Genomic DNA, 144,179 nt, shown 5'->3' with positions numbered 1-144,179 from the left:
AATAAGAGCCAAAGAGAGATTATTGGGTAGAGACCTACTAATCTAAGAGGCTTAGATAGTTAGATGGAGATCTATGTTAGGATCTCTTTATTTTTTGAGTTTTTAAATAATATTTTATTGAGTTTGTTTAGTTCAGTAGAGTCAGATAGGGGTTTATTTAATATTTATATATTATAAAGAGTCCAAGTCCTGGTGGACTATGGGTAGAACTTTATAAATAGGGATATAACTATTTTTTTTCAGTAAGGAATAAAATATTATTCAGTCTTTTGACAAACCCTAGGAGGTTGATCGCCTCGAAGTGATCAAGAAGGTCGATCCTCTCTAAGTGATCATCCCTTTTTTTCTTATTTTTTATGATAAAACCCTAGTACTCTTATCATTTGGTATTAGAGCAGTGATCCTCGACATTCTTGTTGTAATTTCTCACTAACACTTTATCATAGTTATCATTATCTCAAAAAAAAAAAAAGTGAGAGAAGAGAGAAAGGGCCACCATAGCCACATTCTTCTTGAGCAAGGCTTCACCCCTGCTTCCCTACTTCCAGCCAGCGACCACTATTACTACTACTCTCCGGCCATCAACCATCGCACTATTGCTTCCCAGCTAGCACCCCCCTCATTGCATCGTAGCCACCCTCTAGCCATGCACCCTATCCCACTCAAGCGAGAAAGGGCTGCCGTCGCTATTCCCGGCCAGCATACCACCCCCTCCTCGTAGTGCCTAGCCTCGATGACCCTTTGCTGCTCCTCGCCCTCAATGACACTACTCTGAGCCACATTGCCACTACTACCTCTCAACCCCGACAACAACCTTCACTTCTCGTAACGGCAAAAACAAAGCAATGTTCCCAACCATGCCACCACCGCTTCCCCTTCTTCTGGCTAGCGACCACCATTGCCGCTACTCTCCTACCAGCACCTCCCGCTTCTCCCCCGGCATCCACAATAGCCGTTAGTTACCACCACAGTAGGAAAGGAAGAAAAGAGGTGAAGTAGGACAACTACAGCCATTGTAGTCACTGTAACCATTGGTCCTTCTACTGTCGTAGCCACCGGTTGCCACCGTTGCTACCGTTGCTTCCCAACTAGTGATCATCGCCACTTGCCTCCTAGCCGTGACCCTTGCTGCCTTCCCTTAGGTCACAACTGCAGCCACTAGAACCATCATCCTTTGCATCTTTTGTTGCTTGACCATCCCCCCTCGTTCCACTACAGCCACCCTCCAACCACAACCGTCGTAGCCACCACAGCCACCACAGTCACCTAGCTCTCAAAAGCCACACGCAGCATCCCAACCCTTATCAGCGTGCCTCCCAACTGAGAGCAGCATGAGGGTAGCCCCACCCCATCCTACTCGAGCAAGAAAGGGCCACCGCCGCTATTCTCGGCAAAAGGACCACTCCCCATCTGATGCCACCTCCTTGTAGTGATCGTAATGCTCTCACCCCAATGTTGCCCTAAGCCAAACTTTATAGTAGCAGCACTGGATAGTGCAGTACTAATGCCCTTAACTCGATGCCAAAAATAAGAATTGGAGATGATAGATCTGCAATCTTATGCAATGACTATCGATAACTCAGTGAAAGCCCAATTAGAAGCCTTAGAAACCAGAATTGAGAATTGGCTATAAGAAACCCTTAATGATTTTAAAAAGAGTCTATTGGAGAGCTTCAGCAGGTTTCAACAAGATGAAAGTTCAAGTCTTATATTGAACCGATTTGGAGACACAAGAAAAAGAAACTAAGAACAGGACACAAGCTACCCACGCATGAGATGGGAAGATGGAGATCCGACCAGTTAGATCTCTAGGGCAGAAACTTTTTTCCATTTTCACATAACTCCAAAAGAATCTAAGGTGGAAATAGCTTCAATCCAATTAGATTGAGATGTAATCTAATGGTATGATTGGTATAAAACCTATCATGGGATTTCCTTATGGGAGCAATTCAAGATAGGACTTCTTATTCGCTTTGGACCTTCTAAATATGAATGTTGATGAGCAGCTCATCAAAATTCGTTAGACTTCTATAGTGTTAGAATATTAAAGTAGATTTGAATGATTCTTAAATCAAGACAGAGATTGGTCCGAATAATAACTGGTGAGTACATTTATCGAAGGACTTAATCCATAGATCTAGTGTGAAGTCAAAGCTTGCCAACCCTGCACTATGATAGCCATAATATCATTTGCATGTTTATATGAGGAAAAAATCAATAGGAAAAATTATCGAAACAAAAGTGATAATAAATAGATAGTAGAGGAGGCTGTTAGGGGAGTAGTTATTGGTCAACTCTGATGAGTTGTTGGCTGCTCGCCTGGTAGTTGAGGAGGCAAAAAAGGCTTGGGAGGAGGAGAAGAACCATGCCTCCGAGCGGTAGAGGAGGGTTGTGGCCTCCTACAAGGAATCTGAAGGGTTCTAATGTGGCCTCAAATGCTCTAACCCGACTGCATACGAGTTCAGGTACCAAGTTACCATTGGTCGCTTCAAGTTGAGGACCTATACGCTAAGCTTCCCTCGGACACTAAAGTGCTTGCCCCAATGGAGGTTCCCTTCAACGATTGCCTAGTGTCCCCTCTGGCTCTACCTCCTCCAGCCTAATGCAGCTAGAAATTGGTGACCCTTCTTTTTGTTTTTATTAGCTCCCTTTTGCGACCTCCCCTTTCGGATGGCATCTACTTTTGTCACTCGTTTGGTTTAATTGAATAAAAAATGTTTTGGGAATGTGTTACTTGCCTTTTGCATTATTCTTGAGTGAAAAATATTCGAAGTATTTTCATCTTGCTATTTTGCAAGACAGGAGCCCCTAAGTCTCAGTTGTCGTCGGAGCATCCCTTGGGGAGTCGTCACGGGTTTGGCTTTGACTCTCTCACATGCGAGGGGGGCTATGTGCTAGCCTAAAGGGGTTAGGGGGCAATGTTGCCAAGGGTAGATAGCCACAAATGCTTGGCCCCCTAGCATCGAAGCTTAAGGGATGCTTTTGATGAGGTAAGCATAGGGCTCACCTCTGCCCCTTGGGAAAGGGAGGAGGGGCCCTCCTTGTCTTAAATGTTCACTAGGAAGATGGCAAAAAGGTGTGCCTACGACGTTCAGCCCTCCTTCTAGTGTCAAAATGATGCTGTCATGAGTACCATCAACTGATGAGTTAGCCCAATTGGCCCACTATCGAAGGTGTAAGCTCATCTAAGTGCCTTTTTTAGCTAACGTGGGAGACTTTGTGAGGTGAGACAATATAGGTTGGCTGGTCAAAAGCCATTATGTTAGTGAAGACTCGGTTCAAGATGGTCGGGTAGGCAAACTGGGATCTTCTTAGTTGTAAGATTCCTCACTAGGGGCTAGGTTATTTGGGTGTCTTTAGGCAACCGATGATCCTACATGAGAAGCTGATGCTGGGGGTTGCCCGGCATAGCCACTCCGATACTTAAGTTAGCGAAGGGAAAAAGACAGCAATGTAAGATATATAACTGAGTTAGTGTATAGAGAGCCCCCCCTCAACGTGAGTTGATGGGTTTCTTTTTATACCTGATTCCTAAGTCTTTTTATTAGTTAGCTTAGGATAAGATCAAGTTATCTGCCTGATCATTCTAGTCTCTAATCTTGATAAGGTATGTGATGAGGATATAAAGAGGAATAACCTTTGTATATGAACAAATACTAGAAGACCATAATACGCAGCGGAATAAAATGGAAACACAAACAAACAGAATACCAAGATATACGTGGAAAACCCCTTCAATGTGAAGGGTAAAAATCACGGGGGAAACTAGAGATAATCCACTATGAGAATAATGAATATACAAATCTCAATCTCTTGCCCAAAACCCTAGCAATAACCACAAGAGAATAACTGGGATACAAGGATCACGTCACTGCCCACAATATCTAAAACCTCCCCAAGTAATCACAGTAAGAGTCTACTGTAGATTTGATCTAACCTAAGATGAGAACACTGCTAGATGATTGAGAACAGTATCTCTGCATTGTCCTTGTCTTCTTCCCTTTCTTTCTCTTGTTTTTCTGTCTTGTTCTTCTCTCTTTGTTGCTACGAGGATGTCAACGTTGCTGCCCATGTTGCTGCCTTTTTCTGCCTCTTTTCTGCGTCTAAAACGCAGCCCCCACACCCCCCTTATATTGATCTAGGGTTAGGTCAAAGGGGTGTGGGTTGTGGGCTGATAAAGCCCACCATGGGCTGAACCCACTTTGGGCTGCCATCCCAACAACCTCCCCCTTTAACCCATAAGGGAGGCTGTCCCATGACTCCTCAATGTGAAACCATGCCGACCAACTGTCGGCATATCTCCTATCTTTCTTTTGGTAAGGTCTTCGTCAACATGTTTGCTCCGTTGTCATCTGTATGAATTTTCTGAAGCTGCAACTGCTTCTCTTCAAATACATTTCGAATCCAGTGGTATCTGACATCTATATGCTTTGACTTGGAATGAAACATTGGGTTCTTACACAAATGGATGGCACTCTGGCTATCACAATGCACCACATAATTTTCCTGTTTCAGCCCCAATTCTTGTAAGAATTCTTTCATCCATAACATTTCTTTGCATACCTCTGTAGCAGCAATATATTCTGCTTCTGTGGTGGAGAGAGCAATACACCTTTGTAACCTGGATTTCCATGACACAGCTCCCCCTACAAAAGTAAGTACATAACCTGAAGTGGACTTCCTCATATCTAAATCTCTTGCCATATTTGCATCTGTGTAATCTGTCAACATAGGTGGTCCACCTCCAAAGCTTAAACAAACCTTAGAGCTCCCTCTGAGATATCTAAAAATCCACTTCACTGCTGCCCAGTGCTCTTTGCCTGGATTTGCAAGAAATCTACTAGTAACACCCACTGCATATGTGATGTCTGGCCTCGTACATACCATTGCATACATTTAACTTCCAACTATTGAAGCATAAGGAACCTTTTGCATTTTCTCCTCCTCATCACTTGACGGACTCTGTTCTGAGCACAACTTGAAGTGACCTGCAAGAGGAGAACCAACTCGTTTTGCATTGCTCAAACTGAATCTTTCCAATACCTTCTCGATGTATTTCTTCTGTGACAACCAAATCTTCTTGTTTTTCCTGTCACGAGAAATCTACATGCCTAGTATTTGCTTTGCTAGCTCCATGTCCTTCATTGCAAAAGACTCACTCAGTTCCTTCTTCAACCTGTCAATTTTAGACATATCTTTCCCAAGAATAAGCATGTCATCAACATAAAGTAAGAGAATAATAAAATCCTCACCAAACCATTTGATGTACACACAATGATCTGAAGCCGTTCTTTTGTATCCATTTTCTGTCATAAATGAATCAAACTTTCTGGTTACTCCATATAAATTTCCTCCTCCAAATCACCATAAACGAAAGCTGTCTTCACATCTAACTACTCAACCTCCAAGTCCTGGCTAGCAGCAATACTAAGAGCAACACGAATAGAAGACATTTTAACAATAGGAGAAAATATCTCTTCGAAGTCAATACCTTTCTTTTGACCAAAGCCTTTCACAATCAATCTAGCTTTGTACTTTGGTTGAGAACAATATTCTTGAGTCTTCAACCTAAAAACCCACTTGTTCTTCAAGGCCTTCATTCCATTTGGTAGCAACACCAAATCATAAGTGTGGTTCTTCTGAAGAGCATCCATCTCTTCCTGCATAGCAACTAACCACTTCTCTTTCTACTCACTCTCAACTGCTTCCTGGTAACACTCTGGTTCACCTGCATCAGTAAGCATCACATACTCATCTGTAGAGTATCTTCTGGAAGGTTGACGTTGTCTAGAAGATCTTCTCAACTGAGGTTCTACGGGAACTTGCTCTCCTACTTCTTCTTGCTCAACATGTCCTATAGGTAAATCAACATCAGGCTCTACACTATTTTCCTGCACATCTCCCCCATCACCTTGATATACTGGAGGAATAACTGGGTCACAATCTGCTAATCCTTCTGTAGAAGTCTTGGCTGGTGCCTTCTTCTTCAAATCCTTAAAGGTTTGATCCTCAAAGAAGACCACATCTCTGCTCCTGAACACCTTCTGCTTTTCTGGATCCCAAAGCCTGTAACCAAACTGATCATGTGAGTAACTAAGAAAAATACATTCTTTAGACTTACCATCCAGCTTGGACCTCTCATTATTTGGAACATGTGCAAATGCACGACAACCAAACACTCTCAAATGCCTGTAGGAAACATCTTTCCCTGACCATACATGCTCTGCAACATCACCATCTAGGGCTGTACATGGTGATAAGTTGATCACATCAACTGCAGTCCTCAAAGCCTCATCCCAAAACATTTTGGGTAGCTTGGCCTGTGAAAGCATACATCTGATTTTTTTCATGATGGTGCGGTTCATCCTCTCTGCAATTGCATTATGCTGAGGTGTACCAGGAACTGTCATCTCATGTTGGATCCCATGTGACCTGCAATAGTCATTAAACAATCCCGTATATTCACCACCATTATCTGATCTTATGCATTTCAATTTCCTTTCTCTCTCCGTTTCAACCCTAGCATGAAACTCTTTGAAGACATTAATAACCTGATCTTTGGTCTTCAAAGCATAAGCCCAAACTTTCCTGGAAAAATCGTCTATAAAAGTGATAAAATAAAGTGCACCACTTATACCAAGAACATCAACAAATCCACCAGGAGTTTTTGTCCTCAAAGGACCACATACATCTGTATAAACACGGTCTAAGGCATACATTTTTCTAGATAAAACAGCACTAGCAAATGAAACTCTATGTTGTTTACCAGCTAAACAATCAATACAAGGGTTCAGATGTATACCTTTGAGATCTGGTAATACCTCTCACTTGGAAAGAGCATGCAGCCCCTTCTCGCTCATGTGTCTCAATCGCTTATGCCACAACTCCATACTGAAGTCTTTCTCTGTAGCATTTAACTGCTCACCATAAGCTTTAGCCTGCAACCTGTATAAAGTATGACATTTCTTTCCACTAGCTATAACAAGAGAACCCTTACTGAGCTTCCATTGCCCTCTGTGAAATCTGCTTTCATATTCTTCATCATCTAGTCTTCCAACTGAAATTAAATTCAGCCTCAAGTCAACCACAAGCCTCACATCCTTAAGTACCAACTTGCAGCCAAGGTTGGTCTTTAAATGGATATCACCCATGCCAATGATGTCTGCTGTGCCATAGTTGCCCATCTTGATAATACCAAAGTTTCCAGACCTGTATGTAGCAAAAAACTCTCTCCGAGGTGTAGCATGATAAGAAGCACCTGTGTCAATCACCCACTCAAGATCCTGACACACACAAGAAAAAATATCATCAGAATGAGACAAAATCAAATAATCACCACCCTGCACTGTAATTGTAGTATTATCCTTTGAATCTGTAGACTCTACTTCTTTTCCCTTTTTCTTGTTCTTCTTAGGTTGCTTACATTGGTTCTTGTAATGTCCTTTCTCACCACAGTTATAGCAAACAATATCTTTTCTTGATCTTGACTTGCTCCTACCCATACGTGAACTGCTTCTAGACTTTGACCTTCCTCTGTTCTCTGAGATAAGTGCCTGTGAATCATTCTGAGATGTTGCCGAACTCTTTCTTCTCAACTCCTCATTCAACAAACTGTTTGTTACTTGACTCATAGTGACAATACCATCTGGCGCAGAATTACTAAGGGAAACCACTAGTGTCTCCCAACTTTCTAGTAATGAACTGAGAAGTAACAATGCCTGCAACTCATCATCAAGAGACATTTTCATAGAGGATAACTGGTTAGTAATACTCTGCATTTCATTCAAATGCTCAGCAATAGAAGCACCCTCTCTATATTTTAGGTTCACAAGTTTTCTGATCAAAAAAGCTTTATTGCCAGCTGTTTTTCTTTCATAGAGACTTTCCATTTTTTTCCAAAGAGAATATGCAGAAATTTCAGTAGAAACATGGTGAAAGACACTATCATCAAGCCATTGTCTAATAAACCCAATTGTTTTTCGATCTAACCTCTTCCACTCATCATCTGTCATAGTTGTAGGTTTTGCACTATCCCCTTGCAAAGGTCCATACAAATCTTTGCAACACAAGAGATCTTCCATTCTTCGTTTCCATATCATCCAATTATTTCCATTCAAACTAATCATGCGAGAAATATTAATGGCCTCCATGTTCAAATACAAAAATTAAATCACCAAAATCCCGCTCTGATACAAGTTGATGGGGATATAAAGAGGAATAACCTTTGTATATGAACAAATACTAGAAGACCATAATACGGAGCGGAATAAAATGGAAACACAAACAAACAGAACACCAAGAGATACGTGGAAAACCCCTTCAATGTGAAGGGTAAAAACCACGAGGCAAACTAGAGATAATCCACTATGAGAATAATGAATATACAAATCTCAATCTCTTGCCCAAAACCCTAGCAATAACCACAAGAGAATAACTGGGATACAAGGATCACGTCACTGCCCACAATATCTAAAACCTCCCCAAGTAATCACAGCAAGAGTCTACTATAGATTTGATCTAACCTGAGATGAGAACAATGCTAGATGATTGAGAACAGTATCTCTGCGTTATCCTTGTCTTCTTCTCTTTCTTTCTCTTATTTTTCTGCCTTGTTCTTCTCTCTTTGTTGCTACGAGGATGTCAACATTGCTGCCCACGTTGCTACCTTTTTCTGCCTCTTTTCTGCGTCTAAAATGCAGCCCCCACACCCCCCTTATATTGATCTAGGGTTAGGTCAAAGGGGTGTGGGTTGTGGGCTGATAAAGCCCACCATGGGCTGAACCTACTTTGGGCTGCCAGCCCAACAGTATGATGGTTATTATCAGTCATTGATGTAGGCATATCGGGACACACTATGGTACCATTTTGGGGCTAGTGACTTGGAGCCTACTTAGATGTCAACCTTTATAATAGATAAACTGACATGGGACAAAATCGTTCCTATCACCAAGCATAATATTCTTTGACACAAGGTGTTGTAATAATGAAAAATGGCTCATTGAAATTTTACCTTGGAGACCCAGAAAAAAGGAAAAAAACCTATGTATCCAACTTGGTCATGAAAAAATCTCTTAATTCTCCTATTTTTTATTTTCTCATCTAACCTTATATTAGGTCGGGGTTAACTGATGGGCGACACCATCTAGTAGTTATTTCTTACATAAAACGTTTAATCATGTAGTGACTTAGATCCTTATAAGTGATTTTATTTTTCACTACTTACTTTTGTCTCAAATTCTATTAAATGAATCATGAATCTATGCTTGCTTGGTAGATGGTGATTCATCCAACCACATGAATCTTCATATTATTTGGTTGTGATCAAACTCATGAGACAATGGCAAGAATTTGAGTTTGTTGAAACTAGAAAATGAGGCTACAAGTGAAGGAACAGAGGATCTTACAGTCAGACACTTCATGTAACAAAGAGCTTGAAGATGTAGATCCATCGGTGCCTGATTCACAGACCAATGAGCTGTTGGGCTAGCAGCCCACGAATTCAGCCCATAGTGGGCTTGGGCAGCCCATAGCTCACCCCCTCTTAGCCTAACCCTAATTAACATCATGGGGGTGTTGTGGCTGCGTTTTGAAGGCAAAAAAAGGCATAAATAGGGCAGCAACGTGGGAAAAAAAAAATAGCCATGAGATTCCAAAGAAAAGGAGGAAAACAAGGCAGAAAAGGAAGAGAAAGAAAGGGAAGAAGACAAGGACAACGCAGAGAGACTATTCTCAATCATCTAGCAATGTTCTATCTTAGGTTAGATCAAATATATAGTAAACTCTTGCTGTGATTACTTGGGGAGGTTTTAGATATTATGGGCAGTGATGTGATCCTTGTATCCCAGTTGTTCTCTTGTGATTGTTGCTAGGGTTTAGGACAAGAGATTGAGATTTGTATATTCATTATTCTCATAGTGGATTATCTCTAGTTTGCCCCGTGGTTTTTACCCTTCACATTGAAGGGGTTTTCCACGTATATCTTGGTGTTCTATTTGATTGTGGTTCCATTTAATTCCGCTGCGTATTATGGTCTTCTAGTATTTGTTCATATACAAAGGTTATTCCTATTTATATCCCCATCAACTGGTATCAGAGCGGGGTTTTGGTGATTTAATTTTTGTATTTGAACATGGAGGCCAGTAATGTTTCTCGCATAATTAGTTTGAATGGAAACAATTGGATGATATGGAAACCAAGAATAGAAGATCTCTTGTATTGCAAAGATTTGTATGGACCTTTGCAGGCGGATAGTGCAAAACCCACAACTATGACAGATGATGAGTGGAAGAGGTTAGATCGAAAAACAATTGGATTTATTCGATAGTGGCTTGATGATAGTGCCTTTCACCATGTTTCTACTGAAATTTCTATATATTCTCTTTGGAAAAAGTTGGAAAGTCTCTATTAAAGAAAAATAGTTAGCAACAAAGCTTTTTTTATCAGAAAACTTGTGAACCTAAAATATAGAGAGGGTACTTCTATTGCTGAACATTTGAATGAAATGTAAAGTATTACTAACCAGTTATCCTCTATGAAAATGTCTCTTGATGATGAGTTGCAGGCATTGTTACTTCTCAATTCATTACTAGAAAGTTGGGAGACACTGGTGGTTTCCCTTAGTAATTCTGCGCCAAATTGTGTTGTCACTATGAGTCAAGTAACAAGCAGTTTGTTGAATGAGAAGTTGAGAAGAAAGAGTTCGGCAACATCTCAGAATGATTCACAGGCACTTATCTCAGAGAACAGAGGAAGGTCAAAGTCTAGAAGCAGTTCACGCATAGGTAGAAGCAAGTCAAGATCAAGAAAAGATATTGTTTGCTATAATTGTGAGGAGAAAGGACATTACAAGAACCAATGCAAGTAACCTAAGAAGAGCAAGAAAAAGGAAAAATAAGTGGAGTCTATACAGTCAAAAGATAATATCACAGCTACAATGCAGGGTGGTGATTATTTGATTTTATCTCCTTCTTATGATATTTTTTCTTGTGTGTGTCAGGATCTTGAGTGGGTGATTGACACAGGTGCTTCTTATCATGCTACTCCACGGAGGGAGTTTTTTGCTACATATAGGTCTGGAAATTTTGGTGTTGCCAAGATGGGCAACTATGGCACAACAGACATCATAGGCATGGGTGATATCCATTTAAATACCAACCTTGGCTACAAGTTAGTGCTTAAGGATGCGAGGCATGTGATTAACTTGAGGCTGAATTTAATTTCAGTTGGAAGGCTAGATGATGAAGACTATGATAGCAGATTTCACAAAGGGCAATGGAAGCTCAGTAAGGGTTCTCTTGTTATAGTTAATGGAAAGAAATGTCATACTTTGTACAGGTTATAGGCTAAAGCTTATGGTGAGCAGTTAAATGCTACAGAAAAAGACTTCAGTATGGAGTTGTGGCATAGGCGATTGGGACACATGAGCGAGAATGGGCTGCAAGCTCTTTCTAAGAGAGAGGTATTACCAAACCTCATAGGTATACATCTGAACCCTTGTATTGATTGTTTGACAGGTAAACAACATAGAGTTTCATTTGCTAGTCCTGCTTTGCCAAGAAAAATGTATACCTTAGACCGTGTTTATACATATGTATGTGGTCCTTTGAGGACAAAAACTCCTGGTGAATCTGTTGATGTTCTTGGTATAAGTGGTGCACTTTATTTTGTCACTTTTATAGATGATTTTTCTAGGAAAGTTTGGGCCTATGCTTTGAAGACTAAAGATCAGGTAATTAATGTCTTCAAAGAGTTTCATGCCAGGGTTGAAAGGGAGACAGAAAGGAAATTGAAATGCATAAGATCAGATAATGGTGGTGAGTATACAGGATTGTTTAATAACTATCGCAGGTCACATGGGATCCAACATGAGATGATAGTTCCTAGTACACCTCAGCATAATGCAATTACAGAGAGGATGAACCGCACCATCCGCACCATCATAGAAAAGATCAAATGTATGCTTTCACAGGCCAAGCTACCCAAAAGGTTTTGAGATGAGGCTTTGAGGACTGCAGTTGATGTGATCAACTTATCATCATGTACAACCCTAGATGGTGATGTTGCAGAGCATGTATGGTCAGGGAAAGATGTTTCCTACAAGCATTTGAGAGTGTTTGGTTGTCGTGCATTTGCACATGTTCCAGATAATGAGAGGTCCAAGTTGGATGGTAAGTCTAAAGAATATATTTTTCTTGGTTACTCACATGATCATTTTGGTTACAGGATTTGGGATCCAGAAAAGCAGAAGGTGTTCAGAAGCAAAGATGTAGTCTTCTTTGAGGATCAAACCTTTGAAGATTTGAAGAATAAGGCACCAGCCAATACTTCTGTAGAAGGATTAGCATATTATGACCCAATTACTCCTCCAGTGTATCAGGGTGATGGGGGAGATGTGCAGGAAGATAGTGTAGAGCCTGATGTTGATCTACTTGCAGAACATGTTGAGCAAAAAGAAGTAGGAGAGCAAGTTCCAACAGAACCTCAGTTGAGAAGATCTTCTAGACAACGTCAACCTTCCAGAAGATACTCTACAGATGAGTATGTGATGCTTACTGATACAGGTGAACCAGAGAGTTACCAGGAAGAAGTTGAAAGTGAGCAGAAAGAGAAGTGGTTACTTGCTATGCAGGAAGAGATGAATGCTCTTCAGAAGAACCACACTTATGATTTTATGCTACTACCAAATGGAATGAAGGCCTTGAAGAACAAGTGGGTTTTCAGGTTGAAGACTCAAGAATATTATTCTCAACAAAAGTACAAAGCTAGATTGGTTGTTAAAGACTTTGGTCAAAAGAAAGGTATTGACTTTGAAGAGATTTTTTCTCTTGTTGTTAAAATGTCTTCTATTCATATTGCTCTTGGTATTGCTGCTAGCCAGGACTTGGAGGTTGAGTAGTTAAATGTGAAAACAGCTTTCCTTCATGGGGATTTGGAGGAGGAAATTTATATGGAGCAACCAGAAGGCTTCAAAGTCAAAGGTAAAGATAATTTTGTCTGCAAATTGAAGAAGAGCTTGTATGGGCTAAAGCAAGCTCCAAGACAGTGGTACAAAAAGTTTGATTCATTTACGATAGAAAATGGATACAAAAGAACGACTTCAGATCATTGTGTATACATCAAATTGTTTGGTGAGGATTTTATTATTCTCTTACTTTATGTTGATGACATGCTTATTCTCGGGAAAGTAAAGCAAATGAAGGACATGGGGCCAGCAAAGCAAATACTAAGTATGCAAATTTCCTGTGATAGGAAAAATAAGAAGATTTAGTTGTCACAGGAGAAATACATCGAGAAGATATTAGAAAGATTCAGTATGAGCAATGCAAAACCAGTTGTTTCTCCTCTTGCAGGTCACTTCAAGTTGTGCTAAAAAAAGAGTCCGTCAAGTGATGAGGAGAAGGAGAAAATGTAAAAAGTTCATTATTCTTCAATAGTTGGAAATTTAATATATGCAATGGTATATACGAGGCCAGACATCGCATATACAGTTGGTGTTACTAGCAGATTTCTTGCAAATCCAGGCAAAGAGCACTAGGCAGTAGTGAAGTGGATTTTTAGATATCTCAGAGGGAGCTCTAAAGTTTGTTTAAGCTTTGGAGGTGGACCACATGTGTTGACAGATTACATAGATGCAAATATGGCAAGAGATATAGATACGAGAAAGTCTACTTCAGGTTATGTACTTACTTTTGTAGGGGGAACTGTGTCATGGCAATCCAGGTTGCAAAGGTGTATTGCTCTCTCCACCACAGAAGCAGAATATATTGCTGCTACAAAGGTATGCAAAGAAATGTTATGGATAAAAAAATTCTTACAAGAATTGGGGCTGAAACAGAAAAATTATGTGGTACATTGTGACAGCCAGAGTGCCATCCATTTGTGTAAGAACCCAATGTTTCATTCCAAGTCAAAGCATATATATGTCAGATACCACTGGATTTGAAATATATTTGAAGAGAAGCAGTTACAGCTTCAGAAAATTCATACAGATGACAACGGAGTAGACATGTTGACGAAGACCTTACCAAAACAAAGACAAGAGATATGCCGACAGTTGGTCGGCATGACTTCACATTGAGGAGTCATGGGACAGCCTCCCTTATGGGCTGAAGGGGGAGGTTGTTGGGCTGGCAGCCCACAAATTCAGCCCATAATGGGCTTGGGCAGCCCATAGCTCACCCCCTCTTAACCTAACCCTAATTAACATTAGGGGGGTGTGGTGGTTGCGTTTTAAAGGCATAAAAAGGCATAAATAGGGCAGTAACGTGGGAACAAAAAAATAGCCACGGGATTCTAAAGAAAAGGAGGAAAACAAGGCAGAAAAGGAAGAGAAAGAAAGGGAAGAAGATAAGGACAACGCAGAGAGGCTGTTCTCAATCATCTAGCAGTGTTCTATCTTAGGTTAGATCAAATCTACAGTAAACTCTTGTTGTGAATACTTGGGGAGGTTTTAGATATTGTGGGCAGTGACGTGATCCTTGTATCCCAGTTGTTCTCTTGTGATTGTTGCTAGGGTTTAGGGTAAGAGATTGAGATTTGTATATTCATTATTCTCATAGTGGATTATCTCTAGTTTGCCCCATGATTTTTACCCTTCACATTGAAGGGTTTTTCCACGTATATCTTAGTGTTCTATTTGATTGTGGTTCCATTAATTCCGCTGCGTATTATGGTCTTCTAGTATTTGTTCATATACAAAGGTTATTCCTGTTTATATCCCCATCATGAGCTTCCATTAATAGTAATCAGTTTGAATCTGAATGTGCAAATGCTCTGCTTGATAATCTGCCAGATAATATTGGAAATTTTGAAGAAGAAGAAGATACTGCACTGATGATCTAAGAATGGCAGACAGCAATCCACCTTTTATACAAGATTTGGAGTTTAATTCAGCTTTTGATATTGATATGATTGTTGAGGACCAAAACTGTTGGTATGGATTCAATTCAGCTTTATCTGAAGCTAGAGGACAACCACACACTGGCGACCAGACTAAAAGTGATAACTTTATCCCAGAAATAAGTCCTTTAGTGTTGATTTCTCTGGAAGAATCTGAGAGAGATCACTGTCATGTGGATCCATCTAGTTTCGACTCCAGCAGAGATCATAGACAACGTATCGAACAAGAACAAAAGGAGAAGCTAGTCAATCTACATAGTTGGTTATTGTTTTTTTATCTTAAATAGAAGTATATGGCTCTCACCAATATGGAGATGGTCAATGCACACACCATTATTTGAAGAAATAAAATGATTGTTTGTTAGAACTCCCGTCGATTCTAAGCTTGGGGTTAATCTCTCTAGGGGATCGTCCTCCTTAGAACCCTATAGAGGTTCCTTCCTCCAAGTTGTTGCTCAAAAGCTGTTAAAAAGATTCATCTATTGCTTGTCAAAAGAGGATGAATACAAGACTATTTATAGGGCTTCTAAACCTTAACTCCTAATATGACTCCTACTCAAGACTTCTACTTCTAACCAACTCCTAATAAAATTCCTACTCTAAGAAGCAGCCTCCCAACTAACCCTAACTCTAGCCGGCCTCTCCATCTCTTTAATAGGGGTCGGTTATGTAGGATTATATGAATGCTCCTTTCAATAAAATTAAATTAGGACTCTCCTAGCTAGAGTCCTAATAGACCTACCCTCTTCAAATCAGTCTTTTCCTCGAGGCTGACGATCCATAAATTCTGAAAATTTGATCTTCAAGTTGTCATAGTTCTCCCAAGTGGCATCTTCTGCTGGTAGGTTCGCCCACTGTATTAGCACTTCAGTAGTGGGACGTCCTCATCGAGTCACGTGTTAGGACTCTAGCTTGGAGAGTCCTAATTGAGAGGGACATTCATGTAAAACCGTTAGGACTCTAGCTAGGAGAGTCCTAATTGAGAGGGGCATTCATGTATGAGGTGTTTTCTTAGAGAAGAATTAGGAGTTGTAAGGGAATAGGAGTCTTGACTAGGAGTCCTACTAGGAGTTGGTTAGAAGTAAGAGTCTTAAGTAGGAGTCCTATTAGGAGTTAGGGTTTAGAAGCCCTATAAATAGCCATGTATTCCTTCACTTTTCATAAGCAATAGATGATTTTTTTCTGCAGCCTTTGAGCAGCAACTTGGAGGGAGGAACCCCTATAGAGTTCCAAGGAGGACGATCCCCTAAAGATATCAACCCCAAGTTTAGAATCTGCAAGGGTTCTAACACCTGGTATCAGAGCAGTGTTCTTGGCATCTCGCTGCCCTTCCATTGCCATCCATCAGCCCTCCACAACCTCCCAAAGCAATTCCCACAATTTCTTAAAAGATCGTCGCCGAATTCCGCCATCATCTCCACCACCGTGGATCATCCTTTGATCTCGCCGTGAATTGCAACAGGTTCTGGTTTCTTACCTTACTACTGCTGCAATTTAGTTATCCTTATTCGAAAATCCAAAAAAAAAAATTGTTCCTATATTGCTGCATAAACCTTTCGTCATAAAGTTTTCATCTCTACGACGAAAGATACATTGCAGAATTCCAACCGTATAGCACCATCTGTTTGATCTTGCTCCTGTGCTTTTTCTATCCAAATTTCTATGAATTTTTTATGACATCTTTGACACTTCCTAACAGCATATTTCCCTTTGGTTTTTTTAAAAAATTCTCAATATAAACCATTGATCTTTTACGTCTAATCTGCTATACTTGAAAATCTGCACTGTAAAATTTCAGCCGCATAGCACTGTTTGTTTGATCTTGATACTATATTGTTTCTATCCAAATCTCTATGAAATTTTTATGATAGCTTTGACACTTCCTAACAGTAGATTTCCCTTTGGTTTCATCAAAAAATTCTCAATATAAACCACTGATCTTTTACGTCCAATCTGCTATACTTAAAAATCCATGCTGTAGAAAATTTCAGCGGCATATTGTTGCCTTAACCTATCTATTTACAATCTTTTTTGAATAAAATTTCTTATACACTTCATAGATCATCTTGGCTTCCATCTAAGATTGATATATTAAGGAATTCATCTCTAAAAATAATTTTGTGTTGCTGCAAATTTTCATCGTAACCCGCTGAAATTTTTCAACGACAATTCTGCAATCGTAACTTGCACTAATTTCCTTGCTGTTATACTACCAAAATTTTCTTGATTAAATTAGATATCCTTGCTGTCATATAAACTGTGATTTTTTTATCAATTCCCTCCTCAATTCTCTCAAGTTTTTGGTGGAAATTACGTCGAGAAACCATTGTTTCTTCGACGACAATTCTACTCTTACAAGACAGCACATACTTGCTATAACTTCCACTTATTTCTATCAAACCTTTGCTACCATCTATCACAGATCCAAAACTATCATCTACAGCCCTAAAACTCCACCAAACCACACCCTCAAACTGCACCCAAAACTGCCACAAAACAAGCCTAAATCGTAGCCTACATCCACCGATCCACCAACCCTTTCGACCATCACTTCTCTCAACCTAAACATGCCTTTAACCTAACAACAAAATAGAGATCTTAACATCATAGATTTGGAGGCATATCCTATGGCATCTAAGGAGGCAATCAATGCTAAATTTGAAGCCTTGGAGGCACGAATGGAGGATAAGATTTGGACGCTCTTTACCGAACTCAGATTGGGCCGACCACTAAGCCCGAAGAAATCATATCAAGGAGAGAGCTTTACCCAATCACACCAAGCCCAAAGATATGACTTCTAAGAGATGGGAAGCTATATGACCAACCCCAACTATCCATGCATGAGAGTGGACTTCCCTAGATGGGATGAAGGAGACCCAATTGGTTGGATCTCGCACGCGGAGCGATATTTTCGGTACCATAAAATCGTGGATGCATCTATGGTGAAAATTGCAGCTATATATCTTGAAGGGAATGCTATACAGTGGTTTGACTAGTTTGAACATACTTATGGAGTCCTTTCATGGCGACAATTCAAAAAAGGACTGCTGATCCGCTTCAGACCAACCGATTACGAGAATATTGACGGACAACTAGCAAAGATCCGACAAACCTCTACCATTCAGGAGTACCAAACCAGGTTTGAAAGGTTATCTAATCAAACTTATGATTGGTCTCAAAAACAGCTATTGAGACCCTTCATTGAGGGCTTGAAGCCGGATATCCGAGGAGAAGTTAAAGTGCGACAACCGTATACGCTTATGGTAGCCATCTCTTTCGCACGACATCAAGAGGAGCAATTGAACCATGAAGCTCGGAGAACTAGGGTCGCTCCTCAACCAGTAATATTGAAGCCCTTAGCCCCCCCTACTGTCGACCAAGTCCCTACACCAAAGAGGTTAACAAGAGAAGAGCTTCGGGAGCGATATGCGAAGGGGTTATGTTGGCATTGTGATGAGCCGTGGAGCCGTGAGCATCGCTGTAGTAAAGGGGGACTTCTTATGATTGAACCGATAGAAGAAGAGGTCATTGAACATCCAAAAAAGAGCCTTGAACATGAAGAAGAAGATGCAGAAGAAGAGCCACAACGGACCAAAGTTACGGTACATACACTAGTTGGCTACTCAATCCCACAAACGATGAAAGTTGGAGGCCTTCTCAAACAACAACCGATCACTGTTCTCATCGACACGGGCAGCACTAATAAATTCCTAAATAGTAAGGTTGCTGTCTATATGAACTTACCTATTGAGAATTGCAGCAGGTTTGTCGTTAAGGTCGCCAACGGACGGATTTTGAAGTGTGATCATAGGTGCCCGCAAGTGAAACTGTTGTTGCAAGACCAAGAGATAATTGCAATTTCTTCCTCCTCCCTCTTGATGATCATGAGGCCATACTCAGAATTAAATGGTTGATGACATTAGGTGATATTTCTTGGAATTTTATGCAACTAATTATAAAATTTTACAGTAAGGAGAAACAGGTGATACTGCACGAGAAACGTAAGGGCGACGTAACGACGATTTGCACACAACAAATGGAGAAGGTTTTGCATAAAGCATGCATCAGCTTTTTGGTACAACTTGAGCAACAAATTAAGGGAGAGCCAACAAAATTTGAAGATCCAAATCTACTTCCTTTGCTTGCTGAATTTTCAGATATATTTGACGAACCGCGTAACCTACCTCTTACCCGTCAGCATGATCATTGTATAATGATTCTTCCAGGCAAATCTCCAGCAAATGCTCAGCCATATCAATATCCACATCTCCAGAAGGATGAAATAGAAAGGATTATAAAAGAGATGCTCAAAACAGGAGTTATTCGACCATGTTACAACCCCTACTCTTCACCGGTGCTCCTCATACGAAAGAAGGATGGAATATGGTGATTATGTATTGATTACCGAGCTCTCAATGGCATAAACATCAAGGATAAATACCCTATTCCAGTAGTAGATGAGTTGCTAAGGGAGCACAAATCTTCACAAAGCTTGACCTTCGATCCGGGTATCATCAAATACGAGTATACGAAGAAGACATACCGAAAACCACCTTTTGAATACACAACAACCACTATAAATTTTTGCTTTCTTCATAAGAAAGTGGAATATCTTGGGCATATCATATCAGAGGAAGGTGTGGCAGTAGACCCCTTCAAAATTGGAGCAATGCAAAACTAGCTGACCCCGAGGAACATAAAATTGCTACATGGCTTTCTGGGTTTAATAGGCTACTACTGCAAGTTCGTGAAAAACTATGGAGAGATCAATGCACCACTTACTTCCTTACTGAAAAAAGATATCTTCCAATGGTCGAACAGAGCTTCTGCTGCCTTCGACAAACTTAAGGCAGTCATGACGACGACGCCGGTGCTAACACTACCAGATTTCAACCGACCCTTCATTATTGAGGCCGACGCATCTAGAGTCGGAATTGGAGCCATTCTCATGCAAGATGGTCAACCACTCATATACACTAGCAATGCATTATCTCCCTCCCATCAAAATAAGTCAACATATGATAAGGAGATGCTCGCCATTGTGCGCGCAGCAACGAGGTGGAGACCTTACTTGATTGGCCGACGATTTCAAATTAAAACCGACCATAAAAGCCTCAAGTACTTTTTGGAGCGAAAAATATCATCCCCTGAGCAGCAAAAAAGGGTAATAAAACTTCTTGGATTTGATTATGAAATAACTTACAAAAAGGGGAAAGAGAATGTTCTTGCAAATGCGCTTTCATAACTACCCGAGCAAGTTGAAGTTTCGACCGTTTCACTTCCGACCAGCGACTTTCTTAAGGATATTAAGATGAAATGACAGGAAGATTCAGAGACTAGTAAGATTATAAAAAAATTGGAGGAAGCACCAAGCCCCATGACTCATTACAATTGAGACTCAAAAGAATTACACTATAAGGGATGCATTGTGCTTACGATAAATTCTGCTTGCATATTCACGAGTAGATTTTGGACAAAGTTATTCCATATACAGGGTACTAAATTGAAAAGGAGTATGGCATATCACCCACAAACCGACGGCCAGACGAAAGTTTTAAATATGTGCTTGGAGACAGCCCAAAGCCACCCACCAAATATGACTACCCAAAGAGAACTCTAGACCCAGCCAAGTGCCATTATTGATCGACGGATCGTGACTCGACAACGATGACCCACTAATGAAATGTTAATACAGTGGGCGAACCTACCAATAGAAGATACCACTTGGGAGAACTATAACGACTTGAAGATCAAATTCCCAGAATTCACGAATCATCAGCCTCGAGGACAAGGCTGATTTGAAGAGGACGGGTCTGTTAGGACTCTAGCTTGGAGAGTCCTAATTGAGAGGGACATTCATGTAAAACTGTTAGGACTCTAGCTAGGAGAGTCCTAATTGATAGGGACATTCTATTAGGACTCTAGCTAGGAGAGTCCTAATTGAGAGGGGCATTCATGTAGGAGGTGTTTTCTTAGAGAAGAATTAGGAGTTGTAAGGGAATAGGAGTCTTGACTAGGAGTCCTACTAGGAGTTGGTTAGAAGTAAGAGTCTTAAGTAGGAGTCCTATTAGGAGTTAGGGTTTAGAAGCCCTATAAATAGCCATATATTCCTTCTCTTTTCATAAGCAATAGATGAATCTTTTCTGCAGCCTTTGAGTAGCAACTTGGAGGGAGGAACCCCTATAGAGTTCCAAGGAGGCCGATCCCCTAAAGAGATCAACCCCAAGTTTAGAATCTCCAAGGGTTCTAACATCACGATCCATCGATCAATAATAGTACTCGGCTAGGTCTGGAGTTCTCCTTGAGTAGTCATATTTGGTAGATGGCTTTGGGCTATCTCGTTTTATCCTAGCTTGAACTTTAAACACGACACATGGAAGATTGGATAGATTTGAGAGCTGGCAAGTAAGTCCAATCTGTATGCTATCGCTCCAATGCGTTCCAAAATTTGGTATGGTCCATAGAATTATGGTGAAAGATTCATAGATGCTCTGGTCTAGTATTGCTTGTATGGCTGGAGCTATAGGAAGACCCAATCTCCTACTGAAAATTCTCTTTCGCCTTTGTGTTGATCATATTATTGTTTCATTCTTGCTTGAGCTTTTCTTTGTGATGAGGGAAACCCTTCGATGAAGACCATTGATATATCAGTCCATATTAAGTCCGGGACGAGTAAGGGTTGTAGCTTTCCGGGACTTGCTACTATCTCGCCTTTATGTCGTTGACATATATCACATTGTACCATAAATTTAGCAATAATATTTTTCATCCCTACCAAATAAAAATTTTGCTTAAATCTCTTATAAGTTCTAAGGAACCCGGAGTGCTTGGTCGCAGGTGTGGAATGTATCTCTTGAAGGATGGTCTTTATGCAAATAGAATTTGGCACAAGCACAATGCGTCCCTTATAGCGTAATTCTTTTGAGTCCCATCTGTAATGAGCCACGGAGCTTAGTGCTTCCTCCAATTTTTTTATAATCTTACTGGTCTCCAGATCTTCCTGTCATTCTCTCTTAATATCCTTAAGGAAGTCACTGGTTGGAAGTGAAACGGTCGAAAATTCATCTTGCTCGAGTAGCCGTAAAAGCACATCTACAACAACATTCTCTTTCCCCTTTTTATAAGTTATTTCATAATCATATCCAAGAAGCTTTGTTACCCATTTTTGCTACTCGAGGGAAGATATCTTCTGCTCAAAGAAATATTTTAGGCTTTTATGGTCGGTCTTGATTTGAAAGTGTCGCCCGATCAAGTACAGTCTCTATTTGGCCACCGCATGCACAATCGCGAGCATCTCCTTGTCGTAAATAGTCATCTTGATATGAGAATGAGATAACACCTTACTAGTATAAGTGAGGGGGTGGCTATCTTGTATTAGTACAGTACCAATTTCGACTCAGGAGGTATCGACTTCAATAACAAAAGTCTTGCCGAAATCGGGTAGCGGTAGTACGGGTGTTGTCATCGTTGCGGCTTTAAGTTCGTCGAAGGCGGTGGTGGCTTTGTCCGACTATTGGAAAGCATCTTTCTTCAGCAAGAAAGTAAGGGGTGCACTGATCTTTTCATAGTTTTTCATGAACTTACGGTAGTTGCCTATTAAATCGAGAAAGCTGCATAGCGATTTTATATTCCTCGGGATCGACTAGTTCTGCATTGCTTCAATTTTGGAGGGGTCCACTACCACACCTTCCTTTGATATGATATGCCTAAGATATTTCACTTTCTATTAAAGAAAGTTATACTTTGATTTTTTGACAAAAAGAACATGTTCTCGCAAAATCGTCAAAACAAGTTGTAAGTGCTAAAAATGACTTTCAAGAGAATGGCTATAAATAAGGATATCGTCGAAGAAAACCAGCACAAACTTATGAAGATAATTCAAGAAAATATCATTCAGAATGCTCTAGAAGGTGGAGGGAGCATTGGTGAGACCAAAGCGCATTACCAAAAATTCGTAGTGGCCGTTGTGTGTTCGAAAGGAGATTTTCGGTATTTCCTCTTCGCACACTCGTATTTGATGATACTCGGATTGAAGGTCCAGCTTTGTGAAGACTCATGCTTCCTTTAATTTATCAAGTAATTCATCTACTACTAGAATAGGGTATTTGTCTTTGACGGTTATGCCATTGAGAGCTCGGTATTCAATGCACATTCGCTGTGTTCTGTCCTTCTTTTGTAGGAGGAGCACGAGTGAAGAGTAGGGGCTAAAACTTGGCTGAATAACTCTTATTTTGAGCATCTTTTTTACAATCTTTTTCTATTTTATCCTTCTAGAGATGTGGATACCGATATGGCTGAGTATTTACTGGAAGTTTGCCCAGAAGAATCGGTATACAATGATCATGTCGATGGGTAGGAGGTAGGTTGCACGGTTCATCATATATATATAAAAATTCAACAAGCAAAGAAAGTAGATTTGGATCTTCAAATTCTATTGGCTCTTCCTTAGTTTGTTGCTCAAGTTATACCAAAAAGCTGCTGCATACTTTGTACAAAACCTTCTCCATTCATTGTGTGGAAATTGTCGTTACGTCGCCCCCACGTTTCCCGTGCAGATAACCTGTTTCACCTTACTGTAAAATTTCATAATTAGTTTTATAAAATTTCAAGAAACATAACTTAATGTCGTTAGTCATTCGATACCAAGCATGGCCTCATAGTAATCAAGAGGGAGGAGGAAGAAATATGCAATTATCCCTTGATCCTGCAACAACAGTTTCACCCGCGGGCACCTATGATCACACTTCAAAATTCGTCCATCGGCGACCTTAACGTCAAACCTGCTGTAGTTCTCGATAGGTAAAGCCATCTGGACAGCAACCTTGCTGTTCATAAAATTATTAGTGCTCCCGGTGTCAATAAGAACGTTGATAGGTTGTTGCTTCAGAAGTCCTCCCACTTTCATCGTTTGTGGATTCACGTACCCGGCAATGGCATGCATCATAATATCGACCGGCTGCTGTTCTTTATCCGTGACCTCTTCCTCATGCTCCTAGACCTCCTCCTCCAAGTCTTCAAGAGGTTCAATCAGTAGGAGGTGGCTCCTTTTGCAGCGATGATCATAGTTACATGGCTCGTCATAACGCTAACAAAGACCCTTTGCTGATCGACCACGTAGTTTTTCTCTTATCAATTTTTTTGGCAGCAAAGGATGGTTGGGAGTAGAAGGAGGTTTATATGCCACAGGCCTAGGAGAGGTTTTCATCCTCCGAGCATCTTGGTTGAGCTATTCTTCTTGTATTCAGGTGAAAGAAATCGTAACTATCACGGTACAGGGCTACCGCACCTTAACCTCCCCTTTTATCTCTGGCTTTAGTCCTTTGATGAATATTCCTAACAATTGATGGTCAGTCCAATCACAAGCAAGGTAGGATAGCTTCTCAAACCTAGTTTGGTACTCTTGAATCGTAGAGATTTGTCGAATCTTTGCGAGTTGACCATTGATATTTTCATACTTTGTAGGTCCGAAATAATTCAGCAATGCGTTCTTAAATTGATTCCACGTCAGAGCCCCATGATTGTATTTCAGCCAATTGTACCATTGAATAGCATCTCTTTCATGGTGGATGATAGCAATTTCCACCATTACATCATCCGACGTTCGATAGTAACGAAAGTAACGTTCGGTGCACGAAATCCACCCTGCTAGGTCTCCTTCTTCCCATCGCGGGAAGTCCACCCTCATGCGTGGCTAAAGCATATTTGAGGGTTGTCCCTCCTTCTCTGGAGGCCTCTCTGAACTCTCTCCTTACTAAAATTTGGTTGGACCCAACAATTGTCCAATTCTAAATTCTACAAACAAAGCGCGTAATTTGTCCTCTAAGCGCGATTCAATCCGAGATTCCCATGTTTCAAATTTAGCATTAATTAGATCTTGAGAAGCCATAGTATATGCCTGTAGATCAGAGATGTCCGTATCTTTTTTTTGTTGATGGGTTAATGACATGAGGTGGTGGAAGGTTCGGTAAAATTGAGGATCACGGAAAGGTACTGCACTAGATTTTTAAGTCTAAAGTGTAGCAGTTTAGACGTAAAAGGTTAGTGGTTTATATTAAGAATTTTTTTATGAAACTAAAGGAAAATATGTTGTTAGGAAGTGTTAAAGTTGTCATAAAAATTTTGTAGAGATTTGTATAAAAAAAATGCAGTAGCAAGATCAAACAAACTATGTTATGCGGTTGAAATTCTGCAATACATCTAGCAGATTTGATGTAAAAGATCAGTAGTTTATATTAGGAATTTTTTGACAAAACCAAAGGGAAATCAGCTGTTAGGAAGTGTCAAAACTATTATAAAAATTTTGTAGAGATTTGGACAAAAAAAATACAGTAGCAAGATCAAACAAGCTGTGCTATGCGGTTAGAATTATACAGTGCATCTAGCAATTTGGATGTAAAAGATCAGTAGTTTATATTGGGAATTTTTTGACAAAACCAAAGAGAAATCTGCTGTTAGAAAGTGTCAAACATATTATAAAAATTTCATAGAGATTTAGATAGAAAGAATATAGTAGCAAGATCAAACAAACTGTGCTATGCGGTTGGAATTATGTAATGCATCTTTCGTCATATAAATAAAAACTTTACGATGAAAAGTTTATGCAGGAATGATTTTTTTTAGATTTTTTAATAAGGATAACTAAATTACAGCAACAATAAGGTAGAAAACCAAAACTTGTTATAATTTATGGGGAGATCAAAGGATAATCTGGGGTGGTGGAGATAACGACGAAATTCAACGATGAACTTTTAAGCAATTGTGGGAATTGCTTTGGATGGATGTGGAGGGCTGATGGATGGCTATGGAAGAGTAACGAGATGCCAAGAACATTGCTCTGATACTAAGTGTTAGAACCCTAATGGATTCTAAGCTTGGGGTTGATCTTTTTAGGGGATCGGCCTCCTTAGAACTCTATAGGAGTTCTTTCCTCCAAGTTGCTGCTCAAAGGCTGCTAAAAAGATTTATCTATTACTTGTCAAAAGAGAATGAATATATGATTATTTATAGGGCTTCTAAACCCTAACTTCTAATATGACTCTTATTCAAGACTCATACTTCTAACCAACTCCTAATAAGACTCCTACTCTAAGAAGCAACCTCCCAACTAACCCTAACTCTAGCCAGCCTCTTCACCTCTTTAATAGGTATTGACTAGACAGATTTTACATGAATACCCCTTTCAATAAAATTCAATTATGACTCTTCTAATTAGAGTCCTAACATTATTTCTATGGCATGAACCATTGACGTCCTGACCTTAGAGAAGAAGCATAAACTTCTCTTAAAAATCAAAGGAAAACCTATCAACACTGTGATTTATCAATTTTTGCTCTAAATTGAGTTTAATTTACATGTGATGTGTAAAACTTTATAACTATCAGTTCTTCATCATTTCTAAGATGGTTTATGAGAAATTTATTAAAAGAAATCTCTTGTAATGAGCTTTTATACCCTCATATTTAATTTTATCAAGAGTGCTCCTTTTATTTAAAATTATGATAATGCCACACCTCGATCAAAATTAGTTTGATTCAGATCGGATCCTTTCAAATCTAGTCAAGTTGGATCCCTTCCACCAACTCATAAACCATCTTCGCTTCCTCCTCCACTATCTCCTTCTCTCTCGGTTTCCTTCTCCTCTCCCTCTCACTCCTCCGTCACCTTCTCCCCCTTCCCACCCTCCCCATTGGTTTCTTCCTCCTTACTCTTACCCTTAGCTTCCTCCTTCCCACTCTGTCTCCTCCCACTATTATTCCCCCTCTCTTCTCTTTTTCTTTTGCCTTCTGTTCCTCGACTGTTCCTCCCTCCCTCTCTTCTCCTCCTCCTATTGCATTCGATTTATACTCGGTTACAATTGAGTTACACTTATTCACATAGCCTATTAAAAATATATTATTTTTTATATAAATTTATTTTAAACAATTTTAAAAAAATAAAAACTAATATAATTTTTATTAGAATCATATTCTAATAAAATTAAAAAAAATATATGATAATTAATTATCTAAAAATAAAAACTATTAATTTTAAAATAGGTTAGACAATCAAGTTTATCTTAGTTTCATTTCCAATCAAGTGTAACTAAGTTAACATGAAAATATATATATATATATATATATATATATATATATATATATATATATATATATAGGATCCTATAATTATTTTTATATAAATTTTAGATAATTTTATATAAAAATTAATATATTTTTTAACGTGTTTTGTGAATGAGTGTAGCTCGAGTGCAATAACTTTTGTGAATAATTTATAATTATTTTATATATAAATTAATATTTTTTTAGAATAACTTAAGTTTTTATAGTTTTATGATGAATTTTATATAAAAATTAATATATTTTAAATATATTGTATGAATAAGTGTAACTCAAAGTAACAATTTTTCTGAGTAATTTAAGATAATAAAATATCAAATTAATATATTTTTTAGGATAATTGGTTAGCTCTTCCAATTAGGTTTGATAACCTCTCTTGTTAATGGAAATTTTGGTTCGTTCTCAAGCAAATGTGGCAGTTTGTAACTCTGTGATTGCAATATAATTTTTCATCGTTTCTTGGTAAAAAAAAAAGAAGAAGTTTGATAGTATTACCTATGGTGCTAATTCCTTAGTCTTGTAAGTGTCAAAGTGTTTCTTGATTTCAAAGTAGTGAACTAAGAAATTTTTGCAAAATATATTTGGCTAAACTTACCTGCATCATAGTGAAACGTGTTAAGGACATCCCAATTAATGCAGTAGATTTTGCAGTTTGGACTAGATTTCAGCAATTTAGTTGACACAAAAATTATCTCTAGGTTTGTTTCTTGGGCATTGTAAAACTTGTTTGGAGATATTTGATATATATTAAATTGTTTTATTCTTTTTTTATTTCTCGTGTATACAGAGAAGAAAATAAGTTTGTTGATTGGTTAGCCAATCATGTTAGGATAATCAAGATTTTATCTTTTTGGAGACGGGAGTTGATAATTTTTTTATGCTTTGACCTATAGAGTTTTTTTTATACTCGGCATGTTTATTTAATATATTTTATTTTTAAAAAAGAAAGGGTAAAAGCAGAAAAAAGTCATTTTTAAAAGAAAGGACAAAAGCAAGAAAGCCACCGGTGTTGGAGGATAGTTCCAATTTACTGTAAATTCTGGAAGATATTTGTCAACCTATTTCTTCAAGTTTGTTTCCTATACCCCAATGTCAAAGTCCATTGTTTTTTCAATGTCCAATCCACTTTTGTTCCCTATACCTCAAGATGTTCAGTTAATATATTTTATTTTTAAAAAATTGGCAAAAGCAAGAAAGCCACCGGTGTTGGAGGATAGTTCCAATTTACTACAAATTCTGAAAGATATTTGTCAGCCTGTTTCTTCATGTTTGTTCCTTATACCTCAATGTCAAATCCATGTTTGTTTTCTCCCCTTTCTCTCCCGCTTGTGTAATCAGTGTCAAACGGCTGTGACACTGATTAATTTGATGAGTTCGATGTAAGAAGAGATGTAGTTAACTTATTTGTTCTTAACAATAATAATACCATATTCTTTCTGATAAAGTAAATCTGTGTCTCTTTCACATATGTATATTTGAACCCATTGCGAGAGTTGCATATACATCATTTATGACAGATGTTAGATGTAGGTCCGATTTACCTATGGATGATGGTGCCAAGAACCATACAACTTGGTAGACTGATATGATGCTGAAGAATCTCACATCTGCACCATCAATATACCCACCCACTCATCCTCTCCTGTCTACCCAATCTAGCATCGCTCCTCCTCTTTACATCATAGATAAATCACTTAGTCTCCTTGGGATGAAATATCCAAATCCAATCATCATCCAATCACATATGCCATCTCCATCATTTCAATAGCCAACAGCAGTCCTCCTAAATCATATCACTCATTCGTGATCTAACAATTTGATTGAGTGTGTTATATGAAATATTTGTTCACCACTAGTTAGCACCAGAGTCCCTCACCTCAACTCCTAATCACTAATAAACTATTTATTATAAATAAAAATTCATAATTTTCGTATATAAAAGTGAAAATCTAAACCTTTCATTTTCCTCCACAAATATCTCGTATTTCTTAAGGGAAAATAAAGCAGGTAACAGAAAGCCGTGGTTATCAACGAAAAGCACCGACAAGGACATCCACTAAATATCAACAACGCGAGGAGAGAAGAAATATATATGTGCATTAAGATAAGGGGTAGGAAACGTGATTACGTTGATGAAGCGGGGTTACGGGAGATAGAAGGTGGGATCCGCGCCCCCCCAGTGGCTCTGATTCCAGTACGCTGCAGGATCGACGGCGCTGACGAGATCGAGAAGCGTCGGGTCCACCGAGCCGGACCAGTTCAGCGCGGCGAGACCTCCACCGGTCCCGCCCGGCATCGGATCCACGCGGACCGTCTGATCTTCGAACCCCGGCCTGATCCCCTCCGAGGGCTTCTCTTGGGTCGGCGACGGATCCGAGAAGCAAAACACTTGCATCGACCCCGGCACCGCCATGAGGGTCTCGGCCACCGGATCCAGATAGATATCCGGTGCCGGGCGCAGAGGAGGATCGACTGGTAGCGGCGTTTCGAACGGAGGGTTGGGATTGGAGATGGAGATCTGGGAGTTGAGGAGGGTCGGATCGGGGTATGGGGCGGAGGAGCTGGCGGTGCCGTTGAGGCTGGAGCTGTCACTACTGCATCGGGATGTGGAGGAGCGGAGGCTGCGGCTTTGGTGGTCCTTATCGGCCGTGGCGGGGGATGGCTTAAAGTAGGGTTTGGAGGAGGAGGAAGAGGAAGGGCGCTTGGACTTGCGGCAGCCACCACCGACGGGAACGTTTCGGAGGATGCCGCCCTTGGTCCAGTAGCGGCGGCAGGACTTGCAGAAGTGGCGGGGCTGGGAGAGATTGTAGTTGTTGTAGTAGCAGAACTTAGTGTTGGTGGAGTCGCAGCGGGGGCACTTCACCGGCTGCTGCTTCTGCACTGATGCCACCGCCGCCGTGTAGCCGACGAGGCGGCTGAACTCGGCCCGCGCCCCTCCGCCACCACCAAAGACGCGGCCGTGTAAAGGCGGGAAATCCTGCATCTCGCCAGAGGGCGGCCCCGTCTTCTAGAAGAATCTCGAAGCTTCTGTTGTGGTTCGAGGGGCAGGCGGAGGTGTTCCACGACGTTAATCGCCGCCGAAGATACGAGAGAGAGAGTGTGTTTCTGCTAAGGTTCTCATGGCTCAAAAATATTATATGAGCATGAGGAGGGGGAGGTATACTTATTGCGTGGCCAACATCAGCCAATGGGCAAATATCTTATGCTTTTACATTATTTAAATTTACTATTCTATCCCCCGAAGAACTCGTTATTACTGCCACTCAATGCGGCCTTCCAGCCACAATAAACGAACTTTTTTAGTGTAAACAAGTCTTTTCCGTTTTTGGCAAATTACCTTCAACTTTGAGTAAATTATAATTGGGTTCATACCCTTAATTTACTAAAGTTTATGTCATTTATTGAGATTCGTGCTCTGGCGCTTGATCACCCGTGAGGAGCTCCCCGTAGAAAAGGAAGCGTAGCACAGTGAATAAGTGCTAGTAAGTCCGTCACATCGCAATGTCTGCTAATTATTCTTCGTTCTGTTCACGGGTACGACTTCTGCTGCTACAAGACGACGTCGGTAAGAAGCGCCGTGCAGGGTGGTGTCGTCGTCGTCCCCACGGGCAGCTCACGGTCTCCTCGGTCATGTCTGCTCTTCCCCTCCGTTTCCCCTCTCTCCCACCTAGTCCTTCTCTTGTCGTCGCCCTCTTCGAACCCACGCGGCGCGCTCTCTCTAGTATGCGCATCCTCTCCCGCGCGGAGGGCGGGCCCGCAAAGCCTGCTGGCATTGGTCTTAGTACAACACCAACAAAAGGCCCACTTGGTGGCGGAAGACATCGCCTGGTACAGAACTACTTTTTGGTGCCCCATGTAATTCTTTTGTACTTGCCACACCCAAGTAAACGTAGTGGTAGATAGATGATTATAGGGTTCTGCAGAACAAGCGGTGTCTGTTCATGTCATGTACACTTGCAGACCGACTAGAATAACTCTTTATTTTTCCGCAGGTTTGTATACAGTTAAGATCTACGACAGAAGCTGAAAAGTGTGCCACCGTGAAGAGTTGAGATCTGCCCCAGTGGATGACTGCCCTCTTCCCCGGGCGAAGGTTGATACACAGATCCTTCAGAAAGGCGTTTCCCATGTGCTTAAACCTCATTAATGTCATTAGTTGGATAGCATCCCTGCATCTCAAGTGCTTCAGAATAGTTTATCATGGCTCCTAGTTCTCGGGATAAAGTATTCTGTAAGGCACCTTTGCGGTTTTCAGAAGCAAGCTATCATCTATCATCGAGAGTGATAGCTAGCCGTGCGAGAATCCCATGAGCTACTAAATTATTGGATGCAGAAACCCTAAGTTTGAAGGCAGGTTTTGCGACCTCGAGTTCAATGGGCATCAACACTTGGATGCGAGATAGGTAGTTGTGTATTCCTTTTTTCCATGAAGGAGATCAGCTGGTTTCAATATCTTGCACTTATATCAGTTGCACTGCTTCCAATATATACGAGTTATTAGAATCTTCAGTAACTTGTGTAAATATAGGTTAAAGTTACTGAGTTTTTGTTGTGAAATCCAATAGTCTCACGATGGAACTGTGCCATTGTCGATCGCGGTATCAGATCAAGTACATATCAGGACAAATGCTTGCACTGTTCGAAAGGAATGGGGAGTTGTCTTGCCGCATGGAGCAGCACATGGGACGGTGAAGAGGTTGGTGGGGTAGAGATGTAAGGCTGTGAAGAGATCCTTAAAAAGGGCAGTGGTGAAGTGTGCATCGGCAATGTGTGGTGGGAGTTGGAATCTGATGTCATCCAAATCCTGTCTCTCATCCTTGTTCCTTCTGCATGTCCATTTCATAGAGGCCCTCCATTCACAGCAGTCCCTGTCATGGAGATCACAGAAAAGATCATGCCATTACGCCTCCCCACGAAAGCGTCCTCTCCTCTGTCCTGCCTCCACTTCTAGCTGAGCTGCAACTGTTGGTGGACGTCCATTTCGTCCTTCCCCGTCACCATGCATTCACCTTTCCCACTCAGTGTTTCTTGCATTATAGGAAGGAATAAATGCACGGAACCAACACACCTAAGTGTTGTTCTCGAGTCTGAGAACTCACAAGAAACCATCAAGGGAAACTTAGCTTCTCAAGCATGTGTTCAAACACCATATTTGCTCATATAAATGTCAATAAGGATCATGTGGTGTTCACTCTTTAAGGGAATGATGTGGAACACTTAACAGGTCATGATTCTACAGCAAGAGTGAGAGCTAAAATCTACGAAAGTTGGAAGTAGCTCTTGTGAAACACATTAAATGCAAGAAACTTGGATGATCCCACCGACAGAATTACAATAAATGCCTGATGCATGAGCCATCTACTTAGGTTTAGTAACAGTGATGCCAAAGAAACTTAGAATCATATGTTTACAATGCAAGAAAATTCATTGCTTAGTAGGAAAACAGGTCTCAGAAAAATAAAATAAGGACGCTTTAAAGGATTGATAAAATAGAATGGGTATGATGGTATCCTATATCTACAGCAATTTGGACTGCTGAAGTAGGATCTCCAGTTGACCACAAGGACCAGTTCAGCTTATGACTGAACAAACAAGATAAAGATTTTTAGGATTTCATTAGTTCAAGCTCTTTGTCTAAATGGCTAAGATTCTGATCTAGTAAGGGAATATAGTAGACCAACTTCCTTGAGATAAATGGACATATCCCTAATTGGATCAAGCAAATCTATACTTGTAATATTCCTACAGCCATAGAGGAGGAAGCTGTGGATACACATCGATTTACCATATGGCTAGCATCTAGAAATCCATAGGGCGCTCATTCCTAGGTCTCCTTGCATGATGCCAAAGGCCTCCACCCTTTCGAAGTTCTACGCTCTCATAGATACCCTTCATTTTGTGGCTCTCCCATGTCATTATGCAAACCATTGCACTTCAAATTTTGTGTGCAGCGGCACTCGAGTTATTTCCTCCATTGTAACTTCTCCACAGTTCATAGCAAGCAAGGCTTGTGAATCATATACTACCAAGCCAGTTAATTCTCATGAAAGCGACAAAGAAAGTGACAACAATCAAATTGTCTTCTACAGACGGGACACATGTACAGATACTGCCCACTGCATCTACATATCACACCCAATGCGTTCATTCCAGGTACACTGTGAGATTGCACGAACCATTAGAATGGCAGACAAAGTACCAGGCATAATCCAAAACAACGTTGGCACACGATTACTACTTACATAAATTAACCTGCTACGTACCATGGGGTTACCGACTTTGTGTGTTTTCCTGACAGTCCGTAGATCATGACAACAGTGAGTTATCCCTTTCACCTTGTAGGTGGGAGCCAACCTACCTACGATCAAAGTGTTTGTTGTGGGACCATCGAAGACAAATCCATCATAAACTAAACTAGGCTTTGGCTGTTTAGCATAAGTTATGTTGAATGCTTGGCTGTGGTAGAGGAAATTATGGATCGTGGTTATCTTGTTCATCACATCAGCTGGAAGAGCATAACATGAACATGATCAATGATCTTGCACTTTGTACATTACGCGTCGCCGTCATGATCTTGCACTTTGTACATTACGCACATGAACATGATCAATGATCTTGAACTCATTGCCTGTGTCATCAATGCATCGAGTAAACATCACAGATCATGATTTCAACACTGATGGGGACAGACGCCGTCCTACCTTGGGCACAACGTTTGGCTGTTGTAGCAGTACCTTCTTTACTAAAAGTAATGGACATCAAGATGGAAATAAATAGTTCTTCCTTTAAGGTTTAAAAATCATGTTATCACTAAAAAATGGATCGTTGTATCTGAATCTTTTAAAGGATTATACCAAAAATAATGGAATGAAGGCCAGATGGTTTTCGTAAGAACATAAAGCCGTAATCTCCCATCTTTCATAAGAACATAAAGCAGTAATCTCCCAACAATAATGCAAGATACTTGGACAGTGCCAACGACAGCCTTTGGAAAGATCCAACAGAGGTTACATCACACTTGGAATAATATATAAGGCTTATTTTAAATGGCTTCATCTTTTCTTCCTTTAACCTTATCAACCTTTATCAGCGCTAAAAAATATTTATATATGAGAACAGATTAAAACAGATAATTAAAAAATAATTTTATATTAATAAATATAAAAAAAAATCGGATGATATATATTTATGCATAATCATAATTTAATAGTTTAAGTTTTTAGATTAAATTGGTATCCTGGCCACCTACTTTTACATAAAGGAAGACAATTGAGTCACGCAAAGAAAAATGTTAAAACATTAGAAAACATTTAGAGGTTAAAAAAAATAAAAAAATAATCAAAGATTAACATATATTATATAATTAAAATATTATAAAATATTCATATATGAGAAAATATTAAAAAAATTAATCATAAAACCAACTATGAATCATAAATTCACATCAATATAAAACTTTATATTTAATATTTTAAAGTTTTAAATTATGAGAGATATTTTAAATTTTAATTTTGGAGAACAATACAAATGTTCTTTATAATAATATCATATTTGATGGGGTTATAAAGCGGAATAACATTTGTATATGAACAAATACTAGTAGGTCATGATATGCAGCGAAATTAAATGAAATCACAATAAAATATAATACCAAGATATACGTGGAAAACCCCTCCAATGTGAAGGGTAAAAACCACGGGGCAAACTAGAGATAATCCACTATGAGAATAATGAATATATAAATCTCAATCTCTTGCTCTAAACCCTAGCAACAATCATAAGAGAATAACTGGGATACAAAGATCACGTCACTGTCCACGATATCTAAAACCTCCCCAAGTAATCACAACAAAAGTCTACTGTAGATTTGATCTAACCTGAGATGAGAATACTGCTAGATGATTGAAAACAGTTTCTCTACATTGTCCTTGTTTTCTTCCCTTTATTTCTCTTGTTTTTTTGCATTTTTCTTCTCCTCTTTGCTGCTGCGAAGATCACCACGTTGCTGCCCTTTTCTACTCAAAAAATGCAACCACCTTTTTTTAAAAAATGCAGCCACCACACCTCCCTTATATTGATCTAGGGTTACGTTAAGAGGGGGTGTGAGCTATAGGCTGATAAAGCCCACAATGGGTTGAATACGAACTGTCAGCCCAACAACCTCCCCCTTCAGCCCATAAGGTGCTAGTCATAGGTGCCCAACAAGCCAATCACGTGAGTGATGACATGTGTGACTTAATATAGAATCTTTTTGCTTATTATATTTTGATATATATTACTTTATAATTATTACATAAATGCATACATATATTGTGATGTCCTTGGATTTGTGTAATGGGAATCGAATCGTGATGAGATCACGATAGTGAGATCGATTCACCTTTAAACACATATCCTAAATAATCCCGGTCATAGGTTACTCGAGAGGGATATCGTGATAACCGGACAGACTGGTGTGCTATATACATGTCCATATGATGGATGCAGTTGGTCTCATAGCTGCTTGTGTAGGGACACTAGTGATACAGTACAAGTGCTAATTGGAGAATGAGTTCACTGATTGATCCACTTACGGAATGTTGGATGGTTGATGATGCCTTATTGTCGGACAGCGATTCCGTAGTCCTAGTGGTGTATTTGGTCCTTAGACTTGAGACACCAAGGATGTCCTGTATGAGTGCTCCACTCTTTGATACCAGACTTATAGGTTTGGTTGTCCCAGATCTAGTACAACTGATCATTGGGAGTGGTAGTCGACCTTACGAGGGCTATTGAGTGTCGATAGAGGATCATCCACTCTCGGCGTCATGAGAGGAATATCCCATGTGTTCTTGCTCAGACAAATCCCTGGCCAGGGTCATTCGGGTTGAGAGAGAAAGAGTTCTCCGGGAGAATCCGATTAGAGCGAGACTCGAGAAGAAACCGTATGGGTCTGACAACACCATGCTCGATATACGGTCTCTGGTATATTAGATGGATGAGGGACTATAGGTACACGGTAACTGAGGACAGACAGGTCCAATGGATTGGATTCCCCTATATCGTCTGGGGACTACGGCGTAGTGGCCTAGTACATCCGTAGTCGACGAGTCGAGTGAATTATTACAGAGATAATAATTCACTGAGTTAGAAGGAGTTCTGACAGGTATGACTCACGGCCAGCTTGATATTGGGCCTAGAGGGTCACACACATATGGTAGGCATTGCAATGAATAGAGGTTCGGATATGAGATATCCGACGGAGCCCTTGTCTTATTGAATGCAGATCCAATACTCACTAGGGGAGGACCCATTAGGGTTTGATAGGGGACCTCTATAAATAGGAGGGATTCAGAGCCCCATGGGCTAGAGAGCTTTGGTTTGCCTTTTCCTATTCTCCTCTCCATCTCCACCCCAGAGTAGATCTGGAGTTTTGAGGAGCGTTGTCGCAACCCTGCTGTGTGGATCACCGCTAGAGAGGAGGACGCTTGACCTCCTTCGCCCTCTCCTAAGGATCTATAAGGAAACAGGGATATACGATCTCCCTAGGTAACACAATCTACTCTATACGTAGTTTCATGTTTCGCGGATTTTTGCGTACCAATCTTCGCACGACGACGAACATCTCTTTGGGAATTGGGGATTTTGTTTTTCTTGTTCTTCCGCTACGCATATGATGTCACCCCCTAGGATTTCTTAACAGTGGTATCAGAGCTAGGTTGTTCGTGCAAATGATTAGTTTTGAACTGCGTGTGTTGTGTTTAGGAAGAATTTTGACGTCAAAATTGTTGACGCAAAAAAAGGGAAGGGCAGCAACTGTTGCTGCCCTCGATCTGCGTGCGTGCAGCGCAGTCGTAGGCAGGCAGCCCACGGGCAGAGGCGCAGCAGGGCAGCGGCGCCCGCCGCCGCTTCTCCCGCTGGCGAAACCCCCTATAGGGGCGGTCGCCCGATGGGACAACACCGCCTGTGGAGGCAGCGGCGCTCGAAGGGGGCGCCCACCCACAGCGACAGCGCCGGCAGCGGGCGTGCCACCTGCAAGCGAGGGCAATGCCCTCGCCCCGCCGCACAAGCCGCCGTCGGTGTTCCCGCGGGCGAAACCCCCCAGAGGGGCGGTCGCCCAATGGGACAGCACCGGCTGCGGAGGCGGCGGCGCCCGAAGGGGGCGCCCACCCGCAGCGGCAACGGGCGTGCCGCCTGCAGGCGAGGGCAGTGCCCTCGCCCCGCCGCACAGGCCGCCGCCGACTGGGTGGCGGCAGCGGCAGTAGCGAAAAGGGGAAAGGGTATTAGGGTTTCTGATCAAAAGACAGTTTTGCCCCTCGGAATTTGAGAAATTTCAGTTTCTATCTTTTGTCCAAATTATGAAAATACCCCTATGAATTTAGAAATTCCCTATAATGTCCCTGATTTCATAAAATATTAATTAATTAAAAGGTTTAGTTTATTATTATTTTTTATCACTATTATCTAGTAGTCCTACATGATGATGATTATTTATACATGTGATGTATGATGTGTGGACGGATGATCATGGACCGTGTGATGTGTGTACCTGTGATTATTATTATTAAGGTCTGCGAACCTCCATTATATTTCTCGTTTATTGTCGGGCATGCATGCCTATAATTAAGTTGTAATCACATGAGGAGGCACAGCAGGAGCGTGGATGCGATAGCGAGACCCACGGACGGACGATCGTGATGCATGAAGATGCATCAAGATGTCGACGGAACCGACAAGGACGAAATGGACGATCACAGGGTATGGAGTTGCACCGTTGCACACATAGATCTGATGTGAATGATTAGGCCTACTGGCTCGGGCCTAATCATATTAGGTTGTGGTCCATGATCATCTGGTGTAATTGCTTATACACATACTAGATGTGTATATATATTTGCATGCAATGTAGATATATATTAAATATGTATATGTGTGACATGTCATATTAGGAGATCAAATCATAGAAACATCTCTCGATAATATTAAGTCGGTAAACGTGAGGCAATTAGATTGACCCACGTGGCCTTCTATCGTTATAAGTAGGAACCGATTCCCGGTGTAGGTTGAGTTGGTCGAGTCCCTCGAGACTTACCTATATCGCGATTCGCTATCTTGCTTACGACATAGAGATGTCACCAGTGACCTGAGGGTATGGTATACTTGGTCGAGTCCCTTGAGGGTATATCATCAAATCAGACTCATCTTGTAACGAAGGTGTTGACTTAACCGAGCATCATGGTTGGTCGAGTCCCTCGAGGCCATGGTGATTCGGAGGCCGAACAGGACGGGAATCATAAGGAGTTGTGATCGACAAGAGTTGCCTACCTTTTAGGCTTAGTGTGATTGGTCGAGTCCCTCGAGGTTACACTAAGACGCCGATTGGATCCTGATCCCCACTAGAAGTCTACCGGAGACTTCCGTTTCACGTGCTGAGGGTGTCGCATAACTCGTTAGTAAAATAGTTGGAGCATATTAAAATAGAAGTCCATATCTTGATAGTTTATTTCTTGCAAAATCTACATGTTATTCATTTTTGCTGCATCTTTATTTTCAGAAAATGTCGCTTTCAAATCCCTTACGTGGCATACTTGATGTCAACCGCCTCACTGGTCCAAATTATACGAATTGGCTCAGTAACTTGAGAATTATTCTCACAGCGGAGAAAATCGTGTACGTCCTTGATACAGTGATGCCTGCGCCCGAAGAAGGGGCAAACGAGGATGAGATCGCTCGCTACGTGAAGTATATTGATGACTCCACTCTTGCTCAGTGCTATATGTTAGGCTCTATGACTCCTGAATTACAAAGACAACATGAAAAGATGGATGTCAGATCCATTCTCCTACATGTCCGTAAATTGTTTGAGGAACATGGAAGGACTCAGCGATATGAGATATCTAAGAGCCTCTTCCGCGCTAGGATGATTGAGGGGACACCGATTCAGAACCATGTCCTAAAGATGATTGAGTGGATAGAGAAACTCACAAGTCTAGGAATGGTCCTAGAGGATAACTTGTGTGTGGACATTGTGCTTCAGTCCCTACCAGATTCCTTTTCACAATTCATAATGAATTTTAATATGAACAAGCTTGAAGTGACTCTCCCAAAGCTTCTCAATATGTTGAGAGAGGCAGAGAGTACTATCAATAAAGAGAAGCCAGTTCTCTATACTGGTGAGACCAAAAGGAAAAGGAAAGCAGAAAGGTCTCTTAAGAAGGGAAAGGGCAAGGTCAAACCAGGTAAAGCAAAAGTTGCTAAGAAAGACCCAGCAAAGGACAAAGGCCAGTGCTTCCACTGTGGTAAAGATGGGCACTGGAAGAGAAACTGCAAAGAGTACCTTGCAGAAAGGGCGAAACAAAAGCTTGATGAAGCTTCAGGTACATTCATGATCAGTCTTCATTTGTCAGACTCTTATGATAACATATGGGTATTGGATACTGATAGTGCTTATCATATATGCAATTCGTTTTAGGTTCTGACAAGGCCTAGGAGACTAGAGAGAGGCGAGATCGACCTCAAGATGGGTAATGGAGCAAAAGTTGCTATAGTAGCCGTTGGCGAGGTCGCCCTACATCTGCCTAGTGGAGCTTTTATTGCATAAGATGAATGTTATTTTATTCCTTCTATTATCAAAAACATTATCTCCATTTCATGTTTAACAGTTAATGGATATAAATTTATTTTTGAGAACAATGGTTGTTCGATATTATTTGATGATAAGATCATCATGAAAGTAACATTGCATAATGGTTTATTTATATTAGACACCACTCCATATATCATGAATGTAAATGTGTCCAAAAGGAAACGAGATGAGTTGAACAGTGCATACCTGTGGCATTATAGGCTAGGTCACATCTATGAAAGAAGGATTCAAAAGTTGCTAAATGATGGATATCTAGATCCATTCGACTATGTGTCATATACAACTTGTGAGCCTTTCATTCGTGGAAAACTGACCAACTCTCCATTTAGTGGAACTGGAGAGAGAGCCACTTAGTTGTTGGAACTCATACATAGTGATGTATGTGGACCCATGTCAACTCATGCCATTGGAGGTTACTCCTACTTCATTATATTTACTAATGATTTCTTAAGATATTGATATGTGTACTTAATGAAGTGCAAGTCCAAGGCTTTTAAGAAATTCAGAGAGTATAAGAATGAGGTGGAGAACCAGATTGGAAAGAGTATCAAAACTCTTCGATCAGATCGAGGAGGTGAGTACTTAAGTACAGAGTTCACTCAGTTCCTCAAGGACCATGGGATATTATCCCAATGGACACCTCCTTATACACCTCAGCTCAATTGTGTCTTTGAAAGGAGAAATCGTACATTATTTGATATGGTACGGTCCATGATGAGTTTCGCTGACCTACCCATTTCATTCTAGGGATATGTCCTAGAAACCGCAGCTTACCTTCTGAACAGAGTTCCAACTAAGTCGGTAGTGTCTACACCATATGAGATATGGAAAGAGAAGAAGCCTGATCTTAAGGTTGTTAAGATTTGGGGCTGCCCTACACATGTTAAAAGACACAACCCCGATAAGTTAGAATCAAGGACAGAGTGATGCAAATTTGTGGGATACCCCAAGGAAACTTGTGGGTATTATTTCTATCATATCGAGGATCAAAAGGTCTTTGTAGCTAAGAGAGCAATGTTCCTTGAGAATGAACACATTCTTGGCGGAAATAGTGGGAGAATGATAGAATTGAGCGAGGTTGGAGAACCAAGCTCAAGCACCCCTCTACAGCCCAAGTCTGTTCAGGTACCTAATACACAAGTTTTAACTTTACGCAGATCTGATAGAGTATCCCATCCTCCTGAGAGATATGTGGGACATATTAGAGGAGAGGATGCAGAGGATATTGATCCTCAGACCTACGAGGAGGCTATTATGAGTATAGACTCTGGGAAGTGGCAAGAAGCCATGAATTTTGAGATGGATTCTATGTACTCCAATAAGGTTTGGAACCTAGTTGATGCGCCCGAAGGTATTGTACCCATCGGTTGTAAGTGGATCTTTAAAAAAAAGATCGGAGTAGATGGAAAGGTAGAGACCTATAAAGCAAGGCTAGTGGCTAAGGGGTATCGTCAAAGGCAAGGTGTTGACTATGACGAAACCTTCTCACCCGTAGCAATGCTAAAATCCATCATAATTCTATTGGCTATTGCAGCATACTATGATTATGAGATCTAGCAGATGGATGTGAAAATTGCATTCCTCAATGGGAACCTTGAGGAGGAGGTGTATATGATGCAACCTGAGGGATACGTGTCTAAGAACTGTCCAGATAAGGTGTGTAGGTTGCTTAGATCCATTTATGGATTAAAGCAAGCTTCCCGAAGTTGGAACATAAGATTTGATGAGGCAATCAGATCTTATGACTTCGTTAAGAACGAAGATGAGCCTTGTGTATACAGAAAGGTAAGTGGGAGCGCTATCACCTTTTTGGTGTTATATGTGGATGACATCCTGATCATTGGGAATGACGTAGGAATGCTATCCACAGTAAAGGCTTGGTTATCTAGACACTTCTCCATGAAGGACTTAGGGGAAGCATCCTATATTTTGGGGATTAGAATCTATAGAGATAGATCCAAGAGGATGCTTGGCTTGTCCCAGTCCAGGTACATAGAAACCATTGTCAAAAGGTTTGGCATGAAAAATTCCAAGAGAAGTCTCATACCGATGAGACATAGGATATCGCTTTCTACGAGTATGTCCCCAAAGACTCCAGAAGAAATGGCGAACATGGATATGATACCTTATGCCTCAGCAATAGGGTTTATCATATATGCCATGCTATGTACTAGGCCTGATATAGCGCATGCTCTAAGTGTCACGAGCAGGTATCAGGTGGATCCAAGCTTGGAGCACTGGAAAGCAGTAAAGTGTATCCTTAAGTACTTGAGAAGGACTAAGGATCTTTTACTAGTATATGGAGGTAATAGACTTAAAGTTGAAGGCTACACTGACTCAAGTTTTCAGTCTGATGTCGATGATAGCAAGTCGAATTCAGGGTATGTGTACACCTTGAATGGAGGAGCAGTGTGTTGGAAGAGTTCCAAATAAGATACCACTGCTGACTCGACCACAGAGGTGGAGTACATTGCTGCATCAGATGTAGCAAAGGAGGGAGTTTGGGTGAAGAAGTTCATCACAGATTTGGGAATCGTGCCGGGTAGCGAAGAGCCGATCTCCCTATATTGTGACAACAACGGGGCGATTGCTTAAGCAAAGGAACTTATGTCTTATCAGAAATCTAAGCATGTTCTGAGGAGGTTCCACCTTATGAGAAAGATCGTGACCCGAGGAGATGTAGTAGTGGAAAGAGTTCCATCCGAAGATAAGATTGCAGATCCACTAACAAAGCCATTGTCTCAGATTTATTTTGAGCGTCATAGGGGTCTGATGAGGATCAGACACATAGGTGATTGGCTTTAGGTCAAGTGGGAGATTGCTAGTCATAGGTGCCCAGCAAGCCAATCACGTGAGTAATGACACGTGTGACTTAATATAGAATCTTTTTGCTTATTATATTTTGGCATATATTACTTTATAATTATTGCATAAATACATACATATATTGTGATGTCCTTAGATTTGTGCAATGGGAATCGGATCGTGATGAGATCACGATAGTGAGATCGATTCACCTTTAAACATATATCATAAATAATCCCGGTCATAGGTTACTCGAGAGGGATATCGTGATAACCGGACAGACTGGTGTGCTATATACCCGTCCATATGATGGATGCAGCTGGTCTCATAGCTTCTTGTGCAGGGACACTAGGGATACAGTACAGGTGCTCATTGGAGAATGAGTTCACTGATTGATCCGCTTACGGAATGCTGGATGGTTGATGATGTCTTATTGTCGAACAGCGATTCCGTAGTCCTAGTGGTGTATTTGGTCCTTAGACTTGAGACACCAAGGATGTCCTGTATGAGTGCTCCACTCTTTGATACCAGACTTATAGGTTTGGTTGTCCCAGATCTAGTACAGCTGATCATTGGGAGTGGTAGTCGACCTTACGAGGGCTATTGAGTGTCGATAGAGGATCATCCACTCTCGGCGTCATGAGAGGAATATCCCATGTGTTCTTGCTCAGACAAATCCCTGGCCAGGGTCATTCGGGTTGAGAGAGAAAGAGTTCTCCGGGAGAATCCGATTAGAGCGAGACTCGAGAAGAAACCGTATGGGTCTGACAACACCATGCTCGATATACGGTCTCTGGTATATTAGATGGATGAGAGACTATAGGTACACGGTAACTGAGGACAAACAGGTCCAATGGATTGGATTCCCCTATATCGTCTAGGGACTACGGCGTAGTGGCCTAATACGTCAGTAGTCGATGAGTCGAGTGAATTATTATAGATATAATAATTCACTGAGTTAGAAGTAGTTCTGACAGGTATGACTCATGACCAACTCGATATTGGGCCTAGAGGGTCACACACATATGGTAGGCATTGCGATGAATAGAGGTTCGGATATGAGATATCCGACGAAGCCCTTGTCTTAATGGATGCAGATCCAATACCCACTAGGGGAGGACCCATTAGGGTTTGACAGGAGACCTCTATAAATAGGAGGGATTCGAAGCCCCATGGGCTAGAGAGCTTTGGTTTGCCTTTTCCTTTTCTCCTCTCCATCTCCACCCAGGGTAGATCTGGAGTTTTAAGGAGCGTCGTCGCAACCCTACTGTGTGGATCACTGCTAAAGAAGAGGACGCTTGACCTCCTTCACCCTCTCCTAAGGATCTGTAATGAAACAGGGATATACGATCTCCCTAGGTAACACAATCTACTCTATACGCAGTTTCATGTTTCGCGGATTTTTGCGTACCAATCTTCGCACGACGACGAACATCTTTTTGGGAATCGGGGATTTTGTTTTTCTTGTTCTTTCGCTGCGCATATGATGTCGCCCCCTAGGATTTCCCAACATAAGGGAGGCTGTTCCATGACTCTTTAATGTAAAGCCATGCTGACCATCTATCGGCATATCTCCTGTCTTTTTTTTGTAAAGTCTTTGTCAACATGTCTGCTCCGTTATCATCTGTATGAATTTTCTGAAGTTGCAACTACTTCTCTTCAAATACATTTCGAATCCAATAGTATCTGACATCTATATGCTTTGACTTGGAATGAAACATTGGGTTTTTACACAAATGGATGATACTCTGGCTGTCACAATGCACCACATATAATTTTCCTATTTCAACCCCAATTATTGTAAGAATTCTTTCATCCATAATATTTCTTTGCATACCTCTGTAGCAGTAATATATTCTGCTTCTGTGGTGGAGAGAGCAATACACATTTACAACCTGGATTGCCATGACATAGCTCCCCTTGCAAAAGTAAGTACATAACCTGAAGTAAACTTCCTTATATCTATATCTCTTTCCATATCTGTATCTGTGTAATCTGTCAACACATGTGGTCCACCTCTAAAGCTTAAATAAACCTTAGAGCTCCCTCTGAGATATATAAAAATCCACTTCACTACTGCCCAATGCTCTTTGCCTGGATTTGCAAGAAATCTACTAGTAACACCAACTACATATACGATGTCTAGCCTCGTACATACCATTGTATACATTAAACTTCCAACTGCTGAAGCATAAGAAACCTTTTGCATTTCTCCTTCTCCTCATCACTTGATGGACTCTGTTTTGAGCACAACTTGAAGTGACCTGTAAGAGGAGAACCAACTAGTTTTGCATTGCTCATATTAAATCTTTCCAATACCTTCTCGATGTATTTCTCTCGTGACAACCAAATCTTCTAATTTTTTCTGTCACGGAAAATCTGCATACCTAGTATTTGCTTTGCTGGCCCCATGTCCTTCATTGCAAAAGACTTAGCTCCTTCTTCAATCTGTCAATTTTAGACATATCTTTCCCAAGAATAAGTATGTCATCAACATAAAGTAAGAAAATAATAAAATCCTCACCAAACCATTTGATGTACACATAATGATCTAAAGCCATTCTTTTGTATCCATTTTCTGTCATAAATGAATCAAACTTTCTATACCACTGTTTTGGAGCTTGCTTTAGCCCATACAAGCTCTTCTTCAATTTGTAGACAAAGTTCTCTTTACCTTTGACTTTGAAGCCTTCTGGTTGCTCCATATAAATTTCCTCCTCCAAATCCCTATGAAGGAAAGCTATCTTCACATCTAACTACTCAACCTCCAAGTCTTGGCTAGCAACAATACCAAGAGCAACATGAACAGAAAACATTTTAACAACAGAAGAAAAAATCTCTTCAAAGTCAATACCTTTCTTTTGACCAAAGCCTTTCACAACCAATCTAGCTTTGTACTTTGGTTGAGAACAATATTCTTGAGTCTTCAACTTGAAAACCCACTTGTTCTTTAAGGCCTTCATTCCATTTGGTAGTAGTACCAAATCATAAGTGTGGTTCTTCTGAAGAGCATTCATCTCTTCCTGCATAGCAACTAACCACTTCTCTTTCTGTTCACTTTTAACTACTTCTTGATAATTCTCTGGTTCACCTGCATCAGAAAGCATCACATACTTATTTGTAGAGTACCTTTTGGAAGGTTGACGTTATCTAGAAGATCTTCTCAACTGAGGTTCTGCAGGAAGTTGCTCTCCAACTTCTTCTTGCTTAATATGTTCTACAAGTATATCAACATCAGGCTCTACACTATCTTCCTGCATATCTCCCCCATCACCCTGATATACTGGAGGAGTAATTGGGTCATAATCTGCTAATCCTTCTACTTTTCTGGATCCTAAAGCCTGTAACCAAAATAATCATATGAGTAGCCAAGAAAAATACATTCTTTAGACTTACCATCCAGCTTGGACCTCTCATTGTCTAGAATATATACAAATACACGACAACCAAACACTCTCAAAATGCCTATAGGAAACATCTTTCCCTAACCATACATGCTCTGCAACATTATCATCTAGGGCTGTACATGGTGATAAGTTGATCACATCAACTGCACTCCTCAAAGCCTCATCCCAAAACCTTTTGGGTAGCTTGGCTTGTGAAAGCATACATTTGATCTTTTCCATGATGGTGTGGTTCGTCCTCTCTACAATAGCATTATGCTGAGGTGTACTAGGAACTGTCATCTCATGTTGGATCCCATGTGACCTGTAATAATCATTAAATAATCTTGTATACTCACCACCATTATCGGATCTTATGTATTTCAATTGTCTTTCTATCTCTCTTTCAACCCTGGCATGAAACTCTTTGAAGACATTAATAACCTGATCTTTGGTCTTCAAAGCATAGGCCCAAACTTTCCTCGAAAAATCATCTATAAAAGTGACAAAATAAAGTGCACCATTTATACCAAGAACATCAATAGATCCACCAGGAGTTTTTGTCCTCAAAGGACCACATACATCTTTATAAACACGATCTAAGACATGCATTTTTCTAGATAAAGCAGGACTAGCAAATGAAACTCTATGTTGTTTACCTGCTAAACAATCAATATAAGAGTTCAGATGTATACCTTTGAGGTCTGGTAATACCTCTCTATTGGAAAGAGCTTGCAGACCCTTCTTGCTCATGTGTCCCAGTTGCCTATGCCACAACTCCATGCTGAAGTCTTTTTCTGTAGCATTTAACTGCTCACCATAAGCTTTAGCCTGTAACCTGTATAAAGTATGACATTTCTTTCCATTCGCTATAACAAGAGAACCCTTACTGAGTTTCCATTGTCCTCTGTAAAATCTGCTATCATAGTCTTCATCATCTAGCCTTCCAATTGAAATTAAATTCAGTCTCAAGTCAACCACTTGTCTCATATCCTTAAGTACCCAACTTATAGCCAAGGTTGGTCTTTAAATGGATATCACCCATGCCTATGATGTCTGCTGTGCCATAGTTGCCCATCTTGACAATACGAAAATTTCCAGACCTGTATATAGCAAAAAACTTCCTCCGTGGTGTAGCATGATAAGAAGCACCTGTGTCAATCACCCACTCAAGATCTTGACACACACAAGAAAAAATATCATCAAAAGAAGACAAAATCAAATAATCAACACCCTGCACTATAGTTGTGATATTATCTTTTAACACTATAGACTCCACTTCTTTTCCCTTCTTCTTGTTCTTCTTAGGTTGCTTATATTGGTTCTTGTAATGTCCTTTCTCACTACAGTTATAGCAAATAATATATTTTCTTGATCTTGACTTGCTTCTACTCATGCGTGAACTGCTTCTAGACTTTGACCTTCCTCTGTTCTCTGAGATAAGTGCTTGTGAATCATTCTGAGATATTGCTAAACTTTTTTTTTCTCAACTCCTCATTCAACAAACTACTTGTTACTTGACTCATGGTGATAATACCATCTGGCGCAGAATTACTAAGGGAAACCACAAGTGTCTCCCAACTTTCTAGTAATTAATTGAGAAGTAACAATGCCTACAACTCATCATTAAGAGACATTTTCATAGAGGATAACTGGTTAGTAATACTTTGTATTTTATTCAAGTGCTCAGCAATAGAATCACCCTCTCTATATTTTAGATTCACAAGTTTTCTGATCAAAAAGGCTTGATTGTCAACTGTTTTTCTTTCGTAGAGACTTTCCAACTTTTTCCAAAGAGAATATGTAGAAATTTCAGTAGAAACATGGTGAAAATACTATCATCAAGCCACTGTCGAATAAACCCAATTATTTTTCGATCTAACCTGTTCCACTTATCATATGTCATAGTTGTGGGTTTTGCACTATCCCCCTGCAAAGGTCCATACAAATCTTTGCAATACAAGAGATCTTCCATTCTTGGTTTCTATATAATCCAATTGTTTCCATTTAAACTAATCATGTGAGAAACATTGGCCTCCATGTTCAAATACAAAAATTAAATCACCAAAACCCTTGCTTTGATACAAATTGATAGGGATATAAAGCGGAATAACATTTGTATATGAACAAATACTAGCAGGCCATGATATACAGCGGAATTAAATGAAATCACAATCAAATAGAATACTAAGTTATACGTGAAAAACCTCTCCAATGTGAAAGGTAAAAACTACGAGGCAAACTAGAGATAATCCACTATGAGAATAATGAATATACAAATCTCAATCTCTTGCCCTAAACCCTAGCAACAATCACAAAAGAATAACTGAGATATAAGGATCACGTCACTGTCCACGATATCTAAAACCTCCCCAAGTAATCACAGCAAGAGTCTACTGTAGATTTGATCAAACTTGAGATAAGAATACTACTAGATGATTGAGAACGGTCTCTCTGCGTTATCCTTATTTTCTTCCCTTTCTTTCTCTTGTTTTTCTGCCTTTTTCTTCTCCTCTTTGCTACTATGAAGATCACCACGTTGCTGTCCTTTTCTGCCCAAAAAACGCAACCACTTTTTTTCTAAAAACGTAGCCACCACACCCCCCTTATATTAATCTAGGGTTATGTTAAGAGGGGGTGTAGGCTATAGACTGATAAAGCCCACATTGGGCTGAATATGGGCTGTCAGCCCAACAATATTAAGTCTCTAGAAACTTGTCAAAATCTCTATCATTCTACTCATTCTAACTCTCTTAATGATCTCAAATGGTTTAATAAATATGAGACTTCACTATTCTTTCTTTCTTTTAGCAATATAATTGTTTCAGTAACTTTAAGCAATCATTAGTTTCTTTGTTATAACTTAAATTTTCTCGATTATCCTCTTTACCTTATTTGATACTAATAACTTTTTGTCGTCTATCTCTTCCCAACAAATAGTTGTTTTATATTTTTTCCCATATAAAACTTCATAAAGAGCTATATGAATATTTAAATAATAATAAGTGAATTCAATAAGAGAGATATTTATCTCAATCACCTTATCAATCCATGACATAAGTTATAAGCAAATATTTAAGTCATGCTTTGATGCTACCTCTACCACACTTCCAAAATAACATCGTAGAGGTATTAACCTATTATAAGATAAAATAATTTTTAACTATCCAAATTCTAAATTAAGGATTTGCTAGTCAAACGTGCCTTACAAGCCAATTGTGTGAATGATGACATGTGTGATATGATATGCATTCCTTTTACTCGTTATATTATTTGATATTTTATCACTTTATATTGCTTATTACATATATATATATATATATATATATATAGTGTGATGTCGATGGATATGTGTAATGAGAATCAGATCGTGATGATATTATGATAATGAGACCGATTCGTCTTTAAACACATATCCTAAATAATTTCGGTCATAGTTTACTCAAGAGAGACATCAAGATAACCGGACAAACTTATGTACTTTATACCCGTACATATGATAGAGGCGACTGGTCTCATAGCTACTCATGTGGGGACACTAGGACTATAGTGCATGTGCTCATTGGAGAATGAGTTCACTGATTGATCCACTCACAGAATATTGGATAGTTGATGATACCCTATTGTCAAACAATGATTTCATTGTCCTAGTGGTGTATCATATACCTAGACTTGAGATACTAAAGATATCCTATATGAGTACTTCATCCACTCTGATACTAGACTTATTAGTTTGGAAGTTCCAAATCTAGCACAGCGAGTCATCGGGAGTGGTAGCCAACCTTACAAGGGCTATTGAGTGTCAATAGAGGATCATCCGCTCTCGGTGTCATAAGAAGTATATCTCATGTGTTCTTGCTTAAAAAAATCCCTAGCTAAGGTTGTTCTGATTGAGAGAGAAAGAGTTCTTTAGGAGAATCCGATTAGAACGAGACTCGAGGAGAAACCATATAGGCCTAACAGTATCATACCTAGTATACGGTCTCTAGGGTACTAGATAGATGAGGGACTATAGATACATAATAACTGAGGATAAACATATCCAAATGGATTGAATTCCCTTGTATCATCTAGGGACTACGACGTAGTAGCCTAGTACGTCCATAGTCGATGAGTCGCGTGAATTATTATATAGATAATAATTCACTAAGCCAAAAAGAGTTCTGATAGGTATGACTCATGACCAGCTCGATATTGGGCTTAGAGGGTCACACACATATGGTAAGAGTTGCGATGAATAGAGGTTCAGATATGAGATATCCGTCAGAGCCCCTATCTTATTGGATATCCAATAAGCCCCTGAATTATTAGATCCTATGAATGAGATCCAATAAGAGTCAATGAGAGATTATTGGATAGAGATCTACTAATCTAAGAGGCTTGGGTAGTTAGATGGAGATCCAATACCCAATAAGGTAGGATCTATTAGAGTTAAGTTGACAAAGGACCTCTATAAATATAAATATGAGGGAACCAAAGGTTCATAGGCTAGAGCTTCTCTTGGTTGCTATATCCTATTCCTCTCTCCCCTTCTCCTCTTCAGATAGCAGGTCTAGAGATTTGAGGAGCATCGTCGCAGCCCTATTGTGTGGATAATCGCTAGAGAGGAGGGCGCTTGACTTCCTTCATCGTCTCCTACAGATCTATAGGGATATTCATGGATATACGATCTCCCTAAGTAAAATAGAATCTTTCATATACGAAGTTTTTAGTTTTATGGATTTTGCACACCAATCTACGTATGACGATGAACATAATTTATGAGAAATTTGGGGTTTTTTGTTTTTTATTTTTTATTCTTCCGCTGCGCATGTGATGACGCCCCTAGAATTTCCTACAGGATCCAAAATATAAAACTTGATGATGTCCAAAACATTCAATTCTCATTCATATAAAACATAAAATATATGTAATTTATAATCGTTCAATACATCACTTGATAATTCTATAAAACCTGGCTCAAAAATCATTAACAACCACTTATAAACTAGCAAAATCAATGAAACACTTCAATCATAAAATTAACCATTTATCACAAGTTCACATAAATATAAAACTTTATATTTAACAATTTAAACTTTCAAAGAACAAGTGGTGTATTAACATTTACAACAAACACAACAACTTAATTTTTTGAACAACAATAAAAGTAAAGTGTTCTTTACAATAACATCATGTTAAATCACCAAAAAATTATCAAAAGTTTTTAACATTCCATTACCTTAGCCCAAATCTAATATGAGGATGAGTGACAAGTTAACCTAAAAATTTTATGTAGCAATAGGGTGAGCTACAAAACTCAACAAGTGAGTAACATATTTATGATATATGGATGATAAATTATATAATACAATGATTAAGGTGCTAATTAAGGATTCAAGAGTCATATATAAATTCATTTGGACTTATACTTACCAAGGAAGCAAAGAGTAATATATAAGTAAATTGATATCAAATGCAAACAATGAGCTTAAGAGGAGCCATATTTATCAATTCATTAGATTCATTCATAGCAATGGAGCAAAGATTATCATATAAGAATATCAAGAATAATGTAACACACGAGCTCAATTCATTCATAACAATAGAGTATATAACAACACAAAAGCATATTCTAGGAAAACATATCAATGAAATATATGGGGTGAACTAGGATCATAACATAATATTATGTACCAAATTTTGGATGGTCATTAACATTAGTCTCCCACATCTACGTCTAAATAAAGTCATTTAAGCCAACAAGAGTATCATAGGATCTACACAATTTTTTCCATTCCTAACAAAGGTTCATATTATCTGATAAACACCAAAATATAAAAAAAATATTCTGATTATGAAAGTTGGAATGTATTGAAAGCACACATGAAATAATAAAAATATATATGTACATATAAAAAAATATCAAGCAACGTCAACTTATGCATAATTTATTCAAAGTAATAATAATCTGTAATAAAAAATATAAGAGTTTAAAGCAATAATGTAAAATTCATTTGAGAGATAAATTTTAGTTGAAATTACTGGTCATAGGTGCCTTGTAAGCCAATCACATAAGTGATGACACGTGTGACATACTATGTAATCTTTTTGTATATTATCATTATTAGTATTTTCTCACTTTATATTACCTGTTGCATATATTGTGATATCTATGGATCTATATAATAAGAATCAGATCATGATGAGATCACGATAATGAGATTGATTCACCTTTAAACACATACCCTAAAAATTCTTGATCATAAGTTACTCGAGAGAGACATTGAGATTATAGGAAAATCTTGGGGCAACATCATATGAGCAATGGAAAAAGAGAAAACAAAAATCCTTAAATTTCCTATAAATTATGTTTGTCGTCGTGCGAAGATTGGTGCGCAAAATCCGCAAAACAAAAAAACTATGTATATGAAAGATAGTGTTTTACCTAGGGAGATCATATATCCCTGAATCCTTGCAGATATGTGGGAGAGGATGAAGGAAGTCAAGTGTCCTCCTCTCTAATGGTGATCCACACAGTAGAGCTACGATGATGCTCTTCAAATCTCTAAGCCTATTATCTAAGGAGGAGGAGAAGGGGAGAGGAGAATAAGATATGACAACTAAGAGAAGCTCTAGCCTATGTACCTTTGGTTCCCTCCTATTTATAGAGGCTCCCTATCAACTTAACCATAATGGATCCTGCCCTATTGAGTATTGGATCTTCATCCAACTACACAAGCTTCTTAGATTAGTGGATCTCTATCCAATAATCTCTCATTAGCTCTTATTGGATCTCATCCATAGGATCCAATCATTCAGGGGCTTATGGATATCCAGTAAGATAGGAGCTCTAGCAGATATCTTATATCGGAACCTCCACTTGTTACAATATCTACCATATGTGTGTGACCCTCTAGGCCCAATATCGAGTTAGACATAAGTCATACATATCAAAACTCCTTCTAGCTTAGTAAATTATTATCTACATAATAATTCACTTGACTCATCGACTACAGATATACTAGGCCACTACGCCGTAGTCCCCAGGCGATACAATGGAATCTAATCCATTTTAACTTTTTTATCCTCAGTTACTATGTACCTATAGTTCCTCATCCATCTAATACCCTAGAGACCATATACTATGCATGGTACTATCAAACCTATACGGTTTCTTCTCGAGTCTCGCACAAATCGAATTCTCTTGGAGAAATTTTTACTTTCAATCCAAATGACCCTAGCTAGAGATTTATCTAAGCAAGAACATATGAGATATTTCTCTTATCACATCGAGAGCAGATGATCCTCTCTCGACACTCAATAGCTCTCGTAAGATTGGCTATCACTCCCGATGACCGGTTGTGCTAGATCTGGAACTTCCAGACCTATAAGTTTGGTATCAAAGAGCGGAGTACTTGTTGAATCTCATATTTTGATGATGAAATCAATTATTAAATTTATGATCTAATCTACATTTTGAGTGATGTAGGACTAGCTTCAATCATGAAGAGACAATTAGATCGATTCACCTTTAAATATAAATCCTAAATAATTTCGGTCATAGGTTACTCGAGAGGGACATCAAGATAACTGGACAAACTGGTATGCTATATACCTATCCATATGATGGATGCAGTTGGTCTCATAGCTGCTCGTGTGAGGACCCTAGGGATACAATACAGGTGCTCATTGGAGAATGAGTTCACTAATTGATCCACTTACGGAATGCTGGATGGTTGATGATACCTTATTATCAAATAGTGATTCCGTAGTCCTAGTGGTGTATCTGGTCCTTAGACTTAAGACACCAAGGATATCCTATATGAGTGCTCCATTCTTTAATACCGGACTTATAGGTTTGGATGTCCCAGATCTAGTACAACTGGTCATCAGGAGTGGTAGTCAACCTTACGAGAGCTATTGAGTGTTGATAGAGGATCATCCACTCTTGGTGTCATGAGAGGAATATTTCATATATTCTTGCTCATACAAATCCCTAGCCAGGGTCATTAGGATTGATAGAGAAAGAGTTCTCTAGGAGAATCCGATTAGAGCAAGACTCGAGAAGAAACTATATTAGTTTGATAGCATCATGCCCGGTATACGGTCTCTGGGATATTAGATGGATGAGGAACTATAGGTACATAGTAACTGAGGACAGATAAGTCCAATGGATTGGATTCCCCTGTATCGTCTGTGGACTACGACGTAGTGGCCTAGTACGTCCGTAGTCGATGAGTCGAGTGATTTATTATCGAGATAATAATTCATTGAGCTAGAAAGAGTTCTAACAAGTATGACTCATGGCCAGCTCGATATTGGGCTTAGAGGGTCACATACAAATGGTAGGCATTACGATGAGTAGAGGTTCGAATGTGAGATATCCGTCGGAACCCCTATCTTATTGGATATCCAATAAGCCCCTGAATTATTGGATCACATTGACAAGATCCAATAAAAGCCCATGAGATATTATTGGATAGAGATCCACTAATCTAAGAGGCTTGGGTAGTTGGATGAAGATCTAATACTCAATAGGGGAGGATCCATTATGGTTAAGTTGATAGGGGACCTCTATAAATAGGTGGGATTCAGTGGTTCATAGGCTAGAGCTTTTGTTTGCCTCTCCTATTCTCCTCCCCCTCTCCACCTAAGAGCAGGCCTAGAGGTTTGAGGAGCATCGTCGCAGCCCTATTGTGTGGATCACCGCTAGAGAGGAAGGCGCTTGATCTCCTTCACCCTTTCCTAAAGATCTGTAAGGACATAAGGATATATGATCTCCTTAGGTAACATAATCTTTACTATACGCAGTTTTCTATTTCGTAAATTTTGTGCACTAATTTTCACACGACGATGAATATCTCTTTGGGAATAGGGGATTTTGCTTTTATTCTCCCACTACTCATGTGATGTTGCCCCCCCAAAGATTTTCCAACAATGGTATCAGAGCCAGGTTGTTCATGCGATAGATTTGTTTTGAGCTACATGTGTTGTATTTTGGAGAAGCTTTTTTGCGTCAAAATCATTGATGCAAAAGCGAGAAAGGGCAGCAACTATTGCTGCCCTTGCTGTAGTCGTAGATGGCAGCGCTACCATCTACGTGCAGGCAGGCCACTTGTAGCCTACACTGTTGCTGCCCATGCTGCATGCAAATGGCAGCACTACTATCTACGTGCGACAAGAGTTGCCTACCCTTCAAGCTTAGTGTGATTGGTTGAGTCCCTTGAGGTTATACTAAGACGTTGATTGGATCCTGATCCCCACTAGAAGTCTGCCGGAGACTTCCGTTTCATGTGTTGAGAGTATCGTATAACTCGCAAGTAAAATAGTGGGAGCATATTAAGATAGAAGTCCATATCTTGATTTTATTTTTTATAAAATCTATAAGTTATTTATTTCTACTACATCTTTATTTTCAGAAAATGTCGCTTTCAAATGCCTTACGTGACATACTTGATGTCAACTGCCTCACTGGTCCAAATTATACGGATTGGCTCTGCAACTTGAGAATTGTTCTCACGGTGGAGAAAATCACGTACGTCCTTGATACAATGATGCCTACGCTCGAGGAAGGGGTAAGCAAGGATAAGATCGCTAGCTATGTAAAGTATATTGATGACTCCACTCTTGCTCAGTGTTACATGTTGGGCCCTATGATTTCTGAGTTACAAAGACAACATGAAAAGATGGATGCCAGATCCATACTACTATATATTCGTAAACTGTTTGAGGAATAGGGAAGTACTTAATGATATGAGATATCCAAGAACCTCTTCCGAGCTAGAATGACTGAGGGGACACTGGTTCATAATCATGTGCTAAAAATGATTGAGTGGATAGAGAAACTCACAGGTCTAGGAATGATCCTAAAGGATAACTTGTGTGTGGACATTATGCTTCAGTCCTTACCAGATTCCTTTTCATAGTTCATAATGAATTTTAATATGAACAAGCTTGATGTGACTCTCCTGGAGCTCCTTAATATATTGAGGGAGGCAGAGAGTACTATCAAGAAAGAGAAGCCAGTTCTCTATATTGGTGAGACCTGAAAGAAAAGAAAAGCTGAAAAGTCCCTTAAGAAGGGCAAGTGCAAGGGTAGACCAGGTAAAACAAAGGTTGCTAAGAAAGACCCGGTAAAGGACAAAGGCTAGTGCTTCCACTATAGCAAAGATGGGCACGGGAAGAGGAACTATAAATAGTACCATGTAGAGAGGGCGAAATAGAAGCTTGGAGAAGCTTCAAGTACATTCATGATAAGTCTCCATTTGTCAAACTATTATGATGACACATGGGTATTGGATACTGGTAGTGCTTAACATATATGCAATTTGTTAAAGGTGTTAGGATCAAGAGCACTAAGAGGGGGGGGGGGGGGGGGGGGGTTGAATTAGTGCAGCGGAAAACTTTTGACGATTTAAAACGACGTTCGTACGATAAAAACGATTTCGGTAAGAAAGCCGATTTGGAAATCACTTTAACTTATGATCAAGCGAGATGCAGCTAAAATAAAGATATATAGGCAGTTTGCAGTTAAGATAGAGAACAGAATGTAATTATAAATCGAAATACGACGTTGGTACGATAAAAGCGATTTCGGTATGAAAGTCGATTCAGAAGTTGCTCTAACTTAGATTAAGCGAAGTGCAGTTAAAGTAAAGCTGTGGAGGTAGTTTTCAGTTAAGATAGAGAACATAAAGTAAATGCAAACCGAGATTTAGAGTCGTTCAATCAATCTTGACCTACATCTACTTTTGGCTTCCTCCTCCGATGAGGTCACCAACGTCTACTATAGGCCTTCCTTTAATAGGCGAAGGCCAACCACCCTTTTACAGTTTCACTCCTTTTAACGGGCTTAGGAGACAATCCTTACAGAATTTTTCTCTCATCTCTTGAAAGATCAAAACTTGGAAGAAAAGAGGGAGGAGAACTTTTAGCCTTTACAACACTTTTGAACTCTAAAAATCACAGAGTAAGATTGGATTTTCAATGCCCTTTCATTACTGAAAGGGTGGGGTATTTATAGGCCCCAATCTAGTTTGAATTCCGAGCTCAAAACTGTCATTTCTCGAAATTCTGAGGTCTAGCGGTTCCACCGCCTGACTGGGGCGGTTGCACCGCTTGGCATAGCATGAAGACTGAGCCTTTGGGTGGTGCCACCTCTTGTTAGGGGCGGTTGCACCTCCTGGCAAAGCTCGGAGACTGAGCTCAGGTGGTGCTATCGCCTGATTGGGGTAGTTCAACCGCCTGGCAGAGCTCGGAGACCAAGCTCCTAGGCAGTGCCACCTCTTATCAGGGGTGGTTGCACCTCTTGGCAGAGCTCGAAGATTGAGCTCAGGCGGTGGCACCGCCTAACTAGGGCGATTCAACCGCTTGGCAGAGCTCGAAGACCGAGCTCTTGGGCGGTGCCACCTCTTGTCAGGGGCAGTTGCACCTCCTAACAATACTCGGAGATCGAGGTCAGGCGGTGCCACTGCCTGACTAGGGCGGTTCAACCGCCTGGCAAAGCTCAGAGACCAAGCTCCTAGGCGGTGCCACTGCCGACCCAAGCGGTGCCACTGCTGGCTAGGAAATCTGGGTCCGAATGGGCTAATCCATTCGGCCTAATCTGGGTTCATCAAGGGCCTAATTGCCCCCAGATTAAGTTAATGGAATCACCTCCCATTTTTAACTTAATCTATATGCTAACTACGATATTTCTTAAGACATTTATTGCAACTTGTTCTGGTGCGTCAATCGCTTCTTCCAACGAGTTTCCGGCGAACTTCCAGTAAACATCCGACGAACCTTCGGCGATGCTCCGGTGGACTTTCGGCAAACTCTTGGACTTGTGACGATCCACTTGGCGAGTTCCAATGAGCTTCTTTGGCAAGCTCCTGGACTTCTCGGATTTGTTCCTGTAGAACCTTTGATGGCCGTCCGGATTTCCGTCGAACTCTCGAACCCCCAACATGATTATAGTCTTGACTCTGGTGCAACTCCTACTGCATGTCTTACTTCCATCGTAGTTAATCTTGCACATGTAAAACAAAACTTTGATCGAGATAATTAATCCTAAGTAATTAACCAAGTTGTCTGGCATGTCATTGGTCCCTCGACGCTTCATCTGATTCTTCAGCGCATCGTCCTCTCCTACGACCTATTGCCCAATCGACCAGTTGACTCCGCAACTCCGATATCCTTGGCACAATACCTGCTCTTCTTGGCCCAATGCCCGAGTCCATGGCCCAAAGCCTTCTATCGATACGTCGACCAATCCACCGGCCCAACGTCCAATCTTTTGACATGTTCCTCCGGCCCAACATGATTTTTCCTACTTTAATTGTCTCATCCTGATCGAAGCATCTTACGTCACTCAAAATATAAATTAAATCATAAATATATATCAAGTGGTTTCATCATCAAAATACGAGATTCAACAATCTCCCCCTTTTTTATGATGACAACCACTTGATGACGGAGTTAACCTTAACTCCTAGAGTTTAAACAAACTCCCCCTATCAATATGTTATATTGATATAAACTCTTGGATTCAAAAATCCAAGCAACATGTCATCATAAACTTATGCATAACATGTCATGTCATTAACATACTTTCCTTTGTCATCAACAAAAAAGAGAAGTACAACTATTCTTGTGTTTGTGAAATAAGTTCAACTCATTACATGAAAAACATAATATCAGGTTTTATCATCATGCAGTTTTGAAGCTAAAAAAATTAGCAAGTGTTACATCATGCTTAGAACATTTAAGCTATCAAGTTTTAGATATGCAAGTTTTACAATATACAATATAGCACTTTTGCTTCTTTTGAGATAGCAACTTCTACATCATGCAAGCTAGCAAATTAGAGATATTCAAGAAGGCAACCCTTGCTTCTTGAAATATGTAAGTTGCAAGCTAGCAAATTTTTTCTTCCTTTGCAATGTTTGAGCTCGCAATTTTGCTTCCGTTGCAAAGTGCAAGTTTAGCATGTTTAGCTTTTCTTGAGATAGCAATTGTTTGCTTCTCTTTAGACAAAAGCATAGCAAGATTCTTAAATTCAATCATGGTAATTCAACACTTGCTTCTTGTGCAAGATTGCACTTTGCTTTTCTTTGCATGTTCTAACTAGCAAAAGCTTTCTCCCCTTTGTTTTTGTCAAAAAAAATGGAAGAGTACAAGCTAGCCAGCCTTTGCCTTAAGCTAGCAATCTTTCTCCCCCTATGTCATTGCCAAAAAGAAGGAGAGGAACCAATGATTTAGACTTTTACATAAACTATAAATTTGCATCAATCAATATTTCAATCATCACATGATACATACAAGACAACAATGCAAAGAAATTATGTAAGGAAAGACATCAATTGTTAAACATGATACGATAATAGTCTCAAAAATTTTAATTTGCGATACATATGATACATTGCGATACACTAAAAAATTTAATGCGATGCTTTTAAGGATTTCAACCTATTTTTGATACAAAGCACGGCAAGAGCAATTATATTGCAAGTTTTCTAAGTTTTACATTTTTTGCTTCTTTCAAGATAGCAATTCTTTGCTTCTTTTTATATTGCAAGATTTGCAATTCATTGGTAGTGTTCATGATTATAACTTCTTTTAATGAAATGATTGAGCTAGCAAATTTTCCTTCCTTTGAAATATGTAGGCTAGTAAACTAACTCCCCCTTTATCATTATCGAAAAGAAGGGAGAAATCAATGGCTAAAAAATTTAATCATTATACAAGCCATATTACAAAATCATGTCATGATATCAAGAAAATTCAAGAAGGACATGATTCATTTGACAAATCTTTTTAATAGAGCAAAAGAATTATACAACCAAGGATCATGATTAAAATATATCAATATCATAGATCAAGTCATGATTCATGATTCATCATAAAGCAAATTAATTTTCAATCATCACATAAGGCATTTAAAGAATTTTTGAAACATAGGAGAATGATTAATTTAAGCATGCAATGTTTCAATCAAATTCAAGTCATGAATACCAATACTTTCTATGAGTATCAATTCATGAATACCAAAAGATATTATTTGTGATTCCAATTTTACAAGATCAAGATTATGATTTAGATAAAACTCATTCAAGTCAAATCGTTAACTTGAAACTCATAATCTAAGTCATCAAATTCAATTTCGAGATTCACAAAATATCATGAAATCATTAATCTCGATCAGATAAGAAAGGTATTTTTTCAAGTGATTCTTTTTCATCTAAGCATGCCTTAGTCTTTATATGCCAAATCAAGATAAGCATGAAGGTTCAAGAAGTAAAGGCAAAATATTATAAAACAACTCATCAAGCAAGATTTTAAACATCTATTTTCAAGCCATATAAAGAGTAAGTCAAGGATTCAATTATCTCATGTCATGAATTCCAACAGGAATCTCAAATTATCAACATCACATTAAAAAGATATTTCAAAAAGATATATCGATAAGTGATTCATTTTTATCATTTCATTCATTCGGAAGATTCTCCTCTTTGGTAAATAAATCTAGGAGAACAAAATGAATTAAGGGAGATGTAACATGATTGAAGCATTGAACATGATTCATATTTAAAATGTGTCTCATGTCATAAGTATGAATTAAGCATTTGTGAAATCCGAAATCATCCTCAAAGTCATATTTAATAAATTCATATATGATAATCATAGATTTATTGAAAAGACGATAAGATAGAGGATCGTATTTCGTTTTTATAAATTTCTATTCATGTGATTTGTTTCTTATAAGCATGCCTTTACCTTTAATAAAACAAGTGTCAACATTTAAGACGAAAAGGTAAAAAACAAATCATCAAGCATGATTCCATGATAATATCCTTTTAATATCTTGATATTCATCATCAAGTATGATTTCAAAAAGTATGTTAAAGAGAAATCATTAAGACCAAATGCATGATACACTCATTTATTTTCAAAATATTCATTATGTTTATTTTCATGAGATTCAGTAAAATAAATTCATTAATCTCAATAGGATAGAAATTTTATTTCCATTTCATACAATTGATTTCATGTAGGGGTACTCAAGTCTTTTGTGAAAACATGTATCATCATTTAAAATCGAAACATAAGTTTCATTATGAAGCCGTCAAGACCAAACACATTATGATATTATATCTATCATCAAAAGACTATCAAGAAATTCATATTTAGATGTACATGTACTATGTCTTCTTAATATGTCATGAGAATGTCATCTTAATTCGTCATAAAAATGATTAGACCAAAAACATGTTAATATAAAATGAGAGTTTCAAATCAACATTTACTTCAAAAACTCATGCATGACATAAAATCATCAAGATACACATGCATGGATTAATCCGAAGTATTATCACATATCATATAATTATCATCCCTAATGTTGCATACATCATTCAACATTTCAAAACATAACATGCATGAAACCTTAGCAATATACTTTTCATGATCAAATTTTTAATTTTTCAATAATACTAAAAAAAAAACATGATATAATTTTTGAAAAATAATTTTTTAATTCTTATTCCTACTATCTAAATTAAGCACTCATAAAAAAACTTCAAGTAATTTCAAAATAATTCAAGAGAGTTGAGTTACTTACCTTGTAGTCGAAGCCTATCAAAGCCCAATTCGTCGTTTCACCTTTGGAAGTTCTTGATTCATCTTTGATTGCCTTCCTCTTCTTTAGTCTCTTCCTCCATTCAAGTTCATTATTTATTTTAGATTTTTATTCAATAAACTTATTAACATTTAGTGTTCGAAGTTCAAGTTCATCATTGTCCTCATCACTTGAGTCATTGCTCAAGTGATATTCATTTGTCCGGAGTTCCAAATCCTTCATATTCTTTGGAAGGTCATTCAAGTGCTCATCGGGTTCAAAATATTCCAAAAGTATCATTTCATAGGTCATTAATGATCCATTAATTTTTCTATTAGAAAATCATTTAAATTTTTTATCTCTTGTATTGCGATTATTTTAGGATCTCACCTTTTTGAAAGAGATCTTAAGATCTTACTTACGAGATTAAAATTTAAAAAATATTTACTAAGAACTCTTAGATTATTGACGACATCCGTGAAACGGGTGTACATGTCGCCTATAATCTCGCTTGGTTGTATTCAAAAAAGCTCAAAATCATACAATAAAATATTAACTTTTGAGTCTTTAACTCTACTAGTTCCCTTGTGCTTGATTTAAGTGTTCGCCAAATATCAAAAGTCATTTCACACGTAGAAATCCGATTGAACTCATTTTTGTCCAAAGCACAAAATAAGGCATTCATAGCCTTTGCGTTTAAAGAGAAATACTTCTCCAAATCTAACCATTCGTTCATCAGTTTAGAGGGAAGTTAAAAACCATTTTCAACAATATTCTACAAATCCAAATTTATAGAAATCAAGAAAACTCTCATTCGAGTTTTCCAATAAGTGTAGTCCAATCCATTAAACAACGGTGGATGAACAACCGATAAGCCCTCTTGAAAGGCATGAAGAGTCATTTCTCTCAATGTATATCCGAAATGAGAAATACTGGGCTCTGATACCAATTGTTAGGATCAAGAGCACTAAGAGGGGAGGTTGAATTAGTGCAGCGGAAAACTTTCGACGATTTAAAATGATATTTGTACGATAAAAATGATTTCAGTAAGAAAGCTGATTCGGAAATCACTTTAACTTGTGATCAAGCGAGATGTAATTAAAGTAAAGATATAGAGGTAGTTTGTAGTTAAGATAGAGAACATAATGTAATTGCAAACCGAAATACGATGTTCGTACGATAAAAGCGATTTCGATATGAAAGCCGATTCGGAAGTTGCTTTAACTTAGATTAGGCGAAGTGTAGTTAAAGTAAAGCTATGGAGATAGTTTGTAGTTAAGATAGAGAACAAAAAGTAAATACAAACTAAGATTTAGAGTGGTTCGGTCAATCTTGACCTACATCCACTTTTGGCTTCCTCCTCCGATGAGGTCACTAACGTCCACTTGTGGAATCAAGTTCATGGGATATCCCAAGAAAACTTATGGGTATTATTTTTATTATCTCGAGGACCAAAAGGTCTTTGTAGTCAAGAGAGCAGTGTTCCTTGAGATTGAACACATTCTTGGCGAAGACAGTGAGAGCATAATAGAATTGAGTGAGGTTGGAGAATTTAGCTCAAGCACCACTCTATAGCCCGAGTCTGTTCAAGTACCTAATACATAAGTTCCAATTTTATGTAGGTCCGACAGAGTATCCCATCCTTCTGAGAGATATATAGGACATATTGGAGAATATGATGTTGAGGATATTAATCCTCAAACCTACGAGGAGGCTATTATGAGTATAGACTCCGGAAAGTGGCAAGAAGTGATAAATTCTGAGATGGATTCCATGTACTCCAACAAAGTTTGGATCCTAGTTGATGCGCCCAAGGGTATTGTACCCATCGGTTGTAAGTGGATCTTTAAGAAAAAGATCAGAGTAGATGGAAAGGTAGAGACCTACAAAGCAAGACTAGTGGTTAAGGGGTATCGTTAAAGGCAAGGTGTTGACTATGGCGAAACCTTCTCACCCGTAGCCATGCTAAAATCCATCCAAATTCTAATGGCTATTGTAGCACACTATGATTATGAGATTTGACAAATGGACGTGAAAACTATATTCCTTAATGACAACCTCGAGGAGGAGGTGTATATGATACAGCCCGAGGGATTCGTGTCCAAGGACTGCCCAGATTAGGTGTACAGGTTGCTTAGATCCATTTATGGACTAAAGCAAGCTTCCCGAAGTTGGAACATAAGATTTGATGAAGCAATCAGATCTTATGATTTCGTTAATAACGAAGATGAGCCTTGTGTGTATAGGAATATAAGTAGGAGTGTTATCACCTTCTTGGTGTTATTTGTAGATGATATCCTGATCATTGGGAATGATGTAGGAATGCAATCCACAATAAAAGCTTGGTTATCTAGACACTTCTCCATGAATGACTTAGGAGAAGCATCTTATATCTTAAGAATTCAGATATATAGCGATAGATCCAAGAGGATTCTTGGCTTATCCTAGTCTAGGTAAATAGACACTATTGTCAAAAGGTTTAGTATGAAAATTTTCAAGGGATGTCTCATGCCAATGAGACATGGGATTTCGCTTTCTAAGAGTATATCCCCATAGACTCCTGAAGAAAGGATGAAGATGGATATGATACCCTATTGCTGAGCCCTATGCCTCAGCAATAGGGTCTATCATGTATACCATACTATGTACTAGGCCTGATATAACGTATACTTTGAGTGTCACGAGTAGGTATTAGGTGGCTCCAGGCTTGGAGCACTAAAAAGCAGTAAAGTGTATCCTTAAGTACTTGAGAAGGACTAAGGATCTTTTACTAGTATATGGAGGTAGTAGCCTCAAGGTTGAAGGCTACACAAACTCGAGTTTTCAGTTCGATATCGATGATAGCAAGTCAAATTCAGGGTATGTGTACACCCTGAATGGAGGAGCAGTATGATAGAAGAGTTCTAAGCAAGATACTACTACTAACTCGACCATAGAGGCGAAGTACATTGCTATAGTAAAAGTATCAAAAGAGGGAGTCTGGATGAAGAAGTTCATCATAGATCTGAGAATGGATAGCGAGGAGACAATTTCCTTATATTGCGACAACTACACGTCGATTGCTCAAATGAGGGAACCTGGGTCTTATCATAAGTGTTATGAGGAGGTTCCAGCTTATTGTAGAGATCGTGACTCGAGGAAATGTAGCAATGGAAAGAGTTCCATTTGAAGATAACATTGCAAATCTACTAACAAAGTCGTTGTCTCAGATTGTCTTTAAGTGTCATAGGGGTCTAATAGGGATCAAACAAATAGGTGATTGACTTTAGGTTAAATGAGAGATTGTTAGTCATAGGTGCCCTGCAAGCCAATCATGTGAGTGATGACACATGTGACTTGACACGCAGTCTTTTTGCTTATTATATTTTGGCATTTATCACTTTATATTGCTAAATAATCTAATCCTTGGATCTGTGCAATGGGAATTGGATCATGATAAATCATGATAATGAGACCGATTCACCTTTAAACATAGATCCTAAATAATCCAGGTCATAGGTTACTCGAGAGGGACATCGAGATAACCGAACAGACTGGTATGTTGTATACCCATCTATATGATAGATATAGTTGGTCTCATAATTGCTCATGTGAGGACACTAGGGATACAATATATGTGCTCATTAGGGAATGAGTTTACTGATTGATTCACTTACGGAATGTTGAATGGTTGATGATGCCTTATTGTTAGACAACGATTTTGTAGTTCCAATAGTGTATCTTGTCCTTAGACTTGAGACACTAAGGATGTCCTATATGAGTGATCCGCTCTTTGATACCAGACTTATAGATTTGGATGTCCTAGATCTAGCACAATCCGTTATCTGGAGTGGTAGTAAACCTTACGAGGACTATTGAGTGTCGATAGAGGATCATCCACTCTTGGTGTCATGAGAGGAATGTCTCATGTATTATTGCTTAGACAAATCCCTAGCCAAGGTTATTCGGATTGAGAGAGAAAGTATTCTCCAAGAGAATCCGATTAGAGCGAGACTTGAGTAAAAACCATATGGGTCTGACAACACCATACCCGGTATACGGTTTCTAGGATATCAGATGAATGAGGGACTATTGGTACATAATAACTATGGACAGACATGTTTAATGGATTGGATTCCCCTGTATTGCTTGGGGATTACGGCATAGTGGCATAGTACATCTACAGTCTATAAGTCAAGTGAATTATTATAGAGATAATAATTCACTGAGCTAGAAGAAGTTCTGAAAGGTATGACTCACGACCAGCTCGATATTGGGTCTAGAGGGTCATACACATATTGTTGGGAAATCTTGGGGGCAACATCACATGCGCAGCGGAAGAAGAACAAATAAAATCCCCTATTTCCAAAGAGATGTTCGTCATCGTGTGAAGATTAGTGAGCAAAAATCCATGAAACAAACTGTGTATAGAATATATTATGTTACCTAAGGAGATTATATATCCTTGTTTCCTTGCAGATCTCTAGGAGAGGGTGAAGGACGTCAAGCGTCCTCCTCTCTAGTAGTGATTCACATAGTAGGGCTGCGACGATGCTCCTCAAAACTCCAGATCTGCTCTCAGGTGGAGAGGGAGAGGAGAATAGAAGAGGTAAGCAAAGGCTCTAGCATATGAACCACTGAATCCCTCCTATTTATAGAGGTTCCCTGTCAAACCCTAATGGATCCTCCCCTATTAGGTATTGGATCTGCATCCAATTACTCAAGCCTCTTAGATTAGCGGATCTATATCCAATAATCTCTCATGGGCTTTTATTGGATCTCATCCATAGAATCTAATAATTCAGGAGCTTATTGGATATCCAATAGAATATGAGCTCTAGCGGATATTTTATATTTGAACCTCTACTCGTTGCAACGCCTACCATATGTGTGTGACCTATTAGAATCAAGAGCGGCACTAAGAGGTGGGGTGAATTAGTGCAGCGAAAAAATTACCCCTTTCAAAAGTCTTCGTTTCAATTAAAATTGATTCCGACGAAAATCGTTTCGTAAAGATTTTAACTTAAAAGCATATAAGTGCATAGAGAAAGATGTAAGAAAGTAAAGTAGCTTGTAAGAAAGGTAAATTGCTCAAGACAAAATGTAAACCAGGATTTAGATTGGTTCGATCATTGTGACCTCAGATTCCTCCTCCGTCGAGGTCACTAGCGTCCATTAATGGCCTTCCTTTAATAGGTGAAGACCAACCACCTTTTACAGCGCTTTTTTCTCTTCACAGGTTTAGGAGATAACCCTTACAGGTCTCGCACCTCTCTTGAATGATCTCAACACTTAGAAAGGGATGAGTACTCTAGCACTTTTATAACACTTTAACACTTCAAAGACTCAAGATTATGCTAATACTTTTATGCCCTTTCATGCAGAAAATGGTGGGGTTATTTATAAGCTCCATTGGCTTCAAAATTAGAGCCAAAAAGTGTTATATCCCGACGAACTCCCGGCAAGCTCCTGAACTTTATGACGATATTATTGGCGAGTTCTAATGAGCTTCTTTGGCAAGCTCCTAAACTTCTCGATTGGTTCTAGCAGAACTTCCGATGAACTCTTGAACTCCCAACGAGATCTTGATCTTGACTCTGGCAAAACACCTGCTTTGTGTCTTACTGCTATTGTAATTAATCCTACACACTTTTCTCAACATATAGATTAGATCTAATAATTTATAATTGATTTCATCATCAAAATCTGAGATTCAACAATCTCTTCCTTTTTTATGATGATAATCAATTGATGACAGAGTTATCCTTAACTCCCCCTATCTATATGCCATACTTTGAGAAAAGACATTCTTGAATTCAAGGAATTTGAATTCAAGCATCAAATCGATAAGTTAAGTTCATTTAAACTTATCAACATGCACATCATGATTCCTATCATAATTTAACATTCTCAAAGTACGATGCCACGTATTTATCAATAAAAATGATGTCAAGACATGACATCTATTTTCAAGTTTAATGATAGATAGTCATCATTTTCAAGTATGATACTACTTTCAAATGTGAAACATAGAAAGATGATAAAGATAGCAATCCATCGTTCCATGGCAAGATATCAATTGTAAAATAGAAAGCTAAGCTCAAGATATCTTATCATAGAGAAAGACATTTATCTACAATGCATATGAAGTACAATTTGATATGTTTTAAGCATTTACGATATGTTAAAATGCATATGACAATTCCAATTATATTTTAAGCATACCACAAAGCATACAAGTGTTTATGTTAAGAATTTACGATGAGATACATTATTTACATCTACAATGCCAAGTTGTCATCAATTTACCACATTTTGATATTATTTCTCCCCCTTTGTCATCAACAAAAAGGAGAACAATTTAACAATTCAACTGTGGTAAAAAAAATTCAAGTATCAAACTAATCTATCCAATCGATATTGCATCGTTGCATGGTATCGTTCACAAATTCTCAACAATCAAAATTTATCAACATTAAAGTGATAGATTTTATCAACTTTTCCCTCTTTGTTATCAAAAACTTTGTATGAAGAAGAGGAAGGAAGGTAAGGAGGAAATCCATTAAGAACCAAATTTGTGAAATGATTTGAACTAAGTCAAAAATAGTAAATAAGTTTCATTAAATCATGCTTCAATTTTGACAAAAAGAAATATTCATGAAAAAGGATCAAAATATTTATGTGAAATCAAATCCTCATTCTTGCATGTCATCATCTCGTACATAAAAATTCATAAAATTCTTCTTTCACGAGAAGAGTAAGGAAGAATTCATGTAAAAGAAGCATAATACGAAGGATAAAAGAAAATTTTCAAGAATAAACCTTCATAAATCAAATTCATTTCTAATTAAAATTTTGATAATTAGTGGATTAAATTTCATGAAAGCCTTATTTATGAAATAATTTCATGAAAGCTTTAAAGAATCGAGAAAGTCCGGAAAACAATAAGAGCACTTCTAGAAACTTTCATAACTCCATCTTCAGCTGTGTATTTACACCCAAGGGCCTCTAGGATGCTTAAATAGATGAGATTCTTTTTTAAATCAGGAATATGTCTAACATTAGTGAGCGTCCTCACAATACCATTATGCATTTTAATTCAGATTGTTCCTCTACCAGCAACATCACACGCGACATTATTGCCCATCAAAACAATTTCACCATTACAAGATTCATATGTGGAAAACAAATCTCTATTGGGACACATGTAATAAGAATAATCTGAATCTAAAATTCATTCATTTTTAGACCTCGTCCTGTCATCAGTAGTAAAGAAAATATTTCCATCATTCTCATCAGCTGCTACACTAGCTTTAGTAGTTTTCTCAATAATATTTTCCTTTTACTTTAATTTATTTTTTAATTTAAAGCAATCAGCCTTAATGTGCCCCATTTTATGACAATATATGCATTCCAAATTTCTATGTCTTGATTTAGATCTAGATTTAGATCTACTACTATTAAATTCTCTTTTATCCATTCTACCCCTGACAACCAGACCCTCAACCTGATTCGATCTACTTTCCCGAGTGATATCCCTATCTATCTGCTCCTTAGATTTAGTGCAGATTTAATTTCCTGATATGAAATTGTTTCTTTTCCATAAATCATAGTATCATGGAAATGCTTAAAAGATTAAGGAAGAGAACACAAAAGTAATAGGGTCTTATCCTCGTCATCAATTTTCGTATCTATATTCTTCAAATTCATAACTAAGGAATCAAATATATCAAGATGTGAGAGCATAGATGTACTTCAATCATCCGAAGCATATACAAACTCTGCTTCAAGTAGAGACGATTCTCCACTATCCTCTTCATATACAAGGCTTTAAGTTTATCCCACATGCTCTTAGTCGTAGTCTCCATAGCTATCTCCTGTAAAACCTTATCAGAGAGATTTAGAATAATGCTTGATCGGGCCTTCTTATCCATACCCGTAAAATCTTCCTTTGATGTACCATCTGGAATGTTCTCAGCTCCCTATAGTGTCAAATCAACTCTATCTTGAACCAGAATAGCCTCCATCTTGAGTTGTCATATGCCGAAGTTGATATTTCTGTCGAATTTCTCGACAACGATCTTTATTATTGTCATCGTTACCAAAAGATCCCGAAATCAGGCTCTGTTACCAGTTTGTTAGAGCTAGCCCTAGGAAATTTACCAATTAACCTACATCTACGGATGAAAAAGGAGTAAATCACTATTATAAAAGAGGGACTATTACAAATGCCTTAGTAAGATATTCCTAGGCCATAAAACATCCGAATCTATTAAACAAAAAAGAAACTTAAACTATAAGCTTAAACTATTTAACTGAGTGTAAATTTAAACCCAAAATAAACACTTAGATTTTTCTTATGGTGCATCTGACTTCAAAGTCCAGACCTTTATTTATAGTTTAAACAGGAGATACCAAACTTGATTTTCCTAACGTGGGACTACGTGAGACTTGCAAACTAACGGTGCATGACGCAAATGAAAGATCCAAAGAGTTCCTCCATCAAAATTGTGTGTGCATCCTGTGTTAAAGAGAAAGCATTGGCTACTCATTTTGTTGGTTGAGATAACACATTTCGTTACGGGTAGCACTGCAGCTTGATATGTGTTGGTGAACTGATCACTCTTAATAATTGTATCATCGTCTCAATCAAAAGGCAAAAAAAAAAGAGTTCTCGCTGTATCAGCCTCTGAATCATCTGACTAAGATGGCAGGGCGCTCTAAAGCAAGGTGGCTAGCGTTGTAAAGCAACACATCAATGGAGCACCACGGCCCTCCAACAAAGGCAAGATGTTGTCATCAATGCTATCAACATCTAAAGACGGACGTTTCCATAAGTGTGATCTATATAAGTTTTTAACGCAGGATTTCTTCCTCTCCGGTATTCTTTTAATTATATTTGTCAATGCTTTCGTATTTTAAAATTTTAATCAATTGATTAGACATTATATATTAATTTATATTATTTAACGCCATTAATTTAGTCTCACATTCATTCAAAAAGGTGAGAGGTGACTTGAGTTAATTTATAAAAGTTAAATAGGGATTTATTTATTATGAATTAAGATTTAAGTATTTTTAATGCTATCAGTTTAGATTCATCAAATTAATAAATCAACTGTCTCATTAAACTAGAAATTAATAATAGTTTCAAAGTCAACATTATATTGAGCATATCTTGAATTCTCAGATTAAGCTATGTCATAGCGTTGAAATCAAAAAGGGATTGTGACATTATATGATTCATAAAGTTAGAGCTGATGAGAAGACTATCGCCGAGTCATATCATCTAACCTTAAATAAATTAGATATAACAAAAATACGACGTAACCATCCGAGATTGTACACTATCATAGTGTATCATTATCATCTTAAAATGGGATGTATGTAGTCAATCGTAGGTCTCATTGCTTCTGACCGCTTCACAACAGCTTTTCCTGTGACACATTGGAGCCACTCCATGGTTATGCCACTGAATCCTCCTCCACTCATCATACATTTAAAATAGTTATTAATAATTTTTTTGTTATCTTAATATATTTGATAATTAGTATTTTATTATAAAATCTATCTTTCTACTTCTCCGAATGTAATTGGAAAACACACCTCTCACCCCTCCTGCGATTGTGGAGGAGCAATTGGATCTGTTCGCTCCTTCATAGTCTACTATTAAGATAAGATACATTCGCATCAATAATAAACACATTTGCTTTCTTCGAAACGTCGGCTCTTCATTTGTCACCCTCGAAGGAACGTTTTTGTAAGGAAACGTCGTTACCACACAAAAAAAAAAAAAGAGAGAGAGGGAGATTAAAATGCGAAAATTAAAGTGTGACGTGACAGTCTGTGATCCGCTCGCCCGTTCTGACACGGAGCCGTCATCATCTAACGCCGACGGGAGAATTAACGACGCCACGGAGAACATAAATCCCCACCGCGAGATGTCAGCCGTCCATTTCATCGTCCCACCATCTAGACCGTTCCTTGATTCGGCTCGCCCAAGGCGTTGGATCGTGGCCATCCATGCTAAATGTGATGCGGTTCGTGCTCACGACCCTTGCTTTCGCCACGCCTCCGTTTGTTCGATTAAGATGTACTTGGGGCCCGCAAAGCAGGTGAGCTGGCGGCCGTAATTGGTGCGCCGCGTTCGACGGTCGAGGGTTAGGATTTAACCGCAGTTGAGGTGGAGGACTAGGCGCTCGAGGCATTTATACGTACATCAAACCCCACCGACGTCCCCTCAACTCGAGTGCTCCCGCCACTCTCTCTCTCTCTCTCTCTCTCTCTCTCTCTCTCTCTCCATCCCGTGTATAAAACGGGGATGATCCAAGAGGCCGCCGATCCCTCCCTCGATTCCTTCTCTCGCTCCCGTGAAATCACCGCCCAGCGCTGATCTCTCCATTCAAATACATCCTCTAAATCGCCACACTTGGCCTTCGGATCTGGAAACTGTAGAAAGAACGGGACTCTTGGGCGACGCCTTTGTGGCTTGCTTCTGGAAAGAAATCAGGTGACGCCTTTGTTTGATCTCCTAATCGGGGAGGAAAACTGTGGGAAAGTTGGCTTGAAGTGATACATTGGTCGGTATTTTAGCACGTCTTTTACTGTTATTTAAGCTCGGAATCGGTGTTTGAGCTGATTTTTGTGTGTGTATGTGTGTGTGTGTGTGTTTTTTTTTATGTGCATAAAAAATAGGGTAGTCGATGGAGACGTCTTCAATTCTGATAGAATTTGAGGCGTTTAAGGATTCTGATTCGCTGTGTGCAGCTGCATTGAGTGGAAGAATCAGTTTAAAAGATCTTGAAGGTTTGTGGAGCAGATGCGAAGGGATCGAACCTAAGTATTCTCTTTCCATTAATAAGAGAGAGAGAGAGCTCATTGGCTCCAAGGGATGTGCCGGTTAGAAAGGACAACAGGATCTGACTCCTCGGGGGAGAGATAGATTGATCTGAACCCCGGGGTAAGCGAGTCGAGCACGGACAAGCTGCAGAGCACGATAGTGTCGAGGCCGAAGATGAAGCTTTGGGTGATCCGGGTGACAGCGGTGGTGTTATTGTGGACGTGCGTTCTCCACCTGATGGCATTAGGGGAGATATGGAGGCCGAGGGTCTTGAAAGGATGGCCCTCTTGCTTCACCCCCTCGGAGCCGCCGCTTCTGGTGAAACAAGCCTCTACAGCCGTCGAGAAAATCGTTCTGCCACCCAAAAGTGTGTTCTTTCTGCTCATCATGAACTTTTCATATGTTGCTTGTTATGCAATTAAAACTGTGTTCATTGCATCGTAATTTTTTATTTTTTTCCTTGACTTTGTTTATAACTTCGTCTTTTAACATCTTTGACCAAGCAGTTTGAAATTATAACCATACCATACAGTGGCTACGACTTCTTTTGCCTGTTTTATGCCAATTTGTGGGTATCTTTAACTTATATGAAATTCTGAGATTCTTTCTAAAATTTCTCCTTGTAATTATATGGAATACTTGGTTTCATTTTTTCTTTGATGATTGCCTCCACTATACTAATTGTTAATCAAGTTTCTATGCCACCTAAGGGAAATCAATATATACCTTGTACTCAAGTTGGTTGGCAATTTTACTCTGTTAGACGATCAACAATTTAATTGAGCAAAAAGGTGTCCCATCATCATTGCGGTTGTCCATGCTTCCTGTTCTCTGTTCAGTTCCCGGCATTTTACCTTATCTCATACTACATCTAAGTCCTTGGGTGCTGAATCCACAACACCTATTTCAAAATTCTTCCAATTTTCTATTATAATTGGGTTTCATCTGAAGTTTTTATCTTTCTATAGTGTGATCTTTCTTATCTCTGCTAAATCTAGTGCTTCTTCAACTTGTAGTGCAGAAAGAAATGTGGTTTTTGTTTGTCAATATCTGCAGTTTCTCATCTGAATCTTGAATGTTTCTGTCATTAGGAATCTACAAAAATAATGGGTACCTGATGGTTTCATGCAATGGTGGGCTTAATCAAATGCGATCAGCGGTAAGGCTTTATGAAACCATCAATATTCAATTTCAGGAATTTAGGTGCTTGTTATTTTATTTGCAATATCGCCCAAGTGATTGTTAAAGTGAAACTGGCTGCATATAGATTCTCATCCTACAGCTTTCTCCTTTCAGATCTGTGACATAGTTGCTATTGCGAGATATTTGAATGTGACACTCATAGTACCAGAGTTGGACAAGACCTCTTTTTGGAATGACCCTAGGTATGTTTTTTATTTTCAGTTTAGATTTCTTCAGTATCTTGGTTTTAACATGTTGATGAGTTTCTTTCATTTTTAGGAAAAAAAACTAATTATTACTTCTTTTTGCTAGAATAACAGAATTTTCTTTAATGACAGTGAATTCCAGGACATATTCGACCTCGATCATTTTATCACTTCTTTGAGAGATGAGGTCCGGATATTGAAAGAATTGCCACCTAGGTTAAAAACAAGGTTTGAGCTGGGAATGTTTTATTCGATGCCACCTGTAAGTTGGTCTGATATCGCTTATTACCAAAATCAGGTTGGTATGCATCTATGGGAATAAGCAAAAACAAATGTATCGACGTATGATCTTGAGTCACTAGTAAAGCTGATAATCTGTTTTTCTGGCAACCAGATTCTTCCTTTGATACGGAAGCACAAGGTCGTTCATTTGAATAAAACAGATGCTCGGCTAGCTAACAATGGTCTGCCATTAGAGATACAAAAGTTACGCTGCAGAGTAAATTATAGTTTTCTTAGATTCACTCCTCAAATCGAAGAATTGGGCAGAAGAATAATTAAAATTCTGCAACAGAATGGCCTTTTTCTTGTTCTCCATTTACGATATGAAATGGACATGTTGGCCTTCTCTGGATGTACTCACGATTGCACTGATGAAGAAGCAGATGAATTGACAAGAATGAGGTAAAAGATGAACATCCCTTTGCAATTACCTTTTGTCAGGATTTCAACATTGGATTAGTAAGGATAATCTCATCCCCTTTGCGTGGCTCTTTCTTTTTTTAATACAGATATGCTTATCCCTGGTGGAAAGAAAAAGTCATCAACTCTAACAAAAAAAGAAAAGATGGTCTCTGTCCTTTAACACCAGAAGAAACCACTTTGGTATTGAGGGCACTGGATATTGATCGCAATGTTCAAATATATATCGCAGCTGGAGAGATATATGGTGGAGACAGGAGAATGGCTGCTCTTTTTGCTGCTTATCCAAAAGTGGTCAGTATTGGCTGCAGTTATTCATCTTTAATTATTTATGATTGTAATATTGTTTTAATGTAATTCATTACTGGTTGTCTGTATGAATTAGGTAAAAAAGGAAACTTTACTGGGACCTTCTGATCTTAGATACTTCCAGAATCACTCATCACAAATGGCAGCATTGGATTACTTGGTTTCGTTAGAGAGTGATATCTTCATTCCTACATATGATGGTAACATGGCTAAAGTCATTGAAGGTCATCGCAGGTACAATACACAATCCTTTTATGAAATCATCAAAGTATCAATTTAAGTTTGATATTGTTGGTGGGCAGACTAACTTCTATCAGGTCCACATGACTCGTACAAATTGATAATATGTACAAATTCCTTGTGTTCCAGACTCTTGGCAATTAAGACCGGTCCATATTATGCACACTTTCAGGTACTTGGGCTTCAGGAAGACAATCTTATTGGACAGAAGGCTCCTGGTTGATCTGATAGATGAGTACAACAATGGTACTTTAAGTTGGGATGAATTCTCTTTATCAGTTAAGGCAACACATGCTGATCGAATGGGAAGCCCCACCAGGAGAGTGGTGATTCCTGACAGGCCCAAGGAAGAAGACTATTTCTATGCAAACCCCCAAGAGTGTCTCCCACAGCCTGATAAACCATCGACTTCATGAATTCATTGAGATGACACCATTCCTGTATAGCTGTTCTTTCCAAGAATGGCATTGATTTGAAACCTTTAAGAAGGTAACTACTGGATCAACTGATGATAATGCTGGATGGTTTCCTTCCCAGGAGGATACAAACCAAAGAGGTTAGCAAGTTGCGTGTCTTTTCTGATGCAGCTGGTGAGTACAAATTTATACAGTAGATTTTTTTTTTAATATTCTCCAAATAAATGCTTGTATAGAAGGGTGAACGGGAGAAAGGGGAAGCCTGTTTCACGCAACATGAATCAGTATGTACAAAACAGGAGATTGAAATTGAGAGGTTTTAGTGTTTCTATGGATTTAGGTTGTGGAAGTTCTATCTCTGCCTCTGCAAATTTTGTCATGAAAAATCACTCATTTTCAAGTTTTTCCATCATGTTCTACCCCCTAAGATCTCTCATTTCCTCATGTTGGTGTGTGCTCATTCAGATGCGTCTATACATTCAGAAATGCTTGTTTCTACCTATAATTAGGAAACCAGGCAAATTAAAGGCCTTAGCATATGGTCATTACAAGAACTTGGAATCATTTTATGTGTGAACATTACAATGTTTGGTTACAATGAAACCCCATTTATATGGTGCACACATGATTGCTGATTTAACTCATGGAATAAACATGTGAGATGCATGAAGTCTTATCTGATAAAAATTCCTTTTCCTACTCATTGTTACATTTAGCTATAGCCAACATTGTTTACACGAGGTACATGGTAGAGTAGCTACTGCTTAAGCCACCCTGAGCTTCCACATGCTAAATACTAAGTACTATATCAAACTTAAACTGTGTGTATGTTCAGCCTAAACCATTCTAAGTTGTTCTAGATATTACATGGTCAATATCTCATGCTTCGTTTTCAATTGAGCATTATCCAATTCTGAAGTAAATTAATGCTTGACTTGGATGGTGGGTGGACATAGACTGAATCAATTCTCCTAAGGTTGAATGAAACTGCACTGTAGTCTATCTTTGTCTAATATTAGTTTTGTAGGTCCACCAGTACTTAAATATGTGGCAGTGCCTTCTTATGATGGGGTCTAAACTTTGTTTCTGCAGACACTTAAGTCAGTGGTCAATGTTGGAGCAAAAGGGTGGTGAATTGGGAGAAGAAATGGACTTCAAGAACAGAACAATGTTGGAAGAAGAGTCTTCTGGTTGGTGATCTAAACAGTCAATTATGTGGTTTTAGAAGAAGTTGGAGTTTAGGCTACTCTAAACAGAAGTTCTAGCATACAATTTTAGCTTGAAACATAAGAATACTGAGTCACCTGCTCTCCGAAGAGGTTTCTTATCTTCTGGGGAATCAGAACCTTGGTACGACCGCCAATGTGAAGATAGTATGATGAAAACAGGTGCTCTCGATTATTAAATGCCACCGTGTTCTTGAAACAATCAGGCATGTGAAAAATCATTGTTGAAGATAAAAAAAATTATTAAAAAAATTTTATTGAAGAAGCTTAAATCCCTCTCCTATTTATACAGTTTAGGAGGATGGTTTTCCCTCAACAGAATAGAGGATTTCCCTCAACAGAGTAGAGAGATTTCCTCGTATAATTGAAAAAATCTTATCTACTATCAAAGAACACTGAGTCACCTGCTCTCCAAAGAGGTTTCTTATCTTTTTGGAGAATGAGCACACGATAGTACGATGAAAACAGGTGCTCTCGATTGCGGGCATGTGTTTCGTATCTTTTTGGAGAATGAGCACATGATAGTATGATGAAAACAGGTGCTCTCGATTGCAGGCATGTGAAAAATCATTGACTGAGGTTTTTAACTCTAAGTAGATTAAAATATTCTTCCAGCTTATACTTGCATTTGAACTAGCAAACTCTTCAAAGCTTGCCCAGAAGAAATGATATTTATTTCATGGAAGCTAAAGCTTACATCAGAAGTCCATCTCTTGCTTTTCTTGTGCCAACAGAGGCCTGAAATTTATCTCAATACATGTGATAATTTGTTTCTTCTATGTACCCATTACAGGCTCTCTTTAAACAAAAGAGACAAAGATGCTTCTGTCAGTGCAACATGCATCAGCAGTACATTTTAGCTCTGTAGTCGGTGACTCCATGATGTTCCAGCAATGAATGATTTATTGTCAATCAAAATACCAAAATGTTTGCCTTTACTTTCATGTCATGTTTCCTTCGGTTCATCTTTTTCCCATGCTGTCAATCGTTGGATCAGGATTCAGAAACCAACATGCTTCAGTGATGCAATCTGTTAATTGGCAATCTCGATATCTCAAAGCAGTTCTATATGCAGTATGGATTCCTTGCATTTACATGTTCTTCCATCTTTTTTAGCTCCATGAGAGTAAGGGTCACGATCAGATAACTGACATGTTGAAGTTGAGGTTGAACCACCTGTTGAAGTTGAGGCTGAGCCACCAGCTTAAACTGAAGTTAAAAGTATTCATCACACTCATATAAACTAATCTTAATTTTTATTATTTTCTTGATATAAAGATTAAATCGGAGTATAACTTAAGAGTTTAATGTCATTGTCAATATCTAACATAGGTCAAAATCAAACTATAATATAGTGCACATGAGGTTTAGTCGAGTAGGCTCCAAAACTATGATAGTCTTTTCCTATTTAAGTTTTTTATTATGCCTCAATACTAGATTGAAATTGATAATAAAAAAAAGTTTAATTTATATTATTTATGAATTTATTATTATTATTATTATTATTATTATTATTATTATTATTATTATTATTATTATTATTATTATTATTATTATTTTTATTATTATTATTTTTATTATTATTATTATTATTATTATTATTATTTTCAACTAAGTATTTTAAATCGATTGATTAGACTCAAAATAATTTAGCAATCTATGACATAATATAACGTTATCATTAAACTGTATCTCACAAGCACCATGCCAAATTTTAATTCTAAGCTGTCTTAACGAGGACGTGCAGACTAACTTGGGTGAGGTCCAACAGCTCCACATGAAGAAAGTTGGGTTGATAAGGGTCAGATATGATATAGTGCAGTGCTTGGGAAACACCAGTTTGATTTCTTGGATCACTCACCTAATCCTGTTTCCTGTAGCTTTGATCTCAAACTCAATCCCACCTGATTGTGCTCAATTATTTATAACATCACCTGACCTATCTTGGGAGGCCCATTGGGCCTTCCTTCCAAGGCCATCTTCTTATTATGGGTTGTAGAGCCAATCTATTGTAATGCCCTACTGACGAAGAAGATTAGCAGCCTGATAAGCCCATTTAGGGTCCAGATCGACCCAGACGAGCTCGACCCGGACCGGTTCGCTGGGTCCGGTCTAAATCCCCTCGCCCATCAGATCACAGGAGGAGAAGCAATGGCTTTATTATTATCCTCCAAGCCCCGTCCTCTCCTCCTCAAGCACCGCCCGCCATCGCCACCCGATCGGCGGCCTCCTCCTCCCCGACCTTTCCGTTCGACGCCAGCGCCGGCTCCACAGCTCCTTTGCCGCACGCGCCACCAAAAACGGCGACGCCGGCATTACGGGCGCTTCGTGCTGTGCTAGTGTTCCCCGCCCCCCACCCCCGAAAAAACAAATCCGCCGCCTCTTGGTTGTAACCTTAGATTAAGGGTGGTAAGTATGTTGTATGCTTAAAAGCAGATATGTTAATTACACATGTATGATGATAAAGCTTGTCGACAATTTGCAAGCGTAGCTTCCTGCACAGCATTAGCAATCAGAATGCAACAAGTTGTAAAAGAAGAGAGATTTCCTTATCCGCAGCGATACAGTGCCACGAGTTAGAATCTGTGGTGTTGAACTTACAACAAGAATCATTTGATAGTGAAAAAAAGGAAAGAGAGACTTGGCACGTGAATGGAAGCCTGTAAAATAAAGCAGCTTCACAAGATGTGATGGAAGCCTCCACGGAAAAACAAGGACAAGACACAAATGAAAGACTGCACAATAGTTTTCATCAACCTCAATGACCCTTGAATCCCGAATACAACAATCCAAGTGAAATATCATGGGGAAGTAATATAACATCAGCTGTTCTCTGCTTTGTGTCTTTTAAGTGCTTGTGATTCCCCTAACCTGCTGTACCCGATTGCTTGATAAAAAGGTGTTGAATCTTTCTGATCCTTCAATAACACAAATTAAGAAGATAAAATAGGATCAGTTATGTCTTGATGAATCAGTAGTTGTTTTCCCAATGCACAAGAGTAACATTATGGGGTAGTTGAATGCCATGGCAGTGAAATAAAGATCATTTGTCCTTCATGCTATTGCAGTCATACAACAACAACAACAACAACGTCCAAATGATGAATTGATGAAGGAATAGAAGAGTTCTCACCTTAAGAATGGAAGTTGTGGCTGTGCCAGTAGGCCTACTATTAATTGCTCTCTTGCCAAGGTTAATCTGAACAGATACACTGGCTTGAGACAGATCCACACCAGAGCTTTGCAATGCCTGACTCAGAGTATTCAACAGCCTGTTTGAGCAAATCATCAGATCAAAATTAAACAAAAGCCTATAAGATGTCGCAAGAAAATATTTGTTTGAAATATCAAAGGTTGTAATCCAAAAAGGAATTAACTTATAGATCTCTTGTACGCACCCATGGGAGTAGGCAGTAGACATGCTAATCATGCCTTCATCGACGGTTAGCTCCTCTTGTTCATTCATCACATCCCTGCCAATGGCACCACCAGTGAGGCTGCATGATCTCAACCACGGTGGTCGATCCTGGAACACCATGGTGTCTGGATTTGAAATCAACCCCTGCTGTGACTGAGCAACACCTGCTTCCCTTCCAACAGCCAACAACCTTTGATGTGACGAATTGTTTGCGGTACCCAGGTTACTTGCTAAACTGGTGGCAGTCTTGTAAGAGTTACCAGCAGCCACACCTATTGCTGGGGAAACATGCACACTTGACAGCATAGGAGGTGCAACTGGAGTGCTACCTTCACTCGATTTCTTCAAGAATATATGTGCAGGAGAAGCAGAATTATTTTCTATGGCTAAACCAATTCCAGGCGCTTGGTTGTTCTTCTGTTTCAAACATTTAGCAGAGAAAAATATCACAATAAGAAACAAGACATATGCATGAGCTCATTAGAAAGAAAACAATACTACACGAAATAGATTGAGCTTAATGATTCTACCCAAGGCATTAACTTGACACCATCCTGATTCCATCCCGAGTATGGCAATTCATACTTCTGTACCTTCTCTTGTAAGAAGCGGATGTATTCAATGACCTGAAGGGAAATTTTGCTAAAACAATGTCAATACGAAAGGATTACACCATTCGAAGCATACTCGTGGCATGATTTAGTGTACCTCCAGAAGAAATGATGCTTTATCTCTCTTCTGATCACCATGAGGTATGAGCTGCCGGAGTATCTGAAATCTGCAAAACGGTTTTGTATGCCGTCATTAGTGCATAAGATTGTTAAATGCGTATAACTATATTTATTAGTCATAGTTTCCATTATCTCATGTAGTAGCCATGTAAAATGTAAAAGACATCACAAAAGAGAAGCCTAATTGTGCAGATTGGCAGAAGGAAAGGTTAAAAATAAAGCAAAATCTACATGGTCAATCAAATGACAGAACAATCCAATTGTGAAAATTTTGAACAACCCAAATTTGCTCATAACAGTTCAGCCAAATTCAGACGTTTATTCCTCTATTTGGAAAGCATTCTTCTGAACTTTCCAGCAAGTGCTTCCGTAAGTAGGTTGGTTTCCATCTACAAATCAAGCACTGAAAACAGCAGCTCGCTAACTAGCAGACATTATTATCACAAAGGAAAATTCATTGGCAATTAGCAGATAGGATTTTTTTTTTCCCCATATAGCTAATCAAGATTTACTAACTAAATTGTTGTTCACTGAAAATAATCTTCAAATAAAAACTAAAAGATCTACAAGTATGTTGTACAATAAACTGGCCATGAGGTATTACAAATATATAGATGCAAAAAAAAAAAAAAATCACTTTTGTTGGATCCTCGACCACATATTGTTATTCTGAAGTGAACCAAATATAATATAGCACCCTATATAACCAGGAAACTGCATGACATAAAAGTATGGAGAAAGCTCAAACATTATATTACATGGACTTGCCTGTCATTAATTTTGCTTCTTCTCCTCTGCTCAGTGGCAGAATGCTTAGACCGTGGTGTGTTTGGCCTCTGATCCGCAGTGCTCACCCTCCCATCTACATTCACAGTCAAATCTTCGTCCCAGCACAAACAAAACAAAGAAATCAAATGATTTTACTCATGAAAAGAAAGGGAAGCAAGAAAATTTCGGCAGAAGCTGAACAACTAAATCAAAAAGGAATCACAGAAGCAGAAAGAGTGGAAAAGAGTTAGGAGAAAACAAGGAGCTACCTTTACGGGAGGAGGAGCCCTCCTCTTTCATTCCAAACACCTCCGCCTCATCATCATCATCCACTCCGTCGTATTCTCGTGTGGATCTCGACACGGCCGCCTCCATGAATCGCTTCTTCTCCGGCCCCGAGCTGTGCCTGTCCCAAAAGCCCCCCACAGCTCAGAAGAGAAAGCCTCTAAATAAAAGAGAGTCGGAGAGAGAAGAAGAAGGACACGAACCTCCCGGAGGAGGTGGCAGCTGGAGTGGTGCAGATGACTCCGGAACTGCCGCTGCCGCGGGCGGCAGCCAACGTGGAAGGTCGCTGCCCTGTGAGTGAGACGGAGCAAGCAAAGATTAGGAGGGAATACCATATAAATCTGGTCTTTTTGCATTTTGACTCCTGAAACTTTGATATTTGCATAATAGCCCTCATTTGATTTAGAAAAATACACTCACAATAAATAAATAATTATTTTTTCGATTATCATTATCCTCCTCTCATAATTTCCATCTTTCATCAGCCTAAACGACATGGTCGAACGTCTTGAGATTCGTGCAACATCTCCAATGGAAATCATTTAAGATTTCACCTGAGAACTTGACCGACGGTATGGCTCCGTCGGAAACAGGGGAGACCGAGAGCTGACGTTACCGAGCGAACATAAACTAAAAAATTTTAATTATAAGACCCAAAAAACAATTAACATAAAACCTGAAGTCCTTTTTATTATGATCGAGAAATAAACACGATGATTCGTAGTAAAAATAAAAATCAAGAATCACACTACCTCTGGAAGCGGTGTCTTTTTCGTCCCACTGCGTGTAACAAGCAGCGCCAGCGTAAGAGCCGAAGCTGGTGGTGGTGCTTCGGCTGCCGTAATCGGGTTCGGGTTTGGTCTCCAACCCGAATGAGAACCCCCGCCCCGGTCCCCACCCACTCCTCTCCGGCTTCACCTCGCCGGCCACGTGACCGATGCCGCACGCGCCTACCCCGCCCGGGAGCACCCGCTCCGCTGGCCTCTCGGTGGCCACGCCTCCTCCCTCCGCCGCCTCGCCGCCGCGCTCCCCCCGCTCCAGCGGCTGCAAGAAGTCCCGCGTCTTCAAGAAGAAACCTGGAAACAAAAACACGAGACAGAAAAGACAAGAAAAACTCAACATGTGTCCGAATTTATAAAGGCACGGAGACACAGAGCTGAGATTTCGGCATTGGTTTAGTCTCCGAGAAGAGATTTTGATGCAAAATACAGTTTAAACACGAGATAATTTCCATCGGCCAACAGTAGAATTCTACTGAACTCTACGTGAACAATGGGAGATGTGGAGTTATGAGATGAGAACCTTGAGATGAAGACCTCGGATCTTGGACCTGGTAAGATGAATCCGAGGAGTAGAGCGACAGGAAATCATGTGTTACTTTCTTCCCTGTATATTATCATGTAGACTCAAAGAATTATTATAATTCAAAGGGAAAATAAAAGAAGCATAAGAAGAAGAAGAACACTTTCGGACCGGCCTTAATTACCTTGGAGCTCCATTGCACTCACCAGACATACATCTTCTTCTTCCCCGACTCCAAGATGCCCCCTTTTCCGAGTTATCGTCAACAATTCAACTCGGAAACCACAAGCTCTTGCCACAGGTTACTCCAGATCGAGGGAAACAATTAATGGCTCACGACGAAAAGACTTCGTCTCGTCTCCTTGAGCCCCTCAAAGGAGCAGCGGAAGCCGAGAGCATTCAGGAGAACAGAACCGATCCAAGTAGCATGAAAAAGATCGAACTTTGAGATCGAGTTGACAGAGATAAAGAGATCCGATTGATGGATGAATCATCAAAGAAATTTCGCCTTCCTCGGGGAGGAGGAGACGAAAGGCTCCGCCAACATCCCAACACGCCGCGCCTTTAGCCCACTCTCTGCTCCGCCCTCTCGCTTTTATTTACTCCTTACTCCTCTCCCGTCCGCCTCCCGAGAACGCCGTTTCCTCGAGTAACTAACGGCGCAGTCACGTCCCCGTTTGTTCACGGCGCCGCGCGGGTTAAATCGCATCGATGCGCGTGCTTTCGGCCGTAGCGTTACCGCGGGCGAGGCCGTGATCGTACGGCTCTGATCGGTCCACGCAGTGGTGGGGGTGGAAAAAAGAGAAACGAAGCGATGGGGATCACGTGAGGTACGGCGGTTGACGACGGTTGGTCGTTGACGAAATCGAAGTCTTCGACGAAAATAGGTGTGATTAAAGCGGATATACGTAGAAGATGATGATGATTAGGCGCTAATCCCGATCCCGCGTCAAAAGAAAAGATCATTAGATAATAATTATTATAATATTTAGGGCGCAGTAAAAGATGAGGGAGATGGAGATGGAGATGGGAGCGACGAGATTGCAGGAAAGAAGGGACCGCAGGGCGGGCAGGGGTCGTCGGGGAAAAGGGCACGTGAGAGGCACCGGGCCCGCGGCCGCTCCTACGAACGCACATGAGCGGGAATTGCGGGTGGAGGTCTCTCCTCATGTGCTATAGATTCCCCACCCACTTCCCACTCACGTCCCCCTTCCGCTTCTTCCTCAGCCAGCACATCAAAAACATCTTCTTTTCTGCAATTTATGCTCCTGATTTCTTGATCTCAGAAGCCCCTGAGATATTATCATCACACTATGTTCATGCATGATAGGGTCGACTGAAACTGATGTCATAATATTTCTTTGATGAAATGAAGAGAGAAGAAAGAGAAAAGAACAGTGAGAACATTAAATTCAAATAGACAGGATCCAGCAGGAACATGCAGATGAAGATGGAAGGAACGTGCTTGGTGGAGCTTGCATTATGAAATGCTGTGATCGTCTTTAAAGTCTTCTTCCAAACTTCCATTCATGGAGAGACCCCACATATCTCTCTTGGCAAATCATCTGTCACCTGTATGACCTGAGCCGCAGCCTGTCGCTTCTCCCTTTTCTGGAAGAAATGCCTCCTCATACTTTCCCACGGTTCGCTCCAGTATTTATTTTCACGGTTCACTCAGGTGAAACCTTTGCGACGCACATTGTCAACCATCACCAGTTTGGTGAATGCCGATGTCAGAGGTGATGAGATTCTCTCCTCTTTTTCTGACACGGATCATATGAAATACATAAACAAACAACTAGCACTGACACAAACTTAGCTAAGATGTAAAACTGCTCATGACATGAACGAAGAGACTCAAAATGATATCTATGAAAAACATCAATCTACCGTAGCTCCAAAGTTGAGTGTTTTGTCGTCATAATCAGGTCGTAGATATCCAAGAATTTCCTTTTTAAGATGCTTTACCCCAAAGGCACAGGTAACACATGATCATTCCATATATGCAGGACAAAACTTGGGGGGACATGACATGCACCAAAGCTCCGCTGTGTGGAGTCTTGTGTACAGGGCAACCCCCACAGACCACAGAAAACAACAAGCATATCACGCGACATCCAACCACCCATGGCGAAGTGAAAAGCCACACCCAGATCACTAGTGCTTTGTAGTCTTGTATCCGATGGATAAGAACACGAACCGCCACGCTTGCTGACGGAAGTGCGTGCGGTCGGTCAGAGAGCAAGGATCTGTGAGTGGCACACCTCTCAAGACGAGATCTATCCTTCCGTGTCTCAGACCGACGTCCTTCTGATGGCGGGCGGTGGCCCGTGTGCACTGACAACGTCACACGTGCGAACAGTGGCACACTCCATCTGAATCACCAACAGCTAATCTATCCCTCTGCACCGTTCCTCTCAGGTTTTATGCAGGTACGTTAACCCTGAACCACCCATCAGATTACTCTTAATTGGAGGTTTTGTTTCAGATTCTATTGACTATAGATATCGATATAAATAACGCATAGCCCCTCTGCAGCTGCAATCAATAAAATGATCTATGTATGTATGTTATAGCAGTCCTCCAATCACATTTTAGGTCCTTTCTAACGCATAAAATATTAACTCTTAAAGCAGATTTAATAGAAGATAACAAAAAATCAATGTGTTTTTACATCATATCATGACTAATAATAATTATTCTCAACGTGCAGTCTGGGAATCAATTAACGCTGTTCACATGTGTTTCTCCCCATTGTCTTGGGCGGCGCGGCGCTCAGATTGGAAGCTGAGGGCCAAGATTATGTGCGTGCGCTTCTTGCCTTGATGTCCATCGTTTAAGCTCTCTATTAAGAATATGGATTTACCTCAGGTTATTACTGTTTAAATAACTCTACGAGACAGGAGAATGTAAGACTATGGATGAGTACATTCATGAACAGTAATCGAAAAAGGAGGGAGCGGAGCAAAGTAAGTATACATTTATGCATCGGTTGCAATGGTAGTGATCGATCAGTAAACAATATAGTCAGAATATTCTCATGGCTCAGATAACTAACTCCTTTTATAATATTGTTCTAATAAGCTAAGCTAAGTACCTGTAAGATGCACTTTTAACATGCGATGCGGTTCTCTTGTGACACACCGACACACCACATGGGATGTGTTTGGATGTGCCCACACTAATGCAACAGTATCTCGAGCACACACACCTTTTCTTGATCTTGGTTGAAGTTGGGGTGTCGACAGGTCAATCTTTAATTGCCGCATCGCTCTCTTCTTTTAGAAAAGTAAGGACTCGCAACACGACATATTACTTCGAAGAAGATTGCGAACCGTTTACTAGTCTTCTCAACATTAATCTTGTAAAAGCCTTGATCTAAACTCCCGTCTTACATATCCATGCTTAGTTACAGATGCTATTATGTGAAACTTGTTACTAATGATGATGACTGCCCTCCAAGATTACTGACAGCATCCAAATCTAAGAACTACGAGTCCCAATCAATTATAGCATACCCTTTCCCAGTTGCAACCTTGCAGAATCTTGCTTCTCGTTCATACACCATTTGCATGCATATTATACGCTCATGTCCGTTAGGGTAACATGCTTAGAGCCCCCCATCATGCATCTCCACCCATATAAATCTATGCATGCTTCCACCTTTGCCTCATCACCAATATGTTCTCTATAAATTATGTTCCCAAAGTCAGTCTATAATAACAAAAGGTCATCATAACAAATAATTGACACACATGACTCCTACAACTCTAACGTCTATAGCCACTCATGCAAAAGAGAAACCAAGACTCCCATGCCAACCTTTCCAAACCAAAACAACACAAGCTCACATCATCTTTTTTTCTTTTGTGTGTGTGTTTATATTAATTCCAGACGTTGCCGTACCGTGCGGCACACAGTAAAGACTCGGTCGACGGGCCACTTCTGTTGTGCCGCTGCTGCTCCCTGAACCACATAGCTAAACATACACTGTTGATTAGGAGCAGACGTAGCGCCTTTTCTTTGAGGAAAAGAAGAGAAGGGATGACGATTCCAGCGCATGCAAAGGAAGCAACAGTGCAACACCACGTTCATGAGTACACAAGCTGCCTGGAACTTGGAGGGCAGGTACCCACAAGCACAGAGATAAACAAGGGTGAATTTTCGAAAAATATTTCTAATTTTATTTTATTTAAAAAAGCCTAAATAGTGTTTTTACTTTTTAAAAAGATAATAATCTCAAAAAACTGCCCAGGTTCACATAGGATTAATTGAATAAAAAAATTGATCTAACTAGAATCAATATATTATCCTTGTTTCACATTTATCAATCAATACGATCTTTAATGTCTGACTATTTCCTGTTCTATCATCGTTATCACTATGTACTCTATAGCTTAATTTCGACTATTTCCTATTCTATCGTCGTCATCACAATGTACTCTATAGCCTCTAACTATTATTGACTTCGTGCATCAATGTGTTTAGAATCAAGTTCCACTGTTTACAAGCATCGAGTTTCATCGACAACACTACCGACCCCTCTAAGCTTCTATTTTATTGCTACCACAAGGAGGATTCGAGAGTTTCCTACTTCTCGGGTTCTAAAACTTTAGCGACAGCCAACATTGTTTGCAATAAACCATGGAGGGTTCTTTGAGGTATGTTTTCATTTTCATAAAAATATTTACTATGAAATCATTACTTTTTGCTTAGGTTTTATGGTTGCGTGTTTACTGTTACAGTGTTATAAAAACTTGTTGTTTTACTATCAATATTTTGAGCATTCTTTATAAAAATAAAATCCTTGTCCAAAACAATATGTCATTTTTCTCATGTTTATTTTATTCTTAACAAATTATAATTCATTCAAGTAATATTTTTTCACATTTTAGATTTAAAGAGGTCCAAAATATATGTAAAAAATTTGGTCTAGAGAACAATTTACCTAATAGGTGATGCACTATTATTGTGAAATTTTCAAAAATAGTAGTACATCAGATGCACTATTTAAAATAATCTCAAATTTTTAGAAAAATCTTTGAATAGGATACCTATGGATATATGTAATTGGTTTTCTATTTTATAGAATTCTTTCAACATATTTATGAATTTTTTTAGCATTTGAATAATGTTGTCATTTTTTATTTTCTCTTTATTATTTATATTTCTAAAAATTATAAGGCATCCATGTAATATTTTTTTATATTAGAGCTTCTAAATAGGTCAACAATATATGTAAAAAAATTGGTCTTGACAAACTTTTCTAATAGGTGATGCAATATTATTAAGAAAAATTCAAAACTAGTGTGTCCCATAGATGCTCTGCTCAAAGTGATCTTAAATTTTTAGAAAAGCTTTAAATATATCCCATATGGACATATGTCATTGATTTTCTATTTTAAAGATTTTTTGATACTTTTATAAAATTTTGAGCATCTGCATAGTGTGTTATGCACTATTGTTGACAAAAATTCAAAAACAGAGCATCGCACAGATATACTATTCAAAATGATCTTAAATTTTTAATAAAACTTTGAATAGGATACTTATGGATATATGAAACTTTTTTGTATATTTTATAAAAACATTTAGTATTTTTATGATTTTTTTTGCATTTGAATAATGCATCATTTTTTATTCTCTCCTTTTTTTGTATTTCTAACAAATTATAATACATCCATATAATGTTTTTTCATATCTGAACTTCTAAATTAGTCAATAATATTTGTAGAAAATTTATTATAAAAAAATTTCTCATTGGTGATGCATTGTTTTTGAGGAAAAATAAAAAAAGTGTATTGCACAGATGTATTGTTCAAAATAATCTTAAATTTTTAGGAAAGCTTTGATATGACACTTATGGGCATATGCCACTAGTTTTCTATTGTAGATAATTTTTTTTAATATTTTTATAGATTTTTGAACATTTGAACAATGTGCCATTTTCTATTTTCTCCTTATTTTTTGTATTTTATAACAAATTGTAATGTATCCATTCAATATTTTTTGTATTTGAACAATGTGCCATTCTAAAAAGGTCAACATTATATGCAAAAAAATCGGTTAGAAAAACAAATTTCCTAATAGGTGATGCATTCTTTTTGAGAAAATAAAAATAAAAATACTAGATCGAATAGATGCACTGTTCAAAATGATCTTAAATTTTTAGACAAATTTTGAATAAGATATTTATGGATATATGTCTTTGGTTTTCCATTTTAGAGAATATTTTTAATATTTTTATGGACTTTTGAGCGTCTAAATAGTGTGTCATTTTTTTTATTTTCTCCTTGTATTTTATATTTCTAACAAATTATAATAAATTCATATAATATTTTTTACATTTAGGCTTCTAAACAGGTCAACAATATATGTAGATAATTTGATATAGAAAAAAATTTCTAATAAATGATGCATTGTTTTTTTAGAAAAAATAAACAACAGTGCATCGCATAGATGCACTATTCAAAATGATCTCAAATTTTTAGAAAATTTTTGAATAGGACACTTATGGACATATATCACTATTTTTCTATTTTAGATTTTTTTTTACATTTCTGTAATTTTTTAGCATCTGAAAAATGTGATTTTTTTTTATTTTTATGTTTATTTTTATGTTTATTTTTATATGTCTAATAAATTATAATACATCCATGTAAAATTGTTTCGCATTTGAGCTTCTAAATAGGTCAACAACATATGTAGATAATTTGGTCTAGAAAGAAATTTTCTAATAGGTGATGCACTATTTTTTAGGAAAAATAAAAAATAGTGCATCACTTAGATACACTATTTAAATTGATTTTAATTATTTTAAGAAAGCCTTGAATATGACATTTATGGACATATGTCACTAGTTTTCTATTTTAGAGATTATTTTAGTATTTTAATAGATTTTTGAGCATCTAAACAACATGATATCCTTTTCTATTTCTAAAAAATTATAATACATCCATGAAATATTTTTAAAATAGGTCAAAAATATATTTAAAAATTTTGATCTAGAAAAAAAATTCTAATAGGTAATGCACTATTTTTGAGAAAAAAATAAAAAATAGTGCATCGCATAGATGTACTATTCAAAATAATCTCAAATTTTTAGAAAACCTTTGAATAAGACACTTATGGACATATGTCACTAGTTTTTCATTTTGCAGATTTTTGAATATTTTTATGGACTTTTGAGCATCTAAACAGTGCATTATTTTTGTTTTAAATAAATTATAATGCATCCATACAATGTTTTTGCATATTTGAGTTTCAAAATAAGTCATATATATATATATATATATATATATATATATATATATATATATATATATATATATATATATAATTTGGTCTAAAAAAAATTCCTACTAGGTGATGGCATTACTTTAGAGAAAAAATATAAAATAATGTAATGCATAGATGTATTGTTAAAAATGTTCTCAAATTTTTAAGAAGGTTTTAAATTGGACATTTATGCATATATGCTATTGGTTTTTTATTTTAAATTTTTTTGGTATTTTTATGAATATTTTAGCATGTGAATAGTGTCTTTTCTAATTTTCTTCTTGTTTTTTAGTTAGATATTTTTATTAAATTATTAACCATAATCCATTTTGGCTTTAAACAAAAAATAATCATATCATCAAATCCTTTTTATACATGTATAATGTCTAAAGCTAATTGCAAGAATATTGATTTAAGCATTAATATGTTTGTGTTTATATAAATTTATATTTAATTTTTAATTAATTATAATTGATAATTTTTAAATTTTATCTTTCTGGTTCCATTTGTTGGTTTCTATGGATTATGTTATTCTGATAATGAGAAGCTATCAAAAAGTTATTCTGGTTTGATAGTTTCAAGATAAAGATTTGTGAATTAATTTTGTACTTCCTTATGACACCTATTAAGCGTAGTCAAATAAAATTGATTTCATTATCACCAAGATAATGTCACTTGGATATTATAAGGAGATTTGGTCAATTTTTACATATTTATGATATTCTATCTTTAAAGTAAAACTTCTTTTTTGTGTTTGATATATCTATTCTGCTTAATTTATCTAATGCTAGAGAAGTCATTGATACGAAAGCATTTTGTCTATTGGATATCCTATACACAAATATTTTTTTATTTGAAGGACGAACACGTAAGGATTTGGAAATGTTGATAATAAATTTGTGTTAAGTGATGATGAGAAATAATTAATTTTTTGTTGGATGTATGTGTTATATGTTCTTGCTTGTATATTATTTTGTCAAAGTAATTACAGATTATAGTAGCCTTTAGTATCAACCATTGATGATTGAAAAATTTTAAATAAGTATAGTTGGTCAGAAATAATTTATTTATTTATTTCTGTGAGCATTCTAGGAGAGTGAATGCGAAGATTCAAGAGAAACGATATTCCAACTATCAATTATTTGAAAGGCTCCCTACTTATTTTGCAAGTAACTTATATCTAGATATATAGTTTATAAATTACTATACCCTATTTTTTGTATAATATAATTTGATCCTAACATGTATTTGAAATTTGATATAGGTGGTCTTGTGAGTATGTCTCATGCCTTAAACAGTCAAATGAGTTAGAATCTTCAAGATTGTGGAAATGATCTATTCCCACATTATATTGAAACATAATTAATAGAATGACATGAACATTATCATATGATAAAATAAATACCTTGTTTTGAAATTAAATTTAGATTTATCATTGTAGTTTATTTTGAAAAATATCCTAATGATCATTTTTTATTATTTATAAAATCATTAAAGAGTTAAATCCTGGTTATATTCTTATAAGGCACTAGTAGTTGATGTACAAACAAATGAGGTACCAGATGTTAAAGTAATAGCAATCGAGGAGCCATAATCTATTGAGTGACCAGTACTACTAAGGAATTCCTTTCATGAGTCATTTTAATTGTCTTTGAGAAAACTATGTTATAAATTATTTTTTATTCTATAATAAATAAGTCAAACCTGATATATATATATATATATATATGTATATGTATATGTGTATATATATATATATATATATATATATATGTATATATATATATATGTATATATATATATATGTATATATATATATATGTATATATATGTATATGTATATATATATATATATGTATATATATATGTATATGTATATATATATATATATGTATATATATATATATATGTATATGTATATGTATATGTATATATACGTATATATATATGTGTATATATATGTATATATATATATATATATATATATATATATATATATATATATATATATATATATATGTGTGTGTGTGTATATGTATATATATATATATGTATATATACATATATACATATACATATACATATATACATATATGTATATCTATATATGTTATGAAAAGAAAACTTTGAAGAAATCAGAGGAGAAATTAGAGAATGATAAGAAGGTAAACCTAAAAGAATTTGTGAATCTTCTCTAGAAGAAAGGAATTGATTATGCGAAGGGGATGACTATCATATTGAAAGTAAATTATTAATAGTTTTTAATATGATATGAAAGATACTATAAAAGATGATGTTTAAACTAAAATTTTTTGATCTTCTAGAGTATTAAGAAAAATGAAATTAGTTCAAATGAAGAAGCCACAATAATCGTATAAAGCAGAAGATCTTGTCTTTATTTATGTTACTTTTTATTTAGAGCTTCATTGTATGTAATTAGTTTTTCATATGTCTGTTAAATATAATGCAACCAACCAAATTGTTTTATTTATGAGATATTATAGTTTATCAACAAAAATAATATGGAGAGATGACATACGCCCAGCTTGCATTATTTCATAAAGTTTATGATTTCAATAGAATGATAGATAATGATGTAATAGATACATATGTCTTGAATTAGAAAGGCATCGTGCAATGCAATGGTGTCACTTGAAGAATCTTTTGTGTCATTAGGAATAATATATTCAAGATTCAAGGTAAATTTGATGAAAATAATAGAAGATAAGAACTCTGATATCATGATGAAAATAATAGAAGATAAGAACAAATATTGAATGAAGCTTTATTGAATAGTTGAAGATGTTTCAATAATACATTAACATGTTCCCTCTCCTATTTATACAAATTAGGAGGAAGGATTTCCCTAACAGAATAAAGGATTTTCCTCGATGGTGCTCCGATATCAATCTTGGATCGATGCAAAGAATTGTTTACAAGCGAGAGGCTTCATGAGTAAGATAAGTGTAGATCGCTGCTGCTGCTACTGCGATTGCTGTTGCTGTGATGGCACAGGCGTTCCCTTCATTCTCCTTAAGTACGCCGAATGTTGATAGATCAGCGAAGACTACCGCGGTGAGGAAGATGAGGATTGACCACGGAGCCTCTTAGGAATGCAACGGCGTTGGTCGCTGGCCGAAGGGTGAAGCTTCACTTTTCTCAGCGACGTTGGTCGCTGGCCGAAGGTAAGAGCGAAGCTTCGCTTTTCTCAACGACGTTGGTCGTGGTTGCGATTACGACGACAGCGACGGTAGAGAAGAAATCTACAGCAATATTGCAGTGATGCTACTACAGCAAAGGAGGAAACTGCAACAGAGGAGGAAGTTGTAGCAGAAGATGAAGTTGTTGTAGCAGAAGAGAAAAGAAAATAGCTACAACGAGGAAGAAAGGTGGGGCAGTGCTGATGAGCACAGCACTAGAGATGCCGTAGCGGAAGGGAACGAACGTTGGCGTAGAATGACAATGGAGAAGATTGGCAGCGAGAAGAGGATGTAGAATGGCAATGGAGAAGATTGGCAGCGAGAAGAGAGCTTGCTCTAGGCCTTGCTCTAGGCAAGCGGCTCTGATACCATGATAGAAAATAATAGAAGATAAAAACTTTTTCTTATTATTTTAGAAATACTTCAAAGTACATGATGCCATATTATTTAGATAATCAAGCAAAACTCATGAAGTAAGGCTAATTAAATACATTTTTGTATTACTACATAATAAGAAAATGGAGCATTGATTCCTTTTGTTTATCAATTTACATAAGAAGATTTGAGAGCACTCTAGTTCAATAGTGACAAGTGTTCAGCGGAGTCATTTTATATTTTTTGTTTTGATTAATAAATTCAATGAAGCTTATTTCTAATATTGCAAGTGAATACGAGTGACAAAAATCTAGAATCGTTACATCTCATAGGTTAATCATCAAATCAAAGGGATGCTCATAGAAAGATATATCCTATTCGAAACAAGCTGCATCATAAGTTATTATAAATATTATGAAATACGATAGACAGTCCATCATTAATTAATTAACCAATTAGTGACTTTTACCTATTTCAAGAATGATTGTTCTATATTCGTTATGAAGTATATCAAGCATTTATTGTTTGGATTTCCTGTGTCATTCTTCCAATGAGAAATGAAGGGGTTTCGATTGCAAATTACAATATTAGTTTTGGACGACGAATATATTTTTAGATAATTTACTTTTTAGTTTCCATAAGAGTTGTAAATCTTTTGCAATATACAATATCAGTATACATGTTCTAATTTTTGATATTTTAAAATTATATAAATGATTAATGTTTTAGCTATGTAAAAATCATTTCTATAATGTGTATCTTACTGTGTAAACAGAATTGTGTAAACCATAGATATATTCTAGTGTTTTGAGATAACAAAGAGCATTTATCTAATTATGTCCCTTCTATGTAATGTATATCATACTATGTAAACATATTACATTGGACTACGATGGATAAATGTCATTAGTTTTCTCTTTCAAGATTTTTTATATTTTTATAAATTATTTAGCCTATGAACTATATGTCATGTTTTTATTTTTTATCAATTTTTTTCTATTGAATCTCGTATTTTGACGATGAAATCACTTGATATATGTTTATGATTTAATCTGTATTTTAAGTGACATAAGATGCTTTGATCAAGATGAGACAATTAAAGTAGGAAAAATCATGTTGGGCTAGAAGAACATGTCAGAAGATTGGACTTTGGACCGGTGGATCGGTCGACGTATCGATAGAAGGTTTCGGGCCGTGGACTCGGGCATCGGGCCAAAAAGAGTAGGTATTATGCCAAGGATATCAGAGTTGCGGAGTCAATTGGCCGATTGGGCAATAGGTCGTAGGAGAGGACGATGCGCCGAAGAATCGGACGAAGCGTCAAGGGACCAATGACATGTCGGATAACTTGGTTAATTGCTTAGGATTAATTATCTCGATCGAAGTTTTGTTTTACATGTGCAGGATTAACTACGATAGAAGTAAGACGTGCAACAAGAGTTACGCTAGAGTCAAGACTATGATCATGTTGGGAGTTCGAGAGTTCGACGAAAGTCCGGACGATCGTCGGAGGTTTTGTAGGAACAAATCCGAGATGTCCAGGAGCTTGCCAAAGAAGCTCGTCGGAACTCGCCAAGTGGATCGTCACAAGTCCAGGAGTTTGCCGGAAGTCCGCCGAAGAATCGTCGAAGGTTCGTCGGATGTTTGTCGGAAGTTCGCCGGAAGCTCGCTGGAAGAAGCGATTGACGCACCGGAGCAAGTTGTATTAAATGTCTTAAGAAATATCGTAGTTAGCATGTAGATTAAGTTAGGAATGAGAGGTGATCCCATTAACTTAATCTGGGGGGCAATTGGGCCCTTGATAGACCCAAATTGGGTCGAATGGATCAACCCATTCGGATCAGAATTCCTACCAAGCGGTGGCACCGCCCAGGAGATGGTCTCTCAGGAAAGCTGGGGCGGTTGCACCGCCCAAGTCAGGCGGTGGCATCGCTTGGGCTAAGTCTCTGAGCGAGACTCGGCGGTGCAACCGCCCCAGTCAGACAGTGGCACCACCTGGGCTCAGTCTCCGAGCGAGACTGGGCAGTGGTACCGCCCCTATCAGGCGGTGGCACCGCTCAGAGGCTCAGTCTCCGAGCTGTTAGGCGGTTGTACCGCCCCAATCAGGAGGTAGTACCGTCAGGACTCCGGAAATCCGGGAAAAGATATTTTTGAGCTCCAAATTCAAATTAGTTTGGGACCTATATATACCCCACCCTTTCCTGCATGAAAGGGCATCGAAAGCTTGATCTTACTCTGTGATTTTAGAGCTCAAAAGTGTTGTAAAGGCTAGAAGTTCTCATCCCTCTTTTCTTTCAAGTTTTGATCTTTTAAGAAAGGAGAGAAAATTTTGTAAGGGTTGTCTCCTAAGTCCGTCAAAAGGAGTGAAACTGTAAAAGGGTGGTTAGCTTTTGCCTATTGAAGGAAGGCCTCTAGTGGACATCGGTGATCTCGTCGGAGGAGGAAGTCAAAAGTAGATGTAGGTCAAGATTGACCGAACCACTCTAAAATTGCGGTGCTTTTTAGTTTGTATTTATTCTTGCTATTTATCTTAACTGCACTTCGTCTAATTTAAGTTAAAGTAATTTCCGAATCGGTTTTCATATTGAAATCGATTTTATCGTACGAATGTCGTATTTCGGTTTGTAATTACATTCTGTTCTTTATCTTAACTGCAAACTGCCTCTATATCTTTACTTTAACTGCATCTCATCACAAGTTAAAGTAATTTTCAAATCAACTTTCTTACCGAAATCGTTTTTATCGTACGAACATCGTTTTGAATCATCGAAAGTTTTCCGCTATACTAATTCACCCCCCTCCTCTTGATCCTAACATTTTCATTTTCATAAAATATATCAAGGATCTAGCCAATGTTTTTTAGCATTTAAACTTCTAAATTGGTTCAAAACACTTGGTAAAAATTTGGGTAAATGAAAATATTTTCTAATATGTGATGTATTATGTTTACCTAAAATCCAAAAATAGTACATCATATGGAAGGACTTGTTTAAATGATCTAAAATTTTTAATAAAAGTTTATGAAGTTTGTATTAGACTCAAATGGACATATGTTACTTTTTTTATTTTTAAAATTTTTATGATATTTTTATGAATTATTTAGTTTGTGAATTATGTGTCACTTTTTATTTTTGGCTAACATTTTTTATTTTCACAAAACTAGAACCATCCAATATTTTCTGATATTTAATCTTCTAAATCGATCTGAAACACTTAGTAAAAAGTTGGATCAAAGAAAATATTTCCTAATATACGATGCACTATTTTTACCTAAAATATAAAATTAATGTGTCGCATGGAAGGACTTATTCAAACGACCTAAAAGTTTTATAAAAGATTTGTATTGGATACAGATGGATATATATCACTAGTTTTAGATAATTTTTTGATATTTTTATGAATTATTCAACTTATGAACTATGTGTCACTTTTTATTTTTTGTCAACTTTTCTTATTTCTACAAAAATATCATGAATCCATATAATGTTTATTGATATTTGAGCTTCTAAATTGATCCAAAAACACTTGATAAAAATTTTTGCTAGAGAAAATATTTTCTAATATGTGATGTGTTATTTTTGACCAAAATCTAAAAATAGTGCATCGAACATAAGGATTGTTCTAATAGACTTGAAAATTTTAGGAAATGTTTTAATTGGACCCAAATGAACATTAGTCACTGTTTTTCTATTTTAGGGTTTTTTTGATATTTTATGAATTATTCAGCTTGTGAACTATGTGCTATTTTTTATATTCTTTTGATAACTTTTTAATTTTCATAAAAATATCATGGATCCATGCAAAGTTTTTTTGACATTTGAGCTTCTAAATTAGTCCAAAACATCTAATAAATAATTAAATTAAAGAAAATATTTCCTATTATGTGATATATTATTCTTGACCAAAATCCAAAATTAGTGCATCGAATTGAAAGACTAGTCCAAATGACCTAAAATTTTTAGGAAATGATTGCATTTGACTCATATGGATATATTTCATTGATTTTTTTGATATTTTTATGAATTATTCAACTTATGAACTATGTGTTATTTTTTTTTTATTTTTTGCCAAATTTTCTTATTTTTATAAAAATATCATGGATCTATGCAATATTTTTTGATATTTGAGTTTCTAAATTGGTCCAAAATATCTAATAAAAATCTAGGTTAGAGAAAATATTTCTTAATATGTGATGCACTATTTTTAGGCAAAATCTAAAAATAGTACATCGTATAGAAGGATTGGTTCAATAGACCTGCAAATTTTAGAAAATACTTTAATTGGGCCTAAACAAACATATGTCACTAGTTTTCTATTTTAGGAAACTTTTTTTTAATATTTTTATGAATTATTCAATTTGTGAACTATGTGTCTATTTTATTTTTGGCCAACTTTTTGTTGTTTTCACAGAAATATCATGGACCCATGTAATATTTTTTGACATTTGATCTTCTAAATTGGTCCAAAATACCTAGTAAAAAATTGAATTTGAAAGAATATTTTCTAATATGTAATACACTATTTTTACATAAAATCTATAATGTATCGAATAGAAGGACTATTCCAATCGACATAAAAATTTTTCGGAAAGGCTTCAATTTAACCTAAATAGACATATGTCATTATTTTTTTATTTAAAAAAAAATTAAATATTTTTATTAATTATTCAGCTTGTGAACTATCTATTATTATTATTATTATTATTATTATTTTTTTTTTTTGGTAAATTATTTCCTATTTTCACAGAAATATCATTGATCCATTAAATATTTTTGATATTTGAACTTCTAAATTGGTTCAAAACACTGCTAATTCAGATAGATAAAATATTTTCAAATATGTGATGCTTTACTTTTGTCTAAAATCCAAAAATAGTGAATTGCATAGGACTGGTCCAGTAGACCCAAAAGTTTGAGCAAAAACTTCAATTGAACCCAAATGGACATATGTTACTAGTTTTCTATTTAAATTTTTTTTGATATTTTTATGAATTATTTAGCTTGTGAATTATGTCTTATTTTTTTATTTTTGGCCAACTTTTTCTTATTTTCATAGAAATATCATGGATCCTTGCAATGTTTTTTAATATTTGAGCTTCTAAATTAGTCCAAAAACTCTTGATAAAAATTTAGGCTTGAGAAAATATTTCTTAATATGTGATGCACTATTTTTGTCCAAAATTAGAAAAATAATGCATCGAATAGAAGGACCGATCCAAATGACTTGAAATTTTCAGAAAAGATTTGCATTAGACCTACGTAGATAAATGTCACTAGTTTTCTATTCAAAAAAATTAATTTGATATTTTTATGAATTATTTAGCTTGTAAACTATATGGTATTTTTATTTTGGCAAATATTTTTTCATTTCCAAAGAAATATCATGGATCCATTCTATATTTTTTGATATTTAGGCTTCTAAATTAATCTAAAATACCTAATAAAAATTTTGAGCTTGAGAAAATATTTTTCAATGTGTGATGCACTTATTTTTGTGCAAAATAAGAAAGTAATGCATCGAATTGAAAGACTAGTCCAAATGACATGAAATTTTCAGAAAATATTTACAATGGACTCAGATGGATATTTGTCATTGGTTTTCTATTTTAAAGATTTTTTTGGATATTTTTATGAATTATTCAGTTTATGAACTATGCCTTTTTATTATTTTTGGCCAACTTTTCCTATTTTCACAAGAATAAAATAATCCATTCAATATTTTTTAACATTTGAGCTTCTAAAAATTTGGATTCAAGAAAATAATTCATAATATGTGATGCAATGTTTTTGTCCCAAACCTAAAAACAGTGCATCACATAATCGAACTAGCCTAAATGATTTGAAATTTTTAGAAAAGTTTGTTTTGTACCTATATACATATGTCATTGATTTTTTTATTTTAAAAATTTGTTTGATATTTTTATGAATTATTTAGCTTGTGAATTATGTGTTATTTTTTATTTTTTGATAAACTCTTTCCCATTTCCACAAAAATAACATGGATCCATGTAATGTTTTTTTGACATTGAAGCTTCTAAATTGGTCCAAAATACTTGATAAAAATTTATATTAGAGAAAAATATTTCCTAATATGTGATGCACTATTTTTGCCCAAAATCCAAAAAATAGTGCATTATATATTAGGAATTATTTTCTTTGACTCAAATTTTTATCAAGTGTTTTGGACCAATTTAGAGGCTCAATATACTTATATGATTTTTTTTTCTTCTTGATTATTCAAAAAGAAAAGAAAAGATAAAGAATAAGGAGATAAACAAAAAGGAATAGGGAGAAATGAGAAGATAAACAAAAAAGAGATGAACAAAAAAAATTATTATTTTTTTATCGAGATCGATATCCATACTTATGACAGTAACTTATCATACACTATACCCAATCATTTTTTTGATCTTCTTAACAGAGTTCAAATGTTAAACCAGTAATGAACCATTTCAACTCAAGTAGGGTAAGCAAAGTCTATTGCTCTGCCCAGGGAAAAAAGGGTGAGGAGCATTGTTTGGATTTTCTTTTTAAGAAGTAGCATTCTAAAGGAAAAAAGAAAAAGTCAAAGTTAATATTTTTTTTTCAAAAATTCGTCCAAAAAAGAATTAACTAATAGAACAAAGCTGATGTTCTGTTTGGATACGTAGACATTCTCTTTTAAGGTATCCACTTAGGGATCTGTAATTTATAATTACATCTCTCTCATGCGTAATATGATACGGTTAATGTAGGTAGGTATATATTAGAGAGAGATAGAGAGAAGAGAGAGACGAACTTAAGGGTCTTTATCTGTCGTTGATAGATGAGTTGGTGTCACGTGATTAAAAAAAATTGGGGCTCGCCTACCGTCGCCTCTCCTCATCACGTGGCCAGCTCACGGCAGTTGGCGGAGCGGGTCCCACGAAAACCGGGTTTTGTGGTGGGGTATGATGGTTCGATGAAGCGACGCATGTGGTTAAGAGAGCAGCACTTTCGTTCGTTACCTTTCGTTTGTACTCGGTTTTTGTACCTGTCCTCTTCGTTAGTGGGAATACGAAGAGAGTCCGGGGGACCACCTTTTCTCTCGTGACAGCCTCCCAGAAAGGACAGGTAGTTGACCGGGTAGATGAGGAAGTGTGGAAACGGCAGACGGAGGAGATCCGGCGGAGGTCGCTGTCGCGGGAACGGGACGCCGGGCCCAGGCGCCGCGGGACACGTGAGGGGGTTGGCGGGGGGCTCACGTCACGTGCGTCCCAGACCTTTTCGGGGGATCGCCACATGGGGCGTGGGACCGCGGCCTAGCGGCGTGCGCGGCGGTCCCCACCCGCGCCGTTGCGTTTGTCGTGGAGCGTGGCGAGATCACGGAGGCTTCCTCCGTCAAGGAGTCCGTCCGCCGCCGTCTACCACGAACGGAACCGTCGAGTAGCGGAGCCGGAACGTTCCGTTTGCTCTGACCCTTTCCATCCCTGTTTATTTTCTTTTAATTTTCCATATATTTTTATTTTCTTAATAAGCTTTTCCTATTTGTAAGATCATGATAATTTTCATGCGTTTAATCAAATAATACTAAGACCTGGCCGAGACACGGGAGGTCGCGCGTGGGCCCACACAGATCCATCTCGATCCACGATGCTGATACCCACCTCCTCACGTGACGCGGCCCCCCTTTTACCTTCACCTCTCGCAGCGCGAGCGCGGACCCAGTCGCACCTCGACACGTGTGTGCGCCGTACCCCCGTCGCGTCATCTCCTATCTCACTTTTGCGGTGTCTCTCCTCGCTCGCCTCTCTTTCCTCTAATTTGGTCGGCGTTCAGCATCTTTCGGACGCATGCTATCACGATCATCTCGCCCACGAGCTTAATCTGTCCCTCCATTTACGTCTCAACATGCTCGCGTTTGATCACCAGGGAGATGAGATGTCTCATGTCGCGATGTTGGTGGTGGATGTCAGCGTCTGGTTTGCGCGGATCGTGGAAGATAGTGTTCGTGTCGTGGCTCTAGTTACGATTCAACGACCGACCGACGCGGATAGGATGATGAACGTCGAGAAGCGTGCCGTGAGCAAACAGCCAAAATAAACCTCAATAAACAACAAATATTGATTTCTCAAATCCAATCTTTCATACAAGTTTCATGTATTTATTTATATATTTTTGAGGCCAATTATATACATCATGAGTATATAATTTCATGCAATTTCTAAATACAATATGCAATTTCCAAATCCAATATTGTTGAGAAAGTACAAGATAGATCAGAAAGAGAGCATCAAATCTGAAGTTAAAGATGATATCAAGTTAGTCTAATGTTTGTCCTGTCGACCAATGACTATCCAGATTAAAATTTGTAACTTTTTCAATCTTGTAAATGTCATATTAATTTTTGCGGTAACTTTTCCGAGTTGCAAAGTTTTACAGTCACGAATAGGGAGGGGAGGGGAGCTTCTTGCCCAGTCTTTAATGTGTTAAAAGAAAAACCAGTAAGGAAACAAAGAAGCGCATACAGCATTAAATCATTGGAACAGTTGTATTTAGCTCTGCAAATGACTTCACATGGTTTGTAACACAAAAAAAGTATGAAGGCTGCAAAAGTTGGAGTTATGCATCCGTTTCATGTTCCTTCTCCTCTGTTCTTCAAGTTTGCTTCCACCAAGATCTACAGAGGAAAGTGCATCGGGGAAGCTGCTGACATTACTTTTTGAGTAAAAATCGAATCTTTCTGCTGCCTATCTATGATCAATCTCAGAGAGAAACTTTGTCTTGACAAAATTATGCTCCATCTTGATGTAATTGGTGGCTATCAGATCCACTTGTGAAACCGTACTTATTATGCGCAGTAGTGAGATTTGATGACTGTTCAGCTCATCCTCCATGCATTAAAGATTTTATAATTTCCTTGCACAAGATTGAATCCAATAAGAACGAGATACTCGAAACAACAATGACTGCTTTGGTTTGAAATCAGAGCGTACGAGGGATGAGCGAACTGTGAATTCGATCAGCCACAAGGACAGTCAGGGTATCATGCTTCATGCACAATTTGAGGTTTATTGATGAACTCTGTGAGAATCGAGATTCACATTGCTGCTGTATGCCGTGTGCATAACATTGTGGAGCTCTTCGTCCCATGCATTATGGACCTGCACATACGAAGAAAGATTATGTGCCAGCAGGGAAAGCACAAAATATGATGCAGAAATATCTTACCATTATGTGACAACTATGTGATGGTTTTATCAGGAGACGAGACATGCAAAAGTTCCTAACAATGGCATACATGCTCACATTAAGGTTCCTGATTGGTCCTCCACATGAAGTACTCTAGTATAACCAATGAGAAAAGCTTTCTGAGTTCCTGAGGAATCTACAAGACTTGTTGTTTGATGTATGCAGATTTAACATATAGGGTTCCCCAGATGAGGCTATTGCTTGCCCTCCTTTTTGGATTGAAAATGAGAGAATTAAGAAAGTATAACAGTCGCTGGAAGTAAACGTAGAGACGAGAAATCCTGCTAACAAAAATCATCTTGTATCATCTCAGCATAACTCGATTATATCTAGAGGTTTTATTAAAATATGTGCTCTAAGATTAAACCAAGTCAATTTAGTTAGCTCATTAGATCAGCATGTTTACTTCAGACAACAGACAATAGTAAGATGAATGATATTTAGCTAACATACAATGTCAACAAACAACATTCAACATTCTGTAGAATAAATATCAACTCCTAAGTCGGTAAGACGAATCAGATTAAGTGATTATGAAGGAATATTGTTTGTAGTTGAGCTCAAGTCCCGACTCGGTCATCCAGAAAAAGTTGGTCTGGGAATGATCAGCAACAGTTGCAAGTCTAAATAGCAACTACAGAGACAATCATGGTGACAAGAAAGACCTAAAAATGGAATATGGTTCGACTGGTTAGAAATTCTACGCATGATTTAAATATATATACTTCACATCATCATCTCGTGAACCTTTTTTGAGTTCCTTGTAGATCCTTTTGCTCCTTTGCATTGGAAACATTGTTTTGTCTTAAATATTTTTGTAGAATCATTACCTGTTCATGAAATGATCAAGCATTGCTTTCAAAGTGTCACATAGAATAGATAATTCGACCTAGTTTTCCATTTCCCTGATAAAACAGTTTCACAAGACATTACTACCAACACCCAAGTGTATAATCAGACAATAAATTATACCTGCATTTTGGATCCATCTACTGCAGCCATTTGAGTATTTATTGATCTTCTAAATAAATCAGGAGGATTTACAATGTCGGATAACCCAGCTTGAATCAAACCCTGTTGAGATGGATGTAGCTGAGGATGAGCAATGTCTGCTGAGAAACCACTCGTAGCTGATGGGCCATTGCAGGACTGAAATAGCTTCCATGGAAAAACATAAGAGTGGATTATCCAAATAAATGAAGGATTTTGATGTAATGCATGACAATATGCACTTTTAATCTGTTAAATAGACAAATGATAAACCGGTACAGAAACACAAAGTGGAAGCAACAAAAAAATTGTCGGTCCGACGAGCATGAAGATTGCTACCACTTACATATCTGGAAATAACAGCCTCTGTATCCATGTTTGGACATGGATTAATGGCTGCAAGCCTCATGGAAAGAAACTGGCAATGAAAAAGAGTTCAGTTAATGTTTGAGCAGAGGTATCATGTCTGAATATGTAACAAAATATGTTTATGGTATCAAGCATACCTCAACCTGCTGCTGTAGTGATTGAACATAGTTGATGATCTCATCAAGCATCACTGCCTTTCCTGTGACCTACATTCAAACGTGAAAAGGTAAAATGGATCGATAGAACAGACTTTATATGTCGAAATCTAAAGAGAATTCAAGAATACTACCTTACTGCAACCAGGAACAAGGTCTTGAAGCAGCTTCATCCGTTCATTGATCTTTTCCCTTCTCACCTGTGATACATATGAATCGAAGATGTTGACCACAAAAAACTTGTTATACTGAGATCATCTGAAACTCAGAAACCAGGAAAGTTGCACTGGTTTCCCTCTAGAAAATGGAGATTTCCAATGGTGGCAAGACCTTACTCTTTCTGCAAGACTGTGACTGTTTGTTGCTTGGCCACGCCGTGCTCTGACGTGAATGACATCTTCATTGGATGATTCAGTGCCATCTTTCACGTGCTTCCCTGAGCTGCTATTCTCAGCTATATGTTCAAACCCCATGTTATCACCAGAAATCTGTGATGCTACTTTTGCTTCTTCTAATCTCATATCCTACAATGTTATTGCTCGGTTAGGTGCCTACTTGTGATCAATGAAGGGCGACAAAAGAACAAGAGAATATATCTGAGAGAAAGGACAGGAATAACCTCATTCGATCTTTTCATTTTCATTTTGGAAGAATTCCCAGTTGGATGTTCTTGGTGAGCACCGGTGAAATCAGGCAGAGTAGACTCACTGCTCAGAGCAGCTATGCCATCGAAATTATCCTTCTCCTTCTGTTCCTCCATTGCACTGTCATTCTTGGATCCATGATCAGTAGAAAATGAGGCATCTGCAACAACTCCAGAGTTCATTCTTGAAGCATTAGGATGAGAATTTGGTGATGGATCGGCACCGAAAAGATTCATCATGCCACCTAAATTACTGGCATCGATGCACGAAAACCTTGCGGCCCTCTCAATGAAAGCTGAATCGGATGGGAAATGTGATGAACTTGGTTGCAGAATCCCAGAACCAGCTCGTGAGAGAACTCCTCCAATCGAAATCTGATTGCTACTCTCTCGCAGGCTATTCTTGCACAAACCCAAGCTTGTTGATTCTGTGGGAAGGTTCCAGAGGCCAGTACTGAAAGCATCAGTCATGGAACCTATCTGAGTTCCTTGACCAACAGAGACTGAAGAATTGTGGGAGATAAAACTTATGGATGGATTGCTTTGATACCAACCAGAAGAATTTCCAGAGGTGTAGTAGTCCAAAGTATCCTCATTCTCAAGTGAGTCACATCCATCCTTTGCATGCATATCCATTTCACAATGCCCCTCACACACAAAATAGATCAATCAAGTCAAAAAAACAGTGAACAGCTACCTACTTTGATCTCAATAGGGTGGAATCGAAAGTTCACAAAGACAAATTGCCCCCAAGGGTCATTTGGCAAAGGTATCATCAATGAACCAATCAAAAGGAAATAGGTGAAGAGGAGGAGCTCAGTTCCTGGAAACAGATAAAGAATGTATTAAATAACAGAATTCGCCTACTGAAGATACCTACATACCACAACAAGTTACATGCATCAAAGAAAGAGGACCTATGGCATCAGGACCACTTGCAGAACCAAAAATTCACCAACTCACCACCTGTTCAGGAGTGAGTCTCAGAAAAAGCAGAAAACCATTGGAACCACACCGCAGAAAATCCAGGTTTCACCGGCAAAGAGGACCCAGCGTAGTTCTACCACCCTCTGCCTGCATATCACAACGTGAGAAAGGGATCGAAGAGTTGTGGACAGGATGGACAGATGAAAAATGTGGCAGGCCAATGATTCCCAAACCCTAGGAGCTGAACAAGGACACAGATACCCAGCTGTAACCAGAGGTGAAAGGACTAGGCCAGGAGAGAATCCCCAAGAAGTACGATGAGTTAAACATGTTCTGGTTAAAGATATCACTACTCTGCGCAACCAAACCAGTCATAGCCAGCACATAACCACAATGACTCTGTTTGACTCACTGAAAAGTGAAACCAATAGGAGCAAAAGAAGAAAAGAAGGGAAAATACATATAAACACCAGATTCTTTCTTTCTTTTTCACTCTTATCATGCTCCCAACGACTGAACTATTGCTTCTACCATTATAAAAACTTAGATTCTATCTGGTGTTTGTATTTAATTCTATCTTGTGTCTGCCGCTACTGTTGTTGGACTGACACTGCCAAGTTTCAAGCTCCCTTAGCTAGTGAATGTTACAGTGATAACACATCTTCATCTTCCAAGCTAGAGAAAGATTAATGCTTGCACTGACATTGGAGAGGATCCCAAATCCATAGGAAAACACTCCTGAGCTCCCCCTACTCACCAGCCTTAGTTTCTTTATTCAAAGTAACATTATAATAGTAGGTTTTCTTTAGCTTTTGTAGGCATTATTTTAATCTGATACAAGCTTTATGCTAGCAACCTGACACTGCCAACCATTCCAATGATATCATGTTAAAGATCTAAAAGTTTCATTTGGCTTACTTGGAAATTGTAATGAACTTTTAAGTGGTTTATAGGAACACAGCAACAACTTGCACAGGAATGGAACTGTATGTTGCAGAGTGGGAGCTGCTGAGGAAAAATAAAATACATTTAACTGGTCTTAACAATTCATCCCAACTCTACTTGATTTAAAGTTCTCAACAAACATCATATAAGCAATCTTATTAAACTGATCATTAGTGTCTTGATAGTAAACAAAAATTGAGGGAATCTATTGATTTCGGAGACGTAAAGTAAGACAGCATCTTACATAGCTCTATATTAAGAACAAAAAAAAAGTGCTGTATTAAGATAATATTTATAATGAAACAAATCAGAAATCAACCTTTTCTTTGGTATGCTCACCTTAGATTTATGATGGTTTTGGTGGTCCAACTCCTCGAGTGAGGAGACCACATAATAGACTTGCCCTTTTGTCAACCTCAGGAGATGCCTAGAAATGGTAAAAGCCAGGATCAATTTTTTTATCAGAGATTCAGCAAATCTAAGTGACGCTCTTGGTTTTACTCGATCTATATGATAATATCTGCCAAGTTTAGCAGGACAGGGACAAGTGTTTTCCCATAGATTGAGATGGAATTGGCTCCACACATCTACAAGTTTTCACATTACTCTAGTCCTAATAGTTTAATTCTTGTCTAACCTGATCTAAAATTTCCTATTCTTTTATCTAGAAAACAATTATCCTACAAACATCTAAGCAAGCTTCTGAGATTGGTAATACAATGAGGTTCTTTGTAAGGCTCAACATGTTGGTTCTTAAGCATGTTATGTAAGAAAATTTAAGATCAAAATATATTTTTAAATCATCATAATAGAAACATAAGGAAAGGAAATGAAAATTACAAATCTCTAGTTATTATTATCGAGAATTTTAATAATAATTTTTTTTAGTATTTTGATACCTTTTGGCTTGAAACTCTCGTTTTAGATGGTGTAAAAAATCCTTAAGACTTATCGAGATAAAGCCCAAGGACTAAGAACCTCATTTATATAGATGTTCTTCCATTATGAACGTTTATTATCATCAACTTCATAATGTTCAAGAATTAATTCAAGTTTATAATGTTTAAACCATAATAAAATTTTTTTAATGATAATGAATAAAAAAAATTAATAATAACAAAATATAATGAATGAAAAACTAAAATATTTAGACTATAATAAATAAAAAAATTGATGATAATTAATGAGGAACTTAATGGGAACAATTATATTCTCCAAAAAAAAATTAATGATAATGAATGAGGAGAAAAGTTATATTCTCCCACTTGCTCTATAACTTGAATTAATCTTATTGAATAACTTTCTTAACAAATAAATATATGAATCATAACACTAAGAGCAAGGATTATCATCCATGTATCACGATGTATTTGGTTTCTTAAGAATTAATATTAATGTGATAATATTACTTAATGAATAAACCTTATGTTTATGCTTGATCCAATATAAATATATTTTCTCAAATTAATGTGCATATGAATGAGAAAATATCACAATATATAAGAGTTTTAATACAATTACAAAATAGAACCCAAGTCTTATTTTCTCTACATGATACTTGAATTTCAGAGGTGGCATGCCTTTAGTCAAAGGATCAACAAGTATTAATTTAGTGCTAATATGCTCAATGATCGTTTTCTTTTTTGTATACGTTCTCTTATAGCTAAATACTTAACGTCAATGTGTCTACTTCGACTTCTACTTTTATTATTCTTAGCTATAAAAATAGCAACTAAATTATCATATAAAATTCTCGATGGCCTAGAAACAGAATCCATGACTCTAAGCCTAAAAATAAAACTCTTAAGCCAAACACTATGTGATGTAGCCTCAAAACAGGAGATAAACTTAACTTCTATAATAAAAATAATAGTCAATGTCTGCTTGACACTTCTCCAAGAAATAACTCCACTAGCCATTATGAAAATGTACTCTGATGTTAATTTACAAGAATCAACATAGCCAACAAAGTTTGAATCTAAGCAGTCAATCACATCCAGATTATCCGTATGTCTATACATAAGTATGTAATCTTTGATTCCTTAAAGATATCTAATCACTTTCTTTGCAATACTCCAATGGTCCATACTTGGATTACTCTAATATTGACCTAGCATTCTCATAGCAAATGCAATATCAGGTCTAGTACAGACGTGAACATATATAAGTCTTTTCATATGGTAGAAGCATATGAGATGTTTTTCATTAATTTCCTCTCAAAGTTGGTTCAAATTGAACATATCACCTTTCATAAGGGGAGAAACTCTTGATGAATAATCCTTTATCTGAAATCTTTCTAAAAGCTTATTGATATAGGTTTCTTATGATATATCTAAAATGGCTCGAGGTCTATCTATATGGCTCTTAATGCCAATGACATAAGATACTTCACCCATATCCTTTATATCAAAGTTTTTAGAAAGGGATTGTTTCATCTCATGCAATAAACATTTATCGTTGGTTGCAAGCAAAATATCATCTATATATAAAACAAAAAAATATATTTTACTCCCATTAATCTTTTGGTATATACATTGATCTATAAGATTTTCAATAAATCTAAATGGAGAAATCATTTCATGGAATTTAAAATACTATTAGTGGGAGGCTTATTTTAAACCGTATATAGATTTCTTAAGCTTACAAACTAAGTGCTCACCAACACTAGAGGAGAAACCTTCAGATTGTTTTATATAAACCTCCTCCTCTAGATCTCAATTAAGAAATATTATTTTCACATCCATTTGTTATAACTTAAGGTCAAAATGAGCAACTAATGCCAAAATGATATGGAGAGAATCTTTCTTAGATATAGGAGAAAGCATCTCCGTATAATTGATTTCTCTTTTTGAGTAAATCCATTTACAATAAGTTTTACCTTATGTCTCTCCATGTTGCCTAACGAATCTTTTTTGGTCTTAAAGATCCATTTGCAGCCAATGACCTTTTTCCCATTAGGTAACTCTATAAGATCCCAAACTTCGTTGCTCTTCGTAGAATTCATCTCCTCTTTCATGGCATCATACCACAAATCTGACTCTTTGTAATTTATAGTCTATGAAAAGGTTTCAGGATTATTTTTGGCTCCAATATTATGGTCAATATATAACATAATCATTAAGAATTGCTAATGTTTTATTTCTGATAGATCTTCTTAATGTTATACCAATATTTTCCTAAGGAACTTATGGTTCAACTAGTTGTTCAAAAGCTTCTCGTAATTCATGAACTGCTTGATCTATCAGCAACTTATGGAATATCAATAATTGGTTATTCAATACTAGTTTGCACTTGAGGAGTGCTATAAACTATAACCAATCTATCAATTTATGTTAAAGATTAAGATTATATATGATTATTTGCAGAAACTATATATTTGAACTGATTACTCCTATAGATTATGTCATCCTCAAGAAACTTAACGTTCCTTGATTCCACAATCATAGTTGTATGAGATAGACAATAAAACTTATAACCTTTGGAATTTTCAACTTATGTAATGAAACACTCACTAATAGTCCTCGGTCTAATTTTTTCTCTTATGAATTATATATCCTGACTTAAGATGAATATCCCCAAATACACATATGTTGCAAACTCAATTTCCAACATTTCTATAATTCAAATATTTTCTTTAGGATAGCCTTGGTTGAAACTCGATTTAATATATACACAACCATCTTTAGTACTTCAGTCCATAAGAATTTAGGAAGAATGAAGTTGTTAAGCATAATCCGCACCATATCTAATAATATTCGGCTTCTTCTTTCTACAACACTATTTTGGTCTAGAGAACCAAGCATAGTATATTGAGCAATAATCTCATATTTTTTAAGAAACTTAGCAAAAAGATCAAGTGCTTATCCATTCTCATTATATCAACCATAATATTCTTCACCTCTATCTGATCTCATAATTTTAATTTGTTTACCATATTGGTTCTCAACTTCAGCCTTAAAAACTTTATGAAGCAAATAAATATACATATATCACGAGTAATCATTTATAAAGAAGATGAAAATTTTCTGATTATATGCATCAATATATAGACAATAGATCAGTATGAATAATCTAAACTCTTATTAGCACCTTTCTTAGACTTAGTCTGTTTTCCTTTTAACACAGTTCACACAAGTATTAAAATCAGTAAAATCAAGAGTACTAAATACTTCATTGTTATCTAATATCTTAATTCTCTATATAGAGATATGTTCTGATCTTCGGTGCCAAAATATTGTTGAATCTCGAAGTTTAATAATGAAATCAATTGATAAGTGTTTATGATTTGATCTACGTTTTGAGTGACATAGGAAGCTTCAATCAGGATGAGATAATTAAAGTAGGAAGAATCATGTTGGGTCGGAGGAAAACATATCAGAAGATTGGACGTCAAGCTGGAGGATTAGTCGACGTATCGACAAAAGGCTTCGGGTCATGGTTTCGGGCATCTGGCCAAGAAGAACGGATATTGCACTAAGGATATCGGAGTTGCAGAGGTCAACTAGCCGATTAGGTAATAGACTGCAAGAGAGGACGATGCGTCGAAGAATTGAACGAAGCGTCGATGGATCAATGACATACCATACAACATGATTCATGCTTAGTAATAATTGTCTAGATCGAAGTATATTTTATATGTGCAGGATTAACTATGATAGTAAGACATAAAGCAAAATGAAGTCACAAAGTCAAGAACGAGAATTCATTGGGAGTTTGAGAGTTTGTCGGAAGTCTGAACGTTCGTCGGAAGTCCGGACGTTCGTCGAAAGTTCTGCCGAAACCAACCGAGAAGTCCAGGAGCTTACGAAAGAAGCTCATCGAAACTCGCCAAGAAGATCATCATAAAGTCTAGGAGCTTGCCGAGAGTTCACCGGAGAATTATTAAGAGTTCGTCGGATGTTCGCTGAAAGTTCACCGGAAGCTCGTCGGAAGAGCAATTGACGCACCGAAACAAGAAGTACTATGATTATGTCTTAGTTATTGTAGTTAGACCATAAATTAAGTTAGGATTGAGAGGTAATCCCATTAACTTAATTAGAGGCCAACTAGGCCCTTAACAGGGTTGAATTGGGCTAAATTAAGTAGTCCATTCAGCACCTGAAATCTTGACCAACGGTGGTACCGCTTGGAAGACAATGTCCCGGGTTGTCTGGGTGGTGGTACCACCCAGACTAGGCAGTGGTACCACTGGTAGTAAATGCTGCTAGTGGTGGTACTGCCCTTGTCAGGCGGTGGTACCACCTAGTGTCAGACCAACGACGGTAGTATCGCCTAGTAACGGCGGTGGTATCGCTAGTACCCCGAAATCCGGGGATGACATTTTTTGGCTCCAATTTTGAAGCCATTGGGGCATATAAAAATCTCACCCTTTTTTGCATGAAAGGGCATAAAAGTGTTTAACATATTCTTAAATCTCTAGGGTGTTAAGTGTTTTAAAAGTGAGAAAGAGTCCTCCCCTCCCTCTCTTAGCTTTGTAAATATCCAAGAAAGAGGAGTGAGGCTTGTAAGGGTTATCTCCTAAACCCGGGAAAAGGAGAAAGCACTGTAAAGAGGTGTTTGGTCCTCACCTATTGAAGGAATGCCTTTAGTATATGCTGGTGACCTCAACGGAGGAGGAATCCAAAAGTGGATGTAGGTCACATCGACCGAACCACTCTAAATTCTAGTGTGCAATTTACATTACTGCAAACCTCCTTAATCTTCTTCTTGCACTTTTACGAAAGTTTTCAAATTCAATTTCTCTCTGAAACGAATTAAATCGAAATGATTTTCGTCGAAATCAGTTTTAATCGAAACAAAGACTTTTGAAATCGAAAAAGTTTTCTACTGCACTAATTCACCCCCCTCTTAGTGCTGCTCTTGATCCTAACAATTGGTATCAAAGCTTCATTTTTCTCATTTAGTTTAACACCCAAGAGAAATGACTCTTTTCGGCTTTCAAGAGGGTCACTCTCTCATTCATCCTCCCATGTTCAATGGGATGGACTACACTTATTGGAAAACTCGATTGAGAGTTTTCTTGCTTTCGTTGAATCTCGATTTATGAAATATTATCAAAAATAGATTTCAAAAGTCTTCTCTTCTAATGAAAGATTGGAATGATTTGGAGAAGAAGAGTTTCTTTTTAAATGCAAAAGATATGAATGCTTTATTTTGCGCCTTGGATAAAACTGAATTCAATCGGGTTTTAACTTGCAAAATGGCTTTTGATATTTGGCACATTCTCAAAATCACACACGAAGGCAATAATAGAGTAAAAGATTCTAAAATAAATTTTTTAATACATAATTTTGAACTTTTTCGAATGAAGCCTAGCGAAACCGTTATTGACATGTACACTCGTTTTACGGATGTTATCAATGGTTTAAAAGCTCTTGGAAAATACTTTTCTAATTTTGAACTCGTTAACAAGATCTTAAGATTTTTTTCTAAAAATTGGAAGTCAAAAGTAACGGTAATACAAGAAACAAAAGATTTAAATATTTTTTCATTTGAAGAACTAATTGGATCTTTAATGACCTACGAAATGACTAATATAGCACAAAACAAACTTAAGAATAACCTTCCAAAGAACAAGAAAGATTTCTGACTTAGAACAATCGAAGACCACTCGAGCATAAGCTCAAGTGATAGTGAACTTGAACTCCTCACTATGAAATTTAAAAAGTTCATGAAACAAAAATTAGAGAACAAAAAGAACCCAACTACTTGCTATGAACACAAGAAGAGAGAAGTACTTTGGGATGAATCAAGCTCCTCTAAAGACGAGGTAAAAATCAACAAAGGCGAGGTGACAAATTACGCCTTAACGACTTTCGATGACGAGATAATCAAAATCCCCTTAGTTTATTTCGAAATTACATGATGCTTTTCATTAGTTATTTTTAATTATTTTTCTTAAAAATTACATGTTTAATAATGTAATAAAAATGGGATCATACTTACCTTTCTAATGATTTAAAAAATAATCATGAAAATTACATGTTTTATGATAAACAAACAAAATGATTTTAATTAAAAATGCCTTATGATATCATGCTTGATGTTTTAATGACGTAATAATGCAATAAAACATTAGATATAAATCTAATGTTTGAACATCTAATAAGGTTAATTTAATAAGCAACAATGTGTATCATGTTGATTTCTATATTATTTTTCGATTTTGATTGGAGATGCTCTATGAGTAATGAAATCATATTTGATTTGAAGTAATGATTTGATATCATGCTTAATGAGTTTATATTTAGAAATGATGCATGATGATCTTTGTGATTTATTTCTTATTGATCTTTGACTTAATAAATCTTACACTTTCGGTTTTAAATGTTGATGCATATTTTTATTTGGCATAAATGAAATATATCGCATGAATTGAAACAACTAAAAAGAAGAAAGGTTTCTCCTTGAAAATTTTATTTTTCCCTACTTTATCGATTTTTTTCAAAAAGGAGATTAATGAATCTATTTATATCACTTTTATGAATCTCTTGGACCATAAAAATGATTTTAAAGAGTTAAATTTGAATGACTTTTTATACAAATCTTTCATATATTCTTAAGATTTATGAATCAAAATCTTATATCTCCTTTGCTTCTTTTTGTTATTTACCAAAAAGAAAAATTATCCAAATGAATCATGTTCTTTCGATATTCATGAATTGATTATAACTTGAAAATTATATTATGAATCAAGATTTTTTTAAATTGTCCTCCTATAATTTTACTTGGTATTTTATTTAAAGAGGAGATTTAATATATGAATCATATCTTTTGGTATTCACATGATCTTATCTTTCATGAGATGATTTCTTTGTATTTATGGCTTGTATACCTTGTGATGACTTGAATATTTACACTAACATGTTTTTCCCTTTTTCTTTCTTGTTTACAATGACAAAAAAGGGGAAAGAAAATAGCTAGCATCTTAAAGATAAACTTAGACATGCTAGATCTTCCAAATGTATAAATTTTTCTTATACATTTTTCGGATTATGATCTTGATCTCTTGAATTTTAGACTTGATCTTTCATTTTTTATGATTGAAATAATGATTGGAATATTGATGTAATTATGAATGATGATTTGGAATCATGCATTTTATATTTTGAAAATATACATGATGATTTGGTATTATGTATACTATACTTCAATTTATGATAATGATGCATGCAATGATGAAATATTCATAATGAAAAATTGTTTTGACATTCACGACTTGATTTTTCATCTTTGTTACTTTATCTTTATCATAATTTAGAAATTACTATAAAAAAAATTACAAAATTATATTCTTCCTCTCTTTTTGCCAATGACAAAGGGGGAGAAAGAATTGCTAGTGTGCACATCTCAAAAGAGAAGAAAAGATTACTAACTTTAATATCTCAAGAAGCAAAACTTGTAATTTGCACATTGCAAAAGGATGCAAGAATCACTAGCTTGCACACTTCAACAAGAAAGCTATCTTGTATTTACTTTCGAAATATTGCTAGCTTACACTTTCTAATATGATGAGAAATTTTTTTTGCTAGCTTGTATGTTGTAGAACATGCTATCTTACTACCTTGCATATCTAAAACTTGATAGCTTGCATGTTCTAATATAATGTAGCATTTGCTAAATTTGCTAGCCTAAAAATTGCATGATAATAAAACTGAAGATTATGTTTATTATGTAATAAGTTGAAATTATATCTCAAACACTTGATAGTTACAATTCTTCTTTTTGTTGATGACAAAGGGGGAGAAGTATGATGTTATGTATAAGTTTATGATAATATGTTACTTGGATTTTTGAATCCAAGAGTTCCATCAATATGCTATATTGATAGAGGGAGTTTGTTTAAACTCCGGGAGTTAATGTTAACTCCATCATCAATTGGTTGTCATCATCAAAAAGGGGGAGATTATTGAATCTCGGATTTTGATGATGAAACCAATTGATAAGTGTTTATGATTTGATCTACGTTTTGAGTGACGCAGGAAGCTTCGATCAGGATGAGACAATTAAAGCAAGAAGAATCATGTTGGGTCGGAGGAAAACATGTCAGAAGATTGGACGTCGAGCCCGTCGGATGTTCGCCGGAAGTTCGTTGGAAGCTCGCTAGAAGAGTAATTGACTTATCGAAACAAGAAGTGCTATGATTATGTCTTAGTTATTATAGTTAAACTATAAATTAAGTTAGGATTGAGAGGTAATCCTACTAACTTAATTAGGAGCTAATTGGGCCCTTAATAGGACTGAATTGGGCTGAATTGAGCAGCTCATTCAGCACTTGAAATCTTAGCCAACGGTGGCACCGCTTGGAAGATAGTGTCCCGAGTTATTTGGGCGGTGGTACTGTCGATAGTAAATGCTGCCAACGGTGGTACCGTCCTTGTCAGACAGTGGTACCGCCTAGTGTTAGACCAACGATAGTAGTACCGCCCAATAACGATTGTGGTACTGCCAGTACCCTGAAATCTGGGGATGTGATATTTTTTTGCTCTAATTTTTAAGCCATTGGTGCCTATAAAAATCTCACCCTTTTCTGCATGAAAGGACACGAAAGTGTTTAACATATTCTTAAATCTCTAGGGTATTAAGTGTTGTAAAAGTGAGAAAGAGTCCTCCCCTCCCTCTCTTAGCTTTGTAAACATCCAAGAAAAAGGAGTGAGCCTTGTAAGGGTTATCTTCTAAACCTAGGAAAAAGAGAAAGCACTGTAAAGAGGTGTTTGATTTTCACCTATTGAAGGAAGGCCTTTAGTGGACGTCGGTGACCTCGACAGAGGAGGAATCCGAAAGTGGATGTAGGTCACATCGACCGAACCACTCTAAATTCTGGTGTGCTTTTCATTTGTACAATTTACATTACTACAAACCTCCTTAATCTTCTCCTTGCACGTTTACGAAAGCTTTCAAATTTAATTTCTCTCCGAAACAAATTGAATCGAAATGATTTTCATCGGAATTAGTTTTAATCGAAACGAAGAATTTTGAAATTGAGAGTGGTTAGCTTTCTGATTGGCTTAATTTTTGTCAGTTTTATTCTTCTCGTGAGTGGTTACCACCAATGCACTCTCACCCAACTCCATCACTGGTCTCTCTTCTTCTTGAATACACAAGATCATTAATTTATTGATTGACCATTTGTCCTTATGTGTATTATATAAAATCTTAAAAGACTCGTACCGTTGTGGAAGAGTGTTCAGAATGTAATGCACTAGGAAGCATTCTGATATATCAACATTGAGTTTCTTAAGTTGAGCTACAATGTCTCACATTTGCATATATGCTCATGGACACCTTTTACATTAATGAGTCTGAGGGATGATAATTTCATTATTAGAGTACTTACTAATGCCTTTTCCGAAGTGATGAATTACTCATCGATAACTTGTAGCAAGTATTGGACCTTCTTATGCTGATCAACAGAACCACACATGCTAGCAATTATCTTAGTCTTGATAAACATCACGTTGAGTTGATTAGATCACTTCGATTGCTCATATAGTACGACCTTAGCTGAAGTGCTAGTGTTAATGACTACAGGTGGTTCATCCTTTCTAATAACATAATCAATATCCATCCACCCTAGATGACCCCTAAGTTCGAGAATGTCATATTGAATATCATATAAATTAATAGTTTAAGAAACTAAAAAAAATTTAAAATACTTAAGTCAAAATTTAAGGCTTAATAATCTAAATTGCATGTTTTACTAATGTGAAACATGCAAAAAAAAAAAAATGAATCTCATAACAGAAAAATTGGCTATGAGTCAAATTTTTTAATTCAAATAGATTCAAACGATCTTTATGATAAAACCATTAAATTATGTACCAATTCATAATGTAAATTATGAAAATAATCTGATATTTTATACTAATTAATTATATAAATATAATAAAAGATCCTATAGAATAATATTTATTATATTAAGTATAATTAATCATAATGTTATGTCTAATTACTTATGTGATCTTTATTTTAATTTTATATATAATTTTAATTAATTAAGGATGCTGTGATCCATATAATCTTAATTAATTAAAATTAATTCATTTTAACATTTGGTATTAGAGTGACATTGATCTCTGCCTGGACATGAATTAATTTAATTTTTTTTTATTTTTTATATCAAATGTAATTATTCTCATTAAGTTCCTTATTCATTATCATTAATTTCGTTATTTATTATGGTCTAAATGTTTTAGTTTCTTCATTCATCATGAATGTAACTGCTATTATTAATTTTTTTTATTTATTAATCAATAAAATTCTTTATGGTCTAAACGTTTCAAATTTGAATTAATTTTTGAATGTTACGAAGTTGATGGTAATAAATGTTCTTGATAGAAGAATGTCTATATAAATAAGTTTTTGGTTCATGGGCTCAATCTCAAATCTTAAGGATTTCTTATATCATCTAAAGCGAGAGTCATGAGCCAAGAAGTACCAAAATATTAAGAGAAACAATTGTTGAGATTCTCGATAACAATGACAGGAGGTACATAATTTTTGTTTTCACATTAGTTTCATTATGTTTTTATTATAATGGTTTCGAAACATATTTTGGTCCTAAATTTTTAACATTTGGCATCAGAGCTATTTCTTAGATAAGTGTCAAGCAGATCTTGATTATTACTATGGAAGTTGAGTTTGTCTCATGTTTTGAGGCTACCTCACATGACGTATAGTTTAAGAGTTTAGAGTCATGGATTCTATTTATATGCTATTAAAGATTTTCTGCGACAAACTGCTATCTTTATGGTTAAGAACAATAAAAGTGGGAGTTGAATTAAATATATCGACATTAATTATTTAGTCATTGAGTATATTAGCACTGAATATGATGATTGCTAATCTTTTGACTAAAGGCATGCCACCTTTGAAATTCAATGATAATATAGAAAAAATGAAACTTGCTCCACTTTGTAATTATATTTAAACTCTTATATATTTTAATATTTTCTTATATTTATGTACACATTAATTTGAGAAAATATGTGTGTATATTAATTTAAGAAAATATATACTAGACTAAGAATAAATATAAGATTTATTTATTAAGTAATATTACCACATTAAGATTAATTCTTAAGAAACTAAATATAATGCACGGATGATAATACTCACTCTTAGATGAATTATCATGTATTTATTTCTTAAGAAAGATTAATTTAAGTCATTAAGTTGATCATGGGAGAATATAATCGTTCTCATTAAGTTCCTCCTTTATTATCATTAATTTCTTCATTTATTATAATCATTTTAATTTCTTTATTTATTATGAATGTAACCATTATCATTAATTTTTATTTATTATCATTAAAATTCTTTATTATGGTTCAAACTTTTTAAAGTTGAATTAATTTTTGAATATTATGAAGTTGATAGTAATAAACGTTGTCGATGGGAGAACATTTATATAAATAAGTTTTTGGTCCCGTTTTACTATTAATGAATGTTCAATTACACTAAAAACACTGAAAATCTTATATCTTCATGACTTTTAACACCATGAATCAAAAGTTTCAAAAGAGAAACCAAAATTAAGCAATATTTATGGTATAAAAATGAAAACTTTTTTCATATTAAGACAGAGGTTTATCACGTCTTTGATATTAAATGTAAAAATATTTACGATCAAAACATGTTTTTAAACCACCATAATAGAAATATAAAGAAATTAATGGGGAAATAAAAATTGATCCGATCATTGTTATTGAGAATTTCAACAATAGTTTCTCTTAATATTTTGACGTTTCTCGGCTCAGGACTCTCGCTTTAGATAGTGTAGAAAATCCTTAAGACTTGAGAGAGATAAAGGATAAGGACCAAAAACCTCATTTAGACATTCTTCTATCAAAAACATTCATTACCATCAATTTTATAAAATTAATTAATGTTTGGACCATAATGAAGAATTTTAATGATAATAAATAATAATAATAATAATAATAATAATAATAATAATAATTATTATTATTATTATATTCATAATGAATGAAAAATTAAAATATTTAGATCATAATAAATTAAAAATTTATGATAATTAATAAGAAACTTAATGAGAATGATTATTTTTTTAAAAAAATGATGATAATAAATGAAGAACTTAATGAGACCGGTTAGGTTACATATATGTTATAGATGTGTTGAACAACAGAAAACATCTTTCTGGCAACATATTAATGTGTATAGGGTTGTTTTACAATTGATGAAACTGTTTACTACTGTTAATAATGCTCATGTCTAATGAGGTTAACAAAGAATTGGATGACAAGACATTCCCACGACCTCGAAGTCCACTTTTGTGTTTGATCTCTGAATTAATGAAGTTTTTAAGGGAAAATAATCTGGTGGCTACTACATAATTAAACATCATTACTTGGTTAATTCTACTGCATATTACTTGTTTCTTTTTCACTCCAAAAAAAGGAAGGAAAAAATAAAAAGGAGTGGACAAAAGAAGACTCGACTGTCAAAAACAGCCTTGTTGCATGTAGTTTGCTTTCATAAAGATACCATATACAATGAGGTCTTCGAGCAGGTAGAGATGCGAGAGCTGCTCCTCCAATCATTGCACGAACACAGAAAGAGTAGGAAGATCAAATAAAACAGGGTGAGAAGATACATGGGGAGTCTTTTGTTTAATGTTGAGACAGTCTCTGATTCCAGCAAATGAGTTCACTAATCTGTATCTCTCATGTCATTGTTAGGTGTTCTTGGGACTTGAGCATGCTTGGACTCAGCTTTAGATTAATCAAGCCTTCTTTACACCTTGCTTTGTTAATAAATAACAAAGCACAGATGCTGATCTTTAGTGTGATGGCAAAGCATTCAGGGACATGGTGGGTACTAATCAGATTTCTTTAGTAAGACCTTCCTTAGGCTATGTTCTTTCATCTTGGAATTTACTTCTATATATATATATATATATATATATATATATATATATATATATATATATCCTGTCATCGGGTGCAACAAGAACTGGAAAAGATTGAAGCAACAATGCCCTAGAAACTAGGACTCAACTACAATTTGTCACAGTTTTTCCACCAAAGGGAATAAACACCATTTCAAGATCATCGTTCTCGAACACTAGAAAGCACTTCAGAACATAGACTCTGGTTCTCCAAAGTAAAAATGTCAGATGACAGGCTCAACACAAAACAAGTACAGAAGAAAAAACCAGGCACCAAAAAAATGAATCAGATTGCTCTGGTCATCATTAACCAGGATCAACTTTGGGAATGTCATAATGCTCACTGAGATTTGCCAAGTACTGGTTAAATTCCTGAATCCGGTCCCGGTGAGATTTGCTTGATATCTTAGCCAATCTGTTCATGTCAATTTTCTGCCTCTGCTCAATATATCGTCTCTCTACTGGAATTAGGAGATCAAGGTGGATGTCCATGGCCGTCAAGCTCGTCAGCTTCAGTCAGGTCTGCAGTATGACCAATAGAGAATCCAGTACCTCCACCTGTACGTTACAAGTAATGAGTAAAAGTGACATTAAAAGATTTGAATTTTGTACATCAAAAACGTCGAGCTTCATGGAAGGGCCAAAGAATTCTAAAACATCTCACTTTGAGGAAGATATGCATTTTTTTAAAGAATAAGAAGGAACATACTAATACTTCTCAAACAATTTCAAGATCGGTAATCAAAAAGATTTTCCTAAATAACGAAGAAACAACATCATTAACAATGTAATTACAGGTAGAAGTCTACTTGTTGGAAGCTTATTTTTCCCGGTACGAGAATCTTTATCGTAATAATGCTAGTCATAAGTGTTTTGCAAGACAATCACATGAATGATGATGACTTAGACATATAATCTTTTTGTTTATTATTATTACTTATTATTTAATCACTTTATATTGCCTATTGCTTAAATATATTGTGATGTTTATGGATCTGTGCAATAAGAATCAGATCGTGATGAGATCACGATAATGAGACTGATTTATCTTTAAACACAGATCCTAAATAATCCCGATCATAGGTTACTCAAGAGGAACATTGAGATATATAGACAGACTGGTGTACTATATACCGTTCATATGATGGATGCAATTGGTCTCATAGTTGCTCGTGTGGGGTCACTAGGGATAAAATACAGGTGCTCATTGGATAATAAGTTTTATGATTGATCCGCTTACAGAATGTTGGATGGTTGATGATACCTAATTGTCATATAACGATTCTGTAATCCCAGTAGTGTATCTGGTCCTAAGACTTGAGATTCTACTCTTTGATACCAAACTTATAGGTCTGGAGGTTCCAGATCTAGCATAGCTAGTCATCGAGAGTGATAGCCAACCTAACGAGGACTATTGAGTGTCGATAGATGATCATCCACTCTTAGTGTCATGAGAGCAATATCCCATATGATTTTGCTTAAACAAATCCCTAACCAAGGTCTTTCGGATTTAAAGAAAAAGAGTTATCTAGGAGAATCCGATTAAAGCGAGACTCGAGTAGAAACCGTATGGGTCTGACAGCACTATGCCTGATATACGGTCCTTGGGATATTATATGGATGAGAGACTATAGGTATACGGTGACCGAGGACAAATAGGTCCAATGGGTTGGATTCCCCTATATCGTTTGGGGATTACAACGTAGTGGCCTAGTACGTCTGCAATCAATGAGTCAAGTGAATTATTATGGAGATAATAATTCATTGAGCCAAAATGAGTTCTGATAGGTATGACTCACGGCTAGCTCAATATGGGGCATAGAGGGTCATACACATATGGTATGCGTTGCGATGAGTAGAGGTTCGGATATAAGATATATGTCGGAGCCCCTATCTTATTGGATATCCAATAAACCTCTAAATTATTGGATCTTATGGATAAGATCCAATAAGAGCCAATAAGAGATTATTGGATATAGATCCACTAATCTAAGAGGCTTGGGTAGTTGGATGAAGATCCAATACCCAATAGGGCAGGATCCATTAACGTTAAATTGATAAGGGACCTCTATAAATAGGAGGGAACCAATGATTCATAAGCTAGAGCTTCTTTAGGTTGTCTTCTCCTATTCTCCTCTCCTTCTCCTTAGATAGCAGGCTAGAAGATTTAAGGAACATCGTCGTAGCCCCACTATATGGATCACCACTAGAGAGGAGGGCGCTTGACTTTCTTCATCATCTCCTACAAATATGCAAGGATTCAGGGATATACGATCTCCCTATGTAAAATACTATCTCACACGTGGTTTTAAGTATCGCGGGTTTTTGTGCACCAATCTTCACACGACGATGAACACATTGATGAGAAATTTTAGGATTTTATTTTCATGTCCTTCTGTTGTGCATGTGATACTCGCAAAGATTTCCTTATAGTGGTATCAGAGCCAAGTTGTTCATGTGAAAGATTAGTTTTGAACTACGTGTATTGTGTTTTAGAGAAGTTTTTGACGTTCAAATCGTTGATGCAATTGTTGCTGCCCTTGCTGCCCTCGTAGATGGACTGTCATTTGCATGCAAGGGGTTGGCGACCATCAGGTTGCTGCCGGCGGCCAATTGTCAGCATTGGTGCCTACAGGGACGGGCACTGCACCACAAGGGGCAGCGCCTGCAGGTGTTGCACCCGTGGGCAAAACCGCCCGTAGGGGCGGCAGGGCCCATTGGGGCGCCCGCCCAGCAGGGCAGCGGCGTCGGCGGGCGTTGCACCCACGAGCAAAGCAGCTCACGAGGGCGACAGTGCCCGCAAGGGCACCCACTTGGAAGGGCGGCGCCGCCCGCGGGCAGCTCGTCGCGATGTCCCCACCGCATAGGGCCATCCCCAACAGGGTAGTGGCGACCGCAGCAAGCAAAGGCAAGGGAAGGTTTAGGGTTTTCTGGGCAAAAGATAGTTTTGCCCCTCAGAAATTCCAAGTTTTGTCCTTTTATCATAATTACCAAAATACCCCTTAAAATTTAAAAAATTCCCTACATGGCTCAATTTTAAAAATATTAATTAATTAAAAAGTTTAATTATTATTATTATTATTATTATTATTATTATTATTATTATTATCTAGTAGTCCTACATAATAATATTTATATGTGATGTATGATATGTGAACGAATAATCATGGACCGTGTGATGTATGTGTACTTGTGATTATTATTATTAGGGCCTGCGAGCCTCCATTTTATTTCTCATTTATTATCGGGCCTGCATGCCTATGATTAAGTTGTAATCACACGATGAGGCGCAACGAGAGCGTGGAAGCGATAATGGGACCCACGAGACGAATGATCGCGATATATGGAGATACGTCGAGATGCTGACGAAACCGATGAGGATGAGATGGACGATCACAAGGCATGGAGATACACCGCTGCACACATATATCTTGATGTGAGTGATTAAGCCCACTAGCTTAGGCTTGATCACATTAGGCTATGGTCCATGATCATCTGGTGTAATTGCTCATGTGATATGTGATTGCTTATATATATATATATATATATATATATATATATATATATATATATATATATATTATATGTATATGTGTGACATGTTATATTAGGAGATCAAATCAAAAATCCCCTCTTTCGATAATATTAAGTTGGTAAATGTGAGGTAATTAGATTGACCCATGTGGCCTTCCATCGTTATAGGTAGGGACCGATTCTCGATGTATGTTGAGTTAGTCGAGTCCTATGATGCTCACTTATATTGTGACTCGCTATCTTCCCTATGACATAAAGATGTTATCAGTGACCTGAGGACATGGTATGCTTGGTCGAGTCCCTCGAGAGTATATCATCGAATCAGACTCATCTTGTAACGATAGTGTTAATTTAACCGAACAACATGGTTGGTTGAGTCTCTTGAGACCATGGTGGTTTGGAGGTCGAATAGGACGAGAATCATAAGGAGTTGTGGTCGAGTCCCTCGAGGTTACACTAAAATACTGATTGGATCTTGATCCCCACTAGAACCCAACCAGAGACTTTCATTTCATATACTGAGGGTGTCGCGTGACTCGCTAGTAAAATAGTGGGAGTAGATTAAGATAGAAGTCCATATCTTATTTATTTATTTTTATAAAATCTGTATGTTATTTATTTTTACTACATCTTTATTTTCAAAAAATATCGTTTTCAAATCCCTTACATGACATACTTGATGTCAACCGCCTCATTAGTTCGAATTATATAGATTGACTTCATAACTTGAGAATTGTTCTCACGGTGGAGAAAATGGCGTACGTCCTTGATGCATTGATGTCTACACCCGAGAAAAGGGCAAGCGAGGATGAGATTGCTCGTTACGTGAAGTATATAGATGACTCTACTCTTGCTTAGTGTTATATGTTGGACTCCATGACTCCTAAGTTACAAAGACAACATGAAAAGATGGATATCAAATTCATTCTCCTACATGTCTGCAAACTGTTTGAGGAACTGGGAAGGACTCAGCAATATGAGATATCCAAGAGCCTCTTCCATACTAGGATGACTAAGGGGACATTGGTTCAGAACCATGTCCTAAAGATGATTGAGTGGATAGAGAAACTCACAGGTTTAGGAATGGTCCTAAAGGATAACTTGTGTGTGGATCTTGTGCTTCGATCCCTACCAGATTCCTTTTCACAGTTCATAATAAATTTTAATATGAACAAGCTTGAAATAACTCTCCCTGAGCTCCTCAATATGTTGAGGGAGACAAAGAGCATTACCAAGAAAGAGAAGCCAATTCTCTATACCGGTGAGACCAAAAATAAAAGGAAAGCAAAAAAGTCCCTTAAGAAGGGCAAGGGCAAGGGCAAATCGGGTAAAACAAAGGTTGCTAAGAAAGACCCGGTAAAGAACAAAGGCCAATGCTTCCACTACGACAAAGATGGGCACTGGAAGAGAAACTGTAAAGAATACCTTGCAGAGATGGTGAACAGAAGTTTGGAGAAGCTCTAGGTATATTCATGATCAGTTTCCATTTGTTAGACTCTTATGATAACACATGGGTATTGGATACTAGTAATGCTTATCATATTTACAATTCGTTGTAGGTTATAGCAAGACCTAGGAGATTGGCGAGAGGCGAGATGCGAGATGGACTTCAAAATGGGGAATGAAGTAAAAGTTGTTGTAGTAGCTGTTAGCGAGGTCACCCTACATTTGCTTGGTGGGGTAATTATTACATTGGATGCATGCTATTTTGTTTATTCTATTATCAAAAATATTATTTTCATTTCATGTTTGATAGCTAGTGAATATAAATTAGTTTTTTAGAACAATGGTTGTTCAATATTATTAGATGATGAGATCATCATGAGAGGAACATTGCATAATGACTTGTTTATGCTGGACACTACTCCACATATCATGAATGTAAGCATGTCTAAGAGGAAACAAGATGAGGTGAAAAGTGCATACCCATGACATTGTAGACTACGTCACATCTATAAGAAAATGATCCAAAAGTTGCTAAAGGATAGATATCTAGATCCATTCGACTATGAGTCATATACAACTTACGAGCCTTGCCTTCGTGGAAAATTGACCAACTCTCCTTTTAGTGGAACTGGTGAGAGAGCCACCGAGCTATTAGAACTCATATATAGTGATGTATGTGGACCCATGTCAACTCATGTCATAGGTGGTTACTCCTACTTTTTTACTTTTACTGATGATTTCTTAGGGTATGGACATGTGCACTTGATAAAGTACAAGTCCGAGGCCTTTGAGAAATTCAGAGAGTATAAGAATGAAGTGGAGAACCAGATTAGAAAGAGTATCAAGATTCTTCAATCAGATCAAGGAGGTGAGTACTTGAGTACAAAGTTCATCCAGTTCCTCAAGGATCATGAGATTCTATCACAATGGACATCTCCTTATATACTTCAGCTCAATGGTGTATCTGAAATGAGGAATCATACACTGTTAGACATGGTACGGTTCATGATGAGTTTCGCTGACCTACCCATCTCATTTTGGGGATACGACCAAGAGACTGCAACTTACCTTTTGAACATAGTTCTAACTAAGTCGGTAGTGTCTATACTATATGAGACATGGAAAAGGAAAAAACTTAAGGCTATTAAGATTTGGGACTGCTTTGCCCACATTAAAAGACACAACCCCGATAAGTTGGAATCGAGGATTGAGCGATATAAGTTCGTAGGATACCCCAAAAAAGCCTGTGGATATTATTTATATCATCCCGAGAACCAAAAGGTCTTTGTAGCCAAGAGAACAATATTCCTTGAGAATGAACACATTCTTAGTAGAGATAGTGGGAGCATAATAGAGTTGAGCGAGGTTGGAAAACCTAGCTCAAGCACCACTCCATAGCCCAAGTCTGTTCAAGCACTTAGCACACAAGTTTCGACTTTACGTAGGTCCGACAGAGTATCTCATCCTCTTGAGAGATATGTGGGACATATTAGAAAAGAGGATGTTAAGAATATTGATCCTTAGACCTACGAGGAGACTATTACGAGTATAGAATTCGAGAAGTGGCAAGAAGCCATGAATTTTGATATTGATTCTATGTACTCCAACAAGGTTTGGAACCTAGTTGATGCACCTGAGAGTATTGTACCCATCGGTTGCAAGTGGATCTTCAAGAAGAATATCACAATAGATGAAAAAGTAGAGACCTATAAAGCAAGGCTAGTGGCTAAGGGGTATCATCAAAGACAATGATAAAACCTGTATTCCTCAAAGACTATGATGAAACCTTTTCTCCCATAGCCATGCTAAAATATATCTGAATTCTATTGGCTATTGCAGCAATTTATGATTATGAGATATAGTAGATGGACGTGAAAACTGTATTCCTCAATGGCAACCTCAAGGAGGAGGTGTATATGATACAGCCTGATGGATTCGTGTCCAAGGACTATCCAGATAATGTATGTATGTTTCTTAGATCCATTTATAAACTAAAGTAAGCTTTCCGAAGTTGGAACATAAGATTTGATGAGGCAATCAGATCTTATGATTTTGTTAAGAACAAAGATAAACCTTGTGTGTACAGAAAGGTAAGTGAGAGTACTATCACCTTCTTAGTGTTATATGTGGATGACATCCTGATAATTAAGAATGATGTAGAAATGCTATCCACAATAAAGACTTGGTTATTTAGACACTTCTCCATGAAGAAATTAGGAGAAGCATCCTATATCTTGGGGATTCGGATCTATAGAGATAGATCCAAGAGGATGTTTGACTTATCTCAGTCCAGGTACATAGATACTATTATCAAAAGGTTTGGCATGAAAAATTCTAAGAGAGGTCTTATACCGATGAGACATGGAATATCACTTTCTAGGAGTATGTCCCCAAAGGCTCCTAAAAAAATGGCGAACATGGATAGGATACCCTATGCCTCAACGATATGGTCTATCATGTATGTCATGCTATATACCAGGCCTGATATAACGCATGCTCTGAGTGTCACGAATAGGTTTCAAGCGGATCTAGGCTTAGAGCACTAGAAAGCAATAAAGAGTATCCTTAAGTACTTAAGAAGGACTAAGGATCTTTTACTAGTATATAGAGGTGGTAGCCTTAGGGTTGAAGGCTACATGAACTCAAGTTTCCAATCTGATATCGATGACAGTAAGTCGAATTTGGGGTATATGTACACCTTGAATGGAGGAGCAGTATATTAAAAGAGCTTCAAGTAAGATACTATTGCTGACTCGACCACAGAGGTAGAGTGCATTGTTGTAGTAGAGGCAGCAAAGGAGGGAGTTTGGATGAAGAAGTTCATCATAGATCCAGGAGTCATACTGGGTAGTGAGGAGCCAAATCTCTTATATTATGATAACAACGAGGCGATTGCTCAAATGAGGGAACCTAGGTCTCATCAAAAGTGTTCTGAGGAGGTTCCACCTGATTAGAAAGATCATGACCCGATAAGATATAGAAGTGAAAAGAGTTCCATCTGAAGATAACATTGCAGATCTACTAACAAAGTTGTTGAATCATATGAGAGTCATAAGGGTATGATGAGGATTAGACACATAGGTGATTGACTTTAGGTCAAGTGGTAGATTGCTAGTCATATATGTTTTGTAAGCCAATCGCGTGAGTGATGACACATGTGACTTGACACGCAGTCTTTTTACTTATTATTATTACTTGACATTTTATCACTTTATATTACCTATTACTTGAATATATTGTGATGTTCATTGATCTATGCAATGAAAATCGGATCATGATGAGATTACGATAATGAGACCGATTCGCCTTTAAACACATATCCTAAATAATCCCGGTCATAGGTTACTTGAGAGAGACATCGAGATAATCGGATAGACTGGTGTGTTGTATACTCATCCATATGATGGATGTAGCCGGTCTCATAGCTACTCGTGTGAGAACACTAGGGATACAGTACATGTGCTTATTGAAGAATGAGTTCATTTATTGATTCGGTTACGGAATGTTGGATGGTTGATAATGCCTTATTATTAAACAGCGATTCCATAGTCCCAATGGTATATTTGGTCCTTAGACTTGAAACACCAAGGATATCATATATAAGTACTCCACTCTTTGATGCCTAACTTATAGGTCTGAAGGTTCCAGATCTAGCACAACCGGTCATGGGGAGTGGTAACCAACCTTACGAGGACTATTGAGTTTCGATAGAGGATCATCTACTCTCGGTATCATGAGAGGAATATCTCATGTGTTCTTGCTCAGACAAATCTCTGGTCAGGGTCATTTGGATTGAGGGAGAAAGAGTTCTTCAAAAGAATCCGATTAGAAAGAGACTCGAGTAGAAATCGTATGGGTCTAATAGCATCATGCCCGGTATACAATCTTTGGGATATTAGATGGATGAGAGACTATAGGTATATGGTAACTAAGGACAGATAGGTCCAATGGATTGGATTCCCCTATATCGTCTGGGGACTACGACGTAATGACCTAGTATGTCCGCAATCGATGAGTCGAGTGAATTTTTATAAAAATAATAATTCACTGAGCGAGAAGGAGTTCCGACATAAATGACTCACGGCTAGCTCGATATTGGGCCTAGAGGGTTATACACATGGTAGGCGTTACGATGAGTAGAGGTTCGGATATGAGATATCTACTAAAGCCCTCTATCTTATTGGATCCTATGGATGAGATCCAACAAGAGCCAATGAAAGATTATTGGATATAGATCTACTAATCTAAGAGGCTTGGGCAGGATACATTATGATTAAGTTGATAGAGGACATCTATAAATAAGAGAGAACTAATGGTTCATATGCTAGAGCTTATTTGGGTTACCTTCTCCTATTCTCTTCTAGCCAAGAGATTTAAGGAGCATCGTCATAGCCCTACTGTGTGAATCACTGCTAGAGAAGATGGCGCTTGATTTCCTTCATCCTCTCCTACAGATCTGTAAGGATTTAGAGATATACGATCTCCCTGTATAAAATACTATCTCACACATGTTTTTAAGATTCGTAGGTTTTTATTCATCAATCTTCACACGACGATGAATACATCGATAAAAATTAAAAAAAAAATTATTTTTATGTTCTTCCGCTATGCATATAATCCCCTGTATCGTCTCGGGACTACAGCGTAATGACCTAGTATGTCCGCAGTCGATGAATTGAGTGAATTATTATAGAGATAATAATTCACTAAGCAAGAAAGAGTTCTGACATGAATGATTCACGGCTAGCTCGATATTGGGCTTAGAGGGTTATACACATATGGTAGGCGTTGCAATGAGTAGAGGTTCGGATATGAGATATCCGTTGAAGCCCCCTATCTTATTGGATCCTATGGATGAGATCCAACAAGAGCCAATGAAAAATTATTGGATACAAATCCACTAATCTAAGAGGCTTGGACAGGATCCATTATGATTAAGTTGATAGAGGACTTCTATAAGTAGGAAAGAACTAACGGTTCATATGCTAGAGCTTATTTGGGTTACCTTCTCCTATTCTCCTCCGGTCAGGAGATTTGAGGAGCATCATCATAGCCCTACTGTATGAATATAGAGAAAGACGCTTGATTTTCTTATCCTCTCTTACAAATCTGTAAAGATTCATGGATATACGATCTCCCTATATAAAACATTATCCCACCAGCTTTTACATCTAACGCTTCCCCCGGTCCCGCCAACAACATTCTACATTTACCTGCTAGAAGTTACTCATTCAGCACATAAAACAATGCTCATTCATATAGATTAGTTCATGTAAAACAAGATAATAATATTAAAAGGCTTAAAAATGTTGCGACCAGTTTGTTTCCCATGAATGAACTAAGAACCATATTCAACGCAGTCCTGCTTCTGTAAGCATTCTGTCAACAATAGCAAAAAATCCTCAAATCTACATCTTCTCTTATTTCTTCCCGAGGTCACCCTTCTATTTCACATGATATATTCTTGATGATACTCCTACAGCGAGCACCTAAAGAGCTGCTATTAAAATCATGACTAGCCAGATAGTTTTATTGTTCCTCCTGAAACATTTCTCAATTCAAGCCCCATTTCACCAAAATAACATTGTTTTTTCCGGTCTAGTTGAGAGCAAAATCTTGTTGGTCACATGAGTATAATAAGCTAACAACACTGTGTCCAGAGAACTGCCCAGACAACTGAACCACAAAGTAGATTGATAATTAGAAGAACAAGCGGACACAACAAGGAGCTGTAGACTCCAAAGCACCTGTTATAGAAGAAGGCCCCATCAGACGAGAAGATAAGTTGCTAACTTGATACCTACATCCTAAAACCTATTTAAAATTTTTATAGAGTAATTATACTTATTCTACACCGGTTTAGCATATGTCTCCATTGAGATTGATAAATCTATCAGCTTTTTTGCATTATCCACATCATTGTCATAAATTTATTTAGCAAACGAAATTAATTATCATCATATCAATAACTAAATGCAGCATTAGTTACAACCTCAAAGTGAATCCCCTGCTTCAAGATAAATTACAAGATCCAAGAAGCTAACTTTATTGAGTAAAAAATTCTCATCAAACTGAGAAAGATGTTAACTTGAAAGGAGCCAACAAATTTTGCTACTTGTACCTTAGCAAATCTAAATAGAGTATTAGGTCACTGATGAGAGGCAAAAACAGATACCTGCTGATCCCCAAAGCCATGTAGGATTAGCAAACCAATACCTTAGAAACAAAACAAGAGGAATAAGCAATTTAACCAGAACAACATTAATTTTTTTTTTTTAGAAAAAAACTTTAGCTTAAAACATTCAACATGCCTAATTTAGTTTAGGAAGACATGGAAGATGCCCATTCCTTCCCTACATGTCATCAATGTATTCGCATCAACCTCGAAGCACAAGCATCCAGGTGCCTACCCCAACAAAGGTAACCTTTTCGCCACATTATTAAGTCAATTATGAACATCCATATTAAAGCTTCTTACGATTTCACGTCTGCTGCTCTACTTGACCCAGAAATTCTGCTGAAAGAATGTTCTAATACCTATTTACCCTAGAGGATCCTTCAACAACGAGCAACAAGCAAAAAATCATTTACCACTAGAATAGAACAACATTGAGCGCTCCTATTCACACAAAATGCAACTTCTCTTTCTTCTGTAAAACATATCGAAGAAAACCAATAGTAATCTTAGAAGACACACAAATACAAAAGTAGGTGACTTTTTCTTGTTCTGCGTGTATGGCCATCGAGGTACAGGTGATTGATCACCGATAGACTAATTAAAGAAGAAACTTGAGAATAGGTGCAAATGAAAAGCAAAATTCATCCAAAAACGAGAGATGAACCAAAGATTTGGGACACGATTCTGATCCAAACCCAATCCAATCAACGAAACATCCGATTAGTTGAAAAGGCCAGATTCTAACCTCTCTTATTCCTGTTCCCTCTTTTGAAATAGTCGACGATCCAAAGGAGGAGGTGGAGGAGATTCGCAACGATAATGCTTGCCCGACGAAGCAAATCGAAGGCCCGCTAGCGACACGAGAAAGGCAAAACAGGAAGATAGATTTATGCACGCGCGTCGGATTCACGGCTCGGACAATGGCAAATTAGTTAATAGAACCTTCTGGAAGTGAAGAGTGTGTTCACACACATATAGTAATAATATTTTTTTCAAATATTTAAACATTTGTTGATCTTTGAGATTTTTCTAGGTTCTATAAATACAGTCCTAAATCTCTAACCAATTGAATTCAGAGACCAATGAAAAATTTTCTCTTATTTATGTATGATTTATTATTTAATTTTACTATTTAATTCACTGGAAGATGTTAGTCAAGTCATTCCATGATCATACTCTTAATAATTTCTTGATCAAAATCCAAATACCCTACATTTTTTATTTTATTTTGGAGCCGTAATTTAAAAAAAAGGGATAAAGATACAATTGACCACTTTTTTTTTTCTTCCTCCCTTTCTCCCAATTGGATCAGAAATCGATCTAACATAAATAATAACTAATAAAAATATTATATATTTATTTATATTAATAAAAATTTATATATAATTAAATCTCAAAATTATAAGACAAAATAATGGAATAATTACAACATTATAATTTCAGCTTAAATTGATCAAAAATAATTTTTTTAAAATTTTAAGAGTTGAATTAATCGAAAATAGATCTCTTAATTGCTTAAAAAAAATCAATTATGACTTCATTTGACATTTTTAATGTTTCATAAAATCTTGCTATTTTTGGGTAATAATATATCTAAGTTATATTATTCTTGAATGAGAAATTTTAATATTTTCAGGGAACTCTAAAGAGTAGCTTCCAAAGGTGTTACCATTTTTACTATATATATATATATATATATATATATATATATATATATATATATATATATATATATATATATATATATATATCAATCCTTTAAGGTGTGAAGTTATGGTCTTTTAATTTATCTAATTTAAGATGAATTTGCCATAACTTTGGAACAAAATCCACTTGATTATTGTTATAGAAAGTTTTGTGATGTTCGATTCAAAAGAGTTTTTGTAGACCTGAAGCACATTATTTTGGGATCCTATACAAGAACAGTGTAACTCACAACCTTCCTTTTCCAAAATTCTTTAAATTTTCAGAAAATCTTCCATTTAACTTACGAATACCTAAATGATCTTTTTATTTTTTTAATTTATTATGAAGTATATTTTTTAATAATTTTATTTCGACCTTTAAAGGTGTGAAATTATGATTTGTTTTTATTTTACTCAATTTTATTGTATCTCGGATTTTGATGATGAAATCAATTGTCATTTGTTATTTAATCCATATGTTTGTTGAGATAAGTGTGCAGGATTAACTACGATGAAAGTAAGACATACAGTAGGAATTGAGCCGGAGTCAAAGACTATGATCACGTTGGGAGTTCGAGAGCTCGACGGAAGTCCGAACGGTCGTCGGAGGTTCTGCGGGAACAAATCCGAGAAGTCCAGGAGCTTGTCAAAAGAAGCTCGTCGGAACTCGCCAAGTGGATCGTCGCAAGTCCAGGAGTTTGCCGGAAGTTCGTCGGAGCATTGCCGGAGATTCGTCGGATGTTCGCCGGAAGAAGCGATTGACACACCGGAGCAAGCTGTCGTAAATGTCTTAAGAATTATCGTAGTTAGCATGAAGATTAAGTTAGGAATGGGAGGTTATCCTATTAACTTAATCTGGGGGTAATTGGGCCCTTGACAGACTTAAATTGGGCCGAATGGATCAACCCATTCGGACCAGAATTCCTACTAGGCGGTGGCACCGCTAGGGTCGGCGGTGGCACCGCTTGGGCTTAGTCTCCAAGCGAGACTGGGCGGTGCAACCGCCCCTGATAGGCGGTGGCACCAGCAGGGCTCAATCTCCGCGAGACTGGGCGGTGCAACCGCCCCTGTCAAGCGGTGGCACCGCCTAGAGGCTCAGTCTCCGAGCTCTGCCAAGCAGTGCAACCGCCCCTGACAAGCGGTGGCACCGCCCAAAGGCTCAGTCTCCGAGCTCTACTAAGCGGTGCAACTGCCCTAGTCAGGCGGTGCAACTGCCAGACCCCGGAATTCCGGGAGATGATAGTTTTGAGCTCGAAATTCAAACTGGTTTGGGGCCTATAAATACCCCACCCTTTCAGCAATGAAAGGGCAACCAAAAGCACCGAAAATCCAATCTTACTCTGTGATTTTTAGAGCTCAAAAGTGTTGTAAAGGCTAGAAGTTCTCCCTCTTTTTCCAAGTTTTGATCTTTCAAGAGAGGAGAGAAAAGTTTGTAAGGGTTGTCTCTTAAGCCCGTCAAAAGGAGTAAAACTGTAAAAGGGTGGTTGGCCTTCGCCTATTGAAGGAAGGCCTCTAGTGGATGTTGGTGACCTCGTTGGTGGAGGAAGCCAAAAGTGGATGTAGGTCAAGATTGACCGAACCACTCTAAATCTCGGTTTGCATTTACTTTGAGCATTTTATCTTTACTACAAACCTCCTTAATAGCTTAATGTCTTCTGCTCTTTTACGAACTCACTTTCAAGTTTCCGAAAATGGTTTTACATCGAAAATCAGTTTTATCGTACGAACATCATATTTCAGTTTGCGCTTACATTCTGATTTCTATCTTAACTGTAAACTTCCTGCCTTACTTTACTTCAGATACATTTCCATAAGCTTTCAAAGTTATTATCTGCACGAAACGACTTTTACGTCGTAATCAAATTTCAACGTACGAACGCAGTTTTAATCGTCGAAAGTTTTCTGCTGCACTAATTCACCCCCCCCCCCTTTTAGTTCTCTTGATTCTAACAATTGGTATCAGAGCGGGGTAAACTCTCAAATGGATTAAAACCCAAGAGAGATGACATACGCCAGAAATCAAGAGGGTCACTCTATTACACATCCACCCATGTTCAATGGGACGGACTACACCTATTGGAAGACCCGAATGAGGATCTTCCTTCTTTCAATGGATTTTGAACTTTGGAATCTTATCGAAAATGGATTTTCGAAGTCTTCTCTTCCAATGATCGATTGGAATGAATTGGAGAAGAAGACTTTTGCTCTTAATGCAAAGGCTATGAATGCCTTATTTTGTGCGCTTGATAAAAATGAGTTCAATCGTGTTTCGATTTATGAAATTACGTTTGATATTTGGCATACACTCGAAGTGACTCACGAAGGCACAAGTAGAGTGAAAGAGTCAAAAATCAATCTTTTGATACATTCTTTTAAACTTTTTCGAATGAAACCGAGCGAGACTATTGGCGACATGTACACCCGTTTCACGGATGTCGTCAATGGTCTAAAAGGACTCGGCAAAAGTTTTTTGGATTTTGAGCTCGTAAATAAGATTCTAAGATCCCTTCCTAAGAGTTGGGACCCTAAAATCACTGCTATTCAAGAGACTAAAGATTTAAACAACTTCAAGAACTAATCGGGTCATTAATGTCCTATGAAATGACTTGCAAGGCTCATGAAGAGCAAGAAGACATCCTTCCAAAGAACAGAAAGGATATGACACTTAGAACTTTAGATAACCACTTGAGAGAGAAAACTCAAGTGATGAGAACTGTGACGATGACTTGGCACTTCTAACAAGGAAATTCAAAAAATTCATTAAAAGAAACAAGTTTAAAAGTGACACAAAAGATAAACTTGAACAAAAAAAGAACCAAGTTATTTGTTACGAATGCAAAAAGCCGAGATACTACAAAAGTGATTGTCCCCAAGCCAAGAAGAGAACAACAAAGAAGAAGGCGCTCAAAGCAACGTGGGATGACTCGAGCGCATCTGAAGAAGAGGAGTCCAACACCGAACAAGTTGCTAATTACGCCTTAATGACCATCGGAGAAGAGGTAACAAATTTAATTGATGCAGATTTATCATTTAATAAATTATTAAATACCTTCCATGACTTATTTGATGAATATAAAATAATTAATAGAAAATATAAATTATTAAAAAATAAGCATGATAGTCTTGTTAGCAATTTTGATAAATTAAAAACTGAATATTATGATAATTTAGCTTAATGTGAAAAATGCCATGATCTAGAAACTCTCCAAAAGGAAAACTTGCTACTTAAGGACACCTTGAAGAAATTTGAGGTTGGTAGCAAGTCTTTGAACATGATCCTTATAAACATGGTCACGTTCCCAAAAGAAGTGGAATCAGACTCGTGAAAAGTCCTCACCAAAATCCAACCACTTTCATAAAAGGCCCTATCTTACATGTTCAACACCAAAGCAAATGCAACTTTTGTTGTAAACAGGGACATAAAACATATCATTGTCCATTCAAGAAAATTAGTCCGAACAAACTGATTTGGGTTCCTAAAGGAACCATAATAAACTCTATGCAACATAATAAACAATATAGATCAGTTTTTGAGGCACCCAAAAGTAAATGGGTACCTAAAAATCACCCCTTCTTGTAAAAACATACACCATCAAAAGCTAGGAGCAAGAGATAATATCTTGTTTTTTGGGTACTCGATATTCATGACTCGAGATCCAAAAGAACACGTAATGCTCTCTAGCATAAATAGTAAAAAAAAGAGGATTAGAAAATTAATATTGCAGAGTGATACTAATACAATCATGTTTAATCCCTCAGATTTTGAAACTCATAATTCTCCCTTCACATACCCTCCGGATTTCTGAACTCATCAAATTGATTTCTTTATTTTTAATTTCGTTTAGGATTAATTACATGAAAATAAAAAAAATAGAAATCATGCTTATCATTCTAGTAATTTTGAAAATAATCATGAAAATTGTATGTTTATGATAAACAAAATGATTTTGATTAAAAATGCCTTATGAAATATGATATCATGCCTAATAAATTTATTTTTTGAAGCTATGCATGATGATGATAAGTTTTAGGTAATTTATAGTTTATTGATTATTGATGATTTCCATAATGATCTTTTACGATTTATGGATTATCTATATCATTAACTTACGTCTTACAAGCAAAGTTTGTCATAAACTTGCAAAGCTTACCAACTTGGATAATAAGTCATGAACATGTCTAAAATTGTGTACGACATTTAAAGTAGAATATGCGCGTCACAAGATCTATTTTGAACGTACGAAATTTCTCATCTTGAAATGGAAACTCTTGCGTAATTACGAAAGTAAAGTTGATTGCTCCACAAATGAAACCTCTCCTCAAGTTAAAAACATCCAAATCAGTCCATACATCCCCCAAACAAGTGCTCACCGCCTGTAGGCGGTGGCACCGCCCAGTTGGCGGTAGCACCGCTGGTTGTCACGGGTTGCAAGCGGTTGCACCGCCCCAGCCAGTGGTGCAACTGCTTGCAATCTTGCCTCTTTTAAACCGAGCTAGGGCCGGCGGTGGAACCGACCCCAACTTACTCCCTTCCCCTCTTTACACCACCAAAGCTTCTCCACCTTCATTTCTCCCAAATACTCATCATTTCAAAGCAAAAGATCAACAATCTCTCTTTCTCTTAAGGATCTTACTTAAGGTATTCTCTAAGAATCCTTTAAATTCTATTTTTGAGTCATTTATTCTTGCTTATTACTATCTTCTTAAATAATAGTAGTTATGGGCTCTAGAAGATCATCTAGGGACAAAGGGAAGAGAAGATTAGAAGAAGACTTTGATCTTACCCTTTTCGATTCAAAATATCATGCTGAAAAATTTTCTTCCTTTGAATTTAGAAGTATCAATAAGGGAAAACATGTAGATCTAGATGAACTAAGAGACTTAGAGACAATCCAATGATTTGCAAACTTAGATCTACTCCCAATTTTATAAATTAGTGAACCCATTTATCCAAGACTTGTTAGATTGTTTTACAATAATCTACAAGTAGATGAAGAAGAAAGAATGTCTACCTATCTCCTAGGACAACACATCTCCATTACGGATAGATTCATTTGCGACATGATAGGCATTCCTGTAAAAAATAGAGGTCTTTATTTTAGAGGATCGTGGGATAATGAAACAGTTGGGATAACATATGTTGAAGCCTTACGAACAATTTTTGATTATCCCAACTTAGTGATAGTTCCTAAAAGCTGTGAACATCTACTACCACTAAACACTAAGGTACTTCATCATATTATAACTCGCATCATTCTCCCTAAACAATACCATCATGATGAAGTAAGTCAAATAGAATTAGGAACCATGTATTGGATCATGAAAGGACATAACATCTATTTTGGTTACCTTATCCAACAAAATATGATAGAACTATCTAAAAAAGACATGATGCTTCCATATGGTGGTATAATCACTAGAATACTTAAAGTCTATGATATTCCAATACCACCCGACGAAGAAGTAATGAAAGTAGATAGGTTTAGCATAATAAATAAAAATCTACTTCACCGATTGAGATGTTTTTATAGAAACGGTAATTGGGTTAGAATGCCTAGAAGAAATAATCCCTCTCAACCAGAACCAGAACCCGAAACACTAGTCTTTAGGGATACTCAATCTCCTCCGATCTGTCCCTTTGAGGAAACACATCTATTTGAGCAAGCTCCTGCATTATCTATCGAAGACATTGGAATTTAGATGGACCGATTTGAATAAAGACAAGATCGGCTTGAACATCGATAAGATCAAATCCTATCTGAACTGCAGCAAATTCATCGACAATTTGACTCTTTATTTAGGCACTTTAATTTTTCACCTCCCGAATAAGCTTGTATATATGGACACAATCACCTCTTGTTGTAACAATTACGTTGTTGTAAACTCTTTATATTACTCACCTTGATCACAATGCCTTGATGAGTACTAATCTTTGATATGGTTATTTGATGTATTAATTGGTGAGAATATGCAGGGTTACGTTGCTCAGTCTCGTTACTCATTATCGGATTTCATGTTGAAATTAAATGTTTCTATAATGCCTACTTTGAAAACTTTATGTCTTGGTTTCCATGATAAATGTGATTTGAGAAAGTAATATAGCCATGAAATTGATGTGTCATTTCCATGATGTTAATGTGACATAATATTACTATGATGTTGACGTATTGCCATAATACTAAATATCAACTAGCTGATATTCTTATAAAACCTCTAAGCGAAGAACAATTTGATTTCATTAGAAGAGAATTAAGAATGTTAATGTGTCCGAATGCATAAACTTGTTAAAATCATTTTTCGGACTTTATTGATTGAATGATCAAATCACTTGATTGTCATTACATGCCTAAAATTACATGTTGGAAATTATGTTTTTTGGATTCTAAAATTTTCATAACAATGAGCTTGTTTTGTCTTCATGATTGTATTTGAAAATCTATAGTATAGTCCTGTCCGAATGTATGAAAGTGTTAATTTCATTTTCGGATTCTCTTAACTAGTGGTATTCTAACAATCGGATTTTCTCGATACATTATCCTTTTTCGAACTTAATAAGCATATGTATATCGAGTTTGATTCTCATCATTGATTTTTGACATATGGAATCAACTAGCAAAAACATCTCTCATACACTTATCATGTGAAAAATATTTTTTTGATTCCTGCGTGTAAATTCCTTTTTGAAATATAGATGATAGTGTTTTTACTTGTAAGGATTTGTTTCACATACATATCTTGATCCTTGTAAAAATGGAATATGATTTAATCTCTCATCGATTTTAACTTCATTCAAAGTAAAGTCACAGATAACTGGTATCACAAATAGCCTTCCTCCTTCATGCAAAAAGATAATAACAAATGAAAAGAAAGAAGTATTAAAAGCTATCTCCATGTCATGTTTTCCTTAAGATGTTTGCATAATTAGTATCCTATCACTCACTGTTAGAAAATGACATGAACCTAGTTATGGCATGAATAAAACCGCACTTATGCTTAAAAATTGTTTATATCGTTTTCTTTTTTGTTGATGACAAAGGGGGAGAGATATATGAATTGATGCTATGATTATAACATGCTTGCATCATCAAAAATATATGAATCGATGATAACTATGATTGCAATATTTACATTATGCTATGTTTGCATTATATTAAGATATCAAAAACTTGCATCGTAATTTTACATATTGATATCTTATGTTGAACTGCTACAATCATTCATATTTGAAATGTAAAACTTGAGAATGAATGTCAAGTCTTGACATCATTTTCAGTAAGATACATCATGATAGGAATCATGATGGGAGTAATTGATAAGGTTGAGAGTTCTTAACTTATCAATAAGTCTATTGATTTCAAAGGCCTTGAATTCAAGAATGACTTATCTCAAGTACGGCATATAGATAGGGGGAGTTAAGGTTAACTCCGTTATGAATTGATTGTCATCATCAAAAAGGGGGAGATTGTTGTATCTTGATTTTGATGATGAAGTCAATTATCATTTGTTATCTAATCCATATGTTAAGATAAGTGTGCAGGATTAATTACGATGAAAGTAAGATATGCAGCAGGAGTTGAACCGGAGTCAAAGACTATGATCACGTTGGGAGTTCGAGAGCTCGACAGAAGTCCAGACAATCGTCGAGGGTTTTATAGGAACAAATTCGAGAAGTCCAGGAGCTTGCCAAAAGAAGCTCGTCGGAACTTACCAAGTGGATCGTCGCAAGTCCAGGAGTTTGCCGAAAGTCCGTCGGAGCATCGCCGGAGGTTCATTGGATGTTCGTCGAAAATTCGCCGGAAGCTCGCTATAAGAAGCGATTGACGCACCGAAGCAAGCTGTAGTAAATGTCTTAAGAATTGTCGTAGTTAGCATGAAGATTAAGTTAGGAATGGGAGGTGATCCCATTAACTTAATCTGGGGGCAATTAGGCCCTTGACAGACCCAAATTGGGTCGAATGGATCAACCCATTCGGACCAGAATTCCTACTAGGCGGTGGCACCGCCCAGGAGAGGGTCTCCCAAGAAAGCTAGGCAGTGCAACTGCCCCAGGCAGGAGGTGGCACCGCCTGGGCTTAGTCTCCGAGCGAGACTGGGCGGTGCAACCACCCCTGACAGGTGGTGGCACTACCAGGGCTCAGTCTCCGAGCTCTGCCAAGCGGTGCAACCGCCCTTGACAAGCGATGGCACTACCCAGAGGCTCAGTCTCTGAGCTCTGCCAGGCGGTGCAACTACCCTAGTCAGGCGGTGCAACCGCCAGACCCCGGAATTCCGGGAGATGATAGTTTTGAGCTCGGAATTCAAACTGGTTTGGGGCCTATAAATACCTCACCCTTTCAGCAATGAAAGGGTAACCAAAAGCACCAAAAATCCAATCTTACTCTGTGATTTTTAGAGCTCAAAAGTGTTGTAAAGGCTAGAAGTTCTCCTCCCTCTTTTTCCAAGTTTTGATCTTTTAAGAGAGGAGAGAAAAGTTTATAAGGGTTGTCTCATAAGCCCGTCAAAAGGAGTGAAACTGTAAAAGGGTGGTTGGCCTTCGCCTATTAAAGGAAGGCCTCTAGTGGACGTCGATGACCTCGTTGGTGGAGGAAGCCAAAAGTGGATGTAGGTCAAGATTGACCGAACCACTCTAAATCTCGGTTTACATTTACTTTGAGCATTTTATCTTTATTGCAAACATCCTCAATAGCTTACTGCCTTATGCTCTTTTACGAACTCACTTTCAAGTTTCCAAAAACGATTTTACGTCGGAAATCGGTTTTATCGTACGAACATCATATTTCAGTTTGCGCTTACATTCTAATTTCTATCTTAATTGCAAATTTCCTACCTTACTTTACTTCAAATACATTTCCATAAGCTTTCAAAGTTATTATATGCACGAAACGACTTTTACGTCGGAATCAGATTTCAACGTACGAACGCAGTTTTAATCGTCGAAAGTTTTCTACTGCACTAATTCAACACCCCCACCCCCTCCTCTTAGTGCTCTTGATCCTAACAAATTTAAGGTAAATTTATCATAATTTTGGAACAAAAATCACTTGATTAATATTATAGAAGATTTTTTGAGATTTTGATTATATAACAAAGTTTTTTGAAGACCTAAGTTACATTGTTTTTGGGTTCTATAGAAAAACATTGTAAACCATATCTCATCCTCTTTAAAAATTCTCAGATTTTCAAGAATATTAAAAATAACTTACAAACACCTAAATTACCTTTTCTTTTTCTATTTTTAAGTAAGTCATTAAAATAGATGTATTTTATTTATTTCAAGCCTTTTGTTTTACCGAATTTAAGATGAACCGGGCATAACTTTTGGGAAAAGAAAAAACCCATCTAAATTTGTTATAAAAAACTTTCTGATATTTTAAGGATACAAAAATGTTTCTTAAAACCTGAGCTAAACTATTTTTAAGTCCTACAAAAATAGTGCAACTCACGTCAAAAAAAATTCTTAAATTTCCAGAAAACCTTGAAAATAAAATTTAAAAAAAGCCTGAATGATCTTTTTATTTTTAAATAAAAAAATATAGGTTCTTTTAATTTATCTCAGTTCTTTAAAGTATGAAATTATGATTTTTTTTATTTTACCCAATTTAAGGTGAATTATCATAACTTTTGGAAAAAAACCACTTGATTATTATTAGAGAAGGATTTTAGAGATTTTAAGGATACAAAAAAGTTTTAAAAACTTGATTTATACTATTTTTGAGTTTGATTACATTGTTTTTGGGCCTCATACAAAAATAGTATAATCCCAGTCAAAAATATTCTAACTCAAATTTTCCTTTTTCCAAAATTCATAAATTTTCAGAAAATATTAAAAATTATTTACAAAGATCCAAATGATCAAGTTTTATCTTTTTAAGTCATTAATATATATATATAATTCATTTTAACGCTTTAAAAGTGTGAAATTTAGACTTTTTATTTTATCTAATTTAAGGTGAATTTACCATAATTTTGGGAGGAAACCCACTTGAATATTATTATATAAGATTTTTTTTGAGGTTTTAGGCACAACAAAATATTTTTGAAAACTTAAATTACACTATTTTTGGAACTATATAAAAATAGCGTAGCCTCATTCAAATAATAATAATAATAACTTTTCAGGAAACCTTATAAATAACTTATAAACGATCATTATTTAAGTTTAAAAACTATTAAAATAATTATTTTTAACCTCGTTAAAAATTCTAATTTTTTTGGGAAAATAATAGACATGACTTACACTAATTTTTTTTTATTGGACCAAAAAACAATATAACCTCATTCAAAAATCTTTTTTTTGTATCCTTAAAACCTCGCAAATCTTCTAT

The 144,179-nt window shown here is 37.2% G+C and overlaps 4 protein-coding genes and 1 long non-coding RNA gene across 14 annotated transcripts; 1 reads left to right on the top strand and 4 right to left on the bottom strand.

The window, feature by feature from the left end:
- Window positions 1-29,091: 29,091 nt before the first annotated feature.
- Window positions 29,092-30,157, bottom strand: LOC135623247 (dof zinc finger protein 4-like). The gene has a single exon (XM_065125997.1). The coding sequence runs from the start codon at window positions 29,992-29,994 to the stop codon at window positions 29,155-29,157; it is 840 nt and encodes a 279-aa protein (XP_064982069.1). The 5' UTR covers window positions 29,995-30,157; the 3' UTR covers window positions 29,092-29,154.
- Window positions 30,158-71,640: 41,483 nt separating this feature from the next.
- On the top strand, window positions 71,641-76,705 carry LOC135623426 (rhamnogalacturonan I rhamnosyltransferase 1-like). The gene is made up of 8 exons (XM_065126382.1): window positions 71,641-72,590; window positions 73,315-73,382; window positions 73,520-73,608; window positions 73,744-73,909; window positions 74,006-74,295; window positions 74,403-74,607; window positions 74,699-74,856; window positions 75,035-76,705. Exons 1-8 carry the CDS (start codon window positions 72,398-72,400, stop codon window positions 75,276-75,278), a joined length of 1,413 nt encoding a protein of 470 aa, XP_064982454.1. The 5' UTR covers window positions 71,641-72,397; the 3' UTR covers window positions 75,279-76,705.
- Window positions 76,706-79,031: 2,326 nt separating this feature from the next.
- LOC135623243 (transcription factor BIM1-like) lies at window positions 79,032-83,580 on the bottom strand. 3 transcript variants are annotated; one of them, XM_065125991.1, is made up of 11 exons: window positions 83,193-83,580; window positions 83,009-83,092; window positions 82,459-82,782; window positions 81,910-81,997; window positions 81,691-81,827; window positions 81,422-81,533; window positions 80,631-80,700; window positions 80,453-80,548; window positions 79,903-80,339; window positions 79,638-79,776; window positions 79,032-79,422 (listed from the first exon to the last, which is right to left on the bottom strand). In XM_065125991.1, exons 1-11 carry the CDS (start codon window positions 83,203-83,205, stop codon window positions 79,327-79,329), a joined length of 1,596 nt encoding a protein of 531 aa, XP_064982063.1. In that variant the 5' UTR covers window positions 83,206-83,580; the 3' UTR covers window positions 79,032-79,326. The 3 variants fall into 3 exon arrangements, with proteins under 3 accessions (XP_064982063.1, XP_064982065.1, XP_064982064.1); XM_065125993.1 differs by having other exon boundaries at window positions 79,032-79,416; XM_065125992.1 differs by having other exon boundaries at window positions 83,215-83,580.
- An 18,763-nt stretch (window positions 83,581-102,343) lies between these two features.
- LOC103998315 (transcription factor bHLH49-like) lies at window positions 102,344-106,515 on the bottom strand. 8 transcript variants are annotated; one of them, XR_010491439.1, is made up of 9 exons: window positions 106,191-106,511; window positions 105,204-106,050; window positions 104,920-105,108; window positions 104,719-104,784; window positions 104,567-104,635; window positions 104,407-104,478; window positions 104,043-104,228; window positions 102,815-102,982; window positions 102,344-102,737 (listed from the first exon to the last, which is right to left on the bottom strand). XR_010491439.1 is itself a non-coding variant. In XM_065126677.1 (9 exons), exons 2-9 carry the CDS (start codon window positions 105,861-105,863, stop codon window positions 102,890-102,892), a joined length of 1,251 nt encoding a protein of 416 aa, XP_064982749.1. In that variant the 5' UTR covers window positions 105,864-106,050; window positions 106,191-106,515; the 3' UTR covers window positions 102,344-102,889. The 8 variants fall into 8 exon arrangements, 7 of the variants coding, with proteins under 7 accessions (XP_064982749.1, XP_064982750.1, XP_064982751.1 ...); XM_065126677.1 differs by having other exon boundaries at window positions 102,344-102,982; window positions 105,204-105,388; window positions 105,473-106,050; window positions 106,191-106,515; XM_065126678.1 differs by having other exon boundaries at window positions 102,344-102,982; window positions 105,204-105,655; window positions 105,782-106,050; window positions 106,191-106,510.
- Window positions 106,516-121,516: 15,001 nt separating this feature from the next.
- LOC103998331 (uncharacterized) lies at window positions 121,517-133,082 on the bottom strand. Its single transcript, XR_010491317.1, has 3 exons — window positions 132,915-133,082; window positions 132,113-132,207; window positions 121,517-121,569 (listed from the first exon to the last, which is right to left on the bottom strand). It is a non-coding gene; the product is annotated as an uncharacterized LOC103998331 (long non-coding RNA).
- Window positions 133,083-144,179: the final 11,097 nt, after the last annotated feature.

The sequence above is a fragment of the Musa acuminata genome, chromosome BXJ2-9, assembly GCF_036884655.1.
Source record: "Musa acuminata AAA Group cultivar baxijiao chromosome BXJ2-9, Cavendish_Baxijiao_AAA, whole genome shotgun sequence".
In the NCBI taxonomy this organism is placed as follows: Eukaryota; Viridiplantae; Streptophyta; class Magnoliopsida; order Zingiberales; family Musaceae; genus Musa; species Musa acuminata.
This window is presented reverse-complemented; position numbering and strand designations above follow the sequence as displayed.

Bases quoted from the DNA above. Each gene is read 5' to 3' on its own strand.
- LOC135623247 (XM_065125997.1), bottom strand. From the start codon at position 29,994: ATGCAGGATTTCCCGCCTTTACACGGCCGCGTCTTTGGTGGTGGCGGA.
- LOC135623426 (XM_065126382.1), top strand. From the start codon at position 72,398: ATGAAGCTTTGGGTGATCCGGGTGACAGCGGTGGTGTTATTGTGGACG. The intron at 73,910-74,005 runs GTTGGTATGCAT...TCTGGCAACCAG, and splicing joins TCGCTTATTACCAAAATCAG to ATTCTTCCTTTGATACGGAA. The intron at 74,296-74,402 runs GTAAAAGATGAA...TTTTTAATACAG, and splicing joins GATGAATTGACAAGAATGAG to ATATGCTTATCCCTGGTGGA.
- LOC135623243 (XM_065125991.1), bottom strand. The intron at 80,549-80,630 runs GTACACTAAATC...ATTTCCCTTCAG, and splicing joins AAGCATCATTTCTTCTGGAG to GTCATTGAATACATCCGCTT. The intron at 79,423-79,637 runs GTGAGAACTCTT...GTGTTATTGAAG, and splicing joins CCACAACTTCCATTCTTAAG to GATCAGAAAGATTCAACACC.
- LOC103998315 (XM_065126674.1), bottom strand. From the start codon at position 105,863: ATGGATATGCATGCAAAGGATGGATGTGACTCACTTGAGAATGAGGAT. The intron at 104,785-104,919 runs GTAAGGTCTTGC...TATGTATCACAG, and splicing joins GTCACAGTCTTGCAGAAAGA to GTGAGAAGGGAAAAGATCAA. The intron at 104,636-104,718 runs GTAGTATTCTTG...GTTTGAATGTAG, and splicing joins TTGTTCCTGGTTGCAGTAAG to GTCACAGGAAAGGCAGTGAT.